General features: G+C 35.5%; 21 protein-coding genes across 26 annotated transcripts; 11 read left to right on the forward strand and 10 right to left on the reverse strand.

Moving 5' to 3' along the window:
* The first annotated feature begins 1,218 nt into the window (after positions 1-1,218).
* On the forward strand, positions 1,219-9,233 carry LOC145227029 (uncharacterized). The gene is made up of 16 exons (XM_080092332.1): positions 1,219-1,375; positions 2,405-2,476; positions 2,702-2,756; positions 3,288-3,406; positions 3,698-3,830; positions 4,172-4,263; positions 5,094-5,262; positions 5,642-5,802; positions 5,892-5,950; positions 6,107-6,212; positions 7,003-7,161; positions 7,282-7,412; positions 7,520-7,608; positions 7,746-7,923; positions 8,456-8,544; positions 9,030-9,233. Exons 1-16 carry the CDS (start codon positions 1,223-1,225, stop codon positions 9,131-9,133), a joined length of 1,869 nt encoding a protein of 622 aa, XP_079948458.1. The 5' UTR covers positions 1,219-1,222; the 3' UTR covers positions 9,134-9,233.
* Positions 9,234-10,164: 931 nt separating this feature from the next.
* LOC145227062 (centromere protein L-like) lies at positions 10,165-14,087 on the forward strand. Its single transcript, XM_080092334.1, has 8 exons — positions 10,165-10,382; positions 10,913-11,056; positions 11,813-12,016; positions 12,125-12,333; positions 12,493-12,695; positions 12,865-12,967; positions 13,177-13,239; positions 13,375-14,087. Exons 1-8 carry the CDS (start codon positions 10,319-10,321, stop codon positions 13,477-13,479), a joined length of 1,095 nt encoding a protein of 364 aa, XP_079948460.1. The 5' UTR covers positions 10,165-10,318; the 3' UTR covers positions 13,480-14,087.
* On the reverse strand, positions 13,884-17,173 carry LOC145227045 (2'-5'-oligoadenylate synthase 1-like). Its single transcript, XM_080092333.1, has 8 exons — positions 16,971-17,173; positions 16,437-16,698; positions 16,106-16,293; positions 15,606-15,900; positions 15,056-15,245; positions 14,518-14,602; positions 14,233-14,354; positions 13,884-14,024 (listed from the first exon to the last, which is right to left on the reverse strand). Exons 1-8 carry the CDS (start codon positions 17,100-17,102, stop codon positions 13,886-13,888), a joined length of 1,413 nt encoding a protein of 470 aa, XP_079948459.1. The 5' UTR covers positions 17,103-17,173; the 3' UTR covers positions 13,884-13,885.
* A 1,109-nt stretch (positions 17,174-18,282) lies between these two features.
* LOC145209227 (dihydroorotate dehydrogenase (quinone), mitochondrial-like) lies at positions 18,283-22,416 on the reverse strand. The gene is made up of 8 exons (XM_080079500.1): positions 21,797-22,416; positions 21,304-21,513; positions 20,670-20,869; positions 20,306-20,379; positions 19,910-20,097; positions 19,568-19,675; positions 19,270-19,423; positions 18,283-19,000 (listed from the first exon to the last, which is right to left on the reverse strand). Exons 1-8 carry the CDS (start codon positions 21,812-21,814, stop codon positions 18,789-18,791), a joined length of 1,164 nt encoding a protein of 387 aa, XP_079935626.1. The 5' UTR covers positions 21,815-22,416; the 3' UTR covers positions 18,283-18,788.
* Positions 22,417-22,477: 61 nt separating this feature from the next.
* LOC145209228 (regulator of microtubule dynamics protein 1-like) lies at positions 22,478-25,451 on the reverse strand. Its single transcript, XM_080079501.1, has 7 exons — positions 25,323-25,451; positions 25,121-25,229; positions 24,803-24,887; positions 24,278-24,542; positions 23,978-24,152; positions 23,383-23,516; positions 22,478-22,680 (listed from the first exon to the last, which is right to left on the reverse strand). The coding sequence occupies exons 1-7, from the start codon at positions 25,380-25,382 to the stop codon at positions 22,633-22,635; spliced, it is 876 nt and encodes a 291-aa protein (XP_079935627.1). The 5' UTR covers positions 25,383-25,451; the 3' UTR covers positions 22,478-22,632.
* On the reverse strand, positions 25,436-29,173 carry LOC145209221 (TELO2-interacting protein 1 homolog). Its single transcript, XM_080079493.1, has 3 exons — positions 27,102-29,173; positions 26,255-26,849; positions 25,436-26,062 (listed from the first exon to the last, which is right to left on the reverse strand). The coding sequence occupies exons 1-3, from the start codon at positions 29,165-29,167 to the stop codon at positions 25,544-25,546; spliced, it is 3,180 nt and encodes a 1,059-aa protein (XP_079935619.1). The 5' UTR covers positions 29,168-29,173; the 3' UTR covers positions 25,436-25,543.
* A 57-nt stretch (positions 29,174-29,230) lies between these two features.
* LOC145209225 (cyclin-L2-like) lies at positions 29,231-30,913 on the reverse strand. The gene has a single exon (XM_080079497.1). It carries the CDS (start codon positions 30,865-30,867, stop codon positions 29,527-29,529), a length of 1,341 nt encoding a protein of 446 aa, XP_079935623.1. The 5' UTR covers positions 30,868-30,913; the 3' UTR covers positions 29,231-29,526.
* A 3,057-nt stretch (positions 30,914-33,970) lies between these two features.
* On the forward strand, positions 33,971-36,908 carry LOC145209224 (aprataxin and PNK-like factor). 2 transcript variants are annotated; one of them, XR_013855033.1, is made up of 4 exons: positions 33,971-35,306; positions 35,654-35,799; positions 36,196-36,486; positions 36,636-36,908. XR_013855033.1 is itself a non-coding variant. In XM_080079496.1 (3 exons), the coding sequence occupies exons 1-3, from the start codon at positions 34,069-34,071 to the stop codon at positions 36,369-36,371; spliced, it is 1,560 nt and encodes a 519-aa protein (XP_079935622.1). In that variant the 5' UTR covers positions 33,971-34,068; the 3' UTR covers positions 36,372-36,908. The 2 variants fall into 2 exon arrangements, 1 of the variants encoding a protein (XP_079935622.1); XM_080079496.1 differs by having other exon boundaries at positions 36,196-36,908.
* Positions 36,909-36,918: 10 nt separating this feature from the next.
* Positions 36,919-40,497, forward strand: LOC145209226 (galactose-3-O-sulfotransferase 3-like). The gene is made up of 3 exons (XM_080079498.1): positions 36,919-37,049; positions 37,409-37,864; positions 38,740-40,497. Exons 1-3 carry the CDS (start codon positions 36,922-36,924, stop codon positions 39,365-39,367), a joined length of 1,212 nt encoding a protein of 403 aa, XP_079935624.1. The 5' UTR covers positions 36,919-36,921; the 3' UTR covers positions 39,368-40,497.
* LOC145209222 (phosphoenolpyruvate carboxykinase, cytosolic [GTP]-like) lies at positions 40,445-49,542 on the reverse strand. Of its 2 annotated transcripts, none has more exons than XM_080079494.1 (12): positions 49,425-49,542; positions 45,068-45,191; positions 44,722-44,861; positions 44,165-44,349; positions 43,900-44,103; positions 43,644-43,831; positions 43,111-43,378; positions 42,870-42,983; positions 42,589-42,726; positions 42,300-42,395; positions 41,989-42,128; positions 40,445-41,698 (listed from the first exon to the last, which is right to left on the reverse strand). In XM_080079494.1, the coding sequence occupies exons 1-12, from the start codon at positions 49,457-49,459 to the stop codon at positions 41,381-41,383; spliced, it is 1,950 nt and encodes a 649-aa protein (XP_079935620.1). In that variant the 5' UTR covers positions 49,460-49,542; the 3' UTR covers positions 40,445-41,380. The 2 variants fall into 2 exon arrangements, with proteins under 2 accessions (XP_079935620.1, XP_079935621.1); XM_080079495.1 differs by lacking the exon at positions 49,425-49,542 and adding an exon at positions 46,276-46,347.
* Positions 49,543-51,522: 1,980 nt separating this feature from the next.
* Positions 51,523-55,254, reverse strand: LOC145209263 (divergent protein kinase domain 2A-like). Its single transcript, XM_080079535.1, has 6 exons — positions 54,999-55,254; positions 54,548-54,741; positions 54,093-54,239; positions 53,074-53,233; positions 52,113-52,306; positions 51,523-52,024 (listed from the first exon to the last, which is right to left on the reverse strand). Exons 1-6 carry the CDS (start codon positions 55,252-55,254, stop codon positions 51,779-51,781), a joined length of 1,197 nt encoding a protein of 398 aa, XP_079935661.1. The 3' UTR covers positions 51,523-51,778.
* Positions 55,255-57,943: 2,689 nt separating this feature from the next.
* LOC145229313 (uncharacterized) lies at positions 57,944-60,135 on the forward strand. Of its 2 annotated transcripts, XM_080094641.1 has the most exons (6): positions 57,945-58,202; positions 58,607-58,811; positions 58,878-59,040; positions 59,106-59,352; positions 59,422-59,603; positions 59,934-60,135. In XM_080094641.1, exons 2-6 carry the CDS (start codon positions 58,622-58,624, stop codon positions 60,019-60,021), a joined length of 870 nt encoding a protein of 289 aa, XP_079950767.1. In that variant the 5' UTR covers positions 57,945-58,202; positions 58,607-58,621; the 3' UTR covers positions 60,022-60,135. The 2 variants fall into 2 exon arrangements, with proteins under 2 accessions (XP_079950759.1, XP_079950767.1); XM_080094633.1 differs by having other exon boundaries at positions 57,944-58,811.
* Positions 60,136-62,904: 2,769 nt separating this feature from the next.
* Positions 62,905-66,640, forward strand: LOC145232883 (tubulin polymerization-promoting protein family member 3-like). Its single transcript, XM_080097563.1, has 5 exons — positions 62,905-63,064; positions 63,255-63,331; positions 64,394-64,535; positions 65,083-65,179; positions 65,393-66,640. The coding sequence occupies exons 1-5, from the start codon at positions 62,969-62,971 to the stop codon at positions 65,479-65,481; spliced, it is 501 nt and encodes a 166-aa protein (XP_079953689.1). The 5' UTR covers positions 62,905-62,968; the 3' UTR covers positions 65,482-66,640.
* A 2,004-nt stretch (positions 66,641-68,644) lies between these two features.
* LOC145232890 (tubulin polymerization-promoting protein family member 2-like) lies at positions 68,645-71,604 on the forward strand. The gene is made up of 4 exons (XM_080097571.1): positions 68,645-68,744; positions 69,854-69,988; positions 70,614-70,690; positions 71,153-71,604. Exons 2-4 carry the CDS (start codon positions 69,899-69,901, stop codon positions 71,280-71,282), a joined length of 297 nt encoding a protein of 98 aa, XP_079953697.1. The 5' UTR covers positions 68,645-68,744; positions 69,854-69,898; the 3' UTR covers positions 71,283-71,604.
* A 4,170-nt stretch (positions 71,605-75,774) lies between these two features.
* On the forward strand, positions 75,775-78,727 carry LOC145209276 (tubulin polymerization-promoting protein family member 2-like). Its single transcript, XM_080079543.1, has 3 exons — positions 75,775-75,864; positions 76,871-76,947; positions 78,509-78,727. Exons 1-3 carry the CDS (start codon positions 75,775-75,777, stop codon positions 78,636-78,638), a joined length of 297 nt encoding a protein of 98 aa, XP_079935669.1. The 3' UTR covers positions 78,639-78,727.
* A 640-nt stretch (positions 78,728-79,367) lies between these two features.
* LOC145238359 (phosphoribosyl pyrophosphate synthase-associated protein 2-like) lies at positions 79,368-82,747 on the reverse strand. The gene is made up of 9 exons (XM_080101504.1): positions 82,492-82,747; positions 82,226-82,345; positions 81,777-81,949; positions 81,492-81,607; positions 80,895-81,132; positions 80,574-80,651; positions 80,434-80,504; positions 80,121-80,267; positions 79,368-79,903 (listed from the first exon to the last, which is right to left on the reverse strand). The coding sequence occupies exons 1-9, from the start codon at positions 82,572-82,574 to the stop codon at positions 79,745-79,747; spliced, it is 1,185 nt and encodes a 394-aa protein (XP_079957630.1). The 5' UTR covers positions 82,575-82,747; the 3' UTR covers positions 79,368-79,744.
* Positions 82,748-84,531: 1,784 nt separating this feature from the next.
* Positions 84,532-89,268, forward strand: LOC145230872 (nose resistant to fluoxetine protein 6-like). 2 transcript variants are annotated; one of them, XM_080096306.1, is made up of 13 exons: positions 84,532-84,825; positions 85,420-85,565; positions 85,680-85,855; positions 86,039-86,139; positions 86,207-86,377; positions 86,522-86,711; positions 86,780-86,951; positions 87,222-87,301; positions 87,392-87,508; positions 87,758-87,917; positions 88,016-88,205; positions 88,770-88,928; positions 89,108-89,268. In XM_080096306.1, the coding sequence occupies exons 1-13, from the start codon at positions 84,567-84,569 to the stop codon at positions 89,224-89,226; spliced, it is 2,040 nt and encodes a 679-aa protein (XP_079952432.1). In that variant the 5' UTR covers positions 84,532-84,566; the 3' UTR covers positions 89,227-89,268. The 2 variants fall into 2 exon arrangements, with proteins under 2 accessions (XP_079952432.1, XP_079952433.1); XM_080096307.1 differs by lacking the exon at positions 87,392-87,508.
* A 364-nt stretch (positions 89,269-89,632) lies between these two features.
* Positions 89,633-93,447, reverse strand: LOC145230898 (cytochrome b5-like). Of its 2 annotated transcripts, XM_080096309.1 has the most exons (6): positions 93,247-93,447; positions 92,936-92,972; positions 92,244-92,335; positions 91,896-91,960; positions 91,255-91,297; positions 89,891-89,955 (listed from the first exon to the last, which is right to left on the reverse strand). In XM_080096309.1, exons 1-5 carry the CDS (start codon positions 93,370-93,372, stop codon positions 91,273-91,275), a joined length of 345 nt encoding a protein of 114 aa, XP_079952435.1. In that variant the 5' UTR covers positions 93,373-93,447; the 3' UTR covers positions 89,891-89,955; positions 91,255-91,272. The 2 variants fall into 2 exon arrangements, with proteins under 2 accessions (XP_079952434.1, XP_079952435.1); XM_080096308.1 differs by lacking the exon at positions 91,255-91,297 and having other exon boundaries at positions 89,633-89,955; positions 93,247-93,446.
* Positions 93,448-96,585: 3,138 nt separating this feature from the next.
* LOC145223277 (E3 ubiquitin-protein ligase MGRN1-like) lies at positions 96,586-106,398 on the forward strand. Its single transcript, XM_080089678.1, has 19 exons — positions 96,586-96,783; positions 97,644-97,762; positions 97,889-97,977; positions 98,894-99,079; positions 99,621-99,735; positions 100,113-100,220; positions 100,800-100,847; positions 101,268-101,337; positions 101,568-101,708; positions 101,817-101,990; positions 102,435-102,563; positions 102,726-102,802; positions 102,957-103,058; positions 103,255-103,306; positions 103,523-103,603; positions 104,018-104,103; positions 104,301-104,355; positions 104,423-104,490; positions 104,959-106,398. Exons 1-19 carry the CDS (start codon positions 96,696-96,698, stop codon positions 105,055-105,057), a joined length of 1,887 nt encoding a protein of 628 aa, XP_079945804.1. The 5' UTR covers positions 96,586-96,695; the 3' UTR covers positions 105,058-106,398.
* A 375-nt stretch (positions 106,399-106,773) lies between these two features.
* On the reverse strand, positions 106,774-108,105 carry LOC145223287 (SUMO-activating enzyme subunit 1-like). Its single transcript, XM_080089688.1, has one exon. The coding sequence runs from the start codon at positions 107,801-107,803 to the stop codon at positions 106,793-106,795; it is 1,011 nt and encodes a 336-aa protein (XP_079945814.1). The 5' UTR covers positions 107,804-108,105; the 3' UTR covers positions 106,774-106,792.
* A 717-nt stretch (positions 108,106-108,822) lies between these two features.
* LOC145223293 (derlin-1-like) lies at positions 108,823-112,894 on the forward strand. Its single transcript, XM_080089701.1, has 9 exons — positions 108,823-108,970; positions 109,952-110,051; positions 110,112-110,223; positions 110,326-110,390; positions 110,580-110,606; positions 110,674-110,769; positions 111,284-111,336; positions 111,419-111,529; positions 112,292-112,894. Exons 1-9 carry the CDS (start codon positions 108,912-108,914, stop codon positions 112,425-112,427), a joined length of 759 nt encoding a protein of 252 aa, XP_079945827.1. The 5' UTR covers positions 108,823-108,911; the 3' UTR covers positions 112,428-112,894.
* Positions 112,895-119,641: the final 6,747 nt, after the last annotated feature.

Raw genomic sequence — 119,641 nt, forward strand, 5'->3', positions numbered from 1 at the left:
TGTTATAGTGGAAATGTATTAGGTTTAACATGATTTCAGCTTGTTCCGTGCTAGTCGGTAAAAAATACAAAACAATCATTGTGTAAATCAAAATGTTGGGAAAGCACTGACCTGGACTTGCAAAATAGTCGATGTGGCCTACATGAGTTTTGATGAAACGTTGGGTGGCCTTTATCAATCGAAACGTTCCCCATCCAGCACTAAACTTAGAAGCAGTCTGGAAACAACAACCTCATGTGTATCTCTGCTGCCACCACATGGAAACAACCAAACAAAATTTTTACTTTAAAAGGTATTTGACAAATTGCTCACCTGGTCAATTTTTTTAATTTTTTTTTTAAAGTGTTTATTTTAAACAAATATTTGTGAAAAACAATTGAATTAACTCATCTTGAAGAGGTTATATTTTACTACAATGTACAACAAATATTAGGATACATAAAAAAATGTTGTAGCAGTACAAAGAAAAGCAGTTACATTTTAAATGTTTTGGAAACATATTTAAAGCTTTTTTCAGTGCTACACAAAAAAGATAATTTCTGTTACGTAAATTGTCTGTTTCGTTTTCTACGTACATTGAGTGTCCCATTTAATGCCGCCATCAGCACCCAAATTCCGCTACTGCAATCTGATGTCCGCACACACCACCACTGATAAGAAACAAGACTCGTAAGCTGTTTAATAGTTAACTTGTTTAAAAACACTGCTCAAGGAAAGGTTTTCACAAGTCACCACAGCAAATGGTCAGCGAAATTAACGATTTAAATTGATCTTGTTTTGTAAGCGTTTATATATTAAGGTGGAACCAAATAGTAGGTTGTTGGGCAGCCAAGTTAAATTGCAGATCGCCTCCCTTCGAGGTTATTTAGAAATCAAAAAGCGTGCGCTTGTTTGTGCGTTTTGCTATGTCGTGTGTCGTTTAAAAAGCTGCAGACACGTGGCAAATGTAACCGTTTATCGAGTAGAGAATATATATTTTGACCACTTGAACTTCTAAGTAAAATTATCACGCATTTCTTTGATATTCATCTTATTCTTTTTTGACAAAGAAGAAAATACCACAGCGGTTGCAATTGAGTGGATGTTTACTTCATCTTTAGAATTGTATTTTTTCCGCGTAAATTTAAAGCACATGCTGATTTTGTAAACGACTGACCTCTCGCATGTTGATTTGTTTGCGTTGAATTTTATGTATAATGTATTATGTTTTAGTAGAGAAGTTATGGCCAATATGGCGAGTCGAGCGTTTACTGTGGTGGCGATGTTTTTCACATTTTCACAACTTTCTACGACGTCTTCTCAAGGAGTTGATATGGGCGATTGTTTGTGTATGTGCGACGATAATGAGGGTGGTCAGTTCATCTCACCTACAAAGGTAAGAAACATTGAGGGCCAAACAAATTTGTTTTATTCTTAGAAAAGTTTTATTGTGATGCAATGCTGTTCGGTGTTGTGATTTATTCTTCTTTGAATTTATAAAAACAAAATTTTAGAGTTTATATAAATGTAACAAATCCTAAGCAAATTATAGAAAAATCATTTTACTAGGCCAGGGGTCACTAAACCAAGACCCGCGGGCCGGATCCGGTAACATTTAAAAATTAATCTACTCTACAAAGTTTTCCTATCTCGATATGTAGAATTGATATCACCCAGTTTCATTGGATTACAACGCCCAGGATTGATCCGCAGCCAGTTTGTTACGTCATAGACAAGACTACTGGTGTTAATTGTGCTAAAACAATTGCCTTCTTTTGTTACTTGTGACGTAATATACAAGCATCACCACATTTTGCTCGTAAAAAGAGACTAACTATACAATTTCACAGTCACATCTCGCATCACCACATTTGAAATGGGATTGTAGAAAGACCATATCTTGGCGTCCCTATAAAAATCAACTCGCGGGCAAAGTTTGCAAAGACGGCGCTATAGGGCATGTAAATTATGCGGCCTGCGCGATAAATTATGAAACTTATCCGGCCCGCGGTTAAAAAATTAGTGTCCCCTGTACTAGACAAACCAGATTAATTAATTACTGACCTCTCGCTTAATTAATTAATCTGCTAGTCAGGACTGCAGACATTTAGCTTTCAAAGATAATGAAAAAAAATATTTTTATTGGCGAAGAAATTCGAAACATGAAAAGGTGATACCATTTTTCAGCTTCTTATGAAAGCGTTTCAACATAACAAAAAGGTTTACCTATGACTCATAACAGTGTGCTACAAACTTACGAAGGTAACCGTTCTCCTATCTCCGGCGCGGCAACAGGAAACACACTGGCTAATGGCAGACGACATGGCAAACAAGTTGTTTTGGATGACTTATCCTGTTTCATTGCAAACACAATCTACTGACTTTGCAACAAACAAGTTGTTATCGGGTTAATGTTGTTTTGCAGGGTGGCAAGTTTCTTCAAAGCATCAAAGGACTGAAAGGTGATATGGGGCCACCTGGAGACATTGGATTCACAGTGAGCTCTATACTGATTAAAGTTTGTTTTAAAGATCAAGAAAGGATTTTTATCACATTTATTTTGCAGTTATATTTTTTTCATGATTTGCGAACCCCAAAACCTAGCAAACTCAAATATATGTAACCGATGAGATGTGGTTTGTTTAATTTATATTGACCATATATTCAACTGGTAAAGTTTGGAAACCACTTTTGTAAAGTTTACGGATAAACATTTCTTTAGGGGCTACCTGGACCACCAGGATCAGATGGACTTCGTGGACCACCAGGAGAAATAAGTACTTTAATTATTCTTTGTGGTATCTAGTAAAATTGAGTTTTACTTCAAACAAAAGTTTAACCGCAATTTTCGTTGAAGCCAACCCCCCTTAATGGTAAATATTTTTTGTCGATTTGGGTATTGGGTTTATTCCCCGATTGAAAAAACGGCGGGAAAAACTTTTAAGCTATGTACCAGGATTCAGGAACAATCACATTTACCACAGTCTCTATCAACTCTTGAGTCCAAAGAATCAATTGAGTCCCCAAAGGTTTTTACGAGACGACCAGATCTTTATGACATAATAAACATGTTTTTTCAACTCGTGTTATGTTTTAGTCTTTCATTTATATTCATGAAGAGTCGGCGTGTTTCTATTTAAGGTAAACATATCCAGCAAGCTTGAGAAGCATTGTGTTACCCAACATTTGTATGTGATAATAATAGTGTCTGTTTTTGAAAAGGCAACAACTACATATTATTTTACAGATTGTACGGTTTTTAGAAGCAGTCTGGAAAGTACTTTGTTTACAGAACGCTATTTTTTCAGTTAACAAGTCACCAGGATCAGCTGTATATCCATCATGCAAGAAACTTAGTGCTGCTGGCATTACAAAATCTGGAATTTACAAAATAAAACCAACTGGATTACCATTGCCAAAGATTAATGTAAGCTATGAATCAGAATTGCATTCTTTGTAATAGTCACAAAAATTGTAGAAAAGTAACAAATTTTGTAATTGATGGCTTTGCAACATACCATGGCCATATTTTTAAGTGAATTAAAACAGTATGGACAGGTAACTATAAATGAGATTGAAAACATGCTTCAAAAATAAGGTAAAATAAACATATTTTGTGTCGCTGTCGAAATTCGTAGGCTCATGCAATTGTTTGAAACAAAAATGTGAATATGTATTTGAGGAAAAAGAGGCATTTGACATTTTTTTATTGTATTAGGTTTTCTGTGATATGGAATCAGATGGGGGTGGTTGGACTCTTGTAGCTAGTGTTCATGAGAACAATATCTATGGAAAGTGTACTATGGGTGATCGGTGGTCAAATGATCAGGGACAGACCACAAAGTACTCTAGTAGGTCAATTGTATTTAATCCATCAAACTGAACCAATTAGGACACCAATGGACTGTCATACATTCTCATCTAAACGAAGTGCCTTAATTTATAGTTATTAGTGGGTGTAAACAAAAAATGTCCCTTGCTGACCTTAGAAAGGGTACAAACAATAAAAGCAAAATAATGAACACTTACATCTTGCCACTATTTAAGGCATACATCTATGTAACAATGATGACCTTTAGGTGAATATTTTGCTAACAGGTAAGAAAGGCTTATGAACGACAAATAAGTCTCAGTTTAAACATCCCAATTGTTAATTGTTTTACAAATAAGATAATCTGGGCAATATTTGCAGGTTTGGGAAACTGGGAGTCATTTTCAACATTTGGTTCATTGGAAGGTGCCACAAGTGATGACTATAAAAGTGCTGCATATAGTTACCTAGTGGTCAGTGCACTTATCTTAAAGCTTGCTTGCTTAAAGTTTATAGGATAACCTTTTTCTGTATACTTTCCACAATTTTACACTTCATTGAACTTTTCCAAATCTAAAACCTAATCACTTTTCATACCACAAATTATGACTGAAAAATATAGTTTGTATTTGGAAACAAGAGTGCAATTTGGTACTTAGATAGAAATATGCAATTGGCCAAAACAATTCACTTGGCCAAATGATCCAGCACACCTGACCCATATACATACATTAAAAAACGTCCTGGGTTTTAACCCCGTGAAAAAAATGGATGCAAATACACAAAAAAACGTGTTTGTGGCCCCCATTGATTGTTTTCAAATAAATATTTGGCAGTCAACATGTTCAGATTATTTTGTGTTTATAAATGTGTTTTAGAATCTTGTTTATTACTAAAAGTAGTTGTAAAATACAATTTAAACTTTCAAGATCACATTATTCATCCCCAATACTCACATTACATTCTACTTAATGTGCATCGACTAGTTTAAAGTATATACTGATGGTTATAAAACCCTTAAAATGCTTGTGGTTTGATTTTTTTAAATCATGTAAGCAGTGTTTTTTTAAGGTGTTTTGAGGGACCGAAACGGTCCCCCAAATTTCTTCAGCGGTTTCCCAAAATTTGCCAGTAGCCTAATAAATAATTCGTTTAAGCAAATATGGCTATTTTTTGGTATTTAAATGAAACACGTGTGGTCACCCAAACCAAACCTTAAAAAAAAACCTGCATGTAAGCATCTTCGTGGATATAAGATAAATCTTTGAGATCACCATATTGTTTTTATACTTGATGTTTGAAGGCAAGTGATGTAATGCTTTGGCATGTCCCCAATGATGTTAGTATATCACAATGGAGCAGTCAAGCATTTTTAAAATACTACACCAGTTCGGGATTTTTAAGTTCTTATGGTGGAACATTGCAGATCTTGTATTCCAAACATTTTCCCCTAAAAATGAACAACGCATCAGGTGAGAAGCTGAAACAACATTGTAATTATATGTCCAAAAATATGTTAGGTGAGGCAAAGCTTGATCTTTGATTTGATTGTTGGATTTTAAACTTTGCCTAAACTTGTTTATTTTTAGCTTTTCCTTTAGGAATTTTTTTAAATTTAAGCCACAATTGTTGCAAAAGTAAAGTACAGCACTGGCCAAATTACATTACCATTTTTCTCAATCTAACAAAAACTGAAGTACTAGACTGCTGACCTTGTTATGACCCAGAGTTCTTTCCCTGCTTTTATTTTATACTGCAAAGTGCAAGAGTCTGTTTTAGGATTTTATTACATATAGAAATAATTGTGCTGCTATGAAAATTGGACTATCTACTTTTCTTTGTGCTGTGAAGGTGACCTGACTCCAGGAATGTCCAATCTTATGCAGATAGTCAATGATACTGCTGCCAATATTGCAGCTGGTATTTCTGGTTTTTATTCATATCGCTTTGATGACTCTGCGTACATGAGAATCAGTGATGGTGGCAATGACATGTATGATGATGGAAATAGGGTAGGAAAAAATGTGCTATTGTGTAGCAATATATAGAATCGGAAGAGCATGTAGAGTTTGATAGTAAACATATTATTTTATGTCATTAGGTGCACTATCAAATTGGTAATGAACATTGGAAACCTGTTCAATATGGCAAAACTTATTAGTAAGTAAAACCTTGCTTTGCTATCAATAAAACTTAGTTTACTATTAAATGAACCCCAATACCTTGAATGTGGTCTTTTCGGGGTTTAGGCCCATTTTTAAACTGGGTTCATCATGTTACTATGTACGTTAAGATGCTATCTTGAATGTTTTTCAGTGACCTTGGGTCTGGGACACAGGTTAGTAGTATAATTAATCACCCATTTATTATGCTGATGTGGATTGGAAACAGTGGGGGCTCTGTGGATACCTTTGGTATTAAGGTTTGTATTTGTCATAGTCTATTTTAAAAAATACTTAATTTTGATAATAATATTTCTTTCTTGTTGCTCATGAAAATCGTAATTTAAGAATTGTAATGGAGTTTTGGCATGGGTAGGATTTGATGTTTGTTTTGTGTCTCATTGCAATCAATGAGGTCAATTTTGCCTTTATGGAACTGTTCATTTCAACTCATCAGATTCCACTTGGTTGATGCAATGGCGCTTAAGTTTGTTGCTCAGGAATGTGCAAGTGGTCGAGACGGGATTAGAACAGTCAACCTTATAAACACAACGCAGTCACAAATATATGAGTACCAAAGCCGCAACGGCAAAAATCGGCTCCTAAATACGATATTTAAATGTTCATACTTCAAGTAAAGCATACATACACTTACTGATTTGAATCAGCTTTGATCAACACGATATTTTGTTCAATGTGTGAAGCCGCACAAGCGTCTTGAAAGAGCTTTAGATTGGCGACTACACTGACGTTAAAGTAGAAATAAGGTTTTGTTAAAAAAGATACACACAAAGGAGTAGATAAACTTTGGAAAATTTTAAAATTCTGCACTTAGACAAAAGTTTTTTTTTTGTTGAATCCCACTTACGATTTGTCGCTTTGTCGCATTAAATGGTTTTTAATCTAACACGTAGGAAGGTTGAAGCAAGTTTTCTTCACATTTCGTTCAAAAAAGTGCGGACCACAACATATAGAAAAAAATTAAAATCCACAATTTGCAACACACCTACACAAACCTTGTGCTATTTTTTTTTACCTTATGTTTTCCAGGTACAATCTGGAACTGGGGCGGACAGTGGTGGTTTAACAGCGTCCTACAGCTCTCAGTTTGTGTACAACAACATAACATGCCGCTATGAATCTTACAATGTTTATGGTGTGGCTGATCCATCAATTTGTGAAGTGTATTTTGCCTGTCACGATGTAACGGTGGGTTTTATTATTTTTGCAAGGTTTTAAGTTCAAAAATCGGACTGTTTGTTTGTTTTTTCGTGCTACATTGTTCCCCGGAATACGATTAAATATATAAACATGTCATCATTTGTTTAGAACTGGGGATCACAACCATTTAACAACTTGGTTCGAGGCTCGTGGAGTTCGTCAACTGATAACTTAGTTAACAGCGTAAACATCGACGGAAGCCCTCAAAATGTCCTCATGGGCTACATGCTTCTTTCCAAGTAGGTTTTTGAGGCCTCACTAAAGCATTGTTGCATTGGTTTCAAAACCGAAACGCCATCACGCATACTTAATTCTCATTACAATTTCACTTGCTGATTTTTTTCAGGGGAAGTGGAGTGCAAGTCAGAGAAACGGAGGTCGCCTCTTCCATACGATTACTTTTGGGTGGATTGGCAGGAATGGGCACAGTTGCTGGTTCGATCGCTGTTCATGTTTTTGTTACCTTCACCCGTGTGATAAAATAGTAGAAAATATACCACTCTATTGTCGCGTCCAGGAGAAACAGAAGGATTATTAAAAACTTTAAATCACAAAAACATCTTGTCTTGTAGATGTAGACTGTTCAAGACCTGAAAGTATCAGCGCTAGTGTCTCCTACATCACGGGAAATAACGATGACGTCATGGCCCGTATTCCGCCTAACCAGAAGGCAAGAGTAACTCCTGGTTACATTCACTTCCGACCTGTTGACCCGATGGGCATGCCCAACGCTCTTTGCCCTGGTGTAAAGTAAGTCTCACATTTTGATCGAAACCAAGAGCACGGCCAGCACTTCTTATTACAGATGCTTAACGGCCATGTAGTTAAAATGATATAAAACCATGTAAGACATGTGTACAGAACGGCTTGTCATGTCCTCCGTTTATTTGCACGCCACAAAGTGAGCTAATAGAGCAGAAGTTTTGAGTTATAGAGAATGTTACATTAATGTAGAAAGTTTCTAGCTTCATTTTTTTTTTATCTTATACCAATTTAAAGTGGCCAAAATGGGTTGATTGCAACGTCAGTGCTTATAATGCTGTATTTGCCCTGTCTATTCGTTGTTTTGCAGAAATCGAACGGTTGACCTTTGGTCCATGTGGCTTAAAAAAATCCTTATTTGGATATGCTTGCTTAACAATAATATTTCGCGTTAAAATAGTAAAAGTAATCTGACATCTTAGGTTAAGTCGATAAACTCCTTTTATGTAATTCAATGTCAAGCATGTTTTGAGTCTTCTTTTATTTTATGATGCAAATATATATGTGTTTTGTTGTGAAGATCATCTGCTTGTCGTCAGCAGTCGGTATGCATCGGAGGAATCAAGACACCTCCAGGTCCATTATCTGACACATGTGGCGATTTTTCAGGTAAGCTTTCTAGTCAAATTTTGTTTGTGAGCGAGAAAAATGAAAGCTCACCTTCGCTATTCAGTAAAGCTACTACACAAGTACTTACAGTACAAAACCTTTGTTAAATACCGATGGATGGCGTAAAGAGCGCAGTTATTTAAATTAACCGTAAGACAGGGATAGGGACTTTATTTAACACAAAGAACTAGGTTTCAGGTTGTTAATATTATTATTACTAAACCTCAGACAAACCCTACACGCCCTAACCTCCGGATTTTTTTTACACAAACTGCATTAAAAATACTTGCGTGCGCCACTTACCGGGGTTTAGCAAACTTATGTACTGTGAGTTCATTAGTAGCTCTACTAGGCTACCTTGCTATCCAACCTGTAAATGTGAGTAGTTTTTGTTTGCTATTTTGTACAGGGCGGTCGAAACAAGCCGCAAAACAGTACGATTACAAACCACAAATAATCCTTTTGAAACTTGTACGTTTGTCTAGGTTGGCGTGGTGGGGCAAACGACAACCCGACAGACACAACGCCAGATGGTTCGGCAAGATCCAAAAATGATGTCAAGTCCACGATTCTTATATTTACCCGCTAGTCAGCCATATGGAAAACATGTTCTGTTTAATTAATTGTCATGTTTCTTGTAATTGTCTGTCGTTGTTGTGTTTGTTGGCGAATGAAGTTTTTTTAAATCACGTTGTGTTGCCGTATACAATTTGGAATATCAAAGAAGATCACAATAGCCGTTAAATGAAGGTTGTAACACAAAAGTAAGATTTTAAAAACGGAATGCGTACCTGAGGTCAAATTGGAAACGCCCGTTTATGCCTAGGAACAACAGTTTTTGTGAAAGAAAGAAGTGAAAACATTCGTTTCTCCCATAATTACGTTCATTTTTCTCTTTCGGAAAAGGTTGTGCTACCTCTTAGCCGGATTGCCATGATTTGTTGACCGAAAAAGGGTACGATCAGGAACAGTTAGTGATTTTTCTCTTTTTACCAAAACAGTTTTTAAAATAACTTAACTACTTCATTGTGCTATTGGATAAGGTGGATAAGAGTTTTTTTGTTATTTTATGAACTATTGGATAAGAGGTGCAAAACCTTTTCGCATTTGTCAGCATCAGACTTTCGCTCCCTTTTTTCATGGATTACACACATTGTACCTACAAGCATGGGCGCCGCCACGTAGGGGCAAGAGGGGGCACTTGCCCCCCCCCTTGGAATTTTAGTGTACCTCAATTTAACATATTTAGCAGCAAACCTAATTAAATTGGCAGCGCGGGGATTTGTGACATCGTTCAATGCTTTAACTTTTAGTCAACTCAATTGTGAAGTACACGATTTATGGCTTCATATGTAACAAATTCTTGATGCGGTAAACTATCAGCCAAAATTTGCCCCCTCTTGCAAAATTTTCTGCCGGCGCCCATGCCTACAAGGGTCGAATAGCTGGACGTATGTGGCTCGTAATATACTTTTCCATCTAGAAGTCAAAGTAATGAAAACTCTAGAAGCCAAAACGTAGAAAAAGAGCTTTTACTAAACGCCTTTTAATATTCTATGCTTGTACTATATCTGCATACATCTGTAAAATAATTATTTTTATTGTGTGCTGATATAGTTTTGGTTAAAGTACCGTTGGTGTTTACAGACCCGCGAAGAATAAATCGGAACTGCAATTTCATTTTGTGGAATAAATTGGGTTAATTTGCTGTGCAGTTTGAAATTTGTGCTTAAAATCGTTTCATTTGTCAGATTTCAACCAAACTTTACAAACTATGAGCGGAAAAAACAAGGCTAGTGACCCCCAGCATCAATCAGCCAGCAGGAAATCAGTTTTTGGTAACTTGTTTTATGGTATATTACGTACATTTTCGCATGACGTTATCATATGACCTCAACTGTGTTGCGACGTAAATTCATGATTTTGTGACGCCATTTACATATGTGCGTACGATTGTTTACCAGACCCAAAATGAAATGTGAAACCTATTATCTAGTTCTACATAGTATATATACACAAAGTACAAACACCCAAAAGAAAAGTGATGGTATTATAAATTATATTGCGTAAACAATTTAAACTTGTTTACAATATTTCTTCATAAATTTAGTTTTTCTTCTAAGAGTTTATGTATGATTTTTATGAATTTCCATTCAGTGTTTCGGCATTGGAAATGTTTGCTTGAACTCTGCTGGTTAAGGTTTTCTTTGTTGTTGAAACTTGAAACTATCCAAGGTCTCCCTGGCAAAATCGTTCTCCTAAATCTTGGATTTGATTTGATTAAAAACCCTAGAAATATGGCTACAAAGTCAAAAATAGTTAAAAATGGATAAACAGAAAGACTGTTGACTAATAAGTGTTGTTATAGGATCTGCAAAAAGATCTGTTATGATGTCAAAGATGACGCCTTTCACAACTGTTCGACGTAGACATGTAATGACAGCACAAAGGGTTGCAAGAAGAAAAAGCCAAATAAAACAACAGCCTGAAAAAGTGGATACAACATTAAATGGTTGCCGTTTGGTTTATTGATTTTACTATTCATGCTGGGTTTTTTCTCATATCTGCTGTTATGCACCAACACAGTGTGATATATATAACGTAGCCTTAAGGCAGGGGCGGGCAACATACGACGGGATTTTGAGCGGCCCGCAGACAGTTTCAGGCTTACATGATAATGTAGCCCGCAGCCACAGTCTGCCGCAATCCCCCACTACTTGCTTACTGCATCAAATTATAGTTGTAACCGACAGTAACGCTCCCCAATAGAAAAAAAAACTTGCCCGTCATTGTTACCATTGCACCCTATGTCCATTGTTACAACATAACTGCCAACCATGAATGTGACCTGCTTTCACGGTTTCCTTTGTTTCCACATGTGTAGCCTAGTTAGTGTTTCAGCAGTATCTAAGTCTGTGGTGTATGCATTAAATTTGCTGTGGTGAATAATTTTATGTTATATCAGTTAGATTGTTTGGAGTGGACTGTATTGTATTTGTGATGTTCTTGAATGTATTTGGTTTAGGTGGTCAAAAATCCGTTTTAAATCACTGGATAAATACGCGATTAATGTATCGATTCAGGAATCTGGCCCGCCAAGTACTTATTTTCCCATATCAGGCCCGCCGACTGGAGAAGTTGCCCGCCCCTGCCTTAAGGCATGAAGTATGAGTCAAAAAAAGTTGGCCTACCCAAATATTCAGTGGATATGGACATTGTTTGTTTTTTTAAAAGCAAAAAGTTTATGGGTGTATGTTTAATTTAACAGATATTGTCAATAAAACATGGCATGTGTTTTGCTGTTCACCACTGCACAAATTTAACAGCAACCCAAAATCGTTGCAACAACTGTCACGACTGCTATCATCTGTGCTTGCTGTTGAAACCTCCAGGGTTGGGGGAATTGCTACCAGTGAGGAAATTGGAACTAAAGCAATTTTTTCAATTGCCCAGGGTATTGCAATTACTGAAGGTTAGTGATTGAAAACTTTGACTTTCAGACATTAGAGATTTGCGAGACACCCTAATTGGTAACAGCACAGGCAAATTTGGATTCATGGTGGCTTCATATATATTATAGATGATCAACCTGCCATCAAAATCACAGTAAACACTAAGGACAGAAATAATGTTGCCGAAATGTTGCTTTGCTCCCTGGCAAGTGGAGATCTAATTGGGGATGCTAGCAACAACAGTTGTACTGACCTGAAGGAAAAATTTACAGTGCTGCCTCTGATTCTCTACAAAGGAAACCAATCAACAAAAAATGTTATGTTTAATTGGTTAAAGGTACAAAACACACAATGAAATCTGGTAATATGTCTATTATTTACAAGTTAGTATTTGGATGCATCCAACTTGTAAGATATTGTATGATTTTTTTGAAAAAAAAGGGTTTTGTTAAATTCCACTTACTACATTTCCTTGGTTTAATTTTGTTTCTTGCAGACTGAATTTGACTGCATAATAACCAAGGTTACATTTAACTCTCTGTCACTTGCATGGATGTTGGGTATGTGGTCTTGCATGACTGATAGTGAAGAGGCATGCAAACCAATCAGTATAACATGGAAAATTCCTATTCAACACACAGGTTTGGATTGCATTGAATCCAAATTTGAACCAAGTTCAATTGAAACACTCTGGAATGCGTAAGTTGTGTTTAAACTTGAATTGTTTTGCTTTAAGCAGTTAGAAATTCATATGAGTGTTGAGTTAAAGATTTTATGCAGAATATGACAAGTATGGAAAATGTGTAGAATTCGATATCTGTAGAGAATGATGATGAGTGTCTTCTGTTTAATTTAATCTTTTTTACAGATGCCACAAAGGTTCAGATGACATTGTTTTAGTAGAAGAAGTTCAAAGCCTAATCAATGGTTTACAAGAACATCTTCTTCGACACTTTTGCATTAAGTTTCAAGTAGGCTTTTTAATCACTTTTTTGACATGAAATTCATACCTCAAAACACAACTATTTTGAATTGTATTACCGCACCCCTTTGCTTCGATGGTTGTTCATTTTAGGCCTTCATAGCATGTTATTTTTAGAGATTGGATGAAACGCTTTCTTTCAATACAACTTTTTAGTAGTGGCAACAAAGGTTTTTATTTATATGTGATTAATTTCAGGCCCTTCCATTGCAACAAGTGTGCTTTACAATTGCCAACATTCATGCAGATGGAAAAATTAAGGTGATTTCCTAAAAATATGTATTGTTCTATGGTAAAAAATTTATGTGATAAAATGCTAATCATACATTTTTGGGTATATTCACTACTGTAATGTTTCTAATCAACACACTGATTTTATTACAAATATATTTTTAGATTTTATCACCGGAGCATGTTCACACTGTTTTATGTCATATGAATAACCTTGCCCTTGAACTCTTGGACTGGCGGGTTGAAAAAAGTGATGAACAATCTATGTAGCGTTTTTCCTGTTTGATTAAAAATTTTCTTTTTTTGTCCTTGTTTTCACCAAGAGTTTTACCTGAAAACACTTTTCTTTCAAAATGCTCTGTTTTTTATTACCAATGGCTGGTTTTGTTCTTTTAAATTAAATCTTATGCATGACAAACCAACCACACTTGTCTGTATGTTGGGATCTAAACGTATTTGGTCCTCAACTTTTATAGGACATCTGTATTACATGTGTTCTTTCATTTATTTTTATTTTTGATATGCCACCACTGAATGAGTTAAAAACTATTTGTGTTATCATTGGAATGTGTTTTTATTTCTTTAGTCAATTAGTTCAAAATATAACAATGCAAATATGTCTTTTTGTAACCTTTGACAACAAAAACACCCATCAACATAAATTGCATAAAAAATGTCATTTCCATTGACCAAGTTTTATTCCCTTGAACAGCGGCTTTTGTAGACTGACTTGAGCGACGTAGGCTATCTCATCCCATGTGTTGCTACTTTCACACACATTGTTGTTGGGATTAGCTGGATCCACCACAACTGGTCTGCATTACATTTATTTCTCATTTTATATTTTTAGTGCAAAAAAAATAAAAAGCAGAATATGACTTGCTTTAGTTGTTAGTAACAGCATTTTGAAAATGGCTTAGATTTTTGTATGCTCACCCGAATTCAGCAACTTTTTTAATGTTACGTTTTTGGTCGAACAAGAATATCAACTTGTGAATCAAAACAAATCAAGCACAGCTTTACCGTGGACTTTGTAGAACCCGTTGCAGCAGGTGATTTTTGCGTGTGTAATTTTCTGTCCATGCAACACAAAGATTCTCATAATCCACCAACGTTTGTAGAACGGCAGCGAGGCCATGTCGAAGCTGTTTATAAGAGTTAGCAGTTTCAGATTTGCAAGAAATGTCGTAAAGCATGTATAAACCGTACAAAAATTTTGAGATACCTTCTCATGCATTTACTTTTCCAAAAGGCGATTTTGCTTTAACGATCGGATTTTTACGCTTTGGAACGTGAAGTGCGACTTACTTTAAAATAAATTGGCTTTCCCGCTTTCTCCCATGTGTGAATGACAATCAGCTCTAAGGTATAAGAGTTTGGTAAACGTCGGTGCCTGAAAAAGAGGCGTTTAGCAATAAAACTAAATCGCGCCTACGAAAGTCGCACGATTGTGTCTTGTAAGCCACGTGGTTTGGATTTTCTCTTTTCCTACAAAAATAGGTTTAGCGGCATTGCAAGCTACTGTAATGAAATCCTTATGATCGACCGACTGAGTCACTTTAGAATTCAGTTTAAAACAATGACATATTTCCACATTGAGGTGTTGTTGGTCCATTTTTCTATATTGAGATGTTGTGGGTTATTTCACTGGAAGAGTAGACTACATTATTTCGTCTTCTCTTTCAACATTATTTTGCACTGACGGTCGGATTCGAAGTAAACACCGTAATATTATGGTCACTCTCCTACCAGTTAAGCTACATATTATGCCAAGGGATGCAGTGACAAATTTGGTGAAGCTAACAAGTGACGTATTTCCCCCATTATAAAAAATGGGGTAGGCTACTTGTTGAGTGACGTTGCATCACCAAAAGACGTCATCCTCCAGTGTTTGACGAGTCGAATCAGCTGACGTAACTTGGTGGACCGTCTCCTCACAAAGTCGATTTGCAACTGAAGCAAGCTGGAATTAAGCAGTTGTATTTCCAAAGGATTTTTGCTGTTAGCAATCATTTCGTACACTTCTTTTTTGTCGCCTTAAAACGAATAGTTTGTTTGTTACATGTTTATTCGTTGTGGACGAGAAACGACGAAAAGCCTTCTATTTGCAATGAATCCGCCTTCAAGCTGCCTGTTCTATTCATAACTCGTTTAATCGTTATTTTTAACCAACTAAGTCGGTGACTTCAATTTAGTTTAGCCCTTTCTAGGTGGGCGAATACCGCTGAAGTTTCTTTCTCTACATAGTGAACACAAGTTACTACAATTTTGTTTCCGTATTGGAAATAATTTCAACAAACATGTATTCAGTCAGCGTGATAAAGTACAGATAAGGTAGCATTGCAAACGCGCATGTTTGACGTATAAATCTTTCTTTTTCCAAAAACACTACTTACCCATACTCGGTGCAGAACCAAGCCAATCGTGACTCGGCATCAAATCGACGTGATGAATATGATCGTCCTTGTAGCACTTATACTGAAACCTCAGCGAGTGCTTTGTGAGTTTACTGATAAGAATGCGAGTTGCTAGGGGCGACGACTGAATATGTAGTTTGACTTCATTTAGGCAGGTACGAAGTTGCGAGTCGAGGTACTTGTGCGCCCCTAGCGACAGGAAATTTGGAATGAACATAACCATGTCAAGATCAGAGTGACCTTGAAGACACGTGTCTTTGCCGTAGGATCCGCCCTGTCACAAATATCCCATTAAAGTAACACTTTTTTTAAACTGGGAAAAAATCAGTTTTTTTTAAATGCCTTTGACATTTTTTTGAACAATAGGTAGCCTAAAATTGTTTTTAAACCCTGTGAGGTGGCATTTTTTGTAAACTTATGCTTTCGCCATCTAAAGTAAATTTCAATGACCAGCATTTTTTAGCGATGACCATTCTTACCCGTATAACATGAGAAACTTGAAAAGGCAATTGCTCGAGAAGAAAGTCCACTAGGATGTTTACTTCATTGTTGCATTCCAAACTACACGAGAGTGGCGGAATCAACTCGTGACGTACGTAATCGTCGACGTAACCAGGTCCGAGGTGTTCTAGTATGTTCCAATCGTGTAGACGCAAGGCAAGAGATCCTGCAAAAACGAAAAACACGGAAACGAAAGTGAGAATGATTTTGCAGGTTATCCACGCATTCGCAGCATGGGGACGATGAAAGCTGTTTTCTCCATGTTTAACTGATTAATAAAACAATCAAAAAAAATGAATTCGGCTTTACCCTTGGTTTGTGTAGTGAATCGGTGCTGTTCTCGCTCGTGTTGCTCCCTTCCGTGCACGCCCCCTAGTGTTTTACCGCACAATCGGCACTTGGTAGCGGCACCTGATGCAACAAAGCGAGACAATCGTGGTTTAGAAACTTCCCAGAAGCTGTCTTCCTCGACATTTTCAATTGGACGAAGCATTTTCGAAGCTTTTGGTGCGGGAGGTTTGAAAAGATCAGGCAAGTGTTCTACCGGTGAATGCTCTGTGCTGATATGTTCCTGTAAAAAATGCATGTAAAAAATGGTATTGTATCTTTAATCTTATCTGATTTAAGTAAACTTCTTTAAACAATCAAGCCTAAAGTTCGTACTTACAAGCTTGCAGTCCAATAAACATAATTATTCCAAAAAATCGGAAGCTTTATATAGCCGCTTTTACTATATGTTACAATGCTATCAATCTGTTACGTGCTTGGTAAAATGTTAGGTTCCATTCCACCTGGGTATGGTCCCACTTAGTATATGATTTCAGTTCAAAAATGTTAAAGTACTTTCATTTTTCTTGCAAATATCTCGTTTCCACACTTGTCACAAACACTTCTGTCGAAATGACGGCGTCGCATATGCATCGTCACGCCGGAATGACTCCCGAAGTATTTTCCACACCTGTTGCATGGATACATCCTTCTACTTTCAGCAATCCTAACAATTTGAATAGTTGTGTCTCTAAAAGACACATTTCAACAATGAAAACATTTTAAGTTTCATGTCAATAGACTTATATGCAACTATTTGTCACTAGACTGATTATGATACTATCTTCCTAAACGTCAAATAACAAGCTTTCCATTAGCAAAGAAGTTTATGCAACGGGTAGACCAATTTCCTGTTGCTTGATTACTACAAGGTGGCCTGAAAACAAGGTCGTCTCCGCTGCGCTAACAACCACTCGTGTAAGCTCCGCATTGCTGAGTACTAGATTGATGTCGAATACGTGTGATTTCGGGTTGTTTTTAAAGCGATGTCATTCCATTGTTTTCTTTTGACGATTGATTTGAAATTTGACCCAATGAGGTCTTTTCAACAGCGAAATGACAATTTAAGGGCGGGGAATCAAATGTCGCTGTTTAATTTTCGACCATACATTCTTATCCAGGATGCGTAGGGGAACCCCCTGTACCTAAATTATTGAAATTTTGTATTTTATTGTATTAATTTTGAAACCGTGCATGAAAATGGTACATATCAGTAAACGGCTGCAAAAACCGGGAAACGAATTTGAAAAAAAACTTTTCTAGCTAAAATATTTAAATAAACAGATAAAAACTGAATGTTTGGTTGCCCTAGATTTCTTAATAATTGTGCTTTTTAGTAGAAAGCGTATAGTATAAACTTTTACATGTCTTGTGGTATTACTCGAGTTTTTCTGACTTGCTAAAACTACGCTGTTAAAATCCAAACCTTGCAAACGCATACAGCACTAAGCATAACGAGTAAATTTTGATATCAACGATTTCTTTTTAAACGTGTTTCACCCAAGGGTGCACAAACGCGACGAATTTTAAGGTTATTTTGGTTTACAATTTATAAAAGGAGCATGTTATTGTTCAAGCGCGACAGCATGTATCCAATAAGCTTAATAAGGTATTAAAAATTGTCAAGTGTCAAGTGACCTACAATGCACAGTCAAAACATAACTGATAATAACACTAAAACATGCATAGTGGAGCCTGCACTTGGATTAAAGTTTCGAAATGCGCAAACTCGCATCAAAAACAATAATAACTTTCGACTTTGTGAGTTTATATTTGCATGTTGTTAAACCTAACGAATGGCAATATTCTTAGCAACGACGTTACAATGTCATTTTGAGGTCACATTTATTGTGGTAAATAATACTGGTAATACGTAAGGTTAAGAAAAACAGGAGGAAACGCAAGTATTAAAACTATTACAGAACGTAATGTTCTAATATTATACATATTTACCCCAGTCATAGTACCACTGGTATTGGTACTGTACCAGTCCAACTTATCGAACTTCTCCTCTAAACGATACCATTAGGTAAATTCGGTAGATTGGGTTAAATGCGCTGCAGCAACAAGGTCATTAAAAAGCGAAGAGTGGCCGCTTTATGACGTGTTTACAGAATAGTAGAAGCTCAGGAGTATTGAGCTCAAGAGAGTTATGTGACATTGGTCAAGCATAGTGATGCCAGTTAAGTGGAACCAATTCAAAGATGCTCTTTCGCCTACCAAACAGAAAACAGAAACTAACAATAGTCAAAATTGACATTGCGCATTCCATATAACTTACTCAGCATAAACATAAAAAATACAAACATGATTTTTGGGGAAAAAAGTTACGAATTATTGGTGCACAGCACCAATTGCTTGTGAAATATTTTCGTATCCATCCTTGTGCAAATGTTCAACCAAATCTTTTTTCATATTGGTCAGTACAGGTGGTCCCCCATATACTAAAGCTGTATAAATTTGCACCAGTGAAGCTCCTGCCTTGATTTTTTCATACGCTTCTGTACCGTTTGAAATTCCACCAACCCCAATAATGGGAACTTTACCTGAAATTTTTAATACAGCGAATTATTGAGATAGCAAAAACCATTAAAAAAAACAAACAATTCCCTTAAATCTTTAACAAGCATGCATTAATCTTGAAGCCCTTAAAAACCTACAAATAATAATTCTGGTCCTTGAACGTTTTTTTGTTTGTTTTAGAGTAATTCACACAACCCTTTTTATGGGCAGGCAAGGTTTAAATATGACCAATCACAACTACCCGATAAAGTAAAAACAGGCCATTACATCAAACTATTTTAACATAATTTACCCTCTGTAAGCTGGTACATTTCACTGATAAGTTTGGTTGAAACATCTCGAACAGGTAAACCAGAAAGACCCCCAACCTCTTTTTTGTGGACACTTCTCAGGGATTCTGGTCGTCTAACAGTTGTGTTGCTGACAATCAGTCCTTCAACGTTGCACTAAAACAAACAAAATTGCTTTGGTTAACATGGAGTTCAAATTGTACAATAAATCACCAGAAGGTTAATGCAGTTGGTTAGAATCGTATCACTGCTATCAGGCACACACTGACAGGTAAATGCAATTAACAGACTGCAGGTCACCTCTAAGACAACTTTTGCTATGTCTTGCTTGTCATCATCAGAAAGGTCTGGGGCGATTTTTACCAAAACAGGGGGTTTGTTTACTAACTTGTCTCTTTCTTGCAGAATCTAAAAAGTTAATATATGATAAACACAAGAAAGCATAAGAGGATTTTTAGTTCAACAATGATTTTATTTTGATATTTTGTTTGTTCCAAATGATGTTTGAAATAACTTATTTGAAACTGAATGCTGTCTTAATTACTAAAGTCATTAATTCAAAATATTAGTAACAATGATATGTTGAACTTTTAGACTTTACAAAGATACAGAAAAATCTTGCTAAACTTTTATACAACTTACTGCTTTACATAATGTCTCTAGTCTTTTCTTCTGTTGAAGGTTTCTGAGTCCAGCTGTGTTTGGACTTGAAACATTGATGACAATATAATCAGCATATTTCCCAAGTTGCCTCACTCCTGTTATGTAATCAGCTACATCATCAGTTGAAGTTTTGTTTTTCCCAAGGTTGACTCCTAAGACTATGTTTCCTATGAGACAAAAAAGGTGGACTTAAATGATATCTTTGTTGCTTTTTAACAAACAATATGACAGTTTTGTATTCTAAACTTGTGTGAAATATCAAACTGGCCAAATAAATTAAAATTTGATGTTTAGATCTGCTAAATGCTTGTTTTATGTTAGCTATTAGCTTTTGCAGGCAGTAAACTACAAATGTACAATATTTTCTTTTAAAACCTCTGCATTGGTGTTGATCAAATTTGTTCAGCCTATGTTTTGCAGCTTCTTGTCCACAACTGTTAAATCCATATCTGTCAAATCATGTAACACATTTGTTGAAGAGTCAAGACAGTGTAAAATAATTGGAAAGATTGGGATCCCTGTTGGGGGCTTGTTTGGTCACTAACGTTTGCCCACACAAGAATTGTGTGTACTTTTTCTTATGTTATCCAAAAGGGAAATAAAAATCTATGTATGATGCATAAAATGACAAATATATTCGAATGCTATTTAATTTAAGTTATTCTTAACACAACCCCAATTAAATAATACTTTTGATACAAAAAAGTATAAACAAGAGAAAAGTAAGTAACCTGCTGACCTATTAATAACAGCTTTGTCTTCATATAATCTAAATACTCTTGGTTTAGGATTTCCAATTTGTGGTAAAGGTGTAACACTGCCTACTTCAATAAATCCAAATCCCATGTTAGACAATCCGGCCATGGCTTCAGCATCCTTATCAAAACCAGCTGCAATTCCCACTGGATTCTGAAATTCCTTGTTCCAAATGACCTGTCTCTAAATACACATTTTAAACTTTAACACAAACCACATATATATCTCTGCTGAGTTATTGCCTTGTTAGGATTAAGGAAAGTACAGAAAATACAAAACAATTTTGCACCTTTTGCACCAAAATTTAATATTTATTTTCGGGCCCCATGTAGTCTTGCTAACTACAAATTACTTTTTACTTGGCATAAACAATGCAAGTAAATATAAAGCGAACCAAAGGAAATATAAAATGCACATGGCTGGGCACATTTGACCTTCAAATGAAAAGTCATGGTTGAATTGCACTTAAAGATATACAGCATAGGTTCATAATCCTTTAGCTCAGTAAATGCTGCCATCAGTAAAATTTTAGGATAATCTGCTTTTATGTGTATTTTAGTCCATGAAAGGTGGCCTCTATTGCTCTGTGCACAGGTAAAATAAGTTAAAATACTTACAAGTGAAGGGTCGTCATGATGTTTTCTACCAGGCAATAAATTCCAGGCCAGGGCCTTTACTGCTGCTTTGTGTGCTGTTTCGGCATCAAGAACTTTGTGTATCAGTGGCATGAAACAGTTGGCATAAAACTTTTGATTTTCAGTGTAGATCTCATAGCAACAGAAGGTACCAAGTCCTCCCACAACCAAACCAAAGCCTTCTAATAATGCCTGAATACAAATGTCCATGTTTGGTAGGGTAATAAACCGGACAAAAAACATTATTGCACTGTACTTTAATTAGTAGAGCAACTGTGGCTCTAAAATGGAAACAATAAGTGAAAAACAAACATGAGCAAATGAATTTTATGATATATATATAGTAATCTTGTGAATTGCATGGGGTTTGTTAATGCCTTGTAACCCATTATTTGACATTTGTTAGGAATAAACAATGAGTAATTGCATAATCTGGTTTAATATCAACATGTCTTATTAACAAACATATTTTTACCTTTAATGGTGGCTTCATGTTGTGTGACCTGTGTCTTTAGAAAATGAGGTGCTCAAGAATTCAATTGTTGTTTTAAAACCGGTTTAAAAACTTATAAAAAAAACACATGAATAAAAAGCTTTTTATAGGAAACCAGATTGGGCTTTATCATCTAAAACTCATTTTTTTCTCTTTGTTTTGTCCAAAGTACAACCACAAGCAAACGCCATTAAAATACACAAAACATGACACTTTCACTGTTTTCAAATTTCCACACCACGCTCAAATATACGGTAAACCCCCTAATCAAAACTCTCTGACACAAAAATCGTAATAAACAATCTAAAAATAAAAACATATTTCTCAACGATTTCGGCATTTTCTTCGTAAAAAAATATGTAATAAAATTTGTATGTGTGTGTGTTTGGTTTTTCACCACCTAAACTATCTGACAGGTTGTCTTTTTAAGTTAATACCCTCTTCTTTTCCCTGACACGGGTGCCCTATTTACCCGATAGTAAACCGCTTGTTATTGTGTTAAAAACATAATGTAAGCCGCCATTGATTGTAAGCAACATGCTGTGATGTTAGCTACTAGCGTTTCATAACACTTCTTTCTGTTGCTGCTGAGTAGGGCAGTGGGCTTGAGACATAATTATTGTTCAGTTTTCTTTCTTCGTTTACAAAGGGCAACAAGAGCTGAACAGTCTTGCACAATTTATTTGTTGGTTATAATTTTCAAAACAAACGGACAATACAAGTTTTGCCCATATTGTAACGCTCTTCTTCCACCAAAACGATTTCCACAAACCAGTTGTAAAAAGTTTTGCTCGGTAACTTGGATTGAAACAAGATTATCACTTTCCAATAACTTCTTTTAGCAGTTCTTCCGCTTCCTTTTTAGCCTACAAAAATTAAAATATTTCACGATACTTTTACTTGCAGAATGGATAAAATACCCATCCAAACATTTTTGGTTGAAATGTAACTGAATATTTTTTTGAAAACGTATGCATAATTCGTTTGTTAAATCCTTTACATGTCGGCATACGCTCTGCTTGTGCCATTACTAACAATTGTTGACTAATAGTTGTACTATGTAGCAACAGGAAGAAAAAGGATAAAACAGTACGGCTTACAATCGACTTAAATACGTATATCTAAATAAAAAATAAATGAAAATTATTCCACAATGCTTTTTAAATAAATTAATGACCAAGCCCGTCAAAGAAATGTAGTACGTTTTGATCTTTGCCCAATACAATCATTTCTAGTTTAGTGCAGTGGTCGGCAACCGCCGGGCCTCGGCCCGGTGCCGGTCCGGTAGGAGTTCGTTACCGGACCGTATATTTTTCAGTGTAAATGCTTTAAATCATTTTCCGCGTGCCTCCCGGGGATATAACACTAATTTACGCGTTTTTATTGCTAAATAATTTGTACTTAAAATTTCACTTTTAAAAACGAAAGGTTGCTGACCCCAGGTTTAGCACACACAGAAATTAACGCTAAATTTTCAAAAGATGTTGTATTATCAGTAATTAGTTTTGGCAGGTTTACCTTTGATAAGCACACAAACCCTTATTCAGACTTCAACAAACCAATTTTACCTGTTCATCTTCAGCTGTAACTATTGGATAGTGTATAGTTCGATCAAAAAATAACATTGCCCGTTTCTTGTCATTCATTTTCATGTAGGTTTTGCCAAGCATTAGGAGATTAATGCTGTAAAAATTTGGATCCACTGTAATGTAGAGAAAACATTTGTTAACCAAACTTTAGGGTGGTTTACAGCGAATTTCAGTCAGAAACTGTTTGATGATATGTTCACATAAAAATTATCCTTTCCTACAAGTTTGCAAATAAAAAGTGCTTGTGAAAGAGTACATATGACTGGCCCAGCTGCACCCCTTACCAAGAGCCAGATTGCTAAATTTTGAGTCAAGACAGATTCAGGAAAACTACTATAAATATACATAAATGCCGACAATGTGGCTGCTGGGGTCTAAGCTGTACGAAAAGGTTTATAGCTCACAGAAATAGACTGAAAGTACAAAATATTGTCTGACAGTATTAGTGTAATGATCTCTAACATTGTAAACTTCTTAAACATTTTGCACTTTTGGGGTTTTAATATGCAATACTCAAAAGAGTAATCATACATTTACTCCAGAAGTGTATGTCATATATTTTTCTTTTCGTTACCTCTTTCAGCTTGCATGAAATACTCTGCAGCTTCAGGGAATGTGGATGTAGGTGGAGTCCCAAATATAAAACTAGCAATGGTCCTTTGCCATCCAGGCATATCAGCAAACACAAAACACCACATACCAAGACAATGTAAAGTTGTTGCATCTTTTGGATTCAGTTCACTTGCTCGCTACAAACAAACTATGCAATTTAGGTTTCATATTACTACAGTTTGAGGTTAAAGTAAAAGCATTTATATAACCACACCACAATCATTATATGCATACAATTGTAGTTCAACAGTATGTGCCTTACCTGCAAGTGATCTCGAATTATAAAAGCATTGGAAATTTTGATCTTTGTTCCTTCATAGTCACCAACATCCCCAATAGTAATTGCATACCACTTATGTGAAGCAAAGTTATAATCATCTGCTTCTAACGCCTTTTTAGCAAATTCAAATGCTTCATAAACAAGTGCTTTCTTTTCATCCTTTGATATGTCAACTACTTTAAGTGCAAGATCACGAGCTGCACGACAGATTCTCCACAAAATTTCAGCATCTGATGTGATTTCATACCTGTAATAAAACAAGTACACATGAATCGGGCTAATCACATAACTAATTTGTCTAGCTTTCTGTGTAATATCCTTGATTAAGTATATCGGCTGATTTTCTTTACAAATGTGTTTCATGGACCCATGTATTGCAATAGGCGATAAAATGAACCAGAATTGTCCTTCTACTTAAAGCTTACCAGAAAAAAGGTTGTGATAAATTTGGACGATTTTGTACAGATTTTTTTGGTAATCAAGCACTATATTACAGATTAAGCTTACTGCTTTAAATGTTGATAGAGCTCTCTTGGGTGAAGATTGCTGTTGTACATTCGATCAGCTTCTTCAATAATTAGCTTGTTGTTAACTGAAATAAAAAACAGAAATATGTTCGGACCACATTCACCAAGGTGTAAAAAAATAGTTTATAGAACCATACATAATCAAAAACATCATAAGTTGCATAAATTACATATTCACACAGTTCTGAGATTCCTAGCTTTAATTCCACCAACTACTTGCTTTTTAAAAAAATATATCAGGCTGTCAATGCTTAGTAGTAAAACAAAAGAGGAGAATAACATTTATTTGGTGTCCAACCTTTTTGTTTTAGTTGTTGGCATGTTACTGGGTGGACACATCCTTTGTAGATTGCAAAAGCAGATGATGATAACAATGCAAATTTGGTGGAATGTTGCACATAACTTCTCTGTAAAATGCAACCTTTTAAATTAATTGTTGCATCTACTGTAATAAAGTTATGCAATTTATTAAAAAATGTAGGAAATAAAACAAAAATCACCTTAAAAATTGGTGCATTTGCTATACATCGTAAAAAACGAAAAAACTTTGCTGATGTCATGTAGAATTAGCACCAATAATCATGCATATGAGTATATTGCACATTAAAACACGTTCCTGCAAAATAATATTGAGCTTCATTCACAAAATCATTTATGTGAAGACATCATGAAACAGAGTTCAATTTCAGCTTAAAACATTTGAGAACAAAGTCAACGCAATTTATTTGCAAATCTCAATTAAAAGCTTCATGTTTTTTGCAAACATATTTTCCGAGTCAGAAGTCCCAGAAACATGCACTATCTTTAGGGAGTGTAAATGATTTGGTTCAAAGACAGTTTGAATTGAATAAATATCAGTGAGAAAAAACCACACGGCATCAGAATCAATTTTGATTAAATATCGAAAAAATGTCACAGCTGCATCTTGTAAATCCTGCATGCAATCCGCACTTAAATATAGATAAGTCGCAGATAATGTTTTTTGAAAGTCCTCAAAATTAATCCTAACAACTTGTAAAATTGTTCCAAGCTTTTCTAGCACATTTCTGATCAGTTTGAACAACGCAGAATGTTTGTACACTTGTTTTGAACTGGGAATAAGAGCAGAGCTTGGGTGTGGTGCATTGGATTTAAGAAATTGAAGAAGTTTATGCAGAACATCTTTAGTAAATCGCCGCTGAATAAAATCCCCTGCAGTTGAAGCCATTATGCACACAACATCAAATGCTTTGCTGATAATCTAGCAACAAAACAGCTTTCTGTTAGTTTGCTATGAAAATATGACACCAGTTTACCAGCAAAAGTATGCACTTTAAAAAGTAAAGAAAAAAACAAACACTAAAGGCAAAATAATAAACACGAAAAATTCTAGATTAAACAAGTCATTCATATTGAAAGCCCTAAAAAAGCAGAATATATATCTCCAATTAACCTGTAACTCAGGATCTATGAATCTTGCCAATAGAGGGGACCACAGCTGATGGACCAATGGCAACAAGATATTTTCTTCCCCAGACAATGCCTTTAACCCCTCAACAACAATTTCCATAACCACCAGGCGTACTTTGGGACTTTTATTTGCCATCAGGTGGCAGCAACGCTTCAGCACTTGCTCAATCATCTTAAAATGAGCTTCAACTTTAGGTTCTGCATCAGTTTCAAGATTTTTGTCATTTTCAGTAATTGGGGTTTCATCATCAGTGTCTTCTGTTTCGCCCAAAGTGTCCGTAGCAATTTCACTATTTTTATGAAAATTCAACACAAATTCTTTTAAATAGTTTTCGCTTTTACAACTTGAATTATCTTTGTTAACATCATCCTGAAGTCCCTTGTAGTTTTTCTTTAGATCAAACCACTTTGTGGTGGACTGAACAATGGTTAGAAGTACTGGCAGAAAAGAGGATAAGTGTTGGTTGTAACTGTGACAAAGATCGAGCGTGTCAAGGATTTCAGATATTGTGTCACGAATAAGTGGAAAGATTGTGTTATCACTGTGCTGTAGCATTGCATGGATAACTGATGGACACCTGCAACAACATGCATGGTTTCTTTTAATGGCTCATTAAAAATACTAAGCAACATTTGACCATATTATTATTTTTTTATTCAACTTAATTTATATTTCCCCATTCCCTCAGAAAAACTTTTTTGGAAGGCAAACAATATACCATGACCACCAAACTGCTAATTGCAAAGTAGTTGACAAAAACATCCCGGTTAAATGGCCCAGAAACTGATTGTCATACACAAAGCATTTTAATAACTTAGTTACCACTTACTTGGGAAATAAGCTGAGGTGCCGCAGCTGAACAGAAATTGTGCTTACAAGATAATCAGCATTGTTGTTTAGGAGATTTGGAAGATTGCCGTAGTCACAATATTTCGACATGGAATGCAAAGTTTTGACTGCACAACTTGCCACCATTGAATTTTCATCATTAACTTTTTCTAAAACTGGGTACAATGCTAGCATCAGTTTTGTCCGAAAATCAAGGCAAAGGACTTCACTAAAAGCAGCCAAGGCCTCCAAATGCAAGCAAGCTAACAGTACATTTGATTGGATGTGTTTTAAAGCAATACTTCTAGTTTGATTGTGCGGCAAAACAGCTTTGCTGTGTGAGCGCATGTTGTGCTGAGTAAACTGGTAATCAGAATCGTAACTAGTTACTAGGTACCAGTTTTCATTGGCACAGTATAGATCTAACAAACCATCAATATGATGTGAAATAGAGACCTTATCTTCCAATTTAATGGTTCCGAAAAGCACTTCTTTGGCAAGAAAGACTGACTGCTGACATAAACTTTCATGGGCATATGACTCAATGAGAAAATCCATAATGACATCAATCTTGCCATACAGACCTAATAACTGACAAATGTCAATCAGCATTTTTGCAATATTTTGGTCACTAAAGTGTAAAAAAACTTTTTTGAATTGCCAATTTGACAGCTGACCTTGGAAAAATAGTGTTTGGATTCCTTCATCAGCATCTAAAACCATACAAATATCATCATTGTTCATTGATGCCGAAGTATCTAGTTCAAAACAGAACATCAAGGCTTTTAAAAGCTTGTTGAAGTGTGATGAGGATTGAAAAATAATGGTTAGGTTGTGTTTAAGTGCCCATAGGTATCCAAACAAAAGCTGCAAGTGTTTTAATTTTTCACCATCAGATGCTTTACGTAAGATCTTTGGAAGCGAACTGCAGTGGTCAAAAAGCATGCCAACTATAATGTCATGTGTATCACTGTCTAAAGAGCCACCAAATTTATTTACAACCTCATTACTTTTTTCAGAAACAGAAGGCTGACTGTCATGTAAAAGCTGCAAGGCTCCCTTTAAGAGAGTTGCTATGGAAGCTTTTAAAGATATTGCACAACAATTTTGCAATATAGTTTCACAAAATTTTACCAACTCTAGCCTAACAGATAAATTAGGATTCTGGGCCACAGACAGAATTCTTTGTAGAACCACTTCTACTTTAGCTGCCACACTTGTTTGCCATTTTGCATTACGTTTTACTTTCAGGGATAGCAGCTTTGGACTAATTTCCTCTTCACACAGCCCATCCAAGCGAGCAATCAAGTTGGGGTCAGATGCCATAGAAATTGAATGGTCCCCTAAAACTTGTGTTAAAAGAGTAGACGTGACAATCAGGGCAGTGCATTTGACTGCATGACCATGTTTCACATTACTTAAAATCACTTTTGAAAGTGATGAAAGCATTCCTGGTAAAAAAGATGCCAGACAATCACCACATAAAAGCAGAAAAATGTCTTGCTCTGCTTCTGGCAATGTTTTAAAGTAATGTGGCTGACAAAATTTACACAAAACTGACATTGCTGCAATTTTCAGAGCCCTATTTTCTTCTTGTACAGCTAATGACAGAGATAAAGTTACCAAATGACCAAGTAATGGAAAATTATGCACAAAATATGCTCTTTTCCATAAACTAGCTGCAGAATGACTAATTAGCTTATCAAGGCATTTCATGATTGCAAGTTTAAGGTCTTCACTTCCATCAGACAAAATTGATCCATTTTTTACAACAGATATTGACAATAACAAGGTTTTTAACACATCTTGGTAAACCGTCCAATTGGTAACAACAACTTTGTTTAAAATACATTCCATACACTTTGCAGCTGTAATTGCAACATCTTCCTTGACAAGCCCCTTTTGAAGCACCACCCTCAATGGAAATAGCAAATATTCATGAAAATCTTGTACACTATGAATATTACAACCTTCAACATGTTTTTGTAATTCTTGAATTGATTTTTGATTTGGATTTTTGCTGATTTCAATGCACAGCGGTCTCAAAGTGGCAAAAAGTTCATTCATTTTAGATTAAAGTCAGCATACCTTTAAGATCCTAAACAAATTTTACCTACAGAATACAAAAACCTGAAAAAAACAAGACCAAATCTGCACAATATTTCGAAGGCACGGATTGACATAAAATAACATTTGGTATTAATTTAATTTGCCACAATTAAACCAAGCAATTTTAATTTAAACCAACCAATTTGAAATATTAGATACAATCAAAACCTGTGTGAAGTTTTGGTAAATGATAACAACCAAACGATATTAACAGGCACACATAATGACACAAAAATAACAGTTTGCTATGACAGCCTGTCAAATTAATTGTCACAGAATTGCAAAAACAATGCACTTTCTATATCAGTTGAACAGTGTTACATGTGCTTATGTTTTCCATGTTTTTTATGATGACTTTTTGATTTATGTTCCCTTTCTGCGGAAAGGCTTCTTTCTTGTCTACTTTTCTTACTACTGCTGCCGCTTTCACTGCGATGATGAAACTCACTTCTTTTTCCACTTCTGCGATGTTTGCTTGATGTTCGACTGTTCTCATCAGATGTACTATATGACTTTGGCAGGTCATCATCCTCATGTTTTCCACTGCGAGACCGACTGTATCTTCCTGGCGAACGTTGCTTGGAAGACATGTCATACTTGGAACGACTGGGTATTGATGCACTTCGAATGTGCTTCTCTGCTGATGACCTTTCACCTTTCCTCTCACGTCTTTTTTCAGATTCATTTTCACCAACAGAGGCTGAACCTTTGGATTCCTTTTCCGAAGGTGGTTCTTTTTTGCTTTTTTCTGTTGATGAAACTTCAGCAGTAGCATCCCCTGGTGCAGTGACAGCATTTGATTCCCTGAGTTTGTTTTTTTCCTCTTGTAAATGCTTTCGGCAAGCCTCAACTTTGGCATCAAGTTCTTCTATGGTGTTCTTTTTGTGATGGTACACCTGCAGAAGGTGTTTGCAAATCTGCTGAATTTCATCTTCAGTTGCATTGAAAAGGTAAAACCAGTGAGGTTTGCTTGGCAATGCAACTTTTAGGACTCTTGCAGCAAGGTAAATACATGCACATGCAATGGTTTCTGGTGTGTATCTTACAAAAACCGTACTGCGAAGGGAATCATTCATGTAGTTCCAAGCTGTCTGTACAAGGTCTTGGTTGCTTTCCATTTCAAGAACTTGCAGATAAACAACAATGATTTTATGTGGATGCTTCACATGCACGCAAAAGCCAAGCTCTTTCAAAAGACGGCGCTCTAAGCGAATTATATTGTTCTTTAGTGTGATGTAGTGATGGTCAAGTTGCATGGGTGCTGGGTTAGAGTTTTGTTTCCTCTGTTTTAGGTAATGAAATACATTTATAACATCTCGAATCCGCCTGGGGGCTTCCTCTACCTTTGATGCTAACCAGATACATGCCATTGCTGCTTCTTCCATCCTGGTTTTTACAAATGATTTCGCAAAGTAAAATCGTTGAAAAAGTACTTGTGCTGTTGCCATAGCAACCTGTGGTACTCTTAGCATGATACCAGCAATTTGAAGTGATTCACATCCCCAAAGTCTTAGATCTTCCTCTGAGCGTACATCCATGCCGTCTTTCATAGAAGGTGTTTCTTCTAACTTGTCTGCAGGAAACAGGCAGTTTTCCAATGTAAGCTGGACTCCAGCATAATCCTGTTTAGCATCAGTAGCGTCTGCAGTTTTCTCCATTTTTACAATACTTAGCTGTGGTAAAAAAGTGCAATTAACCTTTAGTTTGTTGTATATAATCTAATCTTTTTTTGGAAATCCAACAAATTGCATGAGCACCAAAAATCAAATTTTTTTTTAACAAAATAGTTTGATCAAATGAACTTAACACATGGATTTCTTTTTCGTCAACCTTAGGTCACTGATTTTTAACCTGGGTGGCGCTGCACTTCAGGGTACCTCAAAGATATTTGTACTTAATTTTTAAAATTTAAATTCATTTGTTTTAAGCCTGATGATTGCAGTTGAGACACACAATTGTATTAGGTTAATTGACTAAGTGTGTACTTGACTCAAGTTCATGAAAAACATTAAGTCGTTTGTCCTTGAGACTTTATATCTCAAGATAATTTGTCGCTACCAACCACATTTACATCTTAGAAAAACAGATGCACCATGCTCCATATTGAGAATAATAGAATATGGATTATGTAACGATAGACCTACCATATTTTTATCACCAAAAAGGAGGACACATTCCCCACAAAGAATATTAACACTTACTTGTATGTGCAAAGAAAATAAAGGCACAAGATATTTGATGAATTTTACACAGTCAATTATTATGATCCAATTTGGATAAAGTTTAACTTACTATACATTATTATTTTCAATTAACAATGACCATAACTCACAAAGGGAGGACATTTGGGCATTTTTATTGTCCTTGGAGGACAACTTGCTTTTCATTAAAAAGGAGGACTTTTCGTTAAAAAGGAGGACATGTCCTCCAAATAGAGGACATATGGTAGGCCTCTGTCAGATTGGAAAGAATGGCCTGCAATAGAGCAAAACTGAAGATTCGTAGTATTTATTTTGTTGTTCTTTTTGTCAGATAAGTGTTGCAGGGCAGTCGTTACATACAAGTTGCGTTAATCATTAAATCCCCCTGTCAATCAAAGTCTATCAATCCGCACAGAAAATTGTAATTCCGCGCAATTATTTTGACGAAAATAATATCCTCCGCTCATAAAAAAACTTTCCAATCTGGGGCATATGTAACAATAAGGTTTTCGGCTTTTCACAAAACATTGCGGGAGTTGTCATTTTAACACAGGGTCTTTTTAAAACAAAAATTTTTGATTATAGGCATATACTTAAATAATTATTCAGCAATATGAATGTCACCTTCTTTTAAAAAAAACTTTTACACGATATTAAAACAAGTGGTTGGGGAGATGCGGGACCATTGGGCATGAAGGACCTTTGGGCCATCATGCGTTTCTCTCAAACTGGTCGCTGTAGCGAGTTCTCATTAATGCGTTAAAGTACTTGTGTTGCAATAGTTTTAAAGCTGTAACAACAAGAAGGTCAGTCACTTACAGAAGAAACTGTGAGCATAACTAAGTTTTCGTAGCTTGAAAGTAAATATTTTGCTCCTTTACATTTTTGCAATTTCTTTGTAAGAGAAAGCTAGTTAAAACACAAAGTTTGCAGGACATTAGTTAGTTAGTTGTAGCGTTAGATGAGCATTAGTATTTCTTAAGTTGATCTGCGTAACGTAGTTCAGTCAGATAAGTTCGTAATGGCGGCAATACAGGACCATTGAGCCAGTTGTTCACAGGACCATTGGGCATGGTCCAAAGGTTCTTTGACTTTACACCTTAATAGCGTTAATACATGCGTTGTGCTTGTGGGTTTTAAGTATGAATTTTTGTGTTAGGCCTATGTATTTATGTTGCATATTAAACTGTCAAAAACCTTTACACAAATGAATTGTTATATTAATAGAGTCTGATATTAGTCTAGTAAATCATATAAAAAAATAAACAAAGAAAAGTATAGACATTATACTGACTCTAGCTTGAGAAAAGCTGTTCTAGAGGTTTTGGATAAAAAATGTACCACCCGAGAAGCCGCTTTCAGCAACAACATTCCTCGTGCAACTTTGCAAAGATACACCAAAGAGGCGAAATCTACAGCAACCCTTAACTTAAGCAGTTATGACTTGTGAACTGTGATTTCTTGTATTTATGGGCCTACAAAGCTATTGATGCTGGTTGTATTTCTTTCTTTTGATTAATATTAGATTTCTTTTTCAATAAAATCGTTCTACTTTCAAACACAACACTTAATAAGCTCCCTCATACGTGGTTTAATGGTCCAATATCACATGAAAATACTGGCCCAAAGGTCCTTTATGCGAGGCTCAATGGTCCCCAAGGGTAAGGACCTTTGAGCCATATTTTTTGTAATTTTTAAAACGGAATATCTTGCCAACTCATTTCCAAATAAGAAAGTTATGCCCTTGTGTAAGTGTGTTAAAACGTGTAGTATTAGTACAGGTGTTCAATGGCAATTTTTCTTTCGAACTCAAAGAAATAGTCATGAAAAACTGAATTTTGGCCCAATGGTCCCGCATCTCCCCTAAGTTCTGTTGTAACATGACATTGGTTCAAATCAGAACACATCATAATTAATAATCTTAACAATGTAATGATAACGTCTTAAACTGCATAACCGGAAAGTTCCTTCCTTCATTCCAATTCAATCGAGAACCACTACCACATTCGTCTTAGCATACTAGAACCACTACCACAATCGTCCACAGCTCCGCACACAGCATTTACCAGTGCAGTTACCACACAGTTGCAATCCACTAGGTGGGGAATTTTTTTTCGTACAAATACAAATCTTGCGTATCGACATAAAGAACTATTGCAAAAGGACGATCAAAAATGTTCAGTTTGCGTTCGCAAAGCGCATTTTAAGCAGAAAACAAAATACAAAATATAATTATAGAACACTTTTTTTGAATATTGACACAAAACATACCTACAAAAGTAAAACAAAGGCAAAATTAATTGCAAATAACTGCTTTATTGTGTTTTTAAGTGAGACTTTACCTTTAAAATATAGTAAACACTGCTCATCTCCTTTTACAATTTCACACAGAGATCAGTGATTTCTATACCATTTCAATTTGTTATTGTTTTGATAAGTCGGTTGCGAAATGCCGTCTACGTAACGTAAGTGGTTTAGCTTTTGATGTTTCTAAGGTTGATACAAATAAAAGATATCTTGTTTTGTTAAATATGTTCGCAATACATTTACAAAAAGCAGTGACTTCTCATTTTATAATTTCAACCAGACATTTTTAGTTAATTTGTTTTGTTTAGTTTTCGATGTAATTTGGGCATTAATTTCTGTGTACTATTTTAAATGGATCTGTCCAAATTTGTTCTCACAAGGGTGGACAGCACGTCAAATCAACAAATAAGTATCGAAAATGATGAAACATTACTTGGCCGGGGAAGTTTTCTTGCTGTAAGCGACAAAAAAGTATCAAGAAAGCATGCAATTTTGTCTTTTAAAGAAGGCATTGTTAACCTAAAATCAATTCATGTCAACCCATGCTTTGTCAAACTAAAAAGTGGCAAACAGCTGATCTTAAAAAATGGTGGATCGATTGACTTATGTACCGGGGATAAGTTTTCACTGTTGCAAGATAAATATAGTTTTTGTGTTGATATTGAGCCAACGGTTAAAGATGTTGCAACTCCACAATTGTCACCAGAAAAGGCTACTGAGAATGGACTCAAAGTTGAAAACTTGGATGATGATATTGTGTCTTGCACAGAAAAAACTTGCCAAACGTCACTTGCCGATGAGAATTGTGCAAGTATTGAACAAGTGAAACCAAAATTGGTTAAGATATTTCCTTCGTCACATTCTAATAGTTCTAGTTTATCACCGAATAAGAAAAGGAAGCTCCCTGCATGGATGACTTCACCAGGAAACAGTAACAACAAAAAAGCGTCACCTGCAAAAAAATTCAAGTCAAATAAAATTACCAGTGAAGAAATTTCTTATCATAACGAATTAATGGAGGAGGAAACTAATGCCAAACCTCAAACACACGGCCCACTAAACAATTCCAATTCATCTGATGAGAAACCACCAAGTTTTAGTTCCAGAGACCCAGATAATTCAAATTTGAATGTTTCATTCTGTGCTGCTGAACATAACCCTTTAAAACCTACACAAAAAGACAGTTTTATTTCAGAGCAAGTACCATCGAACAATGAAAACACAGAATCAAACCTTTCAAAAACTTCCATTAATAAAGATATACTTGAAAGTGATTGCTCTGAATCAGACAAAGATTATAACATTTCAATTAAAAGTATCATTGACGAAGCCAAAGACATATCTGCAGGAAGTCATGACATTTTAGAACAACTTTCAAATTCTTCAAATATTCCAACAAATCCATCACGAGAATCATGTGCATATGGACACTCATGTTACCGTAGAAACCCCACACATTTTCAGGAGTTTAGTCATCCAGGAGATGCAGATTATGTGTCTCCACCAAACTCGGATGTCAGTGATGATGGAGATTCAAGGCCAGAATGTGAATATGGATTGCAGTGTTATCGCAAAAATCCAATTCATAGGTAACCCACTAAGTAGTTTTACTCTTTTGTGTTTTGTTAAAACAACAAATAAATATATGTTGCATGCTGCCAGTTTTGTAATGAGTAAAATATTAGTGGGGTAGCTTTAGCACTCAAGCTGGTAGTGACCACTATTTTATGAAGTATGTATTTTAAAAAGCATCAAAAATAAGAATTTAAGATGGCTGATTTTAAGTGATAATCGTAAGAATGTGTGAAAAAATTGATTCCCTCAATTTTACCTTACCAGAATGATTTAAAAAAATATTGGTTAATGATTAAAATAGTTTTAAAAAAGGTCAAAAGCAATAACCAGAGATAATATTTTTTTTGGCTAATTTTGTTAGGCGGCAGTTCAAGCATTCGCGACGCGTAACACCAAAAAGAGCAACTACGAGAAAAACAAAGAGGAGGGATGATGATGATGATAGTGATGAAGATGATTATGATCTGGAAGACAGTTTTATTTGTGATGATGAAACATCCGAAGAAGGTTAGTAATGCATTTGTCACTGCAACAGTGTTTTTGCAAGACAAAATGCAGTTAAAGTAGAATCAGTTTTGCCTTATTCACATATTAATCTCATAAAAAATACTTTACAGTTATAAATAGTAAGCTTTCCGTACACCTAAATTAGTCTGTGTTTTTCGTTTTGAAATGTAACATAAATAATATTGATTTTGCCAATTTAATGGCGTTCTTGGTTTCAAGGAAGACATAAAAAATAAATTAAGTTATTTATAGTAATTTCATTCAAAAAATCTGCTAAACGTTAACCATATGACAGTCAAACCTGGCCAGTTGGCCCTCCTTTGATCCAAGAGAACCAAACTTTATTAAAACTTAAAATTTGGCCAGACAATAATTGTTTTGCGCTTGTTTTTTCAGAAGAACAAAGTATAGATGAAGATTCTGAGTGGAAACCATCTCAGGGTAAAAAGAAAAAGAATTCACAGAATAATGATGGAACTTGCAGTGGAAGTGGGAGTGAAAGTGATGATGTTGATGATTTGGTTGCTGATGCAAAAGATTTTGCAAGAAATAAAAAAATGTGGAAAAGATAATGTTGGTTATTTATGAATACAATATCCTTCATTATTTTTGGAGATGAAGCATTTATCATGATGTAAATCAGTTGTTTTACTTTATTTTGGAAGCCTGGCAACAGTAGTAACCATTGTAAGTCAAATGCCATTTGAGAACTTTTATTTCAATATGCTGTATTTTAGTTGAAGCAAAATTAAATCCTTTTCTTAGTAATATTGAAAAATGTTGTAAAAAGTTTTTTTGAGAGCCTTATCAAAAAACTACATTTTTTGTGCTTTCAGGTGATCAAATTAGGCTTGGTGATAATGTTAATTTGTTTTTAAACATGTTTTAGCAAATGCATGATTTTAGTTACATATTTAACTTGACTTTGCAGTTTTACTACATGTATGTTTTGCTCAGTTGATGATTGTATGATTATGCAATTATTTCTTCAAAACTGGTGAAAATACTTTCGGATACTGTGATTATGTAAAAGTGTAGATTTGTGCCAATTTGTAAACATGGGTGAATTGTAAGTTTTTTATTGACTATTTTAATTTTATTATTTTGCAGCAACCTTTTAGCATGGTAAAAAGATTTAGCTTGTGTAAATTTGAAGCCATTATTCTATTTGCCTTTGGTAGTGGATTATTCATCGGTTCAAGATGGCGAGATATCCTTAGAAGTAGTACCGGGCATGTTGGGGAAATTAGGTTGGTGACTGTACAACTTTCAAACAATTGTTTATTTTCATGAAACAGTTAACCACAGGCATTCTGCAAAAAATAACCTGGTGTTGTAATTGTTATGCTATAAACTGTAGTTTTTGTCTGTGTAGCGTGCAGAAATATGAAATCATTACCTATGAAAGCGAGAAGAAACTAAACAAAATTTTAAAACTAATTTTCTTTTAAATTTGATCAAATGGTAAACTGTGTACATAAAGGATGCTGATTAAGCACAGTTTTGCAAAAAGAAGAAAAATGACCAGCATTGTTCATGTGTTGCACTACATTGCCTATACTTTTCTCCTGTATATTAAGTTTCAGGAACATTTGTTCTGGTTTTTCAGATCGGCAAACATTCATAATGAATACTCCGGAAGACAATCACATTATACCCCAACCTGCTCACCACAACAGAACATATTCTTCCTCAAGACACACAAAACTGCTGGAACGGTAGTTCAAAACATTATTTTAAGATATGCTGACAGGGATAACCTCTTCGTGGGTCTTTCGTCTTTCCCGCGAGATGCAAGATTCCGTTATGCACAAGGTGCTACTTTCAGAACAGAGTTTCTAAAGAAAACTGATCATGAAATTAACATCTTGTGCCATCACATGCGGTACCAGGAAAGAGAAGTTGGAAAGGTTATGCCAGAAAACACAAAGTTTATCACAATTATACGGAATACTGGGCCTATGTTTGAGTCGTACTTCGACTATTTTCATTGGCATAGTCGGCCTTTTGCAAAAGTTACTAATGATTTAAGTGGAATGGAGAACTGGTTGGATAATACGGACAAGTGAGTTTTGAGTTTTTAAAAATTCTCTACTAAAAATGTTTTCCTTTTTTTAATTTTTTCCAGTTTTATTGAAGGTCTTGGAAAATTTTAACTACTGGTTTTTGACGCTATTGTCTGCATTAGTCAGTGTTTCATTATTGTGGTGATTCTCAACTTGTTTCAGGACTTCGACCACGGGCCCTGTAAAAAAAATGTCGTAGATCCAGAGTTGTAAGTCAGGCCGGGTTTGGGCTTGTGTTTCTTAAACAAACGGACCTGAATGTACACTCTGTGTCAGTATTTTTTTGAATAAATTTAACCAGCTAAATTGCCAGTTGCTAGACCTGACCTAATGAAAAACAGCCCTAAAATGCCTTGTTTAAACCAATTGTCTATTGTTGTTGTCCTTGTCTTTCTTGAAGCTTCAATGTATATGTCTGTCAATCAAATTTTCAAGCCTAAATGGGCTTTTCTAAAACAATTTGGTTCGGGCTGGGTTTCGGGCTTGTACTTTTGGGTTCGGCCTTCAATTGTAGGCTTGTTTCCGACTCTGTTTCTGGGAAAATAAATCATGCACAACAAGCGTTTAGGCTTGGAATTCATTTCTTTAAACCAAATTTCAAGAAGCGACATAAAGTTATGGACAGCCAACATTCAGTAGATAATGTGCAACTATCCTCAGTTTATAACAAATGATACAAATGACGTCTTGTGGACCACTCAAAAAGTCATCACCAAAGGTTCATGGACCACTAGTTAAGAACCACTGCATTATTGCGAAGGTTTTAAATGGTGCCAGTCACATTTATGTTTAGAAATTTTTTTGTTAATAAAACTGTAAGCAAAACAACCTTTTTTAAGATAGAAATCTAACAGGAGTCAATTATCTGTTACAGATATTTCAATGGTCCGCGAAGTGGGAGTTTTTGGTGGTTTGGAAAAAATGGCCTGGCCTATGACCTTGGCTTTGACAATATGCAAGATGATGAAAAATATATCCTAATGACAATACAGAAAATGGAAGAAACATATGATTTAGTGATGATAACAGATTACTTTGAGATGTCACTCATCCTTCTGAAGGAACTGCTCTGCCTTAAAATGGAAGATATTACTTTTTTAGATTTGAACGCAAGACTGAATAAAACTTACAATATTACGCCCAAACTTGACAGCAAAATCCACAATTGGAACAAACTGGATGCAGCTATTTTTGAGCATTTTAACAGGACATTTTGGAAAAAAGTAAAAACTTTTGGTGAAAAACGCATGGAAAGTCAAGTCAAAAAGCTGCGAGAAATGAACGCTGCTTTGCGGAAGGAATGTATAATTGGGGACTCGGCTGTAGTAAACTCTGAAGTTAAAAATCCACAGTTCAGGGTGTTTAACCCCAAAGGAGTAAAAATGGCTGCATACAACCTTAAACCAGAGGCATTTAAAAATAAACAATGTAGCGATATGGTTAAACCAGAAATGGAGTGGTTTAGATATTTACTATCCAAGCAGTTTAAAAATAAAAAGTAAATGAGGTAATGTACTGTTGTAGTCAATATTTTTTAAGTGTGCATATGGTTTTATTGTACTCAGTAAAAACTTTTTTTCTATTATTTATCATTTTGTGTACTTGTTTTTACCTAAATATCAGTATTTCTTATAATTGTTTTTTTGTTGATGGATGATTGACCTTGTGTTTATGGCAAAATTTGTCCACAACATTGTTGTTTACTGTACCCTATGGTAACAAATTTTTAATTTTGCGCTATCAGTGTTGTAATCACTGAGGTATGTTAAGGTTTGGGTTTTTAGGCAACTCCGTCTTAGTTTAGTCATAGAAATATTTGATTTCGTAGTGCAATAATCAGTTTTCTTTATGAAATAGGCATATTTTACTCAAACTGATTTACTACATTGGACATAAGTAAGTAAAACCACAATACCAAACTTGCCTAAAAAGACATACTACAGTTAAAAATGTCTGTTAACCCTATCACATGTTTTTGGCCAAATCGTTCAACAATATTTTGTGTCAAACTGCCTTATTTATTTATGTTGCTACCATACTGCACCCTATTTATAAGCGTTTTTAAGGATTTTGACAAAATGAAGTACATTCTTTAAATAACATAAGTCAACTTTGACATCGGTGAATGTTTTAGCTTTTGTGGTTCTTGTACTTTTTAAACAATGTGACCCACTCATTTGACAAATCAAATTTTCAGCATACTTTTCTACTGCACCATGTATTGACTTTTTACCACTGTGAAATCATATTGGATAAAAATCTTTATCTGCAGTGTTTGACATAGTTTACATTGGGAAGTCTTTGTTGTGTGTTTTTTATTTACAAAAGCATGACACTTGATCACATATGTATAACATTTTGGCATTAAGTAACTGTTATGTTGCACAAAATTCCAATATTATTGCCCAATTCTTAGCTGTGCTCTCACCTAATGCAGTTGTTTATTGTGACAAAGACCCTTTAAATTGTTCCGAGTTTTTTCTGCTGCCAAGTAACAGCTTGTGGTGTATACATCGCAAACTGTGAGTAATGTTACTACTGAAATCTTGACTTGCATCTACCAACTACTTTGCACAGTATAGTATGTGAGAATCTCTGTAATGTGAAAATCGCAATAGAAAAACAAAATCTGTTTTCATGAACTGTTAAATAACAAACAGTCAGAACGGTGATAAAAGTATACAATCTGTGGTTGTTATAGAATCACATAAACAACAGCGAAAACAAATTATTGCGACCACATGTGGAACTATGTTACTAGTTATGTCATGAGAAATAGACAAAGCACAGAATAGAAAACACTGACAAAATATGCAGAGCTTCCCAAATATATTATGAAACACACCACATATAAGCAGTGACTACCAACAATAAAAATATTTTTGGGAAAATACCATTTCATTCCCACAGGTATTAGGTAAGAAATATGAAAAAAAAAGTTTTAATGGATTTTGACACCATTTGAGGTTTTAAGAGGAAATCATTACATTGTAAGTGTTTTGTATCACCACATGTAAATTTACTTGTACACTTCCAAGGTTTGATAGTTTTAAAGTCAATCACAGCAGATTTAAAAAGTTAGCTGAATCTGACTGCATAAAACTTTTCCAAATTTTCTTCCAAGGCTTCAAATGTTGTAGTCAGAAACAATTTATGCTTTGTGACACTTGAAATTGTAGCTGGAACACCAGATACAAAACATTTTGGGTGATATATCAAAAAATAGAGAATAAGAAAATTATGCAGCCATTTCAATAGCGAAAAATTAAGTTATACCTTCAATCAAACAAAGACCACAGCAATCTCAGCAAAAACTTAACAACAACAACACATCTGTGCAAGCTCCATCAGCAGTGTTAAAATAAACAGGTGGCTCTAAAATGGTGAGATGGACTAGGTTTGGATTCCTTGACCAGTTTACCATTTTAGAGGAACCATCTAAACATCAATTGCAGGTCATTAGGTTTTGCAGTGATGTAAGTGAAAGTGCCGATTAAGCAGAAACAGTGGTTGCTTTACATATCTGACACTCTCTGTTCCAGACTGTCCAATTCATCAGCAATTTTCTGCGGCAAATCGACATTGACTTGCTCATCAAAATACTTTCGTATCGATGAGACCTCATCCATCCAGAAGTCTTTTGGAAGGTCAAATAGTCCTTTCATGTCGACATTTTCCTTGAGGCCATCAAGGTTAAGGGAGTCTTTTGTAGGAATGAAACCAACAGCGGATTTTTTTGCAATATCTTCTTGTCCATTGGTTCGCTTGAAAATCCATTCAAGTACTCGAGAGTTTTCACCAAAGCCCGGCCACATAAATTTGCCATCAGCTCCCTGTTAAAAAATGAAAAAATGTGTTTATTTATGTAATATCACAGCCCAAATATTGGTAAATTGCCCATAATCATGTATGTGCTTAAACATGCCAACTTTAAAATTTAAATTTTTGTTTTTATTTTTTTGTAAACAAAATTTGTTGCTAAGTGTTTTGGAAAATACTGGTCTAATAATAAAACTATTAATAATTAATTTATGTTTTAGGATGCAAGACACAACTCCAGTAGCTTTTAATAGAGAGTTAACTACTTCACTTTCATATTTGTTACATGTTTTTAAAAACTTACCTTTCTAAACCAGTTCACATGGAATATTCTTGGCATATCCCGTCCAGGTTTGTTCAAGCTCAGCCAATGGTCAAGATATTTGCCAAAGTTGTATCCGAAGAATGGGCGCATTGCAAAAGGATCGTGCATAATCACTTTGCCTAACAATTAAAATAATAATTACATAGAGTATAGAATGTAATGCAAAAGGAAACTTATTTTTCAACAAATTTGTATTATACCACAACAATATATAACCAAGAAGTATTTTAAACTTACATGTAAACTTTATTATGTTTCAAATAAACCCGCCAAAGTTTCAAAATCATTACCTTTGTGTTCAGCAGCTGCTGTTGCTTCTGATCTCATACCAGCACCAATAAACACACCATGTTGCCAGTCAAATGATTCATACACCAGAGGGACACCTGAAAAAGTATTCAAAGTTGTGGTTAGAAAACTACTATGAACATACATATTTGTAGTTTGGTATACTAGTGTTTCAAAACACTGCAACTTAGTTATAGTAAAATTCTACACACTTTAACAATTAAAATTATATGACACAGATATTTCAAAACGAGTAAATCCCAAACAAATATTTCTGAATTTAATACATACCTTGGGGTCTTCTGCCCCCAAATATGATGGCTGAAATTGGGACACCATCGTCTCGTTCCCAGTCAGGGTCAATTGTGGGACACTGTGATGCAGGGGCACAAAATCTGGAGTTTGGATGAGCAGCTGGTTCTTTGGAGTCTAGAAAAAATGGATTCCAAAGGTAATTTATATAAAGGGGTGAGAGCAGTATATTTGCAATTTTCTAAAATGGTTAAATTGAGGAATATGCAGAATTACAGTTTTAAAAACAGATTGTGACTACTATTTAAAAATGATTGTACCTGGAGTCCATGGTTTGTTTTTCCATGATGTAATACTGACACCTGGTGGTGGAAGTTCGTCCATCCCTTCCCAATAAACTCCACCATCGGATGTCTCGGCAACATTTGTGAAAACTGAAATAAGTTACAATTAACCCTTTAATAGAAAACAAATTTACCCTGTGGTCTTAACAAAAATGAAGAAAAATTAGAAGCTTGTTTAAATAAGACCAAAAATTTGTCATAAACAATGAAAACCAACCTGTGTTAGACATGCATGCTTTTAATGCATTTGGATTTGTCTTCATTGAAGTTCCAGGAGCGACTCCAAAGAATCCGTTTTCAGGGTTAATTGCTCTAAGTTTTCCATTTGAGTCAAATTTCATCCATGCAATGTCGTCACCAACACACTCTACTTTCCATCCAGGCAAAGTTGGTTCCATCATTGCCAGGTTCGTCTTGCCACACGCACTGGGAAAGGCTGCAGCAATGTATTTCTTGACACCTTGTGGGTTTGTAATGCCTAGAATCTGAAATAATAATAAAAACGTTACTTAATTCTCGAAGTATAAAATACAGGCATGTCCATTTTTGTTAGAATGATCTCAGAATAGGAAAACAGCAAATTTGAGGGACATATTCTTGATCAACTGTTATTTATTTGTCTCAAATAATAAAAAAAATCAAGTGACTAATCATTGTATTGCAGAACTTTACTATAAGTGTAACCGATTCAGGCACTTTTACTTAAAAAAAAAGATAACAAAACAATATGTTGCAAGTCTTATGTCTCACCAGCATATGTTCAGCAAGCCAGCCCTCTCGTTTAGCAATTGTTGAACCAATTCTAAGAGCAAAGCACTTTTTGCCGAGGAGGGAGTTTCCACCATAACCGCTGCCATATGACATGATTTCCATTTTGTCAGGAATATGTGACACAAGAACACGTTCTGGATCACAAGGCCAGTTCTCAACAAGTTGCTCTGCAAAAGATGATGTTTTGTTCTTTAGTCTGTAAGACATTCTAATCATAAAGAAGCAAAACACTTACTTTTTGTGGGTAAAGGACAGCCAACAGAATGGAGACACTTAACATAATTTCCACCTCCAATAAGGTCAAAAACCGTTGGGGTTATGCGGGTCATCACTCTCATGCTAACAACAACATATCTGGAATCTGTCAATTGGATTCCATTTTTGGAGATGGTTCCACCAACTGGACCCATACTAAAGGGGATGACGTACATGGTTCTACCTGCAAATACAAAACATCTGTTGTTTGATTTTGTATTTGATAAGAAGAATTAGTAACATACCTTTCATACAGCCAGGGTATCTTTCACCCATTGCTTTGTACAGTGCTGCAGGGGCCATCCATTGCCCTAGCAAACCTTTAATGCTTTCTTTCGGGGTTGGAATTGTCTCACTTTTCGTTTCAGTAGCAATTACTGTTTTGCTCTCAACTCTTGCCACATCCTTTGGATCAGTTCTTGCATACCAGCTGAACATATAAATCATGTTTAATAATTTTCAAAGAAAACTTAACTTTTGGAGAATTTTTAGGCCCCCCAGTAACAAGTGTTTTATCTGTGATCTTTGAGACCAGACAAGTTTTAAAAAGGCGGGGTTTTGTGACTTACAACAACCATATTATTTAGCTAGCAAATGCATTCATGTCAGTTTGCACACAAGAGGAAGGGAGATTGCAGGATTTGCATTGATCTGACACTGGAAGTTGTGCACAAACACGACGACAAAATTGGGTGTGGTTGATTAAAAGCTTTCACTTGTTCTTAACTGATTTTTTTTTTTTTTTTTTCTCTACTATAAGTTTACCTTGCGTGCAAAAGGCCCTTGTAAAAATCTCACTTACCAGTTGTCATACTTCGTCAATGGTTTAATTTCTCCATCTTTATGCATTTCCTGCAAAAACTTTTTGTTCTCAGCCTCGGATCCATCACAAATGTGAAGCCCTTCTGGTTGACATAATTCATATTTTTCAATGATGTAACTCTGCAAGATTAAGAAAATTGTTAAATAATTCAGTTTTGTTACATATATAGAAATTTCCTTGTCAGCAAGTCTCTATTCAATAACTCACAGTAATTTGTTTCCTAAATTTACAAGCATAATTTGTCACTCAACAATAGTGTATTGCGCATTTTTAAATGATGTTTAATTGGGCTAGCTAGGATGTTTTTTTGGTTGAACATCATTACCTTTATATCAGTTGGAAGTTTTTCAAAGTTTCCATGAACAACATTAATTTGTCTTTCTTGTTGATTTCCAGCATATACAGATGAAGCTTTTGAAGATATTCGATGAATAAAAAGAGGATTGGGCCTAAGAAAAAAAAACGGCTTGATAAGTCTACAATCATAATTACATTTTTTAATTGTTTTAATGATTAATTTCTTATTTGTGTGTTTAAAAAAATTAGTGATCACAAAAATTGTCCGGATACTTTAAAAAACTGCTTTATTATTTCCAACACCATGTGAAAATGTTGCAGTTTTAACCACTGTTTATGTAACCTACAAGACACATGTGAAACATTTTTATTGTTGCAAACTGGCCAAGCAATGCACAAAGCAATTAGACCTGCAGACACATCCAGAACCCTTGAGAACGTCTGGGGTCAGTCAAAAAGCAATCAAATAACCATAAGCGCTCAGCCAATCAAAAAACTCATTTGCATATGAAATCAATAACAACGTGTATGTATGTATGTATGAAATGAGTCAGAACGCAACAACGGCCTAAATCGGTAAAATCATTTGAAATACAATGATCACTTATTTCGTGGCGTCACTTGGTGTATGTCGTGGCGCCCTCACCGAAATGTAAAGTCATGTTATTACGTCATCTGATTTGTGATTTCCGACAAAGGGTTTACGTATGTGCCGCGTTTGTGCCGAAGATAGAACAACAACCTTTTAAAGAGAAAATCACACAAGCAAAAATTACCCGACGCGTCAACGTTAAATGTCTAAGGTTCGTTTGTTAATTCGTTGTTGGCGCACAGAAAATCGAATAAATGCCACTAAATCCACTTTTAAAGCTTTTTTAACGATGCCAGTTTTAACAATTTTAAACACCAATACATAAATACAAGGAAGTTTATAACACACCGTATGCGTCTCGCCGTTATAGGGCACCACTGTTAACCTACGAGTCCAAGAAAAAAACTACACAACGTAAAGTAGTAACGTTATAACCATTAGGATTTTCTTGAACAACTGAACTTTAAGTCGCTTCGGGTAGAACGCAGCTCTGTCCTTTGTTTTCGTACGACGTTATCGTAATACGTTCCCGTGTGTTATATTTAACAACTTAACGTAAACATATTAAACATTACAAATTTCACTAAAACCAAGTGCCGTTTTACTGCGAGGCAAAACATCTTACAAAACTAAAAAACACTTACTTTATTTCTCCCATTGTGCTTGCTCAATCAAATACACGAACCACAAAATATTCAGATCAAGAAACTTATTTGAAACAGCCAACTCGTAAATTGGACATAGAGAAATGATAGCAGGGTGTTTCGATGCTGGGTTATAAATGCCCCGTACCATGACGCGGCGTTACGTCACGACAAAAACACGGTTGCGAAATCGCGTCTAACTTTTTCGCACTAACATCGCGTGATCACGGCAAAGAGCACTGGCCTTTTGATTTGTATTTTACCTTGAAAAAACGCTGGGTCTGTACTGTAAGTTATTAGCCACAACGGGCTCAAAAAGCTTGCCGTTCTTTTAAAACGAAACGTTTACGAACTCTTTTCTGTGGGATATAGGTTTGGTTAAATTACCCATGCATACAGCACTGTTTATAAAATGCCTCAGTTTGTTTATGTAAGACTTGCTTGATTAAATACACACAGGAATTTCTCTTACCTACGTATGGGAAACACTAATACATCATAGCAACGCGTAATTTACGTCGATATTCGGAAGTGCCGTTCACCTGAGTGTATCTGCTAGGTAGCCTGTGATATGCGGGATTTTTTGAGAAAACGAGACGAATCAGGGGCATTAAAGTGGGATGTGTATAACGTACTAGTTCAACATCAAGTACCCAATAGTCATTCAAAGCAGTATAAATGGCATAAAACCTTCTGCCATATCGATTACCTAAAAACAGGTCTTTTCGCTACCGTTCAAAACAAAGGTTTCGCAAAAATGGGGTTTGTGCTTTCACTGGACGACTAGGGCTTTGTACGATTAAAAACTGCCATGTAGTTGTTAGAAAGCTGAAGTATAAACAATTTTACCCAATTTCAAATAACGAAGCTTGCCAACACATCACAGAGAGTAAAATTGCAAGTCATTTAAATCCTAAAACAGTTCCGCTATTTTTTGACATACAATGACGCCTCAAAACAGCTGAAAATACGTCATTTTCACGCAAGAACAGGCTTGACTAGTTAAAGGTCTGACACACCCCCAAAAGAACACCAAAATTTCACAAAAACACGCTGAGTTTTACGATAGGCTGGAAAGAGCTCCGCCTCCAAACCGGCAACAACGCCCCTTTAAGTCACAAAGCCACATCGAGCCGCCATTGGTCGAGCGCGGGGGCACGTCTTGAGCGAACGACCGACGAGTTTTGATGACTAGATAAACCGGAATTTGGTTCTGTTGGCATTTATTTGATCCTGTATTTAGGCGAAATGAAGGGACATTAACATTCGAAACACTGACAATGTTCTTAAAAAAACGGTTTCATTTATAAGTCAGAACAGTCAGATTCGGAGTTACACGTATTTTCCTTTAAAGCATTACTTAATAATAAACGTTAGTTTAGATAAGTTTTCCTAAACTTTATCACCCCAAGGACCCATGTATCTTCCAATACTGGCCCTATTCTAACAAGAAGAGAGACAAAACATAACAAAACTAAATTTGAGGAATAAGCTAAATTTATCTTTAATAATTTAATGGTTAAATTATATTGTAAAAAATATAACAATTATTTCAAAACATATGCAATAGTATCACAACTAAAAGGCGTTTTCGTAACGCTTAGTTAATCCACCTTTTCGCGAGCCAACCGTGTAGTCCAATTCAGCTAATTGTAGCAAAACAAACCGCATTTCATACGTGCAATGTGTCCAGTGACCATTTACCAAACACTATCACTAACAAGGAATATTTACAACGACCGTTGTGAATACGTGCTGTCCACACATGCGCTGTAACTGAAGCCGGCGACATCTAAATAAATCGAATGTTCTTGAACAACGTTACGTGACCAACGCTCACGTGACTGTGGGGCCCAACCGCGATTCCCACGTACATATTATTTTGTTTACCAGCAGTGCTAAACTTAGGTTGTGCAACGTGCTATCATCACGATGTACCACAAAATGCAACGCAGGGTTATTAGAAATAACATCAACGTGTTTGTTCGTCTGATTTTTTGTATCCAAGCAATTTTAATCCAGTAATGATTTCTTTTAAAAAATTGTGCCACCTGGTTAGATAGCTGTTGGCTTTGTCATGTGTAAAATGGTAACAACAACACTAAATATCAACTTTTAAAAATCCGTGAAGGCCGAAATGCTCACATACATTATGTTTAGAATTACGACATACGACACATTTTCAAGGACCGAGTGGAAATTTACAACAAAGTCCGTGCGAGTTGCGACACACTGCAGAGAATTTTGTCCCGGCTTTTTCGTTGGTTTAACGAGCGGCTGTTAATTTCCACAACGCCGGCAAGGAAATTGCGCAATTTCGTCACGTAGTCAGTCCAAGCAACTCTTAAGCTTGTGACAATTGTGTGTTTAATAAATCAACTGAAGTATACAGATACTTTACTAAAAAAATCAGTTTAAAAGCAAATTGTGCTGTAGCTTACTTCAAAGCAATAGCTCAAGGTATAAAAATCACCATGGTCAATGTTAAACCTGCTTTTCAGACGTTTAAAATAACAAGATCGCATTATTTTATGACGCAACATGTCACGGGCAAAACGCCGGCTCGCAAACAAAGACCGATCACGCTGTGCACCGAAGTGAAACACCTGAGCCGTGATTGGTTGAAAATTAAGGCGTGGGGCGTAACAGTATTGGATTTCGCAATCTCGGTCAGTGAAAGGTTAAAAATGATGCCCTTGCTTTTGAAAAAGGTGAAATGACCAGTAGGGCCGGTTTAGTTCATAACTTTCAATGTGCTTTTTATAAATTCTCCCCAAATGCAAATCTGTACCAAAAAAAATAATTAAACTTATATTACGAGATGTTTTAAACTTGTAAAATTGAAACATAATAGTAAACTGGTTGCTATTTAGTTCAGTTTAGCAAAAATGGAAACAAGAAATTACCTGGACTTAAAAAACTTCGTAAGAACTGACCACAACAAAAAATGATTAATTATGCACAGAGTACATGGAAAATGATGCAGTTACTTCCTGTATTTCAAGCATCAACAACACAACCAACCAAGTTACATTAACATGATATAGATTGTCACAAAAAATATGATTAAAATGTTTACTTGTTTTGTGCAGTTATGTAATTTAAAACAATACACATTAAAAAGAGTAACAAATCTTAACCAGACTTACCTTCTAAAAACCAGAAGTATGGATAGAGGTGCCATCGTTCAGCCCTGAGTTGGCAATCAATAAAATTTTAAACAAACAAAAAATGAATGAAACTAATTATCTAAAGTTACCTAGATAGATATCTGAGCAAAAAAACAAAATATTTATTTGAAACTTGCCACTTATTTAGTAATCAATTATAAAAACACATGCACAAAAATCATTTTGTATATTCAGCAACCTGCATTTAGGGATTTGTAGCAATTTAGCCAGCAGCCATGCTTGGCATCATGAACTGCTGACTATTGCAAAAACGTAGGCATCTTTCACTTTTTGTATGTAGACATAGCCATAAGGCAAATATTTGGCAAGTACATAACAAGTAAAAATTGCACCCAACGCTTGTGCAATGTAGTACCTCGAATTGTACTTGTTTGAATTACTGTTCAACTACATGTTAGGTACTTCAAAATAGTAGTTTTAGGTGAAATAGTCAACAATGGGGAAGATTGTTGACTTAACTTTTCGACAGAAGTTATTTCATTTTACAGTTGTAAATGTTCATTACAAGTGCCACAAGCTCATTAACAGAGATTGTTATGAACAAAACTATTAATTTTTGCAAAGTTTTATTTAAAAAATATCCAAAATAGTTTAATAATACAGAATCTAGCACTACACAAAAAAAGAAATCCAAAAACATTATAAACAAAAGAAACACAATAGCTGCTGATTTGTCCTACCTAGGAAGTGAACTGGATAAAAACTGAACATATCAAATCACAAACTGTTAAATAAGCTTTCAAGTATACACTGTTACTATTTATAGCACTTAAAACTTTTACCCAGACCACATAGTCCTCCACTTCTCCTTGCTTTATGGTCACACAATAAAAAAAATCATGTTACCAATTAATTTACAAATGAAAGGCCATTAATGCTGACACAAGTCACACAATGTAACAGCATTAAGTTCATTGAAAACTAATGCGTTAATGCTAAAAAAACACTCGAAACAAAATGGTTCCTCCAGCTTTTTTACCCAGTCCATTGTTGATTTATTATCATGCATTAATGTAAAAGCAAAATTTTGCACATATTTAGTGGTAAGTTGATTATCTTCAGGTATAAAATAATTAAACCTAAAACGTCCAGCACAATGCAGCTGCTGAAGCAGAACCTGAGGTAAAAATTAAGACAAGAACAACCCCAGCAATTTTTGTGGAAATAAATTCGAGAGATGACATTTTCACTCATAAACAAAATATCCGGGTCTGTTCGAGCTTTTATTACGATTTTGGTTTTGACGACATTTAACAAAATTTATCCAGCAAATGACTTTTCACGGCCAAAATACACATGTACGTTTAAGAAAAGGTTAAAAAGTAAGGCATATACGCTAATCTGACGTTATTTAGTAGAGATGTACTGAATATTCGGTTTGCCGAATTTATTCGGACGGACCAGCCACTTTTGCCAAGATTCGGTTTCCGCCGAATCACAACAATTATTCGAAATCACAACGAAACCGAATATTTTATGAACACAAGTTCAAAGCATTACACGCACCTTCATTTTTGCTTCATAAGGGAGCACACAATTTTTCCAACTACGGCATAACTATAATCGCTTCAATTATTATGATTTTTTAAACATTTTCACTTTGACAAAAAGTCGGTAATTCATTGAAATAATAACGAAACACAACTATACTTTGTGTGAAGTCATAAATAATTCGGTTGATTCAGCTGAATTTATTCGGCAAAACTGCCGAATATTCGGTTCGGTCAAACCTAAATTAAGCCGATTCGGTACATCCCTATTATTAAGTGCTCAACAACATTTTGGATGCAAGTTCCCCAAAAGCGGTTGTCATACGCAATCTTGTTACTTTGTTTGTAATATGTCCTGCATTGGGTAGCTTGTGACTAAGTTTTCCTGAAGTCCAGTAAACGTTGAGATTTAGCCACTAAAACAACAAATAAAAATGTGCGTCCGCGAGAGAATAAAATTAAGTGTGAAGTATTGAAGAGTCTCCTCTGCTTGCGATATTTATTTATTGCATCACAATCAACATAAAAAAGGCATTTATTCGCGCAAAAAAACAAAGCCATTCATACTTTTAGTGTTGTCAGTGATGCAACGAACGGCCTTCGAATTTTTGTCCGTCTTGTAACATCGGGGGAAATTAGTCTTACATGTTGATGCGATAAGACTTTTGCAGTAAATTAACTTTCAATGGTAAGTTCAAGACCGGATTTGACTGGAGGGCTGGAGTTTGGTGATTCGTCGCTTACATATATTCCCTTCTTAAACTTCCCTCCGGTTAGGAACCACTGATTTAAAATTTAAGCAAATAACCAGGGACTCTCTTATTACTGCAACCACTGGAGTTCAAACGAGGGCATCTTATAAACGTCAGAACTTCGATGTATAAGTTCACACTCTGGATAACGGTATGCAAATCGGGCATCGCATTCTCGTACGCTGATCAGCAGTTCACGTAGTTCCCACGCCGCTGTCGTACGAACCAATGGCATAGTAGAGCGTTGCTCACGTGGAAAAGCTAAAGAGCCTTTTATGCAGATGTCCAGAAGTACCGATAGTTTTTTGTTGAAGATCTGTCAAAGATCCAAATGCAATTTAATACATATTTGAGATCTTTCTTTATTACAAATGATACATTTATATTGTATTAATAGTAAATACCCCAAGTTCTTGAGGGTTGTGCAATAGACCTCCATAAAGAACACCATCTTTTCCATTCCAATCACCACCCAACAAATTACGACACACTGCGTAATAGTTTATGTCAGTCTTGACACCACACGCCTCTCGTTCAGTGATTGAAATAATGTTCTTGTATGCAACTTCAACAGTTTTGTCGTCATTTTTTGATATTCCTAAAAAATTGCATAATCCGGAATTAAACAAAGATCAAGAATCCACACCACTCTATTTGTTTAATGTCTAACGTTTGCATCGATGCCTCGGGTATACCCGTTTGAAATCAATGCGTTTTTATCACCGCTTGCATTTACCTTTAACTTCCCGTCGGCCCTTTTTTACTGTTGTGCGGCACCCAGTTAAATCCCGTCAGTTGGTTATATTTTAACTGACGATGACAAAATAAACTGGCGAAACGTTGTGATGTTTTACACGCAAATACTGGCTTTAATCTTTTTGCTCAGATTATTTTTGCAGTGTGTACCTAACTGTTATGCAATGAGTTTATATGCGCTGCTGTATACCACGTGCTTGCTTTTTCGGCTATCAGTTCAAGTAAGGGATATTTAAAAACAAACTGTTTTCACGTTATCTCTGCCCTTAAAACCAGTGTTTCATCACGTTATGTAAAAAAAACGGTGTTTCATAACGTATATGTCTTTCTATGTTAGATTTAGCGTTGTAAGAACCACGAAGACATATACTTTCGTTATAACGTTTTTTTGTTTCGTTTCGTTTCAGTGGAAAACACTGCATAAAAAATAGTAACATGGAACAATTTTTAAACGCACTGAAAAAGTCGCAAGTGTAGAGAAAGTTTCGTGTCTTTTTAGCCCAATAACACAAAACAAGTCAAAGATTGTTTATTATTTCCGTGACTTTGACAGGATAAGTGGTAAAAAATTAGCGAAACAAAATCCATTTACAGATAAAAAACATATACCTGCTTCCATGCGGTCTTGGTCGGCAATTACGACATTTTCTGCTCTATGAATCCTCACCCTTCCTCTTTCAGACACACCAACATCATGCGGCGTCAGTTTGTGTAGAAGAATAGAGAATTTCGAATCGTTTTCGGTCATATGCCGTGCGAGGTTTAAAAGCTGCGAAAATATTTACTTGTTTAAGAAAACATTTGATTTTGGTTAAAGCAAAGACGATTTCATTAAAAATTACGCTACAAATGCCCTGAAACAGCGGTTCTCAAACTGGGGTCCGCGCTCCCTAAAAGGTCCACCATACGACTTCAGAGGCACCGCGAGGAGCTTAAAGTATTTCTACACTCTTATGTAATATCAAGTCTTGCCACTTTACAAGCTAAATATTACAAATGAATAAGTCTTCTAACAAAATGTGGTCCTTTACTTTTTTCAATTAACGAAAAGAAGCATTTGTTCACACACAATTTCTTGTTTGTGACGTAATGAATTGTCTTGAAACAGTCCCACGCAAAGTGATCCCACGAAACTAAATTCATTCTTCATGTTATTATAGGAATACTTTCGAAACGAATAAATCAACATTTATTTGGTAACTCCACAATGTTATTTTGCCATGGTATTTTCAGTTTTATAAATATTAGCTTGGACCGCGAGTGCTCGAAAAAATTGCGAATGGACCGTTATGACAAAAATTTTGAGAACCGCTGCCCTAAAAGAAAGCGACCACGTTTATAGGAGATATTGCTGGTTAAATTATAGCACAAAACAGTTCTAATTCTAGGATAGTAGTTTTTGTTGAAGAGTAAAATATAACTGCAAGCTACCCACTTAAAATTCATAGAACTTTTTTTATGTGACGTTACAATTCAATTTTTGTGTGTGTACCAATCACAGAAGTTTGGTTTTAGGTGCACAAATAAAACGAGTTAAAATTGTTATGCCATTACTTTTAATTTGTGGGATAGTTTAATGTTTGCAATGGGATTAAATTTTCCACCCAGTCAATCAAACAGTAAGAAACCTGGATAGCCACGTCTAATCTAATTTTCCACGGCTCGTTGTACACTTCATACAGGGTTTTCTCTACTGCCATCGTGTGGACGATTACATTTCCGCATGTTCCGATCATCCGAGGAAACGGCCAACCTTCTACTGAAGGAAACAACTTCTAAAAACACCAAAGTAACAAGTTATGGCTATGAGTTTTTATCATAGTTAAAGCGTATATTGTTATTGGTTATTTATTTTCTTTTTTTTACGTAACTATGTTACTCAAAGGTTTTACATGTTCAAAGTATATAAATCCAAAAGCTAATCCAAATAAAAACGCCACACTCAGTCTGAATTTAGAAGTTTTGATATGAGCTTACTCAATGTGACTGATTTGACAAATATAAAATGGCATTAAAATTAATTTTTATTTGTTTATTATTTTACGAGGGGAAAAAGCTGCTGATTGAAAATCGGAGCAACCACCTGCACCACTGTTCCTGGAGAGACTTTGCACAAAAGCAACAATCTTGCTTTGTTTGCATCGTTTTGATGACGTAACAGCACAGACCCGTAATTGTTAACGTCATAAACACGTCGCACTATTCTGTCTGCTAGACGCTGGGTGGCGCACATCAGTGGTAAAGAAATTCCTTTGATGACGTCAGATTCCAGTCGGCCTATACAAAACATTTACATTAGGTTACTGTTTAGATTTCATGTTTTAAACTGCAAAGCTATCAATCAAATCTCTAGCAGTCTATACTAGCAATGGCGAAAAGTTGTCATAAGTTTGCGTTGTCGATCCGCATCATGAAAATGTTAACTATATACTTGTTTTAGAAGTAAAAGTCGAAAGAATGCAACTAGTCAAGCCAATAAATCGTTGAAAATAACACTTAAAAGCCTAAAAGTTGCGATTTTACAAAAAACTAACCTTCAAGCCTCTTTAGCTTCTTCCACCGACGCCAGGATAGGAAGGTTTCAGTAGCATTGCAGTTTTCATCCCTTCGTAAGTTCTGGCAAAGTGATGATCGATAGTTCGTTGTATCGAATATCTCCTTCGGTGTAGTGACGTCACATCGACCATGTGGGCAGATAAATGGGGTCTTGAAAGTTGCGTTCTGCTTTACACCGTGTTTGCTGATTAAAACTCCATTGATCGAATACCATTTCTTTTCTGTTGAAAACATATTACCCACAAATTCACTACAGCTTTAAACCCAGTAAATTAGAAGCAAAATGTAGAAGCTTATCAGGAGCCGGTGTAGTCAAGTAATCAACGCAACGAAACAACAACTTAAAACAGACATTTAAAACAGACAGAGCCTATTTTAGGTCGCTGTGAAACAGTACTCAGCAACTGCACTGAGTAGGCTGATTTATTAATCAAAATGTCTTATAGTGCTGTATATATACTATAGTTGCTTACCGACTACGGCAGATGAATAATTGAGTTTAACTTTTGCTTTAGTCTTGTCAAAACACAGAGACTCGCCGAAACAAAGAAAGTCGTTGCACACACCACCACCTGTAGGCAATCCAAATGGGATAATGTAAAACTGCAGCATTACACCACAGTATTGCAAACTTGTTCAAGGTTATAGCAAAAAAAAAAAAAACACACGAAGGATAAAACGACTAATCACATATGCTTTGTATCGTCATAACGGTTTAAGACAGTGGTTCTTAACCGGTGGGAAATTTCCCACTAGTGGGAAATTTAATGTTTTAGAGAGAAATTATGTGAGTCAAAAGTCACCAAACTCGGACCCGTGGGTTGAAATTAACCGTTAAAAGGTAATTTAATACAATATTTTCCGCAACAACATGTAAGATTAACTTCATCTACTTTTACAAGGCGTATAAAAATCCAAAATTCGTTTGTTACGTCACAGACATTACTAAAAGTATCAATGATTTTGTTATTGTTCGCGAATAAAGGCATTTGATCTGTTGATTGTGATGCAATAAATGACTAATGCAAGCACATGAGATGTTTCAAAATTCCACACGATTTTACTTTTTCACGAAATCACTATTCAAACTAAATAAGATTGCAGTATACCTTTAATGTCCCGACCAAATCGCTTCACAAAATTATTTCGATTAAAGATGTTTTTTGTTGATGTTGGGCACAAAACATCATCATAAATTAAAAAAGAGGGGGAAATTCGAACTTGGTGATTTACTTCAGTGGGAAACCACACCAAAAAGGTTAAGAACCACTGGTTTAAGAGCTTATACCTGCAAATGGTGGATGCAAAAGACTTCGTTCAAAAAAATCTTCTTCTTTTTGTTTAAAGTGGCGCGTAATCACACCAAAAAAGACACCGACTGTTATAATGACAGCAATCAAACACGAGTATTTTGACGCCGTTCTGGTTTGTTTAGTTTTGAAATATCTACTGGTTCCAATAACGTTTTTGGAATTTTGGATAAAAAGTCTCGCTAATTGGTTGCAACGCAATCGAAACATTATGAAAAACTTAAAACGCTCAATGCTTTTGATTGTACATGGGTATGCAATATGACTTATACGTACTGTTCTTTTAAGTGTCTGAAAAGTTTGGTAGTATAAGTTGCTCAAAACGCTTCAACGGAAGTCAAAAGCGTCAAGACGCCTTGCCTTAAGCAAACCAGTTGTCTGTTATGATAACTGCCTAAAAAGAATACAAAACACCAAACCTTGACCAAAAGCTTATTTGAGATAATATGTCGTTGTGGTTAAATTTGGGAAATTTCAGCTCGTTTAAGCAGCATATCATACAAATTTAAACATTACATCTTTTCATCTAACAGTTCACCAAAGCGATTTGGCCTGTCTTGCCTAATTCAAAAACTATGGTCCAAAAACTGTACAAAATGTTATAAACACAAAAATGCACACGGGCTGTGCAAAGGAAGCAATGTGACGTCACACCAAACGTTCAGCAACGATTGACTCCAAACAAGTACAGGAAGTAATTGTTCCCGAATTGTGATTACGCTCCCTGAAAATCATCAACTTGAAAAAAATATTAGATGTTGAAAATATGGTCTTGTTTCAAGCATACGGATTCCAGAAACTATATGTTTGTGTGTGACCAAAGTATGTGTTTGTGCCAGAGTTGTAAGTCGGGCCGGACTTTTCGGGCCGGGTTTCGAGCTTGAGTTTCTTAAAAAAAACGGGCCTGATTCCGGCCACTCTTGTGTCAGTATTGTTTTAATTAAATCTATCTAGCTAGGTAGCCAGTTGCTGGACCTGGCCTAAATGTTAAACAGCCCTAAAAAGCTTTGTGAAAGACCAATTGTCTATTGTGTTTGTTGTCTTGGTCTTTCCTGAGGCTTCAATTAATAGGCCTGTCAATCAAACTTTTGGGCCTAAACGGGCTTCACAAAAACGATTCGGGTTCAGGCCGGGTTTCGGGCTTGTACTTTCGGGTCGGGTTCTGCCTCCAATTTTAGGTCCGTTTACAATTCTGGTTTGTGCAGTGCACAGGTCTGGTACCAGAAACCCAATCAAAAATTATCCCCGTTTATATAAAAGTCTTGTATAACTTACGTGCGGCATATCTACGATATGGCCTTTCTGACATTGCCATGGATATGCCATATTTGTTTTGTCTGGTAAAGGTCTGGTAAAGGGAATATAATCCTGAGGTAGATATACCAGGTCTAATACATAGGTAATCATGTTTGACTAATAATTTATTCTTATAACGGCAAGGAGCATTTTGAATGGACATTGCACATACTTTATTTTAATTTAACAGGATTAAAACAATTTTGCAGTGTTTAACGATAAAATAGTCCAATCGGAAATTTGGATTTAACAAAATTTCATAAAAAATAATTTTATTGGAATTGTTCCGAGGTTTGATATAAATTATTGCAGGATAAATTCGTTGTATTTTGTTTTGCATTTTTTGTGATGTAGCATTGTGTGATTTTTGCATAGCTGTGGATTTGAATTCTAATGTGCCGGATTTAGCATATTGCGCAATTGTTTGTCGTCGCACCTCGCACGTTGCGCTCACGTGACTCTGTGACTGCTGTTCTTTGTATCTGAAGTAATCGCTTACAGGCTCAATATTTTGTTTCAAATCACAACGAAAACGAGTTTGAATTGTTTTACTGGAACTGTTGAAAAATCTTAAAAGTGAGTAAACCCTTTTGTAGAAGTAAATGGCAAATGTGATGCTCGGTAAATACTTTGGGGAAGAATCATTGTCATTCATGAGAGAAGTTGCCTTGTCTTATTCTGTTGTTATTAAGGGAAATACCATGTCTGACTTCCTAGTGATTGTTTTTGTGTGGTTTTTGACATAGCTATTGCAGATTTTAACATTTATTTTGTTGTACACTAGGATGCAAAAGTAGAACTTTTTTACAAACCCAATTAATGCTAACTGTAGGGATACAAACAAATTCTAATTGGTGCATTGATTACCATGTATTGCCCATTTCCAACATACCAAAAAAGTGCTTTGGTTTACTACATAGAGATGACTTGGTAACTATAGTATTGTTTCATATGACATAATGATTTTTGGTGTTTTGCAGGCAAGTGGTTCAACTATGAAGAAATTTGTATGTTTGAAATTTAGTAACGGCTCAACAGACATAGTGCCACGCAGATGGATGGTTGGGTATTCTCAGTGTAAATGGCCGCCTGACTCAAATGCAGATATTAAAGCTTTAGCCAAAATTGAAGTTGAACCTGAGGAGCACTGGAAAGAACACAGTTGTGTGATTCTTTGTGAATCTAGTATGTGGTAATATGGTATTCACAAAGCACCCTTATTTAAATGAAAAATGTATCTTATTTTTTAAGATAGCTATCAAAAATGTGAGGAAAAGAGTTATACTACTGCAATCTTAAGTGAGACATCAGCAGATGAGGATTTTACCCCACCTCCTCTTGTGAGAACAGACAGTCGAAGTATTTACAAACAAGCAGCAGCTGAAAATGATAATTGCATCAGAAAGCATAAAAGGTTTTTGGACATTAAAGGCTTTACATAGTTTGCTGCAGTTAAAACTGTTTTCTTTGTGTTATCAGGAAAAGCCCTCAAAAAGTTTTTCTCCAATCCAAGCATAAAAAATATCAAAGTGATGATTTAGTGTATGAGATCCGAAGTGGCTATGCTTTCATAGGAAAACAACTTCATGTTTTAAATGAAAAACTTGATCGACTTTGGTATTGGAATGTTACAATGAGCAGTATCTCTAGCACTTCAACTAAACTTTGGAAAATGGAACCTGCCTGTACAGAGGAAGAGCTGGAGGAAAATTTAAAGCAATCTCTGGTACAGTATTACTGTATTAAGTTAATTGTCATGCAGACTAGAGAAAATGATTAACCTTTTTATAAACAGAATCCAAAGTTGTTGGCACAGCAAGTGGAGGTGAAGTGTCTTAGAGCAACCTTTCGCAACTTTTTGAAAGTATTCATGGCCAAAAACTTAGCTATGCAATTTTCTTGGTCTGGAATGGGAAGAAGCCGTCAACAAGTGAAACGAGCGTTTAAAAAGCCACCAACTCTACACAATTTTTCAAGGTAAATTTGTCTGATCGAGGAGTTTCTTGTTCTGAATACTTTTAAAATGTAATTGCATTGTTATTGAGTTCCAAGGTAGTTTTATCATTTGCAGTTGAAAGTGTTGATTGGTGTTTTTAAGTAGTACAAGATATACTGAGTATTAACAAGTTTTCAGATATTTTAGTTATTACTTAATGTATAAATCTATTTGAAATGGCATGTCAATTTCCAGGTTTTGTTTGAACCATTTTTTAGTGTAAAAATTTCAATATATTGTGCTTTTAATGCAATAAATGTTGCTCTTTTAATTGCTTTTATGATGTCTCTTTGAAAAACATTACTTTTTAGATGTTCTACACAACACTTGTTGCCATCAAGGTGCCAACAGAGAGGAAATAGCCAACGCAATAAAACGTGTGTTCAACAGAGTGGCTGATTGGGATGGCGGGAGGCAGCAACGCATGAAATCTACAGAACAAGCCTGAAGGAACACCTAATGGTCGTTTCATTGTGCTTATTCGTTTGAATAAAAGAGAATTTTATACAATAACGTGGTATTTATTTATAAGGTTAACTCAGATTATGTACTTTTCAAGTAATTTCTTACTTAAATTAAGTGTGGCATTGCGAAGTGCCTTGTTAGAACAAGCTAGGTTCTTACATACAAAGTAGCACAAGGGCCATAACTGGCCGTTGTTGCATTTGAAACATATATGCCGAACATATACGTCAGGGCTATGCATGGGTTTAGCATATGGCCCAAGTCTTTTGACGAGGGAAAACGAACATAAGTTGCAGAAGGGCCCTACATAAATTTTTGATTGGGAATGTTTCTAAAGACCATACCAAAACCAAAATGTATCAATCAAGTACGGTTATCGAGTAACGCTTTGTCCAACAAGCAAAAATGGCGTGTATACCCAGTGGTGGGATTCAGCCGGTTCGCACCGGTTCTATAGAACCGTCTCACGAAAATTTATGAGATCAGCGAACCGGTTAGCATTACTGGTTACTGTCAATGGATTTTGTAACAGAACCGGCAGAAAAATAAGACTTTTGTGACAGAACCGGCTGACAAAAAATGGAATCCCACCACTGTGTGTACCTAATCCACACAATAAAATAAGTCTCGCATACAAGTTGTGTCGTAAATGTCAAAGGCTCTTATAGCTGTTGTATGATTTCCAAGGTTTTAAATCCTAATAATGTAATACAGTATAATAATAAGACAGTATATTTTATAACATTACTTTGTATGACATTATTTACATAAGTTACAGATCGAGAGCCATTAGTTTTAAAGATTATTTAAAGTTCAAGCCTAATAGCAAAGTGTTTCGCTTTGTACACAGTGCAAGTGGGGACTTGAAAAACGCAACGTTCGTTTTGTGACGTAATGTAAATACATCCAATGTGTACCGTATCTATGCCAACCCGTAAAAGACGCGAAGCTCTGTCTCGCAATTCTTTGGGCGATAATGTTGAAAATGTTTTCAGTTCATGAAACCAGTGGCACAAGCTAAAGCGGACAATAGTTAGACGTTCGATTTAAGGACAATGCTCTTTATTGCGTCACAGTACAGGCCATTGTGGCATTGAACAAAAACAAATATTGGTTCAGCGGCGTAGGGTCGCCTGGGGATAGTTTGGTGTAATCACATTTTCTAAAGTGCTTTGAGCTTAAGCAGCCTTCCAGTTGAAGCACGGGTTTGAATATTGCTGGTAATGGATTACAAGCATATTGGCCACACAGGCATTTTTAGCAAGGAAAACCGAAGTAAATTAGATATTAATATGTTTTTGTGTGTGCAAGAAATAGATAATAACTACATGGCTCAACTGTTAGGACTGTCACTATTTGGCCTTTTACTAAAGCTATGCTATAGGAACAACTAATCATTACGTACTTGTGTAGACAGGATACTTAAAAACAGTTGGCAAAACAAGTCGTAACGTGTCCTTTCGAGACAACAGGTTGTGTATAAATATAGCTCCAATATAAGATTTCAGAGTGATGTCAGACATTTGTTAGTTGTTTCAATGCGAAATAAGACACCGTAAACATCTTAATTGTCTTCCAACGCTATCAAACTGTTTCTTCTCTATATTATTAACTAAATGACGTCAACAGTGTAGTCAGGACAACGGCCTATGGGGTATATACTCTACTGGTGGCATGCAATATTGATAAGATAGCCCCGTTGCGTTTCGACTGATGTTCAATAAGTAGGGCTGTTGTGGGAGACCGGATAAGGGGGAAGCATTTGTGAGCGAACGTACCTTTTGTTGCTGGATAGTTGAGCAAACACTAGGGTCGTTTGTGGGCGTCTTTGTAAGGAAACCTTGTAACAAAAGTTGTTTTTCAAGCCCCCTGTGATTTATATCTGTGAGTTCTTCGAATTATACAGTAGAACAAATGTAAGTCGAGGTATGAAAGCGATTTAAAGACAATAGACTTGTTGATAAATTCGGCGAAAAGCATTAAGAACTGGTATCAATGCTTTGTGTAATCAGCACTTTCGTAGTATTGATAAATTTGTTCAGTGAAAAGTTATAAAGCACAAATGAGAAAGGTGAGGCCGGTAAACTATTTACACAACCCTTACGATAGTTTGACTTTAAACTTGTCATTCATGTCTTTCAAATTTGCAACTGATGCATCCTGGCGCGTAGAACGACATTCATGTTGTTTTTGTTGCAATCATGTTTAAATCAATATCATATTACCTATTTAGGGAAGCGTCAAGTTTGATGTCGTTACGTTCCGCTGTTGTTGCCGGTCCACTTTGTCATAGTTAACTTCATTGTGTAAGCATCACGCTCGTACAGTACCATACCAAGTAAATTTGAGAGTGCGTGTTGTTTAATATTTTACACGTTTTGGTGCCACTTTTTACAGAGAAATGATATGATTTTTTTGACCACTTGTATGTCATCTTGTTCCACCCTTGCAAGACTTTCTTTTGTTGTGTGGTACAAACCACTTCACTTGTTGGATAATTGTTCATTGAAATTTTAGTGCTAAACTCTTGATTAAAACAGAAAGTCAAACTTTATTCAAACTTGACTACAATTAATTGATTGGATGACGTTTATCAAACACTTTTAAGGCAAATAAAGTACTGTTAATAATTTAAATGACTATCGTGCGTTAGGTTATTAAATTTTGGTGAGCGTATATTACAGGTAATTGACCATATTTCTACTGTGTACCCATGGGTTAAAGATTTCATAAATTAAACTTTTTTTCCATAGTTTTAAAGTTTTTGAGGAGCTTTAGCTCAAGGTACGTGTCCACTGCTTCTGCGAAACTCAAATTTGATTAACATTTTAATATTTTAACAGATAGTTTTTGAAGTATTTGTTTAGCTTAAGCTGTCAACATGGCCGAAGATGGTCCTCTCAAAGAAGCATTTACGTTGTTCATGAAGCAAGGGGCTGCCAAAGCCGTAGGGATGTCCAACAAAAACTTTGTCAAAGTAGGACTTAAAAAAAATAGTTTTGTAAAATAACAAGATATTTTTAAGCAAACAAAAGTTAACGTAAAAAAGTTGATTGGGGCTTAATTGTTACAATCGTGGTTGACATTTGTTAAGTATAATGGAATATTATAATGTAAAACTACACTGTGTGCTCGGTTGTGTTTGATCGCTATGTACGTTTTTATAGTGTTGCAAAGACTGCAAGGTCGTAGATGGGAAGTTGTGCACTCAAACTGATGCTGACATAGTGTTTAGCAAGAATAAGTAAGTTTCGGCACAATCTGTCTGCTGTAAAAAAAAATTAGGTCAACTAATAAAAAATATGCAAGAAAATCAAATCTGTTCAACCGTTTAAATTAGCACTAAGGTACCTGCAGCTAACAAGGCCCATTAAAAAACTATTGCGTATAACTGAAAAACCATTTAACCGTTCCAGGCCAAATTCGGCATGATTGTTGCAGAGGTTGATATTAAACATCCATTAGATTTTGAGGACGTTTGCATGTTTTGTTTTTGTAGGATAACAGTTTAAAAATAAATAAAACTTGGGCCTTAATACAAACCTATGCTGTTAATAAAGCCCAACATTTTCTGTTTTTAAAAATAGTCTAGAAACCAATCAGACTCATTTATACTTTGCTTCGGTCAAATAAAAGTTCAAACAAGCAACGTTATTAACTCATATTACACACATACTGTTAACTACGACATATAACTGTTAATCTGAAGGTACTAAAAAAAGAATAAACGACCCCTTGATATTTGATAACCAAAAATACTAAATGAAAGATTACTTCCACAAACATCTTATTCGGACTTTTTATCTCCCTAAGAAAGCATAAAAGCAAATTTTGTGCATATCAGTCGCCTTTAGTATAAAAGACACTTGAGAAAATGACAAATGATCGTTGGGACTTATTGCAAGCAATGGCTGACAAACAAAACCGTAATAAAATTTATTTGAAGTAATTCTTTTTTCCAGATCGGATAATGCTCCAATTAAACTAAAATGACCCCATTACTAATATATCTTAATAGGTTTTCATTTCGACAACACAACCTTTTCATTTTTGCGACCAATTTTAACAAAAAATAATAAAAAGTTAAAAATAAACACTTCTTAATTTGGATTGGTCATGATAACAATTACATATAACTTGCAGGTCCAAAACTTTGTAAATCATTCTAAGTACACATATATTTTAAAATTACATCAAAACGGAAGCATTTTTTCTGGCACATAAAAAAATATTAGCAGTGGGCCTTATTACCTTCCGGGCCTATATACCTTCAGGTACCTTACAACAACGCTACAAACTATTACAGGCCGAAGGGTGCGCAAGTTATTGATTTCGAAACTTTCAAAGCTTGCCTTCTTGAATTGGCTAACAAACGAATTAAAGAAGGACCCAAGGACAAAATTTTCGAAATGGTAGTGGGAAAAACACCAGGACTCAAAGGCGTAACGGTAAGGGTTTTTTATCCTTTTTACACTGCTAGACTCTTTTTGGCGTAATAGGCCTAAAGGGCACGGGAGAAGAGTCACATTCAAAATTATTGTATATTCCACAAAGAGCACCGTTTTAGATGCGATCAAAATTGACACTAAATAAGCCCCCTTATCAGGTAATGGAACAGACAAACAATCGCGTTTATATACATATGACAAATTAAATCACAAATTTCATTTAACGATTTAACATAGCATAGCCTACTACTGGCATTTAAAAATTGAAAGTATATTAGCTTTATATTTTATGACCGACCCCAACTAGCCGCAAAATATCCGAACCTGGTGAGACCAAATTTTGATGTCCTAATTAAACTTTTTAAAAAAATTAAAAAAAAGTTATAAACGATAGCTGTTGGTAAAGGTTTTAACAATTTCTCGCTTATTTATATACTTCTTGCCAGCTTTTAAAATGAATATATCCATCTGTTTTCGGAACTATAAAGTGAAATCAACTCTCTCTTGCATTTCCGAGTAGTACCTTAACAAAGTACGTTTTCAACAGACAACTTCTAAGACAGGTGGAGTGGATAAGTTTACTGATGCTTCGAAATATACTGGTAGCCACAAGGAAAGATTCGGCGCCGACGGAAAGGGAAAAGGTAAATATCAAACAGGAAGTTCATAAAAATTGGTTTTAAGTCACTTAAAAGTACATTAAAATGTTCATTGCCAGCACTAAACGCCAGAAGGTAAACAAGTTCTAAAAAATAGTTTTGTTGGTCTGAGAAATAAGTACAAGACATCAGTTAACGTTTAAATTTCGATGCATGACTTTTTGCAAACTGCTGTCATCATTGCAATACATTTTGTAGGTTTAGATGGCAGAGCAGATAGGGCTGAGAATTCAGGCTACGTTGGAAATTACAAGGGACAGGGAAGTTACGATGCGAAAACAAGTTAAATCTAGAAACCGTACCTGTTCTATGTGATGTTTTGTTGAGTAATATACTGTGTAAATGTTTAATATAGAGTGTTTAAAGAGATATAATCGTTAAAGTGTTTCGATGTAGTGAAAAATAAATTCAAAGCTGTTTCTTTTGTTGAAATACAACTATTTGATACTTTTATGCTGTACTTGTTTTGAATTTAGTTTAACAAAACGTACTCATAGTCAGTGTAGAGGTAGGGTAGATATGGTACATTCATTTAACAGAAATTGTACGCAAATTTTTGCCATAAGGTAAACTCCCCATTTGTCAAAACTTTGTTAAAGACCAAAACTTTCTGCTGTTAGAAATACTGGAATATCTGAATTAATCATTTACTATTGTGTAATCGAGTAAACATGAACTTCCGGAGTACTTTATTAAGTTAGTACAAAGTCCGTTTATATATTTTTTTCAATAAACGAATTTCTTATACTTCTCAAAGCAAAAGTTGTCGTTTTTTAAACATATAGCAGCACAGTAAGGTAACGTGGCATGAAAAACACTGGACTCATCTGCGAAAACTTGTCAGCTGTAAATACGCTAAAATAAAACTAATGGGGAGGTAAAAACGTCGCTGTATTGTAACGTATTAATTTTGAGTTTTAATAATTTGTGCTGATTTCATGGATTTTCCACTAGTGAAATTTTGGCCGTTGTTTACTAGCAACGAACCGTTTGAATTTGAATAGCCCCTTTTGATATCTTGTCCAACGCCCTAAATAATGTTTGTCCACTAACAGCCGATTGATTGAATGCAGTAACGGTCTTTTGTTCCCCCTACTAACTCGTTGTGTACGAAGTTGTTTGTGTTTACTCAGACTGCGTTGTCACCACAAAAGCGCAGTGGTTGGTTGGAGAGTTGCTAAGATGCTGACCGTTAAGTTGGACAATAGCTTGAGAGCCTGATATTGCATAACCGTTGAGCGTTGGTAAACAATATTTGAAATAACTGACGGTTTGTCTAGATCTATATATACGTAGTAAGTTAGGCCGAGCGTTATTCTACTTCCATTCTACTTCCATTCTACTTCCAGTCTAATTCTACTTGTACTACTATTCTGTTGTACTGCATTGAATTGATGTAAGTGGATTCGCTCTGAGTAGAATCGAATAAACTACAAAAACAATCAACTTCTGGAGCAATTAATATCCAATCTGAACACGCAAAGGCCGTAAGACCTCAATCTTACAATTTGGTGACCCCGACGTGATATATTGGAATTACCTATCAAAAATCCGACGAAGGAAGGACTTGCAAACGAACTGCAACATGAAGAGGCAACTAATAAACATTTCAACCAAACAAAAACCTTCTGACACGAAGTCAAAGGAGTATGGAAACGGATTCGAAAATGGAAACGGAACAATAGCTTCAAGGATGTTCATTTAGAAATCAAAAGTTAAGTTTCATATGTATTTTTGTTTTGCAAGCTTTGCCTAACAGTAATGTTATGTTATTATGTCATTTTCTATCCCCATCGCTATGTTTTTAAGTGAGCTAAGCGCTGTGAACACATCATATGTTTCGAATTTTTATTTCCGAGACTTAACTAATTATTTATCGCATTTTACTTGTCTCTATATCCATTAGCTTCGTGGAGACTCGATTCTAAGAGTTGAGACACTTTATTCTCAAGGTAATCCCCCCTCGTTTGGAAAAGTTAGCTCTTAGTAGCAACACCGTGCTGCTGGTCAGCACACATTCCTTTACGTGGTTCTGAGAAATACGTTAGCTATTGCGCGTAGTCGCCCGGTTGTATATATATTTTCACATGTCCGCAAGCAACATAATTATCACTTGAGCTATGACTTCTCCTACATTGCACGAGGCTGAATGCCCTATATTGTTGCGCAATGCGCCTTTACTCATGTCATGACACATTATTACAAGGTTACTACACCTTTACTGGCTAGATGGCGTTCCAAATGGATACACAATGCCTCATGATTCTAGACCAGGTTGTCCTTACTTATTATAGACCAGATGTCTATACCGGCCGCTGGCTGCCACGCAAAGCCATGGGATCTAACGAATATTGCTCCCACCTTAAGCCAAGTTGTTGCATTTTGAAGCATTCATACATATAAAGCAAAAGCGATTTTTAATTAGTGACGTTTTGTGATTTCATCTTAAACAACCTAAATTTCGTTCCAGCTCAAAGCAAACTACTATATAGCTTTGTATTTCTGTATACTGTCGTTTATTTTATTGTTTCAGATGTGAATTTTGGATCTCGTTTCGCATTGTTCAGAGAAGGAGGACATTCAAATTTTCACCACACCGCTGTTGACGTACAACTCAACATACGCACTGGATTGAAAAACAACTTCCAGGAACGCGAGCGTTACGCAAATTCGTTGTTTAAAAGCGTATCGTATTGGTTGTCGGTGTAAAATCGAATGTTGTCTTTTTCTTCTAAAATACGTGTACAATTTTTTTTCTCTTATTGCATTATGATTTCTTTTTCATTATGATTGTGATATTATGAAGTTAAACATTTGCTGGCAAGGGGCATATTGTAACGTATTAATTTTGAGTTTTAATAATTTGTGCTGATTTCATGGATTTTCCACTAGTGAAATTTTGGCCGTTGTTTACTAGCAACGAACCGTTTGAATTTGAATAGCCCCTTTTGATATCTTGTCCAACGCCCTAAATAATGTTTGTCCACTAACAGCCGATTGATTGAATGCAGTAACGGTCTTTTGTTCCCCCTACTAACTCGTTGTGTACGAAGTTGTTTGTGTTTACTCAGACTGCGTTGTCACCACAAAAGCGCAGTGGTTGGTTGGAGAGTTGCTAAGATGCTGACCGTTAAGTTGGACAATAGCTTGAGAGCCTGATATTGCATAACCGTTGAGCGTTGGTAAACAATATTTGAAATAACTGACGGTTTGTCTAGATCTATATATACGTAGTAAGTTAGGCCGAGCGTTATTCTACTTCCATTCTACTTCCATTCTACTTCCAGTCTAATTCTACTTGTACTACTATTCTGTTGTACTGCATTGAATTGATGTAAGTGGATTCGCTCTGAGTAGAATCGAATAAACTACAAAAACAATCAACTTCTGGAGCAATTAATATCCAATCTGAACACGCAAAGGCCGTAAGACCTCAATCTTACAGTACCTGGTAAAGAGAATGAGGTGTGAGAAGGTTTGCTAGAAAAACGAGTGGTTTAAAAAAGGCAACGCGACTGGTTTTGACAACATGGGTGAATTGCTTTACAAGGTACGTTAATGGTATGTGGTGTGGAACCTATCAACTCTATTAAATGGGACGACAACAATTATTGTACCTGCATGACATAAACACGGTCAGCTGTGTTTAAAACTAGTTCCAACATTGCTGTACTGTGGACTCGGTTATGTTAGCACTTCACGTCAGATTTAGACCCCAAACTGGCTTGTCACGGTCTGTTGATTTTATACATAAATTTTTTAACCTTTTTCTAGCGCTCGGTTTTACGAAGATCTGGTTTAGCGTCCTCAGCATTCCGATTTCGATGTCGGGGTGATATAATCCGCCGGTGTTTGTTTTGTGTTACGAATTTACTATGCTAAACTGCTGTTTGGTAGAGATTTAGAAATTTTGGATAGAGATTCAGAGTGTAAAGTACGGCGGTAATATGATTCTGTAGAACCAGCAGTCTGTTTTATTTTTTACTATAAACAAAGATTGAATACGTTTTTGGATAAAGCATGATTCAAATGTATGTAACGTTTTAGAGTGGTCAATCGTTTAGTTGAAAGTATTGGATCACTTTTTGATTATATGGGTACTAGTAGTTGTGATATTAATTATACACAACAAACATGGATATGTTGGCGACCGTTGTTGAAAACCTTTGATACGGTCCGTCGATAGCGAAAAGGTTTCGCAGCACAGATAGGGGTGTTGACTGTCTTGTAACGCAGGGGTTGGCAACCTTTTTTGCACTGCGGACCGTTTTTGAAACTACAATTTTATCGCGGACCGGTCTTCAAAAAAATACATATATTTAGCAATAAAAACACCTAAATTAGTTTATCATCCCCGGGAACATGGGCAAAATGTTTAATAGCATTTAACCTGAAAATCTATACGGCCCGGTAACGAACTCCTCGCGGACCGGTACCGCGCCGCGGACCGGCGGTTGCCGACCACTGTTGTAACGCGATACGTAGTACATGAAGTTGAGAACCCAAAATTTGTGAACAGTGTCTCTGAATTGCAAAACCGATACTGTAATGGGAGTCTGAAAACAACAGACCTTATTGACGTGTCTTCGCTGGGTTCATAGTCATAAAAAGGTCCACGAAAACACATTTTCTAACCGCGTTTTTAATTTTGTTTTATAGTAGGTTTAAAGTTTATATCAATAACAGAAGGTAAACTACATTGAAATGTCAAAAAAATTGGAAGAAGCGTTTGAGGCTTACAAAAATCGCACTGATCGTCGAGCCAGGGAGATGACTTACGAAAACTTTTTGCAGGTAGATTTTGCTGCTGCACCTTGAATATTTATTGCCTCATCTTAGCATTAGTCGTGGTTTTTGAAATATAACACAATTTTTGTACTTTATACTCAAAAGTAACGTCCCAATGACCAAACGCTTTACATTTACCGAACAACACATGAAAGATGGTTCATAAAACCATACATGTTGGAGAGGGATCTGTTAAGGTAAAATTGCTTCTCAGCCTAAAATGCAACGTCAAAGGTAGGGCTTTATAAGCCTTTGCACGTGATGCGTGAATTCTAAGGATTTGCTTTGGTGCATACGCTTTACCAGGGAATTTCGCAAAAAAAAACGTTTAAATACTGACTATAGGCCCTTTTTCAGATTCAGTTCGAGCGCCAATTAAACGAATTGCAAAGTAATGACTCCGGAGCCAAAACTTGGCCCTAAGACCAGTGCCGGATTAAGGGTCTGCTGGCCTGTAGGCACATTATCAGTGTTGCCAAATCATTGTCACAAAGAAAAGTGGCCTGGATTTTTGACTGGCATGTAGGCACGTGCCTTCTTTGCCTAATGGTTAATCCGGCACTGCCTAAGACACCTATTTATATATTTTTGGCAGGCAAATAATTGTTTTGACATAATATGTTTGTTACAGTGCTGCAAAGATTGTGGCATTGTTGACGGGCGATGGATTCGTGAAGAAGATATCGAGCATGAGTACAAACATCATAGGTAGTTTAAGTTGATTTACAAATAGACAATAATTTAATCGACCGTATTCCATGTAGGAATATTGTGTGGTATAAGACAGTTGCCACTAAAAAATATAATTAGATCAATTTCAGAAATTACGGTAATGGCATTAAGGAGTGACAAAGTTATTAGTCAGGTTGAAAGACTTATTGGCAAACATTTTTCGCTAAATTTGCCAACGGAGACACGTATCTTTTTTGGCCTTACTTTTAGTCTATTTCGATTTAACAGTATATACGGTACTTGGCTTGATTTTTTGGTTGCAACGAAAACAAAATGCCATTGGGCGAAATATAGAAATATTACTCGATATTCTTCGAATGATTTCGTTACCGGCAAAATATTTTCCATTCTTAGTTATTTGCCTGTTGAAGGGTCCGGTACTGTTCAGTTCAAACACTCTCAGTTTGAAAATGATAGTGGTATATTTAAATTTATTAGGCCAAGAGGCGGACGTTGGGATTATAAATGCTTTCGAGAATGCCTTATGGAAATCGCCAAGAAGCGCCTTAAAGGTGAAGACCCCAAAAACATATATGAGATGGTTGAAGGCCACATGCCACATTCTTAAGCAAATTGTGCCTCCCAAACGCCAACGATTGCCAGCTTTAGTGTGTGGTTTATGTTTTGTAATGTTATTTTTTTTTTCTGAAAACGTTTTAAATCAATCGGTTTTTATATGTAGTAATTGTTTCGTCAACGTATTTTTTATGTGTGTTTTTGGCGTATTTAGTGTTTCTAAAATAAACGTTTCTTTATGCTAATCTTTGCAATTCGAAAATAAATTTAATGGAGAAATCCGTCAGCTTTGTATTGGTTGATCGCTATTGCGCGAAGTGAGCCTCGTTTGTTTTGTGTTTGTTTATGAATACACCCAAACTTGACTATGGTAATTGATTGTGTGGAGTATGTTCAAATTTGTAACTCACAGATGAAAAATGCTAGTTCATAATCTTTATCAGTATTTTCGTTTTTAATAATCAAAATACGGAGAGCGTAAACTATAAGCTTACAACCTTCTATCTCTCGTATTTTAGGCAAATTTTACTTTGGAAATTTTTTAACCGACTCCCACCCATCCATATTCTGCATATTCTATCAGTCATGGTTGTATTTAATTTAGGAACACAAATACAAGAAGTAATTTAATCAAAAACATAACTGCCAAAGTACTTGCGTACATAGAAAACATCATACAGAATACATCGAAACATTTCGGCCGTATATGCTGTTTTCCAATGAACTTTTATATTATATTAAATTAATGCCTTAAATAACAATATCCCCAATATAATACATAATAAATTAACTAATTTTTGCATGTAAAAAATACGAGCCACGTTGTCTGCAAGATATTAGAAGTTTAGTAAAGCTTACGCATTGTGAAAGTGATTTTGGAGTGTCACAAACCAGTTCATTTGGATCAACAACACAAGGTTTAGTTTAGTTGAAAACATCGATTAAAAAGGACGTTTTAGGTTCGACTTAATTCGGCCAAAATGTTTTCGGCCTTGTTTCGGCCATGGTATAGTATACAAATCGGAAAACCTGTTGTATATTTTGTATTAGATTGCAAAAAGTTTGGTCTCTCCAAACTTGATCTCACATTGCTGATAAACTCGGTCGTGATTTAGCACTTGACGCCAGATTAACGACTTTTCGCGGTCTGTTGATTGCGTGTAAAAAAAACACAGACAATTCTTCCAAATCAGCGTTTCCAGCATTCCGATGTTGAGAGTAACAATGAGCCGATTCAATGTAAGCCATTGTGTAATACAAAGTTACAACGTAGGCTACTGTTCAGGCCAGTGTTTAACATTTTTGGTGTCGTACGCTTCAAAACTGTTGTAGAATTTCTTTGTGCACTTTGACATCACAAACGGACAGAAGTTCATCAAATCGTTGCAACTGTCACAAAAGTTTAACGGAAAATTGACATCTTTTTTTCATTTTAAGTGGTGTACCTTTCTCATACCCCCTTGATTTGGTGCTTGGGACCTGCAGGGGTTTTGTGCACCTTTAATTAAGGACCCTGGGTTTTGGCGAAGAACGTACGTTTAAAATAGTTAGCGGTCGAGCTGTAAGTGGGCCTAAACCTAAAAGTACAAGCCCGAACCCGAATCGTTTTTAAGAAGCCAGTTTTGGCCCCAAAGTTCGATTGTCAGCCCTATAATAAAAAACACACACACAATGGAGTGTTAGAATTTAGGGGTGTTAGAATTTTGGTTAAGTCGAGCAAGTACTATGCTTATCTTTATCTACGTAGTTTTTTAACAAAATTATGGACACAGGGTGTAAAGTTACGCCCGAATAAGGCCCGTTTGTTAAAAAAACTCAAGCCCGAACCCGCAACCGGCCCAAAAAGCCCGGCCCAACTTACAACTCTATTGGGTTTTTTTACGGTACGTGTTTGTTTTTTCTTCGGTTGAATAGATTTTTTTTTCTTTGTATAGTTTTGGTCGATCTTAGCCGTGAAAAACATTCAACCGTAATAAAATGCGTTTGAGGTACCGAAAATTGTAAGCATTTTTGCGGAACATGATCTGAAGGTTACAGAAATTTACAATTCTTGTAATTGTATCTGTTAAGTATTACGCATACAACAGTATCCATTCCGAAACGACAAAAATGTGTATTCAAAACAATTGGAACTTGGAAGAATCGTTTGAGGCTTACAAGAATCGTGAAGATTGTCGAGCCAGAGAGATGACTTGCGAAAACTTTTTGCTGGTAAACTTGTGCGTCACACGCTACAACTAACATTGTGTAAGCCAGTGGTTCTCAAACATTTTTTGTTGTGACGCCTCTGGAAAAGTTTTCTGGACTTGCGACGAACCAGCAAATAAAAGTTAATGAGAAATTTAAAACCAACTTTAATGCCCGCCAAGCGTCCCCTCCCCCCTCCTCGCGCCGATCACGCACTAGCTACACGGGCTGTTTGATCTCGACGTACATTAACGGGCACGCATAACATCTTTGGACGTAGATATACGTCAACCGCACTGAAAGTGTTAACCTCATTTTTATGAGATAAACTGAGTTCAACCACGAAACGGAACTATTCTGCGACACCCTTGAAAAATTGAAACGACGCACAGTTTGAGAACTACCGGTGTAAGCGATAGGGCAATGTAAAACAGCGAATCGAAAGGTTTTACATCTAAAACGATCCCAGTCCACAAAGTTAATTTGAACCGGAAAAACGGATTCGTGTATACTATAAAACAGTATTATACTATTTTGAACATCAATCACGCCACGGTTCCACCTACCTGATCATGCTATTAACTGAAAAGCGAAATTAAATACGGAATTTTTTCAGGCTTAAATCGCTTTTCATGTCCAAAATGCAAACTGAAAAGTAGGATTTTCTGACTTCTTCGTGCATTGTGCGTGAATTCGTAGGATTGATGTGTACGGATACGCTTCAGCAAAAACAGTTCGCAGAAAAGAGACAAACAATCCTCCAGATCTCCAGACAAACAAGCCACATAAGCTCAGATCAAGTTCGAGCGTCTAATTTCATAAATAACAAAACATCACGTTTCGTTAAGGGTACGTTAAAAAGCTGTCCGACTTTCGGGAACCTGAAATTTGCTTACAGGCACTTTCTTTTTATGAATGGCCGACTGGCAACGCGACTGGTTTTGACAACATGGGTGAATTGCTTTCGCTAAGTACGTTTATGGTATATGGAAGTGGTTTTCAACCTTTCATGGACCGTGGCCCTCTAAAAGTATATTCATATTTTGCCCCTGCAATAAAATTAAATGGCAACTCGTATTGAAATTCGGTATTAATTTCGAATTTCGGAACAAGTCAAATAGAGTAAACAACAAACTGCAATCGTGACAGACCTCAATATGGAAAAAGAGTGTTAGGGAATAAAGATATTTGCAGCAAACACTCAATTTTGCCCGTAAAAAGAAAATGACTTACTGATTGTTAGAGTGTGTGTCCGGTGAGGCTATACCCCCGATGATCTTGTTTACCGTCCCTAGCATTCCGTCCCACGATGATCTTGTTTACCGTCCCTAGCATTCCGATGTCGGTGATGGGAGTGAGAAAATCCGCACGTGTTTGTTTTGTGTTACGAATATACAACGCACTGCTTAAAGCGAAACTGCTGTATGTTAGAGATTTAAGATAGTGAAGACAGCCTCGGGTGTATGTGTGATCAGTTATACTTGTTTGCTTTAGTTTCACAACCCTACCATTATTGGTGGGTATAAGGGCCTAGCAGAAATGGGCGTTTTTTAGTTGCAATCGGTTTAATGTCGTTTTGCATCGTTTTTCTTTGTCAAAAAACAAAAAGAAGAATTACAATGTCAAGTACGGTGGTAATATGATTTTGTAGGACCAACTGTCTGCACTATTTTTTACTATGAATAAAGATTAGATACGTTTTTGGATAAAGCATTATTCAAATGTATGTAACATTTTCGAGTTGCCAATCTTCTAATTGAAATTGAAAGTATTGGATCGATTTTGGATTATATGGACACTCGTAGATGTGATATTAATTATGCACAACAAACATGGATATATTGACGACCGTTGTTGAAAACCTTTGATACTGTCGTCGCAGCACGGATAGGGGTGTTGTCTGTCTGGTAACGCGATACATATATTACATGAAGTTGAGAAACCAAAATTTGTGAACTATGTCTCTAAATACCTCGCAATTACCAAGCACCCCGAGCGAAACGTTACGCTTAAGGGGACTTTCGATTGGAATGTCTCCATTGTAAAACAAAATCAATACTGTAATGGGTGTTTGAAAACAACAGACCCCATTGACGCGTCTGCGTTGAGTTCATAGGGTTCATAGTCATAAAAAGGGCCACGAAAAACATTTTCCAACCGTAAATGTGCCAGCCTTCAAGCGGAAAGTGAGTCGGTGTCACGTGTTTCACTATGTTTTGTTTCGTTTTTAGTTGCTGAATCGACAATAAACGTTTATTACCAATTGTAGTTAATATTCGTTTGCGTTCACGATGTTTGATATTGTTTTGTAATAGGTCATAAGTTTAAATTAATATCAGGAAGTAAACAACATCGAAATGTCAAAAAAATTGGAAGAATCCTTTGAGGCTTACAAGAATCGCACCGATCGTCGAGCCGCAGAGATGACCTGCGACAACTTTTTGCTGGTAAACTTGTGCGTAATACGCTACAATTAACAATGTGTAAACCAGGGGTGTCCAACCCGTGGCCCGCGCGGTATTTTTCGAAATGACTTATATAATGAACTTTAACGCCTGTCCAATTTATGGCGATCTTACATTCCGAGGATTGGCCATTATTGTTTGCTTTAATTCTTTGTTAATAGAGTAATACACAACTGTTCAAGTTACTTTTATTGCATCACAATGCACATTGTTACGCATCACAATTTCTGAATTGTTACGTCTATAATCTTGCTCTTGCTTTAAGAGACAGTCAATATTTCTTGCTTCATTGTTGTACATCTGATATCAAACACTCGCGCAAAACGCCTTCAGCAGTGAAATATCTTACGCACTCTGCAGTGATATAGATTATGCCAAATAAGAAACGAAAAGCAAGTAACGCTAACAGAATATACTAATAAGAAAAGTGGACATGTGGACAGCCATTTTAAGATTACAAATTAGCAGTAAACACTCAAGTGGCCCGCGCAATCATTCGTAAACCGCATGTGGCCCTTTGGCTAAAAAGGTTGGACACCCCTGGTGTAAACGATAGGGCAATGTAAGACTGTGAATTAAAAGGTTTAACGATCCCAGTCAAAAAAGTAATTTTAACCGGATAATAGGATTCGCATCCTATTTATAAAGAAAATCGCTCCCTAAAAATCGCTTTTCATCTCTAAAATGCAAACTGAAAAGTAGGATTTTCTGACTGCTTTGTGCATTGTGCGTGAATTCGTATGATTGATGTTTACGGATACGCTTCAGCAAAAACAGTTCGCAGAAACGATGACTCCAGACAAACAAGCCACATAAGCTTAGTTCAAGTTCGAGCATCTGATTTTAAAAACAACAAAACATCACGTTTCGTTACGGGTACGATAAAAAGCTGTCCAACTTTTGGGAACCTGAAATTTGCTTACAGGCACTTTCTTATTATGCATGCCCGCTTCAATTTTTTGTGATATAAATTGTACCTTTGTCATAGTGTTGTCAAGATTGTGGAATTGTTGACGAGGAAACGATTCGGAAAGAAGATGTCGAACTCGAATACAAAGATCATAGGTATTTCAAGTTGTTTCACAAAGTAGCAATAACATTAAAGTTAAAGCGATGTACATATCCGCTGTCCATGTACGACTATCTTGTGGTTACTGACAATGAAACACAATGAATAAAATCGTGGCTTTCATCATATATTGCCAATTTTTAAATTTTACGTTCTATTTAACGGCTTAACACATGCACCACTTTCCAAGTTACAACAAATGTAACTTTGCTGCCAAAGTTCAAATGTCTAAACATTTTGAAAAAAAGATTTCGACAAAAACTCGATTTTTGTTTTCGAATTTCGTATGTCGCAAAATTAACACATATTAACTTTAATGACCAAGAAGGGCAATAACGAAACGAAATAGATTATTACATCAAGAAATCAAAATTGCTGATTTTACGTGTAATAATAGCATAATAATATCTCAGTGTTTGTGCGGGCTCACCAAGTCCTTACTTCAAGGTCCCCGACCTATCCCTGATTTACACGTCAATCTAGAAAAACGTTTCGTCGAAACCATATAAAACTACAAATGTAGCTGTCTGTTTTAATTATAATTCTTTACGTTTGCATGTTTAAGTCATTATTTTAAATAATAGTGCGCAATTCCAATAAACCTGGCGCTCGAAGCTTTGGTTGGCAAGCGAGGTGGTTTTTCATGGCACGCCAACCGACTTGCGTGTTTATATTAAAGCAGTGGTTCCCAACCTTTTTGTAGTCACGGACCCCCTTTATAAATCTTATCGGTCCGCGGACCCCCAAGGTAATTTAATCTTTTTTTCGTTTCCCGCATTATGCGTTATTATACGTTCGTTTTGGGGGGCAGAATTTTAATCAAACTTCACAGTCCGTTAATCTCAATAAAGTTCTGTACTGTAGCAGTCAATGCACTAAAAGAGATAAATGTGTTGTGATGTCACAATAGAGGTAACAATCACAAGTTTTCCTGATGCAAGGGTTTGATTAACAGTTTGCACTTATATACAGGATTGTAAAAACGGTTTGGGAACTTAAAAATATTGTACTGTTGTTAATGCTACTACAAATGTTTGCCTCCACGGACCCCCTGAAACCGTCTCACGGACCCCTTGGGGGTCCGCGAACCCCAGGTTGGGAACCACTGTATTAAAGTAACAATTTAACCTAGAAAACTGCTTGTTTTCAGTTTTGATCGTCCCGTTGTCTTAAAGTTTAACGTTGCATGCACAAAACGCTCTGCTTTTTCGTTATTATTGACATCTGCTGGCACGAACCACTATTATTTGGAAAAACGCTGGAACGCGAGGTCATTAACACATAACAAGTAAATTGGCAGGCGTCGCCTAAAAGATTGCCGACCCCTGCTTTAGACATACTGAAATAATGTCTTTGCAATATTTCAGTATGTTTAAAAGCTTCAAGCGCCAGGAAAACTTGGCAGACTATTGCGCTAAACCAAGTCTTACCTCGCCAATATTGTTTCATAATCAGATTTTGAGCATCGCCCCATTCGCACCCCCTCCCCCCAAATGGTATGTGTGGATAGGATTTAAACAGGATGTATTATCGACCCTATTCGTTTCAATTTAACAGACCAGAAGGTGAGCGTTGGGACTTTGATTGCTTCCAAAAATGCCTCTTAAAAATTGCTCAGAAAAGGCTTAAAGGTGAAGAGCCAGAAAACATATTCACGATGGTTGAAGGTCACAGGCCCGCTTCCTAAACCAATCGTGTTTCTCAAATGCCAAAGATTGCCAGTTTTAAGTTTCTTAACTTTGTAATATTCTGAAAATTTAAAATGTTCCAAATTCAATCTGCTGTGTGTTGTCAATTAATTAATGAACGACCTTGGTTTGTACGTTGTGTAATAAACAGTTTCAAGCAGGACTGGAGAGCCAAAGATATTTTTGAGCAGTCAGAGGAAATTGACTTACTCGGACTTTGATTAGTGAAAAATAAAATTTTTAAATATATTTTTTATTTTTTTGGGGGATTGAAACCTATTATTATTGACTAGTTACGTTTATACCTATCAGTATGCCGAAAATGCATTTGAATCAAGTGTATTGGTCATTATTATTAACAAGAACAAATCCGAGTTGGGGTAGGATCTTCAAAATTTCTACGAGTAGGAGGTTCAGACTACAGACTATACCCATTCCTGGTTTAAGTTCAGGGCATTAGTTTGCCATCAATTTTGAACATGTTAATCCAGTGGGTGTCTGGGTGCCTTTGTTAGCTTGTTTAAGCTTTTGTTGCTACTTTAGCAAAGTATTAAGCTTTAGGAAACAAAAGGCGTAACTTCTGGTAATTGTTGAGCAGTCTTTAGCAAAATTTTGCAAAAACATAACTAAGTTAAATTGCCTAATATGCAAAAGTTTAAATTAACTACCAGCTTAGAAAAACTGGCAACTTAGTTAATATCTCACATCTAATGTTATATGAAATGCACAATGTTGCGCCAGTTTGTATTAGCAGGATGGCACACATTCACACCACAGTAGAAAAAATGTACAACAGTTCGTGACAACAAAATCCCAAGTCATTACAGATTTGTGGTGAATAATTTCTATGGCAGTAAATAACTAAGTTACAATAATCACTTATGTTAGAGTTACAGAACATGGTTGAAAGAGAAAAGGTATGCACAAAAGCTTGTAGGTCACAAATTTCAAGGAAAACACTTTTTATGTGTATCTACCAACACCTTGCTATACACTTAAAATATACATCAGCCAATGCTCCAAATTGTAGCAGCATACACTTCTTTCCTCTTGTTTTTTAGTAGTTCATTTCTAGGTACCACCATATTACTATTCAAAAAAGGATTTAGTCATCAATTGAAATGTTGCGGAATAGGTAACTCATGCTTTCTCCATTATGAATTCTTCTTATTGCTTCCGACATAATAAAAGATATATCCACTGTTTTTATTTTATGGCACTGTAGTTTTTGCAGCTCATGAGGTACTGTGTTTGTCACTACAACCTGTAAATAAAGGAACTATGTGTCAACAATGCACCTCCATGAGATCTTTAGGTTGGCAATACCTTAAATTAAATAAGTCTCTTTTAGACAGGCATAAAAGCAAATGTTACTTAATTCAAATCTTTACTGCCAGCTTGCAAAAACCCATGTCCAACTTCATACTTATGATCATATTATCTCATCTAGGTTGAAATAAAAAAATCACAAAATATGTTACTTCATCAATCGATGAGTCTTCAAGAATCCTTGGTGCATCCAAAGAAAGCAAACCATGTGTGGCCATGACATATACCTTGTAGGCACCTCGTTCCTTTAAAATGTCTGCAGCTGCTACAAATGGATCAATGTCATCAATAATATCGTCCTAAAATGAAAAAAAACTTTTTAGATGTAAATACATTTTCTTATTGGATTAAGGGGAAGTTGAGAAAAACAAACTAAAATATATTATGTGTTCAATTTGATCAAGTCTATTACTGTTGAAAAAAAAGTTTCAGCAGAAATCTGATACGGACAGGATCCAAACTCACCACAATAATTGCAATTTTGCCCCCAACATCACCAACTACGTTGATAGGAGGTTTTTCCTTTGCTGTCAATACTGTATCAAAGCACGATTTTCATTATAAAACAAAACTATTAGACCTCAACACCAAAAAAACCCACTTACATGGAATTTCTAAGGCCTCAAAATGTCCAGTGGACACACTTCGTATTCTTGGCACCCCAATTGCTGCAGCTTTACGTTCTGCAAAAATAAATAGAATAGGACTAGTATTCTTAACCAGCAAAAAGTAAATCCAAATTTGAATTGATGAAAAACCAATAAATGTGCCATTAACAAAAAACATTTTGCCCTAAAATGTCGTAACATATGTGTATTAAACTAAAATGTTGGTTTTCAGACAAGCACATGACACAATTTGTAGCCGTTTTGAACTTTTTTGTCATGCCTGGAAAACCTGTCCAGGTTCCTATTCATGTTTCTAACCTTGCATTATCTGCCATGAATCCCTTACATCACCCCTTCCTGACTGTAAAGGTGCAGACTGTGATTGTGCTGAGGTAGGTGGAGGTGAATGTCGCCCATCTTCTCGGTCAGAATCAAAATCTTGTGGTTCACCATGGATAACAGCTATGCCCAAGCGTAGACGCTCAGCATATGACTGCGCCTTTTTGGCTGATGCTGGAGTTTTGGCAACAATAACAGCATTTCTGTAGTCTGGTATCTGCGAAACAGTTTTTGTTGCCAGTTAAAATCTAATTGTTGTTTTCAGGCTATCTTTGTAAACAAGTCATTTAAAGAGATATAAACAATTCATCAAATGTGCTGCTGTCAACTTTCAGTAGTCTTTTTTATTGAATAAAATGATAAAAAAATGTGATCCAGTCAATTTAAAAAATTGTTACAATATTAAATCCAGAAAAACAGTTAAAAACAGTTTGAAGTGCAAATTTCTGTCTATAAGTAAAAACAAATTGCAGTTGTTGTTAATGACCACAGTCATCTGCATATACACCTCTATTCTACAGGTTATTTTCTGTTCAATAACTCTAAAATAAATTTTAAAAAGTCAAGTTTATATACTTGGTCTTGAATGTACTGCATCAAAAATGGTGAAGCTCTTAAATTGTCAACAGGGACATCAAAAAACCCTTGAATTTCCTTCTGGTGAAGATCCATTGTAATTACATGATCAAGACCTGAAAAAAACAAAGTGTTTTCCAAATAAAGTGATGATACAATAGTTCACTCTCATTATGTTAGAATATGATGTTAATGATGTTTGCCTTTTTTATTAAGTCATGGGCTTTTATTAAGTCAAAAATTTATCACTGATATTTAAAAATAAGGTAAAAACTTTTAACTTACCTGATTTGCACAACATCGATGCCACAAGTTTTGAAACAACTGACCCTCTTTTTCTCATTTTGCATTGTTTGGAATATGGCAAGTAAGGAATGACTCCAATAATGCGTTTGGCTGATGAGGTTTTGCAAGCGTAAGCCATAATAAGTAGTTCCATCACAGCATCATTTACATCCCTATATATGCGAGAAACATTTGGTGCATAAGCTAAAGCAAAATACTGGAAAGGCATGTACTTGTTTTCAGAAGACACATTTTAATTTCATTTAGTGAGCATGGCAACAATACATAAACATTTCAAGTGGAACTGTTAACATGAAAATGCAATTTCATGTAACCAATAATTTGATCACTGTTACTGTATTTTGCCAGTAATAAACACCAAAACCTAATATAAGTTTTATTTTTGCCTAAATGTTTACTTTCCTAAAAATATATGCATATTTATATACCTGCTTCCAGTTTGTAGAATAAAAACATCTTTGCCTCGAACAGATTCACCAATATCTACAATTGTTTCTTTGTTTGGTTTTTGATAAACGGCACATGTACCAATTTTGATTGGCATCCGGCTGAAGGTAAAACATATTTATGATTAACCAAAACAGTTTTTGTCAAATGTGTGTATTATGTAAATCATTATTGTACATTTTGAAATACCTAAATCAGTTTGTTTGTTTTATCAAAAAAGTTAACATATGAAACACTGACAACCCACCTTGCAACCAGTCTTGCAAGTTCAGGATGTGAATTTCCGGTGAATAACAAAATGTCTTTTCCTGAATCAGGATAAGCATTCATACCGGAGGAAAACGAGGAATCCAGCTTTATTTTATATGTTATGCCTGGGTTTGTAAAAAACTTATAAAGCAACCAAAGCCTACCTACCAGACGCAAATTAAGAAATGGATTTAAGTTTCTGCACAAACTGCACAGTACGCATGGGTCAAGTAAGCACTAAGCAGCATGCTTCGGAGTTCGGACGTAAACACAGCAACCGCACGTGTACACAGAAACAATAAAATACAAAAACGTTTTTTTTTTAATGCGTAGCCTACCGTATTTGCTCGATTGTAAGCCGCCCTCGTTTATAAGCCGCCCTCGATTGTAAGCCGCATGTTGAGGTGTTAAAAAAATAATGTAAGCCGCCCTCGATTGTAAGCCGCACGCTGGAATTTTAGATATGATAGTTTCCTAACACATCTTTCTGTAGTTATATGGTATGACTATTTGTCCATATCTGTTAGTTACGTTGATAATTGTACCCGACAGAACGTATAACGACGTATAATCTGTACACGCATACATGTTTTGAACCCCAAATAATTTAAAATGTTGAAGTGTAGAAATGATTTCGGTTTAAAAATTAAAATATAAGCCGCCCTCGATTATAAGCCGCACAAACGGCAGCTAAAAAACAATATAAGCCGCGGCTTACAATCGAGCAAATACGGTATGCTAATAAAATTCAAATACAATGGGAACTTTTATCCATATATCAGGCAATAATATACCAAACATTGAAACGGTACTCTTACACTTTTTGGGCTTCAATTGCATGCAATAATTGACCGTGGGTCGCATAATAACAGGAAAAGTTGGCTATATAAAGCAGTGTCTCCTAACCGCCGGTCCGTGTGAACATTTTGCCGGTCCGCAAATCATCTCACTTTATGCCAAGCTACTTTTTAAAATGGAATGATAAGTAGGCCTATCGCAAAATTGATTACCTGCGAAACTCATTTTACGCTTGGCTGTAAAACTGGGGTAGCTCTCCATCGTTAATACCCGCAAAATTGTTTAATAAGCTTTCGTGACGTTTATGATTGTTTTGTCAGCGTCTATAGCAGTGGTTCCCAACCTTTTGTGGACCGTGGCCCCCTAAAAGTAACTTTTGGGCTTCGTGGCCCCCCTTAAGTAACCCTGTAGGATCTGTGGCCCCCCTAAAAATGTAAATGGCAATCTCGTGTTGAAATTTGGTACTAATTTAGGCTTTAAACAGGTCCAATAGCGTAAATAAGAATCTGTAATTGTGAAAACCTTACTATACACAAATAGTATGTGAAATAGTCGATTAAATTAGGGAATAATGTTAAAAAGAAAATGGCTTTTAGTGGGTGTTTCTGGTGAATCTACACCCGTGGCCCCCCAGAACACAGCTCGTGGACCCCCTGGGGGGCCATGGCCCTGGTTGGGAACCACTGGTCTATAGCATTTCAACATTTTTTTTGTAAAACAAAGTTATTCTTTACTTTTGAGATGATTTGAGATGAGATTTATACTGGAAGCGAAACAATAGCAAACATCCCACTAACATTGATTTTGTATGTAATGTAAATGGATTGGCGTTTTGTTGTTCGAGTTAAGTTGATTGCCGCTTGGTTGTAAGTTTTCGTTCTAAATACAAAGGCTATGACTAAATCTTGCATAATGTTGCACAACGACAACTTTGGTGAACAGAAAGCTTACAATATCTGTTGCATTTACCGCGATCTTTTATTGTCGGTCCGTGGAATTTGTGTTTAATTTTTACCGGTCCCACGGTGGAGAAAGGTTGGGAAGCACTGATGTAGGCCAGAGAACATGAACGACCGTGCAGGCCTATGTATTTTGCGGGCCATTGCAGCTAGTTGGCAATATGTTTTGACATGTTGTGTGGTGGCTTGCGTGAATATTAGAGTAATGGATGCAACATGACACCACAATCGTGTCGTGTCACAAGAAACTTGCCCCGGGCTCGTTAACTACAACTAACCCGTTTTGCAGAGAAAAGACAAGGTCAGCGTGTCCAAGATGAACTGCTTGCAGTTAGTGTTGCTTTTAACTGTTTTCATGCAACAAGTTTACAGTCACAAATTTGCGATGCGTCCATTGGATATTTTGATCAGTCAAATGAGTAAAGAATTGCAAGAGCAGCAAAATGTGATTGATTTTCTGGAAAGGATAAATCCAAGCGCCCTGATAACTTTCAACAATGTAGGACCAGCATGTTCAAAAGCTTTGCAAAAAATAAGCAATGGATTTCAGGTTCAAGAATCCGACGCGATGCACGGTATAAATGACATTTTCGTTTTGCATTTTGGAATTCATTTATTTCATTGGAATTGGTTATAGCCAGTGGTGGGTTTCAGTCGGTTCGCACCGGTTCTATAGAACCGTCTCACTAAACTTTATGAGATCAGCGAACCGGTTAGCATTACTGGTTACTGTCAATGGACTTTTTGTAACAGAACCGGCTGAAAAATATGACTTTTGTGATAGAACCGACTGACTAAAAATTGAATCCCACCACCTGTTGTAGCTTGTACTAGGCTACCATTAGCAAAGCTGGCTTGAAGGTCCACTTTAAAATTCCCACGCTTTGTATGCTATAACCATGCATAGATCATTGTGAAATTTAAAAACGGCTTGCTGTCTTTTGTTTAAAAACAAACTGCATAATAAAAAAGATTCCCAAACTAGACATAAACAAGCAACTGTGTCATCCTTGTTTGTTTTTTTCACACCACCCATCAGGAGCAAACACTATAGTAGTCTGGCCACCTTCGGCGCTCGAGTAAGATTTAGTACGGTCCATGGCTTTACGAGTCTCTGATCAATTTCTAACACTGAAACCACTTGTATAATCTATTATGTTTAACTATAGTGGTGGATTCGTGGGGTACAATTGATACTGGAATTTTGAAGGGCTCCTTTGTGTTTCCGGGAAGATATTTTGATTGCATAGAAGTCTCAAACCAATTTTACAAGGGAAAACACTGCACCGTCAATGTAGAAGTCGATGCATCAAAGGTAAAAGTTTGCGCTGGTTAAACAACTGGTGTTTTTCGACTTATAGTTCCGGAAAGTAAAATATAAATAAATTTGGACCCAATATATTTTATGTGAACACTGTTTTGGAAACAGACTGCTGCAATTGCCTTTGATGACACACTGGAGCTGACGGTCGGGGGATGTTTTCCTGAAGTATGTACCAAGCTAGAGATTACGTCATTATTTGGTGAAGTACCAAGTAATATGACGTTCAACGTCAAGTGCCCGAGAGACCTGCAGGAATACAATATTTACCTTTACGTACTCACGTAAGAAATATGTTTAGCCTTAGCGAAGAGCAGAAAATTTGGCAGTTGAAGTTAACATATACGTTCTTGTGTGCAGTTCGATTTTAATTTTTACGCAAAAGAAATTACTAGTGTAAACTTTTTGATTATTTTAAGCAGTAGGCTACCGTGCTTTGACCCACTTATTTTTTTTCTTTTTAACAGCTTTGTAACATTGATTTTGCTGACGTTGGTCTCTCTGGCATCTGTTTACGACTTTGTTACGTCACAAGTAAAAAAAGAACCTGGACACCCAAATACCGAAAGTTAGGACTTTTGTCTGTTATTTAGTCTAATAAGTGCTTGGGCTATAAGATATTCGTCTGTTTTCAGATAGCAGATATAAATTAATGGTGCAATGCTTTTCACTACAACGCAACACAAGGAGTTTGTTCAGCAGTCAACAAAACAAAGATGAGATCAGTTGCATCAATGGCATTAGAGCTGTTTCGGTGATATGGGTTATATGGGGACATGCTTATCTTATTCCTATCAAGTTTGCAGGTAATGTACAAGTTCAAAAATATTTTTCCCAAACACACATTAAAATTAGCTCAGTGACAAATAAAAAGTTTTAATGGTGCTATGGTGGCTGACAGTCCGCAACAACGGTTTATACGCCTATTTAAGAATAGATTTGTAAGGTAGATAACGCTTTGACGATGATGGACATTTTGACAACTTCTTGGTCTCTTCAACCGGTTATCAACGGAACTTTTTCGGTCGATTCTTTTTTCTTCGTCAGTGGACTGTTGGTTTGTTATCACGGGTTAAACGCAATAAAGCAAAACGGCAACGGAATCAATTACTTGGCCATGCTTGTGTACAGATACATAAGGTAAAAAGGGTGAGATTAGTAACACACAAGTTTGAAATAAAATACGCCTTTACAACTGCTTTCCACAGGTTGACACCGTCGCTTGGATCTTTGATTCTTATTGCATTAGCTGGTCCCTTATTGCAAATTGGACCCTTTTGGGAAGAAAAAAGTGTTTTTGTATCAGATCAATGTCGGTCGTACTGGTGGAGCAACTTAATATACGTTAACAATTTGTTCCCACCACATATGCCTGATCAGGTACAGTAACATCATTGCAACAATTTTTCCCCACCGAAACACAGTATACATCTAAACCAGTGGTTCTTAACCTGTGGGTAAATACTTCCAAACGGGTAATTTCATAATTTTGAGGGGTAAACGTTATTTTTTAGTTTTGTGACAGCATTGTTTTGTGACGTTATAGTTCTCGACTTCAGGTTTTTGAAAATGTGAACAAAAAAATTCACCGGCTTATTGTTCCGGAACCACTGTTCTAATGTATGCCTACTTCTTATGTATTTTTTGTAGTGCTGTGATTGGACTTGGTATCTCGCTAACGACATGCAATTTTTTATGGTCTTTATGCTTCTGTTGCCGTGGTTACACAGGTAAGTGTGAGGTCACTGCATTACTGATACAGAATGGTTTTTTAAACAGAAAACAAATTTCACAGTTATAAAATGAAACAAATGTTATAGGTCTCCAAAAATAGGATTGCTTCTTGCTTGTATGGTGTTTTTATCCTGTGTGGTTGCAACGTTTGTTCTGTCGATTATGACGTCACAACAGCCCCAAGTGATTTTTCGAACTATCAAGTATGGGAAGTTTTACTGCGATTACCAACAAGTTTTGCACATTAAGACTATTTAATTTTTTTCGTTTAAAGTGACCTTCCGGACAAACAACTGCTACTTAGACATAAAAGGTTTTTGCCCAATTTTAAACATGTTCGAAACTTGTTTGCACACAACTTCGTACGGATTTCGTTTTTAACGTAGTATAAGAGGAACTTCTATGACAGGCTAACTTAAAATAATAACAAAGTCGTCATAAAAATAATATAGGGTAAAGCAAAAACAACTGTTTACGGAGATGACTGACCGAACAGAGAATCCATTCAGAACTGATATTTACACAAAACCGTGGAGTCGTATTTCCACATATCTGGTGGGAGTTGTGACCGGGTTCGTTCTGCACAACAAAAATAAAATTTATATTACCGGGGTGAGTTACTTTTGCGTCTTTCTGATTTGCACTTTTCATAGGTTATCAGTCCATAAAATAACCAGTGCCTAGTACCTTTTAATTGTTGTTTTTAAAAGTTGCAAGCAACCTTTGGGTGGGCGGCCTGCATTATCTGCACGTACATCAGTATCTTCTCGTTGAAACCATCGTTAGAGATCGTCCTACCACTCAATTTGTGGCTCGCAGCTTTGTACAACTCACTTTCAAGACCATTGTTCGGTGCTGCCCTGGCTTGGTTAACTATCGCTTGCGTGAAAGGCAACGGAGGTAGGCCTATTTAAAAATAACTAATATGTTGCGTCGCCATATGAAGGGTCGTATACATTGCAAAGTTCCCTAAACAACTGTAGTTTCGCACATAAAAAGTAAGGTGATCACATTATTCGTGCGTCATGTCAATGCACGTTACTATTAAATAAAACAAGCTTGATTTGGGTCTAGACTTTACACTTGGTCTCATTTGTGGCGCAATCAACTAACTATCGATCCTATGTTGGACTTCGTTTAGAACCGGATTAAGACTTTCGAATTTATTCCCGCAAAGTGTTTATTTTTTGAGCGAGGCGAACCTGAAAGCATAAATTGTTGGTGTATTGCTTACATTCACAGACAACGTAGCGATTACTTTTATAGAAGCTTTTTGTCGCCTAATAACGAGTTTTTTCACACTTCCTAAAAACTGACATCGCGTCTCGTAAGTTGACATTGCGTTTCAAGTGTAATATCAATTTGCCAGAGAAAAGATCAGTAATTTTTACTTGAAGGCTGGGACGACGGTCGAGACAACCTAAAACATGTCGTAGTACCAAAATCTTCAAAATGTCTTTTTAGGATTACTCAGCACATTTCTCAGCAACCCTGCTTTCCAACCTCTGGTGAAGCTTTCCTACGCCACATATCTTTTGCATCCAATGGTTATTTGGATGTTGCTGGCAACGAGAGAAACCAGAATTCATTACAGTACCAGAACCATATCTATGCTGTTTATAAGTATGTCTATTTACAGTTAGAAATACGCAATGTGTCCATGTAACAAAAACAAGAGTTAACAAATAAAACCCCGATAGTTATACAAACAAATCGGAACAGTAAAACAGTTCTTCCACATCGTTACACAATTAGGGAAACATTTAAATTTTTCTTTTTGTTTAAAACTTATTTGTCAACAGGTTCGTGTCTTTTGTCTGGAATCCTGGCATTTGTGTTTGTAATGCTGGTGGAGGCACCGGCGATGAAACTCGCGAAAATATTCTTCATTAAACGAAAACCAGTAAAGAAGCTCGACTAATTTTGATTTTACACATCACAATAAAGAATCAGAATTTTTCAACTGTAGTATTTTTCAGCATGTGCAATTTTTATGGGACTGTAAGGAGTCCCTGGCTAACATGATGCCCATGGCTATCGACTAGTTTTACACTTGTACATTTAGTTAAATATTCCGTTGAAAATATTCACTGCATATTTCCCTTTGAATTTAGCCAGAGTGTTTGAAAAGAAATCCGCAAAACCATGGCTATGAAATTGTAACAGACATGTTTGTTGCAGAATACCAACACAACATTTTTATGCAATTTTAATCTTACATTTATTAAAACACTTTACACTGTTGGTGTTTATCCAAACTAGATAGTCTGTTTAAGATGATTTACAACCACATTATAACCTACTGCCCTGTTAAAATGTCTACAAAACAGAAGTATGGTGTTTTATTACATGTATTATTTCTATGACATATTTCAAATTGACTTGTATTGCATATCTGTAAATATTATTCAAACAAAATTGCAATGTTAAACATAATAAATGTTCTTGACATTAAGTGACAGAAAGGCAGTAGCCCTAATGTTTCAGTAATGTAGTAAAGGAAAGATTTGGGAGTTCACAATTAGGTACATCAGGAAAATTACAAATGTAAATTTGAAGACAATGCTTTCATCAATTGGACACATAGAATCTGTATACAAGGGCTACCCCGAGAGCAATAAGACCAGGAATCAACCAGTTTGACAATGCTCTGCAAAAAAAAAACATTTATGACTAAATTTATTTAGTTATTGACTAATGTTTTTTTTTTATTTTTTTTTACTTCAGTCGAACCTTGTGCAACTCATGTGTTTAAAAACGGAATTACATTTGGAAAGCACACCAGGTCTGCAACAGCAGTAACGCTTGATTAAAATGAGGCTTCCATGCAAAGCATACATTAAAATACTATTCAATTTTTTTCCACTCTGCATGTTAAAGTTGTCGAAAAATTGCACCCTCAGGCATATTCTACCAAGCAAATAAATTGTTCATTAAAATACACATCAAACAAAGCGGAAAGCTAAAAAAAACATAGAGTAGATTTTGCAAATAAATCAACTTAAACACCTGCTTGTGTTTTCATTTTCAAACACTAAAACATCTAGGCCAGTGGTTCCCAACCTGGGGTTCGTGGACCACCAAGGGGTCCGTGAGATGGTTTCAGGGGGTTCGTGGAGGTAAACAGTCGTAGCATTTACAACAGTACAATATTTTTAAGTTCCCAAACCGTTTTTACAGTCCTGCATACAACTGTTTATCAAACACTTGAATCAGAAAAACTTGTGATTGTTATCTCCATTGTGACATCACAACATACATGGACAATATAACTTTTTGTGCTTTGTTTCAAGTATATATTGTACACAAGAAAATTTATCTCTTCGTTGCGTTGACTGCAACAGTACAGAACTTTATTGAGATTGAAGGACTGTGAAGGTTGATTAAAGTTCTGCCCCCAAAAAACGAAAGTACAATAATGTATAATGCAGGAAACGAAAAAGACTAAATTATGTTGGGGTTCCGCGGACCTATAAAATTTATTAAATGAAAAGACAGGTTAGGAACTACAAAAAGGTTAGGAACCACTGATCTAGGCCTTTAAGCAGTCAGATGTAAATTAAAAATAATTGACTTAAATTGTTATTTTTGATGGAAATATAGCATTAAACCTGCAGTGGTAATGCTGCAAAATCGGTAACATGTCAAGTGACTGTACCAGTTGAATAAACTAACAGGTTTGTCAACGGTGTAATTTACAAACCTGAAGTAACTGGTGTCACAAATGTTTCTATTGTATCTTAAACAAAGCTTTCCAACAACATCATTTTTTCATTGCTAGCCTAAACTAAACATGTTTTTTGTGTAAAAATTCATTCGAATTGATTGTTCAAATAAAAAGAGCTGTGGCCATAAGATTTTATTTGAAAATTGGTCCATTAGAACAAAATGAAATTTTCAATTTTTCTTTCTCAAAACAACTTGTGATTAAATTGAATTTAAAACTTACTTTTGTGTTTTATGTTGATCAGAATATGTTACAAGGCGATTTTCTGCCGAATCAATAAATCTTTGTTAGTTTTTTAAACATAACTTTTTGGGCCAGATGGATATTTTAAAATAAAATATACCGTTGGCAATTTTGAAAAGAAATTTGAAGACAAACAGGAAAAAATTGCAAACAAATTTTGCTTTGGATTTGGGAATAGTCTGCATGCCTAATTTTTTTTTACAATATCCAGCAACATTATTACTGGTGGTTTGAACAAATAGAACAAGAGATGAGTCTTGATACATGCTCTCATCAATGAAGATTTGACAAAGGAAACTCCATCCCTCCCAAAAATTTTGGTTGCAAACATAGGTGCCAAACTCAGTCTGTTATGTTACTGGATGCTACCTTATTATTACAATTACTGACTTAATTAAAAGATTGGGTGATTCCAATCCTATAAAGGTTTTTGAAAACATATCATGAAACATTTTGAAGTTCAAAAAACGAGAATCAGATCTCAGACAGCAAATCAAAAAATCAAATCACTGGAAAATCGCAGAAAAATGAAAAAAGCACAACTACACTTGCAAAAACATAAAATGGCAATATCCAGCACTAAAGCAAAAAACAAAAAATTCTAAATGTTTTAAACTTACGATCCACTTGATCCCTCTCCAGTTGTGACAAATTTGGTTTTGCCTTTCTCGGGAATGTAATCATCCTAAAAATTCATGGTCATTCAGTGTGATTTCATACTTACCAAAAAGGCAGTGCAAGCATTTTGAATTGTCATACTATATTGATTTTTTGGAAGAGTTTGTTACACAAATTAAGCTATTCAAATAAGTAATAATCTTTTTATGTGTCATTGCATTGATTAATTTTAAGAAATCAATGCATCTTATTAGGGTACTTATCACATTGGCTCCCAAACATTTAAAACAAATACAAGCTATGGCTGATGATCTTTTCAGAAAAACTTTTGAAAACAGATTTAGCCTTACTGGGTGTAAATCACCAATGTAATAATCCATCTGCATAGCTCTGGCATCAGAAGAATGTCCTACATCCTCAAAAGCTTCCGTTGAGTCTTGACCTTCAGCACAAAAAGGGATGCAATATTAAAATTTCATTAACAAGTGATACAAAAAAATAATTTGATGGGGTTACAGATCTTGTTAAAATTGACACTAACTTCCTTTTGCAATCAGTCAACCCTTTCCATAAAGGAAAGTAATTAATATACTTGCGACGAAATGCCCTTCAAAAAGGAAACAAAGGGCATTGTTTTATGATTAGCTTAACACTAATACCCAACCCACATATAGCAGTTTCAAAAAAGTGAATGTGACCATGAAACAATTCCTCACTGTGCCACCACTATAATTTGCCATTTTGCAAATATATTTTGTGTGGGTTGGCTGAGGTTTTTAGGTGTATATAATATTCACAGTATTTCTTATAACCTATTTAAAGTTATATTCACATTATGATAAGCATTTTACTTCAATAGGTCAAAAAACACTGTGTCCGATCGCAACTTGTATAGTTATATTTGTCATATTTTTATTTTTCTGTTTTAAAACCCTTTTGCCGTGAAGGTAAAATTGATGAAAATTTCCAACCCAAACCCAAACCCAACAGGTAATCTTAAACTGATTTTATAGGTCTCCTGAAAATTTTTACATAGTATTACCTGCTTGCTCTAAGAGAACTTCTTCACCACCAGGATGCTAAATCAAAAACATATTAATTAAAACTTACTGTATTGCCAGCAAAAAATATAATTAAAATAGGTTAAGAATGATTAAAATGATGATGTTAAGGTGCAGCAAGTGATATTAAGGAGCTCCAAGTGAACCTGTTTATTTTAGATGAACCGGAGTAGAGAGGGCTTCAATTAGAGATACACATAAATTCCCATACCTAATTAATTTCTCATATATATATTGACATATTATTTAAAAATAACTACCCAACAACGCCACCCCAAACACTACCAATCACCTCTTCCAAGAATTTTGTGACATCATAAACTTTGTTGTGCACAATTATCCATGAGGATTTAACATCATTGTGTTTCTTAACTTCTTCCAAGCGAAAAACTTTTGTTTCTTTTCCTTGAGTTGACATGATTATTAGTGATTATAACACACCAGAAGGTAATACTAAACCACAACAATGAAGTCTGAAAAACAAAAGTTCCAAGCTTATTATAATGGTAACTTGTATTGGTTTAGTAACAAATTTACACCAGAAGTTATTGCAAGCAGTATCTACGTTAGTGTTGCTTTTTAAACACAACCTGGAACTTTGAAACAACAATTAAAATTTATCAAACTATTTTCTAGCTACAATATCCAATATCAAATAATACTAAAGTTTAGATACTTATATTTACAATTTTACATCAATGCTTGTGCTACACCAAGATCAACCTGCATATTTTCATAGACTTTTGCACATACATGTACCACCATATTCTCCAAAACAGAAAAGTCATTCTGGGGCAAAATGTGCCATGTGCCCAGCAAAGCAACTTTGCTATGTCACGTCTCTCGCAAATTCTGTTTACTTACAAGGTCAATGTCAACACACTGCCTGGAGGTCGTTTTTAACACAAAAACCACAGGCGAACTGCTGGATTCGAATTTTACACTTGTTTTTTTATAAATCGCTTTCATAGTACCAGAATCACCTTCATACTTTGGAACACTATATACGGATCTGTTCATAAGTTTAATGGTGAAAATAACGGCCCAAATAGACGTTAAAAGCGACATGCTTTATTGATCAAACGTTTCGGCAAATGCTCATGCCATCATCAGTGATATGAAGGCCACATCAATTGCACCCAGTTATATACACTTTAGTCGCATAAAATATCACTGATGATGGCATGAGCATTTGCCGAAACGTTTGATCAATAAAGCATGTCGCTTTTAACGTCTATTTGGGCCGTTATTTTCACCATTAATTTTATGCGACTAAAGTGTATATAACTGGGTGCAATTGATGTGGCCTTCATATCACTGATGATGGCATGAGCATTTGCCGAAACGTTTGATCAATAAAGCATGTCGCTTTTAACGTCTATTTGGGCCGTTATTTTCACCATTACACCTTCATACTTTCGTAAGAAAAATATTGTGCAACATGTACTTATATCTACAGTGCTTTTTGAACAAAGTAATAAAGACTACCGAAACTCATGCTGAAACACGACCATTTTTTTACGCAACGTTCAACAATATCCTTTCATCGTAGAACAGGGCTGCCACTTTTGTTTCATTGAAAAAATCTAGTTTGCCCTCATAAAATATCTAGAATCATCTAGATTGAAAAATAAAACATCTAAAAGTATATCTAAACATAAAATAATCCAATTTAATGTAATATATTAGCCAAAATACAACATATATGAAAGTTGTAATTAGAAATTGCTCTAAATTAGATGGTAAAAAGCTTACTTCTTCCTTATCATCACTCTATTTTTTCTGTTACAGTTATAACATTGAGACTTTTGTGGTTATCTGGGTGGAACCTTTGTAGGCTTATCTTATACTGTTTCTATGGTCTTTACAAACGTTAAAAAAAACTATCTAGATTTTATAGCCATCATCTAGATCCAAAATTTTACATCTAGACTTAACCAAAACCATCTAGATCTAGCTATAAAATATCCAGAGTGGCAGCCCTGTCGTAGAACTGCTTCCTGTCATGCAAGCCCGCTGGTGCGATGAAGTCACAAGTTTCACAACTTACAACATACATATGGGAAAGTACTACTACTAGGACAGCTCACGTGTTCTAGAAGAACGGCGTCGGGAATGAAATGATTTAAGTTTTGATTTGTTTTTAAATCTATATTTCTGGTGTTGGGTGAATATGTTTTTAGGGTTACGATTTACAGCAGTTTGCTAGTTTGCTAAATCACAATTAAATTGTATTTCCTTGCATCGCAATAACTTTTGTACGCAAACATATGGCAATGTATGTCGTTGTGATGTTCTTTATTTACATTGGCTACTGATATTATGATTTGTAATTGACTCAAAAACAATAAATGCTTTTTATTTGATTTCCAAATTCTATCCCAGAAATAATTATTGCAAAAATGTATTTTTTCCACGCCTGAACGCTTAGGTTAACACGCTTCATTTCATCTGATAGAGAAAGGAAAACTTGCCAAACAAAAAGTAGGACAGGTGTTGGTGTTCGTTGTGCGTCACACATTCTTCTGTTCAGTGGTTGTCAATTTTTGGTGTATTCTTTACTACAAAACAGAAACACTCTCGAAACGTAAATGTATTTTTTAACCAAAAGAAAACGGTTTCCGAAACTGTTGTAATACGTCAGCTTGAGTGAGTGGTTTTTACTGGTTTAGTTAGGGTAACACTAAAAGAAGAAAAACGGAAAAGCGGGAAAAGCAGGAAATCAACACTAAAAGCAGAAAAGAAAGGAAAAGCAGAAAAAAAGGAAATTTATGTTTCCTAAAAGAGGGAAAAAATAATTGCAGAAAAACAGGAAAAGAGTGAAATTTCTTGTTTCTTTAGGTTTTGAAACACAGAAAAGCAGAAAAACGGAAATGTTTCTTAATTTGTTTTTTATGTCGTTGTAACTCTTTAAAACCATTTAATAGCGTGATACATCGATTGTGTCGAAATACAGAAAATGTTTCTTTGTTTGTTTTTTATGTCGTTATAAGTCTTTAAAGCCATCTTTATAAATGGTTTTAAAGAGTTAGAACGACATAAAAAAACAAATAAAGAAACATTTCCGTTTTTCTGTATTTCGACACAATCGATGTAGAACGCTATTAAATGGTTTTAAAGAGTTAGAACGACATAAAAAAACAAATAAAGAAACATTTCCGTTTTTCTGTATTTCGACACAATCGATGTAGAACGCTATTACATGGTTTTAAAGAGTTAGAACGACATAAAAAACAAATTAAGAAACATTTCCCGTTTTTCTGCTTTTCTGTATTTCGACAACGTTTCCCGTTTTTCTGCTTTTCTGTTTTTCGAAACCTAAAGAAACAAGAAATTTCACTCTTTTCCTGTTTTTCTGCAATTATTTTTTCCCTCTTTTAGGAAACATAAATTTCCTTTTTTTCTGCTTTTCCTTTCTTTTCTGCTTTTAGTGTTGATTTCCTGCTTTTCCCGCTTTTCCGTTTTTCTTCTTTTAGTGTTACCCGTTTAGTTACTGACTTACTGTAGAATATTCAAGTACGAGATTGTGTATGAGTCGGTGATCGCCACCATAATGAACACAAATAGTGCACTTTAAAGCAAACTCGGGTTAGTTTAAAGAGCTAGACTGTGCTGTGTGTTAATAACCAAATTTTTGTAAATTTTCTTAAGCTTTATGAGTGACATTTCTTGATATAATTTTGAACTATATTGCAAGTCACAACTGCATAAAAAACTGGAAAAAAATTGAATACAGATAATATGGGCTCCCTTTGGAGCAGAAGCACAGATGAAGTGCAACAAATCTACACCAATGATGCACAAACATATACTTATCCATCACCATCTGGCAAGTTTTACTATAAAATGTTATTTTATTTGCTTGTCAAGTTATCATACTTCCACAAACTTGTACCACATAAAATTTAGTCAAACATGTCTGAAATGGTTTGTTATTAACCAGGTCTTGTTTTATCACACTGATATATTATCACCAATGTACAAGTTTTTTATAGTTTGCTAATTTTAGATGACGAATCAATGTGTTGTGGAGTTTTGTCCGCAACTGACTTATTTGTGCACAATTTCTCCAAGTTATTACCTACTCTGGGTTATGACATGTTTGTTTATAGATCAAACTAACTTTTAGCTATGTTCACAGTGTATATAAATAGAGGTTCAAAATACTTATTTTGAGTTGATGTATTACATTTTGTTTGACAAATGTCTAAACAGAACAATACCAGATAACAATCTGTTTTTAGTCGTATCAGATCTATTTAATGGACTTTTGCCTTCGACAATATTAGTTGTGTGGATATTATTGTTAAAAACAAAGAATATGAAAATATTTTCAGTAATTGGGCTAATGCAAACTGGCAACTGCTACTTTTACACCCTGTTTCTTCCTACTTGCTGTGCTGCTATATTGACACTATTACTGTGTCCTGCCATGTTCAACACACACTATTTGTTGCAAGCCAACAGCACTATTCTGATGCTGTTGTAAATACTATCACATTAAAATAAATTATAGATGAATACAGCAAAATAAATGTAATTATGGCCTCATAATAAGGTTTTTATCTTGACACGCAATTTTGTCATACAGTGACAGGTTAAGCTGTAATACAATGAAAAACATACATAACAAACTATACTTTTGGCTGAAATTTATTTTTTGATGACAATTCTTGTGTATTTTTATAGGATCTTATTTTGGTTCACATTTCTTTATGGGTGGAAAGAAGTTTGACACAGTTCAACCAGAAGCATATTTATTTGGAGATAATGCTGACTTGAACATGCTTGGACCAAAACCTTTCAATGTAAATGAGTTTTAAAATGATTTTATATGTTTCAATAATATTTGTGACAACTAGTTTATGTAATATGCATATATTTTTAGTTGGAATATTCGCATGTAAGTTGTAACATACCTTGTTTGTATGCAGTTTCCATACAATTCACCAAGCGGAAGCGAACCGGTTCGGGCGCTTAAATGCCTTGTAAACATCAGGAAGGATACATTAAGACTTATCAGGTGACATAGAAATGTCTGTTAGTTCTCTACATTTGGGGTCATAACTCTTATGCACTAGACTGATTAAAGGCAGGGATCAGTTTGTTGGTTGACCTTCAAAGAAATAATGATTGTTTGATACATATTTGTAACATACCAGTCATCTGGGCATATTGCAAAGCATGAGGTGGATTGAAGCCAAAAAGAAATCAGGAATAAATAATAATCTGTTTTTCCAATCATTAATGAAATCCTCATTGTGTGTGTTCATTTCATTTCGCCCAATCCAAATTTAAAGAAACTTACCACCAGTACACAATCATGGCTTTGGAATATGTTTTCCCAGGTTATCTTAACATTTTTTCTTTCTTTTTATTACCAAGTTTTTTTTAAGAACACTACTAATGCACTTTTCATGGTAGTTTGTTGTAAAGCAGTGTTTCAACTTATTTCTAAACTTACTCCTTCATAGCTTGTTGATTTCAAAATGCTTCTCTTTGAAAAAAAAATGGTTCAGGTTTAACATTGACCCCAGGTTATTTGTTTTCATGTTTGATGTGGTCACTATTGTAAAACCACTTTATCTAATTCCTATAACAAGCCTTGATTAATCAGGATCTGATTAGAAAATTATCTCGACTAGGCAAACATCCAGTTTACCAGCAACTAAATGAATTTATTGTAAAAAAAAGTTGGGATTGGGTGCCTAAAAAGCAATGGGCAACAAGACTGCACAATCAATTGTTAAGGCATTTTTTAGTTCTGCGTAGTTGAAATAGTGTCCACTATATAACCACTGTTTAATGACAGTTCTCCTGAAAAGCTTTGTTGTAACATTTTTTGTGATATAGCAATGTATTGAAGTATTGCATTGAGTAACTGTCATTTTGTCAAACTCTCATGTACAATCTTTAATCTTTTTAAACTTATTTTCCAGAGTTCCAAATCCAATGCTAAAACCAGAGGATGTGATTCAAACCAACAATGAAGAAACTCAAACAGTGGAGGAACAGCCACAGGGAGATCCCCTTTACAACCTGGAGTTTACATTTGACACAGAGTGTCCTTGTTCTATCACTGTATACTACAATGCAGCTGAGGAAATGCGTAACAAAGTTGTAATGTAAGTTATCCAATTTTATGTCGACCTGCGGCCAAGGGCCCCCAGAGATAAATTTGCAGCCATGAACATGTATATTAAAATGTATGTACTGACGGCTGTGATGTAATTATTTTGCAAAATAATTGTATTTCAAAACTGCCTTAAAAGATATGATGACGTTATAAACAATTAAAACTGATGGTCATCCAGGCTGTTTAGCTTGATCTGTGCATTAAGTTAAAAATTATTCTGCGCTTTTTAAGTTTAATTAGATAGTATGTATTACATCAGTAATGTTGAAACAAAAACATGCAAACACATGGCGGCCATTGGTGAAATAAGGATCTGCAATGCGGCCGTCATAGGGAAAAGGTTGTGCGCCCTGTTCTAGGAAGTTTGAGAATGCTGAATCATTGGGCTTGGGAATAACAGACACTTTGTGGAAAGTAGAAATAGGGGAACAAGAACTACTGCAGGGTGCAAACAGAGTAAGAACCATGGCACTTCACCACGCTTTTTGCATTTTTTGTGGATATGCTTCTTTATACTTTCCTTTTTACAGGTTTGTGACGAAGCAAAAGAGTGGAACAATGCATTACAACACTGGATGCAACCAGCAGTTCTGTGCAACCAACCATATTATCAATCCAGCAGATTTACACCTTGGTGAAAGGCCTGTAAGTGTTTGCTGATTTAAAAGTAGTTTCACTTATGCTTGTATGGCTTGTGGTGGCATGCGAAAAGCCGAATTACCAATATAAAATGTAGCCTGTAAGTGGACTTAAACCCACCACTGTCATCTATTGTTATGTGTAATTTATTTTCTTATCTGTTGTTAGGTGTTGTACATGCTGTTGCTTGTTGTACAATCTGCTGATGTTTTGTGTGTTATGTTATGCAGTACACTGCCTTTCTAAATTCACTTGTATTGGATTCCTGTTTCCCTAATTGTCAAAAGTATGGAATCAGATTAATCTAACCAATGTTATGCTATCTCTTTGGTCTGCGGATTTTTCTTGATATTCAGTTTTTTCTTTTAACTATACAATTTCAGAAAACATGGGACTTTTCTAAAATTCCAATTGCAATCCAAGTATCAGCTGAATGCCCTGATAACCAATTCCATGGACACAGCCATATTACATATGCAACTCTTGACAAGGTAAGTTATATATTTTCATTTTCTGCTGAACAAATTGTAGAGTATTTCAGCACTTAAAATTCAACTTGTTCTTTACCAAATTGTAATGACAATGGTTTCAAGCTGTTTTCATTTTTATGGTGTACAATATAAATAAACTTCTGTATTTTTATCCTATTCAAATTCAATCATGGTTCATAATGATTTCATTTGTCCAGAATGTGAATAGAACTAGAAATCAATATTGCCTGTGTCCTAAAGGTCATGATTAATAAAACCATTTTTTGATCAATATATTTAATTGGATTTTGACAATATTTTTTTTTAAATCACAAAGAGTGATAAATGGTAATTTTATTCACCACCCAGAAAATTGAAAGTAAAAGTGTCACTGTGCTTTGGCAAAACAGCTTTGCTCACAAAAACTTTTATGAGATATGTTTAAAAGGGTTGAATTACCTCTTGTTCAGTTCTCATGACCTAGTTAATAAGTTACAAAGGTAGATGTTATTAAACATACTGCAACTTGCATTGTTGTGTAACATGTTTGTTTAGTGTCTGTGTTTGTTGGTGACATCTCTGTTTTTATTTTTTCAATAGGTGTCGGATGATTCTTGGACGATTAAACCAATCAAACAAAAACAGGCGGTATGTTGTTTATTTTTTCTATTTTTTTGCAGGTTAGACCACTTTATGTTTGAAGAAAAACGTTAAAGCGACCTTTTTGTCAACATTATTTGTTTTGTAATTTTTTGTTGTTGGTTTTTTTGTGGTTCCTTTAGTTTTGGTTGGAAATAAACACAGCTGCAGTTTGATAAAAAATGGGCATTTATTTTTTCAACGCAATTGAGATGACAAGTAAATGTAGAATGGGTGGTGAGTCTCAATGGTGATTTAACATGTGAATTATTTGGTGACGCACAAGTCTCCAGCTTGCAACAACTTTGTGCTAATGTTGCTTTTTTATAGAGATTAAATAATTTTAATGTAACTGCAAATTTCTGACTTAGCTTAATGTTTTTAAATACTATGTATTTTTTTTAAAACTCCATTTATATATATTTTTAGATCAATGGGGTGTGTTACCTAATTCAAGAAATATATGGAATTGAAAACAAGAGCAAAGCACCAACATTTGGTTTGTTTTATCTTGTATTTACAATTCACTTCAGCTTATTTGTTAATGTTTTTGTTTGTATGATTCCTACTTATTATCTGACTGTTATGTGTTATGACTTACACATATGTGTTAGTTTGCCCCTCTCTTTAGGTTTTTAAACCTGTGAATTATGCACTTAAGTAATATATATGTATGTTTCCAAAAATTTCCCAAATGTCCCAATTCCATGCACTAAAATCTCTTAACAGATGGAGACGACCAGAATGCTGATCCACAAGATGATGATGACGATGATGACGATGACTCAGCAGAATGTGTGGTCTGTCTGTCAGATATGAGGGACACTCTGATATTGCCTTGCAAACATCTCTGCTTATGTAGCACATGTGGTACGTTTAAATTTTGATCACATCTTAATTGCAAATGGGTATAATTTGCTCTTGATTTCTATGATTCATGCTTTAACTGTTTGTTAATGCCTTATTTTGTTATCTTAGCCAATCAACTGCGATTTCAGCAAAGTGGTTGTCCAATTTGTCGACAGTCTTTTCGGGCTCTATTACAAATTCGAGCCATTCGTCGCAAAACTCCTGCCTCTTCGGTGACAGGTCACAGTTCATCAATAACAGAAGAGACAGAACAAGATGAGGTCCAGTCTGTAGACACAGCAGGTATTTACTGCTGTAGCACTCATATACAAATCATAGTACACCTGACTGTGATGCCAATTTATATCTGAGTGTACTGTGACCACTGGTCTACAGTAACGCTTAAAGCCTGATCCCAGTTATGAATGTATGTTCATCTGTACTGATTATTGGCCAATCTCATGAACTCCATGCTTGTAATTTGACTTTCGGCGGGCTCACTGCTGAGTCTGTGTAGCTCAGTTGGTAAAGCTAGTCTTGGAAAGACTCTGGTTCCAATTCCACCGCAGGTTAGATTTTGCTAGCCTACACCTTGACATACAGGAATGCTTGGTGCTGATTCTGTATGCTGCCTTCAATGTGCTTGGCATACTACGATTTGCAGTCAATACTATGTACATATGTATATAAATACCTCTTGTCCATGTGACTATCTTTCTTGAATTGTGATTTTTCAATTGCTAACAGCTGATGGCAATAGTGATGAAGCTTTACCATTTGAAATCAGCATTCCACCTGGCTTTGAAGTTGTCCCACTGATTAGTGCCATCAATGGACCTGTTTCATCAAGTACCGCTTCATTATCTACCTCTAGAGGTCAGTTATCAAATTAAAACTAAAATGCACTTTTGTATCGGAGGGAAATAATATTGAATGTTTTGTATGTGTGTGTTTATCTTGCCTTGTGTTAGGTTTAACTTTTGTCTTTATATGGAATGGTATTGTGTTTGTTGCATCTTTTGAATATGTGCTTTCCAGATTTCACTAGGGCGTCAAGTATTGTCTCAACCACATCCTCACTCTCAAGACCACGCAAAAATAAATCAAAAACTACTGTAAGAGTTTTTAATTGCTTTTTACAGTATTTGTGAATATTTTGTAAATAAACAATATTTTTTTTATATTTCAAATGATAAGTTATACAATTGTATGACTTTTGGTTTAAATACTTTTGTCATGTCAGTATTTCTGTATTTATGAATAATTTAGATTGACATTGAGAATGAAGTCACATTGCCAGTTGATGCAAGTCATGAGTTGGAAAGAAGGCGCTCAAGGGGAAAAAGGAGAAGTTCAAAGAAGAAGTCTGTTGTAAGTTTTATTCAACAAGTGATGTAAGACAAGAGTTGCAGTTCCCCTGGTAAAGTTGTTGCTTGTTGTCTGTAAAAGAACTTTTTTGTTTGTTCTTGTCATGCAACAATGTTTGTAAGTTGTGACCAAAAAAACTATTTGGCAATAAAAAGTGATTCTCAATAAGGACCTTAATGGAACCTTTTTTGTTTTTCAGGACAAAACTTCTACGGAAGCAGACCAAACTGCATCATCTGAACAAACATTAAGTATGACATAAGTTATTATATGTTGACATTTAAAAAAAATTGTTTCCTTATACCCAGCAGTTAACTCACTCATGTTGGTTACAGTTCTAGGTTTTATAACAAAAAGCAGTCTCAGCCATAATATAAAGTTGCAAATTAGTTTTTTATTCACCATTTTTAAAGTTTTTACCGCGCAACGTACTGCAATTAAAATTTTCCACTCATGCTTTACTTAAGGTCCTGACAATCGAACAGATGCAGTTGAAACAACAACAACAACAACAACTCCATGTTCAGAAAATCGACTTTCAGATGAAGGTACAAAATAGATAATACTACTATCTTGGACTGACACTAAAACCAAGATACAAATAAATTTGAAAGATAATATTTTTTTGCTATTTGAATAAAATGCACGATCGGACTGTCATACAATATTGTAAACGACAGTTTAAAGACATTACATTCATTATTGAAATAATGTTATTCCATGTTTGACTGAACTAGTGCTGTTCTTGAATACAAATTTTTGTTGCAATTCTGTCAGTGCAAATTTATGTGACCGGTTCCCTTGACACATTTATTTTAGCCCTACCTTAACAAACTTGTCAAGTTTGTAAGTGTAACTTTTCCTGTATAATTATCCATAACTAACAGTTTATTGGTTTTTACATTTTTAGTGTTAAAAATGTTTTTTGCTTGAACAAGTCCCCTAAAATATTTTTTTCCTAGACTCTGAGGTTGCTTCCAGTCAAGCTGCCACCCCAGTACACCAAGATATGAATTCAGATAAAAGTGAACCTTTAAGTTCACCCAAGGTAAGGTTTCTTATGTATTGCAAGTCATAACTGTTAATAAACTTCCGGATTGGCAACCTCTGACCACCTGGGTGCTGACTAAAACTGGTTTCAAGTTTACAATTAGTTATATACTGATGTTTTGTACATAATGACAGTCTTGTTGCTTTGGAAACACATTGTATGTTAACAGTACTATTAATGCTTCAACTATCTAGGTCCCTGATATTAAAGATCACAATGATGCTGTTTACCAGAATACAGAGGAACTTGGTGAGTTCACCTTACATAGTTAATTTTTTTTACATTAGTGAATCTTATAAAAAATTGATTGTTTTAGGTGATTTTTCAAATGGAGGATCAACAGAGAAAGTGGATGTGGACAACCAACATCCTTTGTCTGTTGAGGTATCTATTATTAACATATCTTAAAGGAAAGTTAAACATGGTGGATAGATATCAAAAGTTGTATAATACAATGGAGGTTTCATCAGTTTAACCAGTGCTTTATAATCAACCAATGAATTAGCAATCATCCCAGGGTAAATACAATGGTGAGAAATAGAATGGAGTTTAGGGTGAATACCTCGCAGATTATTTAAAAGTCTGTGTAAAAGTTTTTTTTAAGTTTAGTTTCAAATTTGTTAAAAGAATGCCATATGCTGTTGGGTGAAAGAAAAGTTTAAGAATCATTGAGAAAAGCCAACTGACCCCAATTGTATGTCAAATTGCAGTACATTGGAAAGCAAGACTCCACCCACTCATCCTTATGTGCCCTTTCAAATGTTTTTGAGTATTAGGATATGAATTACTGTTGCTTTGATAACATGTGTTGCCTTTACTAGTGTTCCCTGGTGACTAATTTTGCTTTTGTAGGGTGACTTGACAACCGTTGATGAAAATCAAGTTGTTATTGAACAAGTCTCCACCCGGACCAACTCACAAAGCGCAGACGTTGTAAACACAAAAGTATAATCTTCATACTGTGTACAAATCTATGCTACCACAGAAAATGCGCTTAATATTTTTTTTCTGTGATTTGAAATTGTAAAACTGCCACAAATTTTTTTGGACCCGAAGTGGTTAATAGTTTACCCAAACAGTTGCTGCATATACTTGTTGTTGTGAGCAGTTGCAACTATTTGTAAATGTCAGTATACCTGGGAAATTTGGGTACTTACAGATAAAAATTCTTTTTGTAAACCCCAAACTGTAGCATTCCAGTTTAATTTGTACATTTTTACAAACCACTGTTTAATTTTACTAAACATAATTTTGATACCATACATTTTTGCTGTTTCTTGTATTTATCCATGTATTGGCACAATTTGCAGTGACACACTTAAATGGCTGACAAGCAGCAGACACTCTTGTAAAAAAAGCAGGTTTGAGGTGATATAAAAGACTTGTTAGAAAAAAAACAACTATCTATTAAACCTGCAGTTTAAAGTGGTTTAATCTTTAGATATAAATTCAGCCATTAAACAGGACGAAAATGATTCCTTGGTTTTTCTGCATCTATGCAACCCATTTAATCTGCGACCTGCTATAACTTTCTGTTTTATTTTTTCTGTAAATTTGTTTTTACTGTCTCTCATACATATAGTACAACTTGAACCCCAACATTTAATTCTTACTTTTAAAACATGCCACATATTGTTCCATACAAATCAATGTAAAACTGAAATATTCATCTACAATTTTGGTTTGCGCAGATTTTAAAATGTTTCAGCTTTTTTCCAACTGGTTATCATTAAAAAGCTGGTTTTTGTAGCATGTTGTTATTTTGTGATGGTCTGGTACTGAATATTCTTGCGTATTTAATGGTGATATGTTTTGTTGGCTTAAGTGGGAGCCGAGTGTTAGAACTGTGAATATGTTATAAATGGTTGCTTTTGCATTAAGAGGGATTACAGCTTGCTTTCCCATTGTTTTTCCTTCTGAGATAGGTGCCATGTAAAACTAAAGGACCCAACATTCTAGCTTGTACAATAAAAATAATTCTTTTTACATTTTCTGAATTAAACACATGAGATATACAAATTTAAAATTCCAACAACTTATGAAGCATGGAAAGATGAAATACTTTCTCTATAGACATAAGGTTGTAGTCTCCTCTTGTTGCAAAAGTTTTTAGATTTGAAATGTACAATAGGCATTTATGTATTTAAGTATGTGATATCGCATAAATTGTTGAAAATGCAACAATCGCACTTATAATGTTTATGTCGCAATTGAAAAGCCACTTGCTGACAATTTTACTGTTGGTGATTGCATCTGTACATACTTAGTACCCTAATAAAATTCACCCACCTATTTTTTGTTGAGAATGTAAAAAATGGCAAAATTATTGATCAGCAGCTTCATATTTTCATAGTGGCACTATTTGTTTGAATGGCAATTGAAGAAATGTGGACATCAATACAGTTTTTAAACAAAATTGGATTAACATGGAACTTTTAGTGGAAAATTAATGTACATGTACACACTTTGGATTACGAGAAATTCTTGCACTAGCTTTTGTAGTAAGCACTTACTGACATCATGCATAATGCTTCTTTTGGCATGACGTTGTAGCTAAACACTTGTTTTAGACTTACAAGTTTACTATTTTGCAGAATACTCTTAGAGTAAATAATTGCACTCCACATGACCATGCATCAAAACACTTACATTAGATTTAAACTGGTACAACTTTTTTGCTCAAAGTTTATTTACTACAAATATTATCAACGACTCCAGAGTGATTTGTCCCATCAAAAAAGAAATAGTTTTCATGGGGGGCATCCTTCTTTGAAATCACCTTGATGACCTCTTGCCCCAAGACTCCTCCAACAATGGCACAGATAGGACTCAATGCAGAGCAACAAAAATTTGTGAAATTGTCATTTACAAAATTGGAATTCACACCAAACTTTAACAAAACTTCTTCCTTGATTTTTTTCAAGGATTCAGAGTTGTCTTCATTCAGTTGAGGAAGGCAATCAAATTGTTTTCTGAAGTTATCAATTATTTGTAGAATGAAGAACACTTGGGAAGATTGACGCAAACTTCTGCGACTTCTTTTGCTCCAATCTTCTTTCAACGATTCTTCATAGCTGCAGTGTTTTACTGCTTTTAATACAGACACAGTGTCTTTTTCAAGTTTTCTTTTTTTGTTGCTAGGTTCATTTTGATCATTGCTTTTTTTGACTTCAACTTCTTCAACAAACTCATGGTCTTTGAGATCAGCAAAACAGTATCCATAAAATCCATAAACATCACCACAAAAAAACTTTACATTCATTTTCCGACAAATGTTGTTGATTTTTATCCTTGTGCTTGCAGTACAGCATGTGCAACAAACAACATCAAACTTTTCAAAAAATGTTTCTTGTTTTTCAGCAAGGGGTTCAACATCAACAATGACCGTAACATTTGGATTTAATTCTTGTGTACGTGGTTTTGAAGCCTCACCCAAATTTTTCCCTATATCATCTGGCGTAACAAGAAGCTGAGAGAAGAGGTCTTCTTCAGTGACAACTCTGTCATCAAGGAGAGTTATCGAATCAATTCCAGCCAGAACAATGTTCTTTACCACCTCTGATCCTAGACCACCAATGCCAGCAACAAGCACATTGGCTTTCCTCAGTCGCTTTTGGGCATCAAGTCCCCAAAGTCGAATTTGCCGATCGTATTGTGCAAATTCTTCAGCACTTATTTCATTATTGCCACTAGCCATAACACATTAGCTCAAAACAACTCTAATTATTGAAATGACTCGCTGAAGAGAAACCTATTGGCAAAAAAAAATTCGTATTGATTTGGAAATGTCACTGCCAAAGATTCGTAAAGCATATGACGAATGACGAGTTGACGATACAAATTACAAATTAATGCTGCGGATCTAGTTCGGATTTGACAAGGTTGTTATGTTATGTAGTTTGATTCACTACGGCCACTTTAATTACACCCAAAATACTGAATATATAATTAATCCTAAAACAGCAAACCAAGTTCAAAACGATTGAATTGTTAATGCACTCGCGCCACTTCTAATTAATTTATATCACTATCAACATAGAAATTTTGGAAATAAACAATGGTAAATGTTTCAGCATTTTGGACGGTTTTGTACTAAATTACTGTTTGTTTCTGCTAATAAAAGAGTAAATTAACCACAAAAAAATTAATTATGTTTTATTCTTGTTTATATGTGCTTAAAACCCAATATCGCTACACAAAACTTATTATCTTTCAGTGCGCTTACCATATCTGGTTTTAGGCCACCTGGCTTTATTGAAGCGGAACAATCATCCTAAAAAAATTAATAAAGTTGGTAAAAATGCGTAAACGATAATTTTCTCATAATGAAACGATAAAAATTATTGAGGAGAATTTTTGAAAAACTTATATAAACAAAAAAGAACTGTTTTTATTTTTTGTGTAGTATCTAGGCTCACTTGGCTAATGAAATACTTCGATTTTAAGTGAACCAATTTTTGCAAGTCATTAGTGTGATTCACTATTTAGCAATAATATAAAAGGCACTTAACATATAAAGTAAAACGTTATGTCCTAAGATTGAAATGAGATGTGTAGGGAATTGATTGACAACTGACAAAGTTTAAAAATCAACAAAGCCTTTTTTCTACAGGTTAACACTTCGTTATGCAAAAACTATTTTTTGAAGTAGAGAACTTAGAAAACTTACTGTAAATATAGTTTGTTTGTCTACGCAAATTACATGATGTTACGTAACACATTTTGTCCTTTTACAGTGATTGTGTAATAGGGGTAAGAAAACAACAAATTTCCTAAATAACTGGAGTGAAATCAAGAAAGTAAAAATGTCACAAAATGATCTTGGAGATTGGTATAGAAGTATACCACGAATAACTAGATACTGGTAAGAACAAGTAAATTGAAAGTTGCCTAATTATATAATTTGTTTTTGGAACTAGGTAATTTGGTGTTGCACCATTTTTCATTACATATGTATCTGTCATTTTGGGGGTGGTACTAAATACCGCATGTGACCGCATGTGATTCCTCTTAAAGTACCCATGTTATGTGAAATGTAAGAATTCCAGCCCCATCAGGGGTAAAATAGACCAGATTCTAGATTGATTTTAATTTCAAACCTTCACCCAACCCTAATAGCTCTAACCGTAAGCGCTTTTAAAAGTCCGCAAAATTATTTTTTCGTAAAAGCATATTTAAGTCCTTCACAGATTCCTGCCGTGTGATAACATGCGGTATACTATGCGGTCACATGCTGCCACATGCGGTAACATACGGCCACATGCGGTATTTAGTACCACCGTCAATTTGGTATCACTGTCACCAACCAGTTTTTGTCTCGTCTTTAACACTTATCCTTTTGCATGTTACAAATTTTTTTTGCTTGATTGTTTACAGTAAATTGCCAAAAAAGGAACATGGCACATTGCATTTGCTCCAGAATCCAGATTAAAAGTTATATTTGCGAGAAGGATGTTTTTTGTCAAAATATTTGAGAAGAATTTTAAATTTTTGCACAAATTAATTGAGTTTTGATTTTGAAATGGATTTAATTTACCTTTAACTATAGTTTACCAATTGTGCAAGTTGTAAGTAACTGCTGCAAAACTCAGCAAAATGAATAATAACAGTTTATGCACAGAAGCTTTTTAAAGTTATACACAGAAGCTAGAAGCAAACCAGTTTTGCTCTATTGTGCTCATCGATGCTCTACTAAAACATGCAACTTTTTTATTATTACAATCTTGGCCTAAAATTTAAATGCTTAAAGTCTATATCAACAAAGTAGCCCATAGCACATGATCACTAGTTTTTGCAGGAACCACTCATTTAATTCAATTGTTATGGTGTACTTTTTACAATACAGGTTCACTGCAGCTGTTGCTGTTCCACTTGCTGGAAAATTCGGTTTACTTAACCCCATGTGGTTAATTTTGGATTATGCCAGTTTGGTTTCTGGTTTTCAGGTTTGTTATTTATTTTTTTGGTCAAATTGCAAAAAGCAAAAGTATGTTTATGTTTTGTAGATCTGGAGACCTGTATCAGCAGCAGTTTACTATCCTATAACACCTATGACTGGATTTCATTATTTGATTACTCTCTATTTTCTGTACAGCTATTCCACAAGGCTAGAAACAGGTATGTCCCATTTACAGAAATAAAAAATGTTGTAATGAAGCAAATGAACATATTAGGATGACATATTTTTGTAGAACTTAAGTTTCATGTTTATATTTGCAGGGATTTTCACTGGTCGACCTGCAGATTACGTCTTTATGCTGCTATTTAACTGGGCAACCACAGTTGTATCCTTGTTTGTTTTAACTGGTTGACTTCCTAAGTATTTTTTTACAAATAAAATGAACATTTTTTTACTTCGCTGCAAACTACAAACATTATCACTAGTTTATTACCATGCCAACATGTATAATAAAGTATTGTAAAATAATTTGCAAATGCTCTGAAATTGAAATTTCTTAACCATGGAGCTTTAGATACTTGCGCTTGCCCTTGGAATTCCGGTAAGTTGTATTGTCTGAGTGAAAAGTTTCTTGTGTTGTAATATAACACTGACATTTATTTTGACAGATCATATTTGAACTTCTTGTCTTAGCTGCTCTGTATATTTGGTGTCAAATCAACAGGGATCAAATTGTGTCATTTTGGTTTGGCACAAGATTTAAGGTTAGTTCCTGTTTTCTTTCTGCAAAATAGATAGGGCAAATGTAAACAATATCTATCTGTTTAAAAAGATTGTTGATTTTGAACTATCAGAAAATTAACTGTTGGTACACTTTTCTGTAGCAGTAACATTTTGGTTTAATTTTTGGTATGCTATTTAAATATCATTGATACTAAGACATTGTTGTGGTTTGGACACAATAAATTTGTTCATTTGTGGTTGTGTGCTTTCAAACTACTTACTTCATTAAAAGAAAACATTTATTGGACTATAACCATCAATCTTTAAAGCACAAAGTCTGCTCGTTTGGGATACTTTTCAGTACAGATGAGTTTTTCTTATGAAATAATATGCTTGAGAATCATATAACTTGGATGCAGTTAAATAGAACATGAAATTTAAAAGTATGCAATTATGCAGATTGGTCTGTAACGGTTTTTTCACTGTATTTTTTGTGAGTGGTTTATGTATTTTATTCATCTATAATATTAACATGGTTTGTGTTTTATTTGTTAGGCTGCTTATCTACCATGGGTGTTGTTTGCTTTTAACCTCATTATCAGAGGAGGGTGAGTTTTTGCTTTGAAATTTAAAACATTTTCACACAATGATTTGTAGTTTACAGTAAATGTTTTTTACGTGTTTGTGCAGAGGAATGCATGAATTGTTGGGAATTTTTGTCGGTCACCTTTACTTTTTCCTCAAGTTTAAATATCCAATCGATTTTGGTGGAATGTCACTTCTTGAGACTCCTCGGTTTTTGTAAGTATTAAATATGAGACAGAAAAGCTTAACTGAATACCAACTTAATGCTTCTTTTTTTTGGAACTTTTTATGGCAAATAGATACATGTAATCATTACTTCTAACATGTTAATGTGAGCATAACATGAGTGTATTTTAAACAATATATGTGCTCATTCTAGCTAACTCAGATTACTGTGAACTCACACTATGTATATCACTACAATAGATAATTTAGCATTCATAGGCACCAACCACTTGTATGCCAGGCAAACCCTGACAAAAACTTTGGGTATGCCGCATACCCGAGAATCGTACAAACGTTAGTCATGCGTTATGTGCTTTTTAGAATTAACAAACACGATTGACTGTAATAGCGAGAAGCGTTGAAATTGATATGGTAAAAAGCATGTTGTTGTGAAAACAGACACAGGAACTGGAAGTTATAAGTTGCCGCCCATGGTATTACGTATACTACATTCTGAGAATACAGTCCTATCCTTGTTTTTTAACTACCTCTACCGCAAGGACAACGCCTGACTAATCAACTAAAAAAAACTTGCCAACGCGTATTGTTACTTCAAACGCGGTACATCAACCGTTAGAGCAGAACGCCTACGAAACTTGACTTGTTGGACCTGCTAAATTTGTGTTATGTATCATTTGAAAGTCAAGCGATGACTTTCTTTTATTTACCGAATTCGTCTTCGTTGTTGCGTGCATAATGAAAAATCTTTTGTAGCCCAGTCTACATGCATAAAAGTCTTGTTCTTTTGCAAAGATTTCACTATTTTCCCAACACGAGAACTGGCGTCAGCGGTTTTGGAACAGCTCCTCAACCAAGACGACGAGACAACAATGACGGAGGTGGCGGGGCCCATGCATGGGGCCAAGGGCAGGCTTTAGGGGGCAACTAAACAAATGGATACAACCTGAGTTCATTTTAAATGTGGCAATATAACATATTCAAAGATTTTATTTGCATAGTGTATGTACATTGCAAACTCAGTGCGTTGACGAACAAAACTAGAGTTAATTTCAAGTCGCTGTAAATCGCCTATTCGCAGCTTGTTTGGTCAACTTGTGCGAGGCAAAGATGTGTTAAAACAATATATATTAAAGCGATCGTTTGAATATGTTTAAGGCCCGTGCTTTTGTGTTTCAGTAAAGATTTAAAACCTTTGCATTACCTTACTGTAACAAACTAGTTAAAATCACTTGTTACAACACCTTTCCAGGTCAAATAATTCTACATTTCAAGGTGAAAACTATAGCCTTGACTTTTTGTCTTATAAACCGAAGTGACCAGTGTGTGATGCACGGTTCCGATTTTTTTCGTTGTTGTTCGATTGTGAATAAACTAGCTGCTGGTTGCGTTTCTTAATCTTTTTAAATAGTTTGTTTTCGCGGGAGGAGGGTTGATGTTGTTTTGAAATTATTACAACAAATAAAACTGTGTGATCACTTTCAAACACCGATCAATTTACATAATTGAGCGGGTAAATTACCAGAATATGGGTACATTTCTTCCTGCAGCCCGCGGTTGTCAAAGGTTAAAGCGTGTAGAGTTTTAGTGGAATTAACTTAACACGATTTTTTATATTGTTATACTTTCTATAGCCTTCGCGCTTGGTTCTAACCTAAAAGTAACCAGTGTTTTAACCGTTTGCTCCCCTTTGGAACACTTCGTCATGTCTAGATTAACCCCCTTCTTTGTCAAAAAAGCAAACATTTTACATTCAACAACAAAAAATTCGTGCTTTATTATATAATGCGGCGAACCGGCTAAAGTGAGGTATATGCATCCAGCTGGGTGCCTCCTCCTCAGTAACGTTGTTCAAGCTGTCATTTAAAGTTTGTGGAACAGCTTGTGTAACTTGTTGGCCTGTGCGGTATATATTTTCATGTTGTGAAGATCTGTTAAAAGTCTGTGAAATACACGATTTCCAGCTTTCATTTCATTCAAAATCTGATGTCGTACTGCAATGCTGAATGTAGGCTAATTGTTCCACGCTCGTTGATTATTAAATAATCCATGTTTCGTGTTACATTCAAGAAACCGATGAAAAAAAGCGCACAAAACGTTTTTGTATCTGGATGTGCATCTTGTCCAAAACTTGGCTGATGATCCAAGAAAAGAAACACGCGGCATTAATTATGCGCCAGCGCAACGCGGTCATATATGAGGCTCATTTGTATAAAACTAATCACATTCAAATTTAGCTAAATCAGAACAACAATATCATTTTTATTTAAATTTAGTTAAATCAAAACGAAAGGTTTCTCATTACGATATAGCTAAATCACAAGGGGAATGCCATTTCGATTTAGTTAATAATAAATAGAGTGTAGGTATATACGGCCTTGCCTAAAAAATATTGCTCGGTAATTGTTGGAAGCCAGCATGTAATATAAGTTGGTTATAAAGTTTATTTGGATTTCCAATTTGTACGCTTCCCTGTTAAAGCACATAGCCTATGCCAGTGGTGGCCAAACTACGGCCCGCGGGCCGCATCCGGCCCCCAGTCCTGTTTCATCCGGCCTGCCAAACACCTTGCCTGGTTTTTTTTCCAAGTACCATATTTACCACTGTGAACAAGCAGTGCAACAGCGCTGGCTGCTACTAGCAGTAGCTTGTGGCAAGCGTTGTTATTTTTAGAATAAATGCCCTTGCAGCGTTATTTTTAGAACAGTCTGCCAACCATGACGTAAGTAGCTAACATAGCCTGTATGTGCTCTTTTTCACATCCCTTTGGCCTACTAGCCTACTTTGTAAGAAATCAGGAACTCATTTAATCCGGCCCTCCAGTGGCAAGACAGTTGCAAATTTGGCCCTCTGGTAAAAAAGTTTGGCCACCCCTGGCCTATGCTGTCGCGCTGTAACACAAAGCCAAGGCAGATGTTCTCAAAACCGATTGTCTTAATTGCTCCCATTCTAGTATAAGTGCACAATTATCCACATTGCCAAATTTAAGACGTTTCGTGTCTGGCATATCACTTAAGTATACTTGAAAAATTTAGTATTATGAAGTGGATTTGGCCATGGGCGTCGGCATAGGGACAAGAGGGGACACTTGCTTTCCCTTGGAAGTACCACAAAACTACAACATTTTCTTAAAAAAACGTAATGACTGAAAAATGATAATGCTCTATAAGAAGGGAAGTTGACATAGTCACGGCAAATGTATAAACTAGCGAGTTAAACTTTATGTTGTTTCCATAGCCTCTGCCGTTTCCGCTTTTTAAACGGACAAAATGGTTCATAGTTGCGTGGTTGTGCAGGGATTTTTCATCGTTGACACAAATCTACTACATATATTTTATGCCATGTATATATTTATCACAAGGTCATTCTAATCCCATCTCGGTCGTTTGTGTTTCCCTGAGCAAGAAACTTAAGCGGCACTGCTCCAACCCAGTGGTTTCCAATGGGTTGAACTAAATTAAAGTCACCAACTGCCTAAAATGGAAAAAATCTAATAAAAAATGATCATCGGACTTGCAATAAAACAGGCGGCTCGACGGCGGACTCATTGTGAGCATAACGCATTCAGGCGTTGCCCGCCCACCGAAGATAAAAATCAAACAAACAAACAAATTTACGTGATATAGTAATCTCTCCCTGCAAGTGTGTATTTGTCAAAATTTGACTTTTGCATATGTGCAAAACCCAGATTGGCCATCACTGATTTTCGAGATGAGAGTGTAACCTGCAGGTATTCGGGTTCCAGGGATGTTGTTGTTAATGCCGTAGCGTGGGTTTCCTGGAGAAAAGCGATATCGACTTGGTGTTAATGTTGTATTTTCCCAAGATATTCACGTTTTGACATCAAACTTTCGTTGACGTTAAGTGAAACGATCTCTGTCTGTTTGCATATAGTTCAAAAATCGACCCCCACCCTTTTCCCTAACACGGATGGTTAGCCTGTAGAGTCCCTAGGACTGGTTCCACCATCGTTTACCCCCAGTAATTCCCTGGTGAGGTCCCGCCACGAAATGCTTCTTAATCCGTGTAGCTGCAGCCCATTCACTATTTTGCGTCTCATAACGTTTCAACGTTGCGCAGCAGCTATCTCCGGCAAAGTGAATATTTTAGTGCAATTGTGTTACTACGATTTTTTCACCGAAATAAACTCAACAACTCAAGTTGTACTATGCGGTAAGCCTATCAAAAAATATAATTACCTGACATCAAGAACACGTAAAATGTGTTGTAAAAACGTTGTAAAAACGTTGTAAAATCGAAAAGCTCCGCCCAGTTTATTTTATTTCAACACAAAACACATGTTTAACAAAAATGTCGTTCAACTGGTGTTAATGTTAAACAAAAATACTAGTTGTTTCTATCCATAACTTAACACCAGTTGAACGACATTTTTGTTAAATATGCAACCTGGTGGACGAAAACGCCTGTACAGCATTTTCTATTATCAGAAGAGATTATAATGAAGCGAGTCTATCAGCGGTCAGAAGGTATGTCAAGGCAGTCGATATCGGTACCTTCAAAAAAGAATATGGCCACATCAGATTTGGATAGACTACATTACGAACTTAGGCTCAATCGCTCCTAGGGGACAGCTCGATGTACCAACGGTTTGAAAAGGAATCCACCCAAGACGCCCGACCAATCCATCAAATTTCGGACATTAGTGCCGCTTCATCGTTTTGCAACGGACGCTACTCTTTTCGGATGGCCTTTGTTATAATATAATTATTTTTCATGGTATCACGCTGTTCTTGCGCCTTTCGCTCGTTGCTTGCATTCGTCATTCATTGCTCTGAAGAAGTCCTACCGTTCTGGTGGACGAAACGTCAGCGAAAATACAAGTTATGGATAGAAACAACTACCTGCAGCTAACAAGGCCCCTTAAAAACTATTGCGTATAACTGAAAAAGCATTTAACCGTTCCAGGCCAAATTCGGCATGATTGTTGCAGAGGTTGATATTAAACATCCATTAGATTTTGAGGACGTTTGCATGTTTTGTTTTTGTAGGATAACAGTTTAAAAAAAATTAAAACTTGGGCCTTAATACAAACCTATGCTGTTAATAAAGCCCAACATTTTCATGTTTATAAAAATAGTCTAGAAACCAATCAGACTTATTTATAGTTTGCTTTGGTCAAATAAAAGTTCAAACAAGCAACGTTATTAACTCATATGACACATATACTGTTAACTAAGACATATAACTGTAAATCTGAAGGTACTAAAAAAAAGAATAAACGACCCCTTGACATTTGATAACCAAAAATACTAAATGAAATATTACTTCCACAAACATCTTATTCGGACTTTTTATCTTCCTAAGAAAGCAAAAAAGCAAATTTTGTGAATATCAGTCGCCTTTACTATAAAAGACACTTGAGAAAATGACAAAAAATTGTTGGGCCTTATTGCAAGCAATGGCTGAAAAACAAAACCGTAATAAAGTTTATTTGAAGTAATTCTTTTTTCCAGACCGGATAATGCTTCAATTAAACTAAAAGGACGCCATTACTAATATATCTTAATAAGTTTTCATTTCGACAACACAACCTTTTCATTTTTGTTACCAATTTGAACAAAAAATAATAAAAAGTTGAAAATAAACACTTCTTAATTTGGATTGGTCATGATAACAATTACATATAACTTGCAGGTCCAAAACTTTGTAAATCATTTTAAGTACATATATATTTTAAAATAGCATCAAAATGGAAGCATTTTTTCTTGCACATAAAAAAATATTGGCAGTGGGCCTTATTACCTTCCGGGCCTATATACCTTCAGGTACCTTAGTATTTTTGTTTAACATTAACACCAGTTGAACGACATTTTTGTTAAATATGCAACCTGGTGGACGAAAACGCCTGTACAACAAAACACATGAGTAAGAAAATGTTTTTTTCCTATTTTTGTTTTTGTGTTAATGCGAAAATTCAAAAGTTCCAATGTCTGTTTAGTTGCGACAAATCCAAACTTCGCTCCCAATCCTAACTATTAAGCACGTCACCAGTCGGTGGAATCCCTCTGGGGGCAACCATCATCTTCGGAGCGGAGAAAACTAAAGAAAAAAGGAAGACAGGTTACTTTTAGGTGTGACGCTTTTTTCAATCACTTTTTTCACACTAAAACTAAATACTGGTTAGTCATTCCAAAAACAAAACAATATGCTACAGCGGTGTAAGCATACACTCAGTGGGTTACGATACAAAAACATGATTCAGAAAAAAGAAAAACAGGCACGTGAACGCTACAATCGTGATCGAGGCACGAAAGATTAGCACCAATTAAGGGCGAATTCAGAAATTCTTTCTAGGGAGCGATTTTGACCCAAAACTAGATTTTGACGTTTTATGCCATATTTAAATTTTATATGTCGCAAAATTTAGAATGGAAATAGATTGTTATACTACAAAGTCAAATGCGAATTTTATGTTTAGTAAACGTAATAATAGTATGTCCCAGTGGTACCCAACCAGGGGGGAAGACCTCACTAGGGGGAAATTTTGTAATTTGTATAGAGGGGAATTTGTGTCACAATATTAATCTCTTACTGGTTGTCTGTGCTATGTTGTTTGTGCAATATAGTGGTTTTTTAAAGTACGGTATGTGGACCAGAAGCAGCCCACCAAGTCAGGTCCCCGAGGTCTCCTTTATACGTTAATCTAGAAAGTATTTTGTCGAAATCGTACAAAACTACAAGTGTGGCTACTAGATATTTGCCTATTTCTGCCATGTTAACATTTTAAGTATTACTAGGCAATCCCAACAAATTTGATCCTCAATGCATTAAAAATACTAAAACACTGCCAGGTCATCAAAAACTTTGGGGACCTTAAATTTTAAATCATTGCTCGCCCATATTGCTCCTTAAACAGATTTGAGCACTTTATTCTGTCCGAAATGCACATACACTTCCACCTTAAACGTCCAATGTTGTTGGAATCCCGAATTATAACATTTATTCACAACATTGGAGATTAAAGAGAAGTGATGTACCGAATCGGCTAAATTTCGATTCGGCCAAAACCGAATATTCGGCGGTTTTGTCGAATAAATTCGGCCGAATCATTCAGAACGTCAGGCGCAGCCGTAAGGTACGCGTTTGACATGAAAACATAAGTTTATCTATACCAGGCAATTAGTGCAGAATAGTTGTATTTCGTCCTCATTTCAGTTCTGAAGTGTTTAAAATTGCCGCAAGCATGATTGCCAACCTGCCAATTTATTGCTGATTTTTTGTCTACAGCAGGAAAAACGATGATGTGTTACAAAATATAAAACTTTACGCGATTTTTGTTATGGTGTAGTTGGAAAGATTGCGTGGTACCTTACTAAGCAGAAAAGGCACATTTAACGCTTTAAATGTGTGTTCGTAAAAGATTCGGTTTTGACCGAATCACAACAAATTATTCGTCCGAAACCGAATCTTTGCGAAATTGGCCGATTCAGCCGAATAAACTCGGCAAGCCGAATATTCGGTACATCTCTGTTAAAGAGTCTAAATAACAACAACGAAATAACTATAAAGCCTTTTGTCGCCATTTGACAGGCATTTTGGATTTTTAATAGGTGTTGGTTTGAACACTATGGGTCCCCGTCCCTGACGTGTTTTGCTCGTTGGATAAGACTTGTCTTGTACGGCTGCGCGCGTTAAAATTAAAACGCTAAATAATAAACCGACATATATAAATCCGGATCAGGTATTAAAATAAAATTCGGCGATCGCACTTCAAACTTCGCCGATCTAAATTTTAAAGTTTGCAAAAGTGAAATTCAATTGACTTAATAAGTGTGTGTTTGATGAAGGCAACGCTAGAATGTTGCTCAGTTCCAACTTCTATGTGCATCGCCTAATTGGCTGGATAATTTTTGTTTAAGTGTTGAAATCAAATTAACTTAAATCTCGGCGAAAACTTAAATCTCGGTCAGCGGAATTAAAAATCCTGATCGCATATAGCCTATGTCGATTTGAACAATATCTTGCGATTTAAACTTGTGCATACATTTCCCTTACAGGCCACTCTTAGTTATCGGGTAATGTTTCTTGCAAGACAGGGTTTATGTAATTGCATCAGCAATTCTTTTGTTTCGACTAATGGTGGGATTCAGTCAGTTCGCACCGGTTCTATAGAACCGTCTCACG

The sequence above is a fragment of the Phallusia mammillata genome, chromosome 1 (genome assembly GCF_965637545.1).
Source record: "Phallusia mammillata chromosome 1, kaPhaMamm4.hap1.1, whole genome shotgun sequence".
Classification (NCBI taxonomy): Eukaryota; Metazoa; Chordata; class Ascidiacea; order Phlebobranchia; family Ascidiidae; genus Phallusia; species Phallusia mammillata.

Bases quoted from the DNA above. Each gene is read 5' to 3' on its own strand.
- LOC145230872 (XM_080096306.1), top strand. From the start codon at position 84,567: ATGAACTGCTTGCAGTTAGTGTTGCTTTTAACTGTTTTCATGCAACAA. The intron at 86,952-87,221 runs GTACAGTAACAT...TATTTTTTGTAG, and splicing joins CACCACATATGCCTGATCAG to TGCTGTGATTGGACTTGGTA. The intron at 88,206-88,769 runs GTAGGCCTATTT...ATGTCTTTTTAG, and splicing joins TTGCGTGAAAGGCAACGGAG to GATTACTCAGCACATTTCTC.
- LOC145223293 (XM_080089701.1), top strand. From the start codon at position 108,912: ATGTCACAAAATGATCTTGGAGATTGGTATAGAAGTATACCACGAATA. The intron at 108,971-109,951 runs GTAAGAACAAGT...TTTACAATACAG, and splicing joins CCACGAATAACTAGATACTG to GTTCACTGCAGCTGTTGCTG. The intron at 111,530-112,291 runs GTAAGTATTAAA...TCTTTTGCAAAG, and splicing joins CTTGAGACTCCTCGGTTTTT to ATTTCACTATTTTCCCAACA.
- LOC145223287 (XM_080089688.1), bottom strand. From the start codon at position 107,803: ATGGCTAGTGGCAATAATGAAATAAGTGCTGAAGAATTTGCACAATAC.
- LOC145209276 (XM_080079543.1), top strand. From the start codon at position 75,775: ATGTCAAAAAAATTGGAAGAATCCTTTGAGGCTTACAAGAATCGCACC. The intron at 75,865-76,870 runs GTAAACTTGTGC...CCTTTGTCATAG, and splicing joins CCTGCGACAACTTTTTGCTG to TGTTGTCAAGATTGTGGAAT. The intron at 76,948-78,508 runs GTATTTCAAGTT...TCAATTTAACAG, and splicing joins CTCGAATACAAAGATCATAG to ACCAGAAGGTGAGCGTTGGG.
- LOC145209221 (XM_080079493.1), bottom strand. From the start codon at position 29,167: ATGAATGAACTTTTTGCCACTTTGAGACCGCTGTGCATTGAAATCAGC. The intron at 26,850-27,101 runs GTAAGTGGTAAC...ATGTTGTTGCAG, and splicing joins CACCTCAGCTTATTTCCCAA to GTGTCCATCAGTTATCCATG. The intron at 26,063-26,254 runs GTTAATTGGAGA...TTTTGTTGCTAG, and splicing joins TCATAGATCCTGAGTTACAG to ATTATCAGCAAAGCATTTGA.
- LOC145227029 (XM_080092332.1), top strand. From the start codon at position 1,223: ATGGCCAATATGGCGAGTCGAGCGTTTACTGTGGTGGCGATGTTTTTC. The intron at 3,407-3,697 runs GTAAGCTATGAA...TTATTGTATTAG, and splicing joins TACCATTGCCAAAGATTAAT to GTTTTCTGTGATATGGAATC. The intron at 6,213-7,002 runs GTTTGTATTTGT...TATGTTTTCCAG, and splicing joins TGGATACCTTTGGTATTAAG to GTACAATCTGGAACTGGGGC.
- LOC145209222 (XM_080079494.1), bottom strand. From the start codon at position 49,459: ATGGCACCTCTATCCATACTTCTGGTTTTTAGAAG. The intron at 45,192-49,424 runs GTAAGTCTGGTT...TTTTTTTCTTAG, and splicing joins ATACTTCTGGTTTTTAGAAG to GCCCAATCCTCTTTTTATTC. The intron at 44,350-44,721 runs GTAAGTGAGATT...TTATATGTTCAG, and splicing joins TTGACGAAGTATGACAACTG to CTGGTATGCAAGAACTGATC.
- LOC145229313 (XM_080094633.1), top strand. From the start codon at position 58,586: ATGATTTTTGGTGTTTTGCAGGCAAGTGGTTCAACTATGAAGAAATTT. The intron at 59,353-59,421 runs GTACAGTATTAC...TTTTATAAACAG, and splicing joins AAAATTTAAAGCAATCTCTG to AATCCAAAGTTGTTGGCACA. The intron at 59,604-59,933 runs GTAAATTTGTCT...ATTACTTTTTAG, and splicing joins ACTCTACACAATTTTTCAAG to ATGTTCTACACAACACTTGT.
- LOC145209226 (XM_080079498.1), top strand. From the start codon at position 36,922: ATGGTAAAAAGATTTAGCTTGTGTAAATTTGAAGCCATTATTCTATTT. The intron at 37,050-37,408 runs GTTGGTGACTGT...CTGGTTTTTCAG, and splicing joins GGGCATGTTGGGGAAATTAG to ATCGGCAAACATTCATAATG. The intron at 37,865-38,739 runs GTGAGTTTTGAG...TATCTGTTACAG, and splicing joins TGGTTGGATAATACGGACAA to ATATTTCAATGGTCCGCGAA.
- LOC145238359 (XM_080101504.1), bottom strand. From the start codon at position 82,574: ATGAATGCTTATCCTGATTCAGGAAAAGACATTTTGTTATTCACCGGA. The intron at 82,346-82,491 runs GTGGGTTGTCAG...TTTTACCTTCAG, and splicing joins CTTGCAAGACTGGTTGCAAG to CCGGATGCCAATCAAAATTG. The intron at 79,904-80,120 runs GTAACATATTTT...CTTTATTTACAG, and splicing joins AAGACTCATCGATTGATGAA to GTTGTAGTGACAAACACAGT.
- LOC145230898 (XM_080096308.1), bottom strand. From the start codon at position 93,372: ATGTCAACTCAAGGAAAAGAAACAAAAGTTTTTCGCTTGGAAGAAGTT. The intron at 92,973-93,246 runs GTGATTGGTAGT...TTTTTGATTTAG, and splicing joins TCACAAAATTCTTGGAAGAG to CATCCTGGTGGTGAAGAAGT. The intron at 89,956-91,895 runs GTAAGTTTAAAA...TTTTTTTTGCAG, and splicing joins GGAGAGGGATCAAGTGGATC to AGCATTGTCAAACTGGTTGA.
- LOC145209225 (XM_080079497.1), bottom strand. From the start codon at position 30,867: ATGGAGAAAACTGCAGACGCTACTGATGCTAAACAGGATTATGCTGGA.
- LOC145209224 (XM_080079496.1), top strand. From the start codon at position 34,069: ATGGATCTGTCCAAATTTGTTCTCACAAGGGTGGACAGCACGTCAAAT. The intron at 35,307-35,653 runs GTAACCCACTAA...TAATTTTGTTAG, and splicing joins CGCAAAAATCCAATTCATAG to GCGGCAGTTCAAGCATTCGC. The intron at 35,800-36,195 runs GTTAGTAATGCA...TTGTTTTTTCAG, and splicing joins TGATGAAACATCCGAAGAAG to AAGAACAAAGTATAGATGAA.
- LOC145232883 (XM_080097563.1), top strand. From the start codon at position 62,969: ATGGCCGAAGATGGTCCTCTCAAAGAAGCATTTACGTTGTTCATGAAG. The intron at 64,536-65,082 runs GTAAGGGTTTTT...CGTTTTCAACAG, and splicing joins CAGGACTCAAAGGCGTAACG to ACAACTTCTAAGACAGGTGG. The intron at 65,180-65,392 runs GTAAATATCAAA...TACATTTTGTAG, and splicing joins CGCCGACGGAAAGGGAAAAG to GTTTAGATGGCAGAGCAGAT.
- LOC145232890 (XM_080097571.1), top strand. From the start codon at position 69,899: ATGTCAAAAAAATTGGAAGAAGCGTTTGAGGCTTACAAAAATCGCACT. The intron at 69,989-70,613 runs GTAGATTTTGCT...TGTTTGTTACAG, and splicing joins CTTACGAAAACTTTTTGCAG to TGCTGCAAAGATTGTGGCAT. The intron at 70,691-71,152 runs GTAGTTTAAGTT...TAAATTTATTAG, and splicing joins CATGAGTACAAACATCATAG to GCCAAGAGGCGGACGTTGGG.
- LOC145227062 (XM_080092334.1), top strand. From the start codon at position 10,319: ATGAGCGGAAAAAACAAGGCTAGTGACCCCCAGCATCAATCAGCCAGC. The intron at 10,383-10,912 runs GTAACTTGTTTT...GTGTTGTTATAG, and splicing joins CAGCAGGAAATCAGTTTTTG to GATCTGCAAAAAGATCTGTT. The intron at 12,968-13,176 runs GTAGGCTTTTTA...GATTAATTTCAG, and splicing joins ACTTTTGCATTAAGTTTCAA to GCCCTTCCATTGCAACAAGT.
- LOC145227045 (XM_080092333.1), bottom strand. From the start codon at position 17,102: ATGTATCCATGCAACAGGTGTGGAAAATACTTCGGGAGTCATTCCGGC. The intron at 16,294-16,436 runs GTAAAGCCGAAT...TCGTTTTTGCAG, and splicing joins ATTCACTACACAAACCAAGG to GATCTCTTGCCTTGCGTCTA. The intron at 15,901-16,105 runs GTAAGAATGGTC...TATTTGTGACAG, and splicing joins AAGTTTCTCATGTTATACGG to GGCGGATCCTACGGCAAAGA.
- LOC145209227 (XM_080079500.1), bottom strand. The intron at 20,870-21,303 runs GTAAGTATTTTA...ATGTGTATTTAG, and splicing joins ATCATGACGACCCTTCACTT to AGACAGGTCATTTGGAACAA. The intron at 20,380-20,669 runs GTCAGCAGGTTA...ATGATTTGACAG, and splicing joins GACAAAGCTGTTATTAATAG to ATATGGATTTAACAGTTGTG.
- LOC145209263 (XM_080079535.1), bottom strand. From the start codon at position 55,254: ATGTTTTCAACAGAAAAGAAATGGTATTCGATCAATGGAGTTTTAATC. The intron at 54,240-54,547 runs GTGGTTGCTCCG...TGGTGTTTTTAG, and splicing joins CTCCAGGAACAGTGGTGCAG to AAGTTGTTTCCTTCAGTAGA. The intron at 53,234-54,092 runs GTTTCTTACTGT...ATATTTTCGCAG, and splicing joins GATTAGACGTGGCTATCCAG to CTTTTAAACCTCGCACGGCA.
- LOC145209228 (XM_080079501.1), bottom strand. From the start codon at position 25,382: ATGACATCAGCAAAGTTTTTTCGTTTTTTACGATGTATAGCAAATGCA. The intron at 24,543-24,802 runs GTAAGCTTAATC...GTTTTATTACAG, and splicing joins CTCTATCAACATTTAAAGCA to GTATGAAATCACATCAGATG. The intron at 24,153-24,277 runs GTAAGGCACATA...GTTTGTTTGTAG, and splicing joins TAATTCGAGATCACTTGCAG to CGAGCAAGTGAACTGAATCC.
- LOC145223277 (XM_080089678.1), top strand. From the start codon at position 96,696: ATGGGCTCCCTTTGGAGCAGAAGCACAGATGAAGTGCAACAAATCTAC. The intron at 96,784-97,643 runs GCAAGTTTTACT...GTATTTTTATAG, and splicing joins TACTTATCCATCACCATCTG to GATCTTATTTTGGTTCACAT. The intron at 101,991-102,434 runs GTATTTACTGCT...AATTGCTAACAG, and splicing joins CCAGTCTGTAGACACAGCAG to CTGATGGCAATAGTGATGAA.